Source organism: Cavia porcellus, unplaced genomic scaffold, assembly GCF_034190915.1.
Source record: "Cavia porcellus strain 051 isolate PalLab524CR breed Dunkin Hartley unplaced genomic scaffold, mCavPor4.1 scaffold_11, whole genome shotgun sequence".
Classification (NCBI taxonomy): domain Eukaryota; kingdom Metazoa; phylum Chordata; class Mammalia; order Rodentia; family Caviidae; genus Cavia; species Cavia porcellus.
Genome location: NW_026947494.1, coordinates 34408576 through 34552754, shown reverse-complemented (window position 1 = coordinate 34552754; position 144179 = coordinate 34408576). Strand labels below are relative to the sequence as shown.

At 36.9% G+C, this 144179-nt stretch overlaps 1 protein-coding gene across 5 annotated transcripts; it reads left to right on the top strand.

Moving 5' to 3' along the window:
• The first annotated feature begins 59034 nt into the window (after positions 1–59034).
• On the top strand, positions 59035–137873 carry C6 (complement C6). 5 transcript variants are annotated; one of them, XM_013152917.2, is made up of 20 exons: positions 59035–59187; positions 59781–60018; positions 63184–63351; positions 63921–64092; positions 65505–65658; positions 66880–67024; positions 71820–71961; positions 78631–78769; positions 91410–91610; positions 101236–101476; positions 106195–106317; positions 113428–113594; positions 114876–115101; positions 115983–116154; positions 116431–116542; positions 119968–120100; positions 121002–121190; positions 126205–126295; positions 130471–130712; positions 136693–137873. In XM_013152917.2, the coding sequence occupies exons 4-20, from the start codon at positions 63950–63952 to the stop codon at positions 136872–136874; spliced, it is 2802 nt and encodes a 933-aa protein (XP_013008371.1). In that variant the 5' UTR covers positions 59035–59187; positions 59781–60018; positions 63184–63351; positions 63921–63949; the 3' UTR covers positions 136875–137873. The 5 variants fall into 5 exon arrangements, with proteins under 5 accessions (XP_013008371.1, XP_013008368.1, XP_013008369.1 ...); XM_013152914.2 differs by having other exon boundaries at positions 63174–63351; XM_013152915.2 differs by lacking the exon at positions 59781–60018 and having other exon boundaries at positions 63174–63351.
• The last annotated feature ends 6306 nt before the right edge of the window (positions 137874–144179 follow it).

Below are 144179 nucleotides of genomic sequence, written 5' to 3'. Positions count from 1 at the left end.
TGATTGAGGGAATTAAATAAAATAATGTAACAGTAACTTTGTACAAATTAAAATCTTTAAGGGTCTAACACATGGAAACTTTCTGTATTACTTAAAATTATTGGTGGAAATATGACAAATTTTCCCTACTAGATTATAAGCTACTTCCTTAAATCAGTTTCTGATACAGCAGAAGTAACCACAAAGTCTTGACTGCATAAAGAGGAAGCAAACATTTGCTTTTCACTTACAGTTCTGAGGGCTCTTTCTGGCCTCCTTAGGTTCCCTTGGGCTCTGCTTTCATTCTAGGGCCAGCTGGCAGGTCAGTGTCACTTGAGGGCAACCTCTTGGTATGGTGAATGATAAGAATACAAGAAGCCAAGCCAAATGTTGCCAAGACATTTAAACCCTGCTTAGATATATATGATTCTCCTCAAAGAAATTCACATTCCAGAAGTCAGGCTAATATAAATGGGATAGGAAAATATACTCCTTATACAAATTGAGTGCTAGGAAAAGTAAACATTCCTGCAAGAATAAAACAATGTACTGCAGATACTGATAAGCAGAACCAATAGCTTTGTTCACCTTAAAGTCTAAAACATAACTTGGCACAAATTAAAGGTGTAAAGGGAGTTAGCTGAGTAGATTTGAGAAGTTCAGAAAGATAGATAATTAGAAACAGCTCTAAAGGAATTTTTAGAAATCAGTCCAGAAAGGGTTACGGTTAGGTTTAGGGTTAGAGCTAGGGTTAGGATTAGAGCTTAGCAGTGAAATGTAGCATCTCTATAACCCGGACTCAATAAATATGAAAAGAAACAATTTGGTGAAGAGAAAAATAAAGTAAATCTCTAGAATATGGGAGAGATCAGACATAAAAACTAGAAACTACAGAGAAACTGAAGAAACAGAGCATGATGCAGAATAAAGTTGAAAGTAGTCTGGGAAGCTTACGCGGGTTCCCAGAGATGCCAACCCATCTCCTGAAACAAGTTAAGCCTAGAGAGGATAAAAAGCTGATTAATTCAGAAATATCAGCTCTAGGAAAAGCCCATTGTGGCTGTAAATATTTTCTAAAAAAGTGTGAGGCTTTACTCTGAAAGTGACACCTTCTGCATGCCAAGCAGAACTTGGAGAAGAAACCCAGGCCAGTGACCACCATATTTGAAAGTGTTTAATCAGGAGCCATTTTGGGAAGTGATTAATTGTTTAAGACTGAGTCACAGAACAACTATTCTATAGGAACTCTTGTATCATTCTAACAGAGAAAGTGGGCAGGAGGCAGTCACGGGGAATAGTTTGGAAGACAGTGAAGACAAGACCCAGATCCCTAAGAAATCTAAGTTTAGGCTGGCAAGAACACAGAGGTCTCAATTGATGTGACAAAACAGGTGTGAGTGGATTTCAAGTCCCCTAGTTGACTTGCACCCTAACCTGATACCTATGTCCACTACAAACTCGGTAGTATGTTTGCTTTCCTCTTCTACCAGCATGAACAAAGATATGCCTTAGTTCTTATGGTTGTCACAGCTGGGGATGCATGAACAGAGGAACATCTGGAGCAAGGAAAGTGCCTCACAAACTCTCAGGCCATAAAATTAGGCAGTGGAATTCATGATTTGGTATGCAGAGTGACATGGAAAATGCAGCTACTGAAATGGCTATAGCCTTAGGGTAGACACCATTGTCTGCCTAAAGAGAAAGGCAGAGCAGGATTCAGCATTTACACACAAAATGAGTATGGCAACCAAACACATCATAGCCATGACTCTTGCCCTTCCCTGTATCTGATGGATTCCAATACTTCAGGCCCTGGAAAGAAAGCAATCATTCAAAATTAGGATTTTTTTTTAAAGCATTGCTTTTTTATTTTCTTCAATGGCTTTTTTGGGGAGGGTATTTTTTCCTCCTTTCTTTTCCTTTTTTCTTTTCTTTCCTTTTTAATTAATTGTGTTTATTGACACATTTTAAATTTACAAAATGATCATGTTCATCATAAGGATTTGTATCTGTACATGATATAAATTGATTATTTTATTTTCCTATTCCCCTAACTTTTCTTCAACCTCTCTTCCCTTCCTTATTCCCAAAGCTTTGTTTCCATTTTTTCCTTCTCATCTCATGTTTGTTTTCTTTCTTTCTCCCACACCGTCTCTAGTTCCCCTTCCCATTTGAATATTTTCTTTCAATTTCACAATATCTATAATATATTTTGTTCCTTGTTTACAATTTCAGTTTCTCACATCTGAGAAACAATGTGGTATTTACATGTGCATCCAATATATTTCACTTAAGAGTATATCCTCAAGGTGCATCCATTTGGCTAGAACCATCTTAAGCTTCTCCTTCTTTATGACAGAGTAGGACTCTACTGTATAAAAATCCCACTGTTTTATCCCCTCATTGATCAATGGGAATTTGAGCAGTTTCCAAGGTTTACTTACTATGAACTGGGTGTGCATATATCTCTGTGGTATGGTGCTTTAATGCGTTCAGGAAGATACCAAGGAAGAGAATAGCTGGGTCTAATGGAACCTCTAGTCCTAGTTTCTTCAGAAATCTCCACACTAATTTCCATAATGGTCACACCAGTCTTCACCCTCACCAACAATGGACAAGGATTCTTTTTTCCCCAGTATTTGTTTTTGGTTGATTTCTTGATGACAGTCATTCTTTCTAAAGTAAAATGGAATCTTAGCATTGATTTAATGTGCATCTCTCTGTGACATTAAACTTTTTTTCATATATTTATTTGCTGTTTCTACTTCTTCACCTGAGAAGTGTCATTTCATGCAGATGACCATTTTGATTAAGTCTTTACATTTGAGGGGTCTAATTTTTTTTGAGATATTTATGTACTCTAAGAGTAGTTTTTGTCTAAGGAATAGCTGTCAAAACATTTTCCCACACTGTACATTGTCTTTTCTTACTGCTGGTGATTTCTCTTGCTGAACAAAGATTTTTAATAAAATGAGGTTTCAGCAGTTGAATCTTTGTGATTGTTCTTGTGTGATTGGGGTTTTTGCTTATAAAGTCTGTCTACACCAATATCTTCAAGAGTTCTACCTATTCTATCATCTGTTAGATTTAGTGTTTCTGGTTTAAAATTTAGATCCTTCATGTATTTCAATTTTAGTTTAGTGGATGTTGAAAGATATGGGTCTAATTTTAATCTTCAGCATGTGGAAAGCCATATTTTCTGGCATGAGATATTAAAGAGCTTCCAATGAAGATGTCTGTTTCTTTGCCAAAGATAAGGTGACTAAGTGTGCGTGGAGTTGTTTGTACATCTTCTAATCTGTTCCACTAATCTGTGAGCTTATTTTATTTTTTACTAGTATTATGCTCTTTTTATTACAGTATAAAATCACAGTAGTGTGATTTTTAAGTCTCAGGTTCTGATGTCCTCTACCTTGTCTTTGCTGCCCAGGATTGCCTTTCCTATTCTAGGTCTTTCTGGCTCCAAATGAATTTTAGGATTGTTTTCTCTAGTTCTGTGAGATATATGGCTTTAATTTTGATCAGGTTTGCACTAAATTTGTATAACACTTTTGGGAGGCTTGATTTTCACTGTACTGGCTCTTTCTACCAAAGAACAGGGAGTATCTTTCCAATATTGCATATCCTCTTCAATCTCCTTTTTCAAAGTACCAAAGTTGTCAATGTAGCAGTCTTTTACTTTCTTTGTTACATTGATTCCTAGGTATTTCTTTTCCTTTTTTAGATTCTATTGTTTATTTAATTTCTCTCTCAGAGAGTTTCTTATGCATGTACAGGAATGCTATTGGTTTTGGAATGTTGACTTCATATACAGCCACGTGGCTGACTTTGTTTATTGAATGTAGAAATACTTTGGTGGAGTTTTTGAGGTTTTCTATGTAGAGTATCATGTCATCCACAGAAATTGACTTCTTCCTTTCTTGTCCTTCCTTCTTCCTTTTCTTTCTCATGTATAATGTTATGGCTAATGCTTCCAAAACTATTGAATAAGAGTGGTGATAGTGAACATCTTTGTCTTATTTCTGATTTTAGAGTGAAAGCCTTTAGTTTTTGTCCATTTAGTGTGGTGTAGGCTATTTGTTTATCAGAGATGGTTTTTGTCATATTGATTTCAATTTTCTAACCTTAACCCTAACCCTAACCTAACCCTAACCCTAACTCTAACCCTTTTAAATAATGAATAGATGTTGAACTTTATTCAAATTCTTTTTCTGTGTCTATTGAGATTGATTTTCATCTTTGGCTGGTGTACTACGTTTATTGACTTGTACATATTGCTGGGGATTTAGCTCAGCGGCATAAGCATCTGCCTTGCAAGCATGCAGTCATGAGTTCAATCCCTGGTACAAAAAAACAAAAGATATGACTTGTACATATTGAAACATTCCCGTGTCTCTGGGATGAATTCTACTTGGCCATGGTGTATAATCTTGATTGGCTGCATTCTGTTTGCTAACGTCTTATTAAGGATTTTTACATATATGTTCATTAGGGAGACTCTGATTTTGGCATCAATATAATACTTTCTTCTATGAATATATTTGTGAGTATCTCAATTTAATTAAAAAGTTTGAAAAGCAATGGCGTTATATATTTTCTATATTTCTGATAGAATTCAACAGTGAATCTATCAGGACCTGGGTTTTTCTTGGTTGTTTTCTTTGCTCCTTCTAGGTAGACTTTAAATTATGCTTTTAATCTCACTGACTTATATGGGTTTGTTTAGAATTTTCATACTTTCTTGATTCAACTTTAGTAATTCATATGTGCCTAAGAAGCTGTCCATATTTTCATAATTTCCCATGTTATTAGTATCTAGGATTTTGAAGTAGATATAGATGATCTTTTGGCTTTCTGTAGGATATATTGTGATTTCAAATTTTTCATTCCTAATTGCATGTATTTGAGCCTTTTCTTTCCTTTTTGTGCAAGATTGGCTAAGAGTGTATCAGTTTCATTTAATTTTCCAAAGAACCAACTACTTGATTCATCAAATCTGTGTATCATTTTTTAGTCTTCTTTGCATTAATTTTTGCTGTTTATAATGCCATCCATCAGAGGAGATTTGGGATTGACTTGTTATCCTTTTCTGAGACACTTGAGTTTAACATTTTCTTATTTATTTTACCTTGCTCTGCTTTCCTAATATCAGTATTCACTGCTATAAATTTCATTTATAGGATCTCTTCATTGCATTTCATAAACTCTGATATGTTTTACTGGCATTAATGTTTAATTGTAGAAACTAATTTTACCTATGACGCTTTGGTTATTTCAGAAGTGTGTGATTTAATTTCCATGTATTTATGAAGTTCTTGTGATTTCTTTTGGTATTGATTTCTAGTGCATTGAATTATGGTCTGATAATATGCATGAGATAATTTCAGTTTCTTTGCATTTACGTAAGCATGTTCTACTTTATCTTACAGGAAGATACCCATTTTATTCAGGAAAGAATAGCTGTGATCAAGAAATCAAATAATAGCCAGGATATATCTTAGCAGTGTGAGTGCCTGTTTGGCAAGTGCTGTGATTTTGATTCCTGATACCAAAAGAAAACAAATAATAATAAGTGCTGGCCAAGCTGGGAGGGGGAAGGAACCTTGCTACACTGTTGGTGGGAATGTAAACTAGTATGATCACTACGGAAAACAGCGTGGTGAATCCTCAAAAACTAAAATCACAAGTTTACTTTGACCAAACAATTCTCCTTCTATCTTCCTGTAAGATAAAGACATCAAATTGCAGAGATACATGCATATGTTTATAGCAGTTATTAGTTACTTTTCTTGTTGCTAAGACTAAATACCCAACACTCAAAGTTAAAGTTTATTTTTGCTTACAGTTTGTAGAGGTTTCAGGCCATAATTGTCTGGCACCAAGACAGGGTGACATAGTAGAGGGTAATCAGAGGAGAGACAGTTCATGGCAGGTAGAAAGCAGAAGGCACCAAGGTACAAGTAACAATAGAAGCCTCTTTCTGCCCCTTTTATATTCTATCTAGGTTACTTGGCTTAGGGTGTTATAAAAACAATCAGTGAACTAGTATGGTAATAACAAAACCATAATCTTAGCACCACAAATTCTAGATTCAGCCATTTCTGAAAAATCCCAACCTATAACTGCATGAGGCGTTTAGAGGAAATCTAGACACAAGTGATAACACAGTAGCATAACTCATTTTAACAAAATATTGGAAGCAGCCTACATGATCATCAGTAGATGAATAGGTAAAGAGCGGTATTTTTATACAATGGAGTACTATTCATCATAAAGTCATTTGTAGAAAAATGAATACACCTTGAGGCCATAATGTTAAGTGAGTCAGTCAGATATGCAAGCTTAAATATTTCAGGTTCTTTTATATGGGAAAACCAAAATATAAATAAAGATCAAAATATAAGATATATAACAGGAAACAAGGAAATAAATCCTATACAAAAGGACAGGAAACCTAGAAGTGGGGGGAAAGAGAGGGTGAAGAAGATGAAAAGAGAATTATGATATGTTATGTGCATGTACCAACATCCCACGATGAAGTCATTCTGTACTCAAAACATATACTATTAATTTTTTTAAATATCACTCAACTCTTCCATCTAATTTTAAAATCAAAAACTGACTGCTAAAATTATGTAATGTGTACAAGTTCTCAGCTAGCCTAATGACTATCTGTGGTCGTGACTGAATATCAGATAATGTAAATTCAGTTTTCTTCACAAGTGTGGAGTGAGAGTACAAGGGGGAAATCCTCCATTCTGGAATTCCCAGTTAACTGTCAAACAGGGCCTGTTGCTGAAAAAAGAGCCACAAATCAAGCACTACTTTTACATCAACTATAGACAATTACTTCTGGTTGAGAGCTGTCAACTACAAAGTGAGACAGAGATGAGTCTGTATACGTAATTGCAAAATGTAAATCTACTCCCACTTAAAGGATCTGTATCATGAAATGCACTGATACTGGAAGCTGTCATTCTTTTCTATTCCTTTCTTCTTTTATTCCTTTTTATTTACTAACATTACTTATACATACTATCTTTGTCAGTTGTCTGGAGTAGTCTTGTAAGTTAGTCCTTCTGGTTATACTATTAGTTGAATTTTAGATCATTCCATTTGCTCTAAAAGCTCAATTAACCAAAAATGATCATTATGCATGGCTTTATTCTGTTTTGACTCTTAGCTATTAGGCAAAATACACTTTTTCTTCACATGTAAAACTTCAGCCCACCAACAAAGCAGAAGGTACGATAACTGGAGTAATGAAAATAATTTAGCTGAGATACAAATGCATCTGGCTAATCTCTAATATTTATATCTCATTTGGTTTGGTGGTGGTTAGAGCAGACATATTAGGTTCAACAAAACTTCTCTGTGGCTCTCAAAATGAGAGCTCTGGGATGCAAGCTCTTCTACTATAGTAAAGTAGAGGTTGAATAAATACAACAAACACTGACAGTTTTATCACCTTTTTCAGTGATTTAAAGCATTTTACTTTTTAGAATTTTATTATTAGAAAAATAATATTAAAATACTGTTGCTATATTTTTTAAAAACTTGAATTGCTTTTTTTTAGGGCAAAAGAATCCTTGCAAGTCTTACCAACTGCATAGTCACCCACTGTTTTCTTTACCCTGTTTGAACAGGTTGCTCACATTTAAAGTAAATAAAACTAGAGGATAACATTTAAGAAAAACTTTTATATCAATCATTATTGCAAGAATTTAAAGTCTTTCTAAGTCTGGTTTATTTTCTTAAGTCTAGAGATAAATTGTTTCATTGATTTAATCTCTACAACATAATGAAATATTGCTTTTATTTTTCCCCAATATTCCTTTATAAGATTGAATATACAGTCATGATTTATAATTATCATCAAATAATTCCATTGGTCCTGTTCTCTTCTGTACCAAATAAGGATTATATTTACCACAGAGTTAGAGATCCAACCTCAGGAACTTAAGGATTTCTAGAATTAGACTGCTCAGGACTGAGGTAAGGGGACCCCAGAGTCTTCAGGCTCCTTTGAAAACCCTTAAATAGTTGCAGCCTAAATCAATGAGTCACTCATGACTCACTTGTCAAATAGATGCAGCTGAAATTACTTTTAGGGGTATGACTAAGTTGTTTCCACTTAGAGATGATTTGGACACTCTCTACCTGCACATATGGCAGAAAGCTTTTATTTTTAAACAAATCGTTGCATCCACCAAGAATAGTTACAATAACCAGTTTAACTTCAATAACATCTAAGTGAAATCGTAAGTATGGTTGTGAATGACCAAAGTCTCAGAGAGAAGCAAAGTGTGAAACTGAGCCCAGCATTGCACCCTGGCTAGCCAGGAGACATTTGTTGATTGTTAAGCCTTGGCTCAGAGATTGATAAATCTAACATCAAAGAATCCAAGAGAAAAGCACTATCAAGCAACTGAGAGGTACAGCAGAGTTTTCAACTGGGAACAAGAAGGAGGAAAAATATAGAATTCATGAATTGCTAGGCAGGAGGGTACTGGCATGCATCACAGGAATTAGGCCAGCCTTGCTAAAAGCTAATTGTTTAAGCCATCTCTACCTTGAAAAGTTTAAAATTTATCTCTGCCTTCACTACCTGTTAGAAGGAAAGCAAATCCTCGTGAAAAGAAATTGTCTTTCCACAGATATTTTAGGAGGCCATCATAATCATGACACCAAACTTGAACATATTGCAACACACTGCAAATAGTAAAAAGAAGGCAAACTATAAGCAAATCTCTTGTGAGCAAAAACGTAAAAGTCCTAAACAAAATATTATAAAATAGGATTTGCTACTACTTAAAAAACATAATACACAATGAAATTGGATTTCACATTTTCTGTTGGTATAATGTTAAAAAAAATCAATCAGCGTAATTTTCCAGATTAGTGGGGGTAAAAAAAGACATGTAATGATACAACTGATCATGATTTATGTTTTAGAAACCTCTTTTGCATATAAGTTTAAAAACTGAATAATTAAAAACACATTCAGAGAAAAAAGATCTTAAGGCGTAGATGGATGCACTGATGAATTTTGTTTATTTTTTTAAAAAATAAATTATGCTAATTTTACATGAACTCTTTCAGAAAAGTAGAAAAGGGAAACACTCTTCCCAATTCATTTTATGAGAGCAGTATTATTGCAATGACAACATGAGAAAATATAATAAAATAAAATCACAAAGACTAGTAGAAATATTTACTAAAATGTTATTTTATAGTCCAGATCTGAGTATTGGCTTCTCTTTTCATTTGTTTTTTATTTTTAAAAGAACAAAGCAGAAAAAAGGAGAGAAACAATACAGAATTTCAAAAAAAAGTAAGAAATCAACACTAGTTAATGTATTGCACATTGTTATCTTAGAAGTAGTTGTTCAGGTTACAAATTCTAGGCAGAAAAAATGATTGGCCACAGAATGGATAAAAAAGACATGGCATTTTTATATAATGGAATATTACTCAGGTATAAAAAGAATAATCTTGAAGTTTTATAGGTAAATGGAGGCAACTTGAGACTGTACTTACAAGTGTAGTAAATCAGACTCACATTTGTAAATATCATATTATCTCCCTAGTGTAAAAAATGAATAATTATAATAATAAACTATCTTTACATTTATTCAATAAGAAAAATATATTTTATGCTAACTGTGGATCCAGACTTTGGGTATATCACAGTGCAGATATATTTTTTTCTTTCATAAAGAAAGAAGATAAATGATAAAATTATCTTCATTTATCTTACAAGAAGATAAATGATAAAATACAATAAACGAATTAAAATGCATAGAGGTAGGAGAGCACTGTGGATGAGAGAGCAAGCTCTGTACTAAGATACACTGGGTCTGCCACTAGACTGGCTTAAGCATTTTTAACTATGTCATTGTGAGTGTTATGGTTTAGGTGTGGTTTTTCCCCAAGGGGTTCATGTGCTGTAAGTTTGGTCTGCAGTGTGGATGTAGCAAGAGGTGGGGGCTCCTCTAAAAGGTAAAACGTAGTAGAAGGTTGTGATTCTCTTGCACTCTGGTGTCCTGGTATATATCTCCTCTTACTGGTTCCTGCTGTTGCAGTGCTGTCTACCAAGAGGCAATGTGGTGGTGGAGGGATCTTTGCGGAGCTAGCACCATGCCATTTGGGCTTTCAGTCTCCAAAACCAAGAAGTAAGTGAATCTCTTTTCTTTGTAAGTACCGAGCCTTGGTAGCTTCATAATAGCTGCAGGAAAAAAGACAAATACAGTGAGCAAATTTATTCACCTTGTGAAGCTTCAATTTCCTCTGTTAAAAATATAAAATAAATTTAATCAATGTAAGTGTTAGATGGATCTCAAAAATGTAACTTCTGTAAGTTCTTTTTGCCTTCTTGCCTATCTCAATGACTGCAGGGGAAAATAGTCCAAATTTTTAACTAATGTTCATCAAGGTAAGTCTTTAATAAAAATCTGAATTTTAATTGTCTGCCACGACAGCTTTGTTTTGTTTCTTTCTGTTTGTTCATTTGTTTTGCCATTATAGTTTCTATTCTAATTTTTCCCCAGACTCATCCAAATGCTCATGAAGGTGCTAAGCACGGCCCTCCTATCTGCAGTTATTTTACACTGTAGTGGCTGCCTTTACCCTATACTTTTCCTACCCCATTAATAAACATCCTTAATTAGCATTCATCTTAAACCAGTCTCATCACCTAGTCCTTTGTGGTTTTACTGTAAGATAAATGAAACTTCTGTTCCCTGTCATAACATTTAGTCGTAGCTTCTTCTGTCTTAAAAGTTTTCTCAGCAAATTCTTGTCACTCCATCTGGTTACAAAGAGCTTGTGGAGACCACAAATAAGGATTGTGCAATTGGTGAACCTATCCAAGAGCCATTGTTTCCTGTAACATTGCTGCATTCTTGTTTCCAGCTGTGTTGCTTATGATTCCATTCCAAATCCAAGGTTTTGCTGTGATGCCTATCATTTCCTTAGTCTGTATCTGGGGAATCAAGGTTCAGAGTTCAGTATTTGTGGATTGCTGCAAATTTATTTAAATATATTTTGATGCCTTCTAGAGGGTCAACTCTGGGAGAGAGGCCAGGGTCTAATGGTGTTCTAGGACTAGCTCATACCAATTCATACAAATTGGCTATTAAGTTTTGAGGAGTTTCTTACTATGTTAAGCCAAATTATGTAAATTTATATTTAAATAAACTACATGACAATAAAGATAAGCATTACTCTACTTCATTGAAACCAATAATTTTAGTACATCTTTATTAATTTTGGTTGGTAGTTAACGAATAAAATAGACTTTACAATAATCCATGGCCCTTGGGTTATTTATGTTTGTTATTATTTTTCCAACTTGTCTTTCAGAGACATCAAATTGGTAGCTTGAAATGATTTATGATGTGAACATTTACCCCAAAGAAATGAGGAATTGCTGTAGTTATTAAATATTTACCAGCACATACTGCTCATATCTCAACACTAATCCATCACTTCTTTTTCTCTTTTCCTCCTTTTCTGTTGCATAATCTAAAGGCTTTATTTCTTCTGCTTGATATGTGAAAAGATCTGCTTCCCTTCTCTCTCTTTTTAGGGTCAAAGAGGCAATATTGGTTGTTATTATTTGTTACAGAAGGGCAGCAGAGAACCTAGACTTGCAGATCTATTATCTTTATTGCTGGAATACTAACTTCCTTTCCAAACCTCATCTTCACAGTAAGATAAATTTCATCCACGACTACAGATCATCTCCAACTTCAAATTAACAAGATTCCATTAGTGAGCATTCATTATCCTAACAATAAATTGTCTATCTGGAGTTCTGAATAATTGCCAATTGCAAATGTGCCTTCATATTTTTCCACGTTGGCATTCTTGGTTCCTCATAACTTTCTCAGTGCCTTATGGTAATAAAACTCATTTTGTTTAATTAGTAATTATGAACATGAGTAATTATGTTCCCTTGGCATCTTCAGCAGCTGGAGTTACCTTAGTACGGCAATCTCAAGGCAGAGGATTTTCTGTTTATCTGTTTCCACAAATGATACAAAGAATATAAGTGATTGCTTCATTGGTCACTAACAATCATTCATAAAACTGGAGAATCCACAGGTTAGTGCATGTTTCAGTTCCTTCCAGGCTCCTACTTTCATTCCTTCTCCGATGAAGGTCTAGACTAAATCTCCATTTCTCATTTGTTGACTTATTGGCCAACTTGGCAACTAGAATTTGAAAGAACAAGGGTGTTAGAAAATATGTTTGTTGTCAAATTGTGTGACAAAATTCTTCCAGTTCCCCAAGTTATATGATTTTCCAAACAAAAGAAATAGAATAGCAAACTTTTTTTTTTCTCATTGGAAAACACTGTTTTTCCCCTAACACATTAGGATAGCAGAATTTCTCTCAAGACAAGGAATTTAGTTAAGGAAATATTAATATTTATACTTTAAAATTCTGTAATACTTTTAACTTCTTTCCTTCAAAAAATAGCATGAGGTTCACCTGGGGAAAAAATGATCCCTCTGTGAAAGCAACCAATGGGTGACTAGTTTTGCAAATTCTGGCTACCAACACTGACTCTCATGGTTAAGCAAAACCTTTCTACTCAGGTATCATCAACAGCAATACCTGAAGGTTTTAATTGTAATCTCATGAATTTATCATAGAAACAGAAATATTTATGGAATTATTGAAGCCATCTTTGACACAGATAATGTTACCATATGCCAAAAAAATAATTTAATGAAAGAATTAAACAAGCTATAAAGAGATAAAGTTCACTAACAATGACCAAATATAGCAAGAAGAAATGTGCTGGTCTCATCTGAGTTTTGCTATTTATCTCCCAGTGCTCTTCTTTCAAGTCTGAGATAGAATTGCCATTTTTCTCTCACTGTTTATTAATAATTACAATTATTTTTCTCATGCATTTACTTAGCTTTTTCCAGATTTATTTGGATCATCCCAAATTCTCTAAAAAGCTAACTGCTTACTTTGGTGTAATGTACACAGCTGCATCACATTTTAACTTTATAGTGTTTTGTTGTTATTTTTAACTCAGCAGCTTAGTGACATTTCTTCCTTTGCCATTACATATTATATTTTATTATGAAGAGAGTTATCATGGGGAAAAGATTCATATTCCTTACAAATTCAAGGTAAACATCATATGGTCCAATTACACATTTTTGTGGGCCACCTATGAAACCATGATAGTTTCAGTTTAAGGCATCACTGTTTAACAACTTCATGTCTGATAAACTTTATGCCACAAGCTCCTCATAGATCTGTGTTCTCATTTACTTTTAAAAATGATAAGAAAGACAAGTTAACATAGTTATTGCTTCTCTACTGAACAACTGAAGAAACTGTTAAAATATTAGGTGATATTTCTGAGGGCAAATAATTGGTGTCTGAGTTGGTTATTAGAAGCAAAACTTCACCCAAATTAACGCTGGTGATACAATATTGAACACACTTTTAAATATAGAATTTATAAAGTTACATATGAAAAACACATACTAATAGAATCGTACTTGAAAATATACACACAAAAAAGACATAGAGTAGTGAAACACATTTTATAAATGTCAAAATACCTGCTATGCTCCAGTCTGTGAACAATAGGTTTATACAAATGAATAGATCTGATCCTTGCCACAATGGAGCAAGTAGTCTAATGACAGAGACAAATGCTAGTGAAATAAACACAAAACAAATATATAACAGCATATTTTTTAAAGGGTGAATAGTATCTAATTACTGTAAATTATGGCTGATTTGACTCTTCGTGAAAGTTGATTTAGGCTAAAACCAGAAAAATGACTAGGAATTAATTATGTGAAGAAAAAACTAAGTTGAAGAAAAAAATTATGTATAATATTTAAATTATTTTTCTTTTGCTGTCTGACTTTACAAATTAATGTAAAACATGTGACTTTACTAATCAGAAAAAAATGCATAGAAGCTATTGTGTAAAACAACCTTTTTTGATTTCTGATTCAGTCACTGTACTTTCTACCAAACCGAACTCCCTAAGATAAGTAATTCTAAAAGCCTAAATTTAAAAAGAAAGCATCAAAAGCAAAAATAAATAAATAAATAAAATAAAAATAAAAAAGTACTTTCGCAACCAAGGAGTTTGAGAAAAAGGGAAAAAAAGGAAGTCCATTAGGTAAAGCAAATTCTCTGTGATTTTCTTTTCAAAGAATGTTCTGCTCTCTACATCAAGTGAGCAACAAAACAGCAAAAACCAGATCAAAACCAGATTTGTCTGTAGTGACAGGAAGACTAAAGTTGAAGGACCACTGAGAGTCAAAACTCAAGGGACAGGCTGAAAAAGGGAAGCAAAGAAGTGAGCCTCGATAGGATTCGATTTTTTTCTCTTTAAACTTTCCTTTCAACCTAAAGTGCTTATGATTATCATTGGAGAAATCAAACAGAAAGCAGTGAATATATGTACAGGCCAAGAGTAAGTGTTCAACATTTCATAGTTTGGAGGATACGCCAGGATGGCAACGGATTAGAAGACCTAACAAACGTAACTGACTTCCAGTGGAGACTTAACCAAGGCTAACCCCTAGAAGACAAAAAATCAGATCCAGTCCGTCTTCACAGACACAGACATTCATCTCAGATCATTTCAGTCACTTAGTGGATCATGGTGATGTGCCAGTACTGTAACTTCTTGCAAGGAGCAAAGCAAACTTATGTGGAAGAAGTTTGCTTAGAAGCAGGGTCACAAAGTTCAGTATTTAATTTAAAAAAAAAAAGAGAAGGTATGAAATGGAAATAAACATCAGCTAGCAATCTACATGCCCATCAATAGAGGAACTGATAAAGAAAATGTGATATTATATACAATGGAGAACTATTATACCATAAAGAAGGATAAACTTTGGTCACTTGTAGGGAAATGGATGCACCTCAAGATCGTAAGTAAATGAAACAGAATTGTGGGCATCTCATGATTGCTCTTATACATAAAACTAAGTATATAAATAAAGTGCAAAATAAAAGACAGACACAAGAGAGGAAAAAGTTATTGTTATCCAGAATAAACAATGTATAATTGATTGAACCGTTTATAAGTCTTATAATTTTTGGCCTGTTGGTCTGGCTGTTAGTCTGTATGAATGATAGTTATAAGAAAACTTAAAAGATAAACAAATAAATATGATACTGGCAAAAAAAAGTGGGGAGGGGTGGCGGAGAAGAGAAAAAAAAAGAATTGAGATGTTGTGTGTGTATATCAATTCCCCAAAGTTAATATAATCATGTATGGCAAAGATGTGAGGAGACTGGTTCATGGTTCTGGTTTTGGAATCAGGGTAATAGTAATACTATTAGGAATACTCCTTCCCTTTCATTATCTTTAAAATGTGTAAACTGTGATAAAACTTCGCTGAAGTTTTTGTAGAATTCAGCAGTAAGCCTATTCGGACCTGAGATTTTCTTTGTTGGCAGGTGTTTTGTTCCTTTGGTTTTGTTACTGCCTTAATTTCATTATCTGTTTAAATCTCCTTGTTTCAACTTTGGTGATTCATATGTATCTATCTCCATTGCTTCTGAATTCTCCAATTTATTGGTACAGTTTTGTGAAGTAGTTGTTAATAATGTTTTTTTTTATTTTAGCATTGGCTGTTGCAATATCATCTTTTTCACCTCTAATCACATTTCTTTGGGTCTTGTGTGTCCCATTTGGGGTTTGTATAATTTATCTATACTTTTGAAGAACCAACTCTTCATTTTTTTTTATTTTCTTGGTCTTAATTTAATTGATTTTTGTTCTGTTCTTTATGATTTCCTTCCTGTACTAGTTTTATGTTTGAATTGTTTTTGTTTTTCTTGCACTTTACAGTGCATTGTTATGTTACTTATTTGGCTTCTCCCTATGTTTGTGATGTGGGCTTTACAGCCATAAACTTCCGCCTTAGGATTGCTTTCATTGCCTTGTGTAAGTTCTGACATTTATACTGGCATTATTGTTTAGTTCTAGAGACTGTCTTACTTCTTCCTTAATTTCCTCTATAACCCATTGTTTATCTAATAGTCTATGTTTAGCTTCCATGCATTGTCAAAATTTCTGCGGGGCTTTTTGGCATTGATTTCTAACTTCATTGTGCTATAATCCGATAATATGCATGGTATGATATCACTTCTTTTACATTTACTTAAAGCTGATTTATTGAATAGCATTGTGATCTATTTTGGAGGAAGTTCTTTGTGCTAAAGTGTGTGTGCATTTTTTTGGTAGAACACTATAAATACCTACTAAACCCCTTTCATTTCAAAGGTTTTGAAATCTTGTACCTCTACTTGATTCATTTGTGATAGTGGGGCACTTATAATTGTGTGCATGTTTATCTGATCTTTTATATCCAGTAGTGTGCTTGTTTTATGTAATTGGTACACTATTGTTCAGTGAATGTATGTAATTTTTAACATTATCTGCTGCTAGATTGTCCCCTTCACCAATATATAGTGACTTCTTCGTGTCATTTGATCCATTTGGGCTTGAAATCTACTTGCTTTCTGTTCGGTTACTGTTGCATGGAATATTGTTTCCTATCCTTTGATTTTTAGTCTGAGGGTTTTTTGTAGGGGTGCTTAAAAATGTTTCCTATATATAGTATCTTGTTGGATTTCATTTCTTGATCCATTCTGCCAGTTTCTGTATTTTAATTGGTGAACTGAAACCACCCATATTGAGAGTTAGGACTTTTAGGAACTGACTTCCTCCTGCCATCACGTTGCTTTCCAGTTGCTGATCTTTCTTATCTTTCTCTACTACTTAAATGCTCATCCTACCTGGTGTACTCATTCTATTAGATATTTTGTTACTGTTGGTTTCATTGTCTCCTACTAAGGTTTCCTTTAGAATTTTTTTTTTTTCTTTGGAATGGCACTTTGGTAGTATTTATCATGAAAGCATTATATTTCTAAATCAATTTTGAAAGATAGTTTTGTAGGGGCTGGGGATTTAGCTCAGCGGCATAAGCGCCGGCCTTGCAAGCAGGCAATCGTGAGTTCGATCCCTGGTACCAATAAAAATGAAAAAGACAAAAAAAAAAAAAAAAAAAAAAGAAAGAAAGAAAGAAAGATAGTTTTGTAGGACATATCAGCTTGAGTTGGGCAGAAAGAAGAAAGAAAGCAAAAAGGATAGGAAAAGGATAGGAAGGGAAGGGAAAGGGTACATACCAGTGAAAAAGTACTATCATCATTAAATGTCAAGAAAATGAAGATTGAAACCAATATGTGATACCATTGCATGCTTGTTATGATGGATATTCTTTTCTGTTTTTCTTTTTCTTTTCTTTTTTTTTTTTTTTTTTTTTTTTGTCTTTTTCGTTTTTATCGGTACCAGGGATCGAACTCAGGACTGCCTGCTTGCAAGGCAGGCGCTTATGCCGCTGAGCTAAATCCCCAGCCCCGTTATGATGGTTATTAAAGAATCAAATGATAAGAATGGAGAAAGGGAACTCTTGCACGTGATTGGTGAGGTTATAAATTGGTACAAATATATGCAAAACAGTAACAAAAATCCTAAAAATATATATTAGTAAATTGAACACAAATATTTCCACAGTGTATTTATTCTCAGTATGTATTATTTATTTGACAGTCGAAAATCTATTGATACTTTCCTCCAATTTGATATTCTCAGATAAATATGGTATAAATATATTCTAAAAAATCTGACCTTTATTGTTCAAAATTGATTCTTGAATGACAATAAAAATATTTAATAAACTGCTCTTATGTTAAAAGAAATAGTGAAATTATAACTAAAAGAAATATGTGACCCTAAGTTGATACTATTAGAATAATAAATGGTTTTTTTTTTTTTTTTTGGTTTTGGCTTTATTTTTATTTTTCTGAGACAAGGTCTCGCTCTGCAGTTCAGGTTGGCCTTGAGTTCCCCATGGGGCTCAGGCTGGCTTCGAACTCCTGATGATCTTTCTGTCTCAGCCCCCAATGTGTGAGGATTATAGGTGTGCACCACACATCTGGCTAAAGAATACTATTAAAACAAGTAATAATATTAAATATGAACAATTTAAAACGTTTTAATATGAACAATATAAGCTAAATTTAATAACACTATCAGTTATTAAAGTCTCTGAATTTGATAAGTATATTTGAATCAGGAGGAAACTGCATAAAATGTAAAATTTCTGCAATGGGATATATTTGTTGTACATATATCAAAAGAAAAAATGGTAACAAATTTAATTATAGTTATAACTGGCTCTTATCTGTTAGTCATGAATAGCGTCAGACTCCATTCTCCAAAACAAAATGATAGCCCCTATGGGAATAGCAAAGCGGTGAGTTGTGACAGGTGGGAAGAACAGAACAGAATGGAAAAGATAAAAAATGAAGACAGGTTAGCATCAGGTTGCTCCAGCTACTTTCCCTATAGTTTTCAGCAGAAGGGATGTTTTTATTACACTGTTCAGGTAGACTAGAATATCCTAATTTCAGGGGAGAAACATGTTCTGTTTCAAGATATATCTGCTTTCTTAAGTCCTCAGTTTGATTAGCAGTATTTACTATGACAGATTCCATGTTGGTTTGGTCTGGTCCGCTGGGACCTTGTATTGGAGATTAGTATAAAACAATGGCCTCTCATAATTTTTGTTTATCATATTTAAGCCTAAGTGATCATTGTTTTTATTAAGATAAGCTATTTCTCTTCTACCTCCAATTTACCTATTTAAAAAGTTGGACCCAACATAATTTACAAAAGGCCAATTAAGCACATTTCATAATGTCAAGAAGAGATATTAGTTCAGACCTTTGTTATCATAGACTAGGGTTACAAAGGTATCATTCCAAGCCATCTTGAAAGACTTGCCTGATGCCTAGGTTTCTTGGCTTTCCCACCTACCTAGTCTGTTGTGTAATTGTTCTCTGATGGTTTTCTCTTAAATTACCCCAGAGAGAGGAACAGAAAAAGCATTTCTATTCAAGCTCAGTTTCATTCAACCATCAAATCCTTGTAGAACAATGTAATCACAGTTTTGTGACTCTAATTCTCTGGTACTTTCTTTGTTTTCCTGCCTTCTCTGACATACATAACTTCCTGGTGCCCCAGATCATGCAACAATATCTGCTAAATGTCAGCTATAGAAGAAACCATAGAAACCAAAGCATTTGTTTATTGCCATAATGCCTAAGGCAAGTTCAACTTCAGACTGAGTGCAAATCTTTCTTTGACAGAAACACAAATTGCATTCTTTATATCTGTGATCAAAATAGGTTAGAAGGCTTAATTTACAAAAAATTCAAAATAATTTGAGCACATTACCGTTTTTTAAAATGAGAGAGGAGGATAGGGAAAATATCAGTTAGATGGATGTAATTGAAATTTGCTTTATTTTCATTTAAAATACTATGAATTTCTATTGAACATGGTAACTGGGCACTTACGGTTATTTCACCAATCTCCCACTACAGCGGGACAGAATATAGTATTAGCCCAAAGCAAGAATATAAGAGATCTCAGAAAACAAAATATTTCAACAGCTTTTGGGAAATAGAAAACTAGATGGTGGAATGGTATCTGTTGGGAGCCGCAGCCCCGAGCCCGGTCGCCTCACTTGGCGGACGTGAGGCCTGTAGTAAAGAGTAAAGCCTGAGGTAGATTACCCCTCCCATCGAGCACGTTAGTTTCCTGCTTACCGCGTAAGCAACCCGCTCAACAATATAGTCTGCCTGGCAACTGATGATGTTAGCCAATCAGCTTGCCTTGCTTACTTTAACATGATTGGACACTGTATCCGTATATATACTGGTGCCACCCCTGGGGGGGAAGAAGAAGCCCGGAAGTAGAAGCCTAGAAGGAGCCGCGGGGAGCGGACCAAAGGAGGCTTCGGCTGGGAGCGATCCCAGGGCAGGCTGTACAGAGAAGGAAAATAAAAGAAAAGGTTGTCCGCTGCCAGACTTTGTCGTGTGTCCTTCCTGCCGGCCAGGAGCGACATCGACATTTGGAGGCCCGCACGGGGACTGATCACCCCCGAGACGTGACAGCGGACAACGCTCCAGTACAGAGCTGCGAGACAGGTGAGTTGGGGATAAGCCTGGGCTCTGGGTGGCGCGCACCTACAGGGCTTTTAGACTCCCCTCAGGCTCACGCGTAAGTGGCGGATTCCTTGGGCCTCACGCGGTGAGTAACATATTAAAAGATGGGAAACATGCTAGGTAGCAACACTAAGAGCGAGGGTGGTTGTGGAGAAAGCTCTCAAGAGCTTACAAAAGTACGCAGGGTATTTGAGCAGGCCCAGTCGGGGAGCTCCCGAGAGGGGCCCGTCAAGGGGAACAAAGATGCTAAGGAGAAGGACGGGGCTCTAGCCTCGGAGTCGTCTGACTCCGAGGACGAGGGAAAGTTGAATGGCAAGGAGGCCAAAGAGACCAGCTGTCAGGAGCCTAAGTCGCTCGATAAGGAGTCGCAGGGTTCCTTCCCAGCGTTGCGCCGTGAAATCAATGCCATAGGGCTCCGCGCCTGGAAGCAGGTAAGTGGTGCCGGAACAGCCTCCTTGTGTCTTTCAAAAATAATTCAGGGTACCACAGAGCCATTTGTTGACTTTGTGGCCCGAATGCAAGATGCTGCCGATAAGATATTTTCTGATCCGGGAGTGGCTCGACCGCTGGTAAGGCAGCTGATTTTTGAGCAATGTACAAAGGAGTGCAAGGCAGCGATAGCTCCTTATAAGAACAAGGACCTCAACGCCTGGATTAGGATATGCAGAGAGATAGGGGGGCCGCTCTCCAACTCGGGAGTGGCTGCTCTCCTGGCTGCGGCTGTACAGCAGAGGGGACCTCACGGGTTAGAAGGGGAATGTAAGGCTAAAGGGTGTTTTGCCTGCGGGGAGCCAGGACACATTAAACGTCATTGCCCAAACAATGCAGATGCTAGGCCTCGCCCTAGGAATGAAAAACCATATGTTTGTGGGCAATACAAGAGGGGATCACACAAAGCTGAGGAGTGTAGGTCGGTCTTTGATGCTCAGGGCAACCGTATTTGTAGACGAGATGTTAGAGGGCCAAAAAACGGCCAGAGGGGGCCCCCTTCACAGGCGGGCCCCCGCCCCAGAGACAGGACAGCTCAGGATGGCAGCCTTCAACAAGGGCCACCCCTGGGTCAGCAGGTGTGGACCTCAGTGTCGCCTCCAGACTTATATTAGTGCCTGATATGGGTGTTCAAGTGGTTGAAACCACCTTTAAGGGACCGTTACCCGAAAATTCCGTGGGTCTGGTGATCGGAAGATCCTCCACGGCCCTTCGGGGTCTCATAGTAGTCCCGGGGGTCATAGACTCAGACTACACAGGACACATTAAAATTATGGTTCAATCTCTTGTGGGTACTATGGTAATCAATAAAGGAGACAAGATAGCGCAGCTCTTGCTGCTCCCCAGTCTCCACAAGAGATTCCCCTCAAAGCAGAAAATTAGAGAAAGTCAAGGTTTCGGTTCCTCAGGGGAAGTCTTCGAGGGACTCCATATAATACTTGATAAAAGGCCCATGCTCTCACTTAAGGTCAATGGCAAGAATATAACAGGGCTCCTAGACACAGGAGCTGACCGTTCCATTATCTCTAGAAAGGATTGGCCCTCCAACTGGCCCACCAACACTGCAGATAACACGCTGCAGGGCCTGGGGACGGTGTCAGCTCCTCAGGTTAGTGCTTCAACCCTGCTCTGGTGCGATGAGGAGGGTCATCAGGGCCATTTCCAACCATTTGTGTTGCAGTTGCCAGTGTCTCTAGGCTCAGGACCACAAGCCATCCGAGTACCCTATACCGCCAGCCAGATCAAGACCCTGGCTGCCTGCATAGATACATGGGCCATTCTGAGATGTGTTTTCCATGGGGATATAAACAATCAATACCCTAAAGACCCTATCTTGTCATTTGTCACTCAGCACCCTATAATTTTTCCAAAGGTTACTGCCTCTGAGCCATTAGTCCCAGCAACTACAATATACACAGATGGCTCCAAGACGGGGATAGGCGCCTATGTGATCCTAGGCAAGCCCCCGGTTACCATACAATTTGAACCTGATCAGCCTCAGGTGGTGGAACTGCAGATCGTTAAAATGATTCTTGAACGGTTCTCAAAAGCCATTAATATTGTCTCCGATTCTAGGTATGTGGTCAATGCTATACAAGTGCTTGAGACTGCCGGTTTAATTAGATCCACTTCCACAGTGGCTGGGCTGTTCCTGTCTATCCAGACATTGCTTCAGAACAGACACCATAAGGTCTTCACCACCCACATAAGAGCACATACATCCCTGCCGGGGCCTATGGCACAGGGGAATGCGGCTGCTGATACTGCCACTCGCCCGTTATGGATTTTTACCTTACTAACACCAATCGAGCGAGCCCGTGCCTTCCATGATAAGTTTCATGTCAATGCCAAGACACTAACAAACCATTTCCATGTTTCCAGAGCAGATGCACGAGATATCGTGCGACTATGTGACTCCTGTGCCACATACAAACCTGCCATACCGATGGGAGTAAACCCTCGAGGTTTGATCCCTGGTGATGTTTGGCAGATAGACATCACACATATACAGGAGTTTGAGACTCTTAAATATGTTCATGTTTCCACAGACACCTGTTCTCACGTCATATTCGCAACAGCAGAAACAGGTGAAAAAGTGTCTAATGTGATCAATCATTGCCTGGCGGCTTGGGCCGCATGGGGCAAACCAAAAATATTAAAAACTGATAATGGACCAGCCTATATAGGCAAAGCCTTCAATGAGTTCTGCAAAATGATGGAGGTTCAATTAAAACATGGTATCCCATACAATCCCCAAGGTCAAGGAATCATTGAGAGGGCTCATAGAAGCCTCAAAGAAATTTTACAAAAACAAAAAGGGGGAGTAGGCCAAGGCCTGGCCCCAAAGGCACAATTATCCATGGCACTATTCACACACAATTTTTTAAATTTAAATAATGATAATTGCTCCCCAGCCGTGGAGCACTGCAACCCTTCCCCCAACCATAAAGGGTGGGTGAAGTGGAAAGATGTCCTGACAGGACAATGGATGGGCCCGGATCCAGTGGTCAGCTGGAACCGAGGCGCGGTTTGTGTTTTCCCACAGGAATCGGGACGAGAACCACTGTGGGTACCGGAGAGACTGACACGGGCGACAAAGCCCTCGACTGAAGATCAGACCTGCCCTACCGGAGATCCATCACAGACCAACCAACAAGATGAATAGAAATAGCGATAGCCCGAAATGGACAAGAAGATCCTCAGGCATATGCATGGCTCGCTCGCCTAGCCTACGACCGAGTCTAGGGGTGGTGAGCTTCCCACACTCCTCCTCTAAAAAATTATGACATAGCTGGGTAGGAGAGTCAATGACGGGTAAGAGCGTACTCCCCCGGTGCGACTCAACCTAAGCCAGGCCCTACCCCATCCTGCACGTAAGCCGCTGGGCTGTTAGATGCTGCCCAGGTCTAAATTTCTCTCCGAGGGGATTTCTTTACGGAGAGGAAATGAGTGCAAGCTTGTGTGCATCCAGGTTCCGTCCAGTTTGTGCCTGGCCCTAGAAAAAGGACGAGGGCCTCAGGGCCTTGGCAGACCATGGGACGGCCGACCAGGGTCTAAGCCAAGGACCTACGGTGGGCCTACGCATAGGGCATAAGCCTCTGCACCCAGTCCAGGAAGGGCTACGATGCGCACATTTATAAAAAAAATAAAAAAGGGGGAGATGTTGGGAGCCGCAGCCCCGAGCCCGGTCGCCTCACTTGGCGGACGTGAGGCCTGTAGTAAAGAGTAAAGCCTGAGGTAGATTACCCTCCCATCGAGCACGTTAGTTTCCTGCTTACCGCGTAAGCAACCCGCTCAACAATATAGTCTGCCTGGCAACTGATGATGTTAGCCAATCAGCTTGCCTTGCTTACTTTAACATGATTGGACACTGTATCCGTATATATACTGGTGCCACCCCTGGGGGGGAAGAAGAAGCCCGGAAGTAGAAGCCCAGAAGGAGCCGCGGGGAGCGGACCAAAGGAGGCTTCGGCTGGGAGCGATCCCAGGGCAGGCTGTACGGAGAAGGAAAATAAAAGAAAAGGTTGTCCACTGCCAGACTTTGTCGTGTGTCCTTCCTGCCGGCCAGGAGCGACATCGACAGGTATCAGAGGTATAAGAGAAGGGGTAGCTTGTGGGCTAAGAGGCACTTAGAAGTACTGAGCTGAAGACAGTTTTTACCTGCAACAGCAAAGGTCTTAGAGGAACTGCATAACCTCACTGGGACAGACAGCCACCGCCATCTTCCTCCAGCAGGAAACACTAGGCTTAGCAAAATCAGATCTTATCGATGGAACAAAGAACATCTGAAGTAGGGAGGAATAGGCAGATATTCATAAACCGTTTCTCCTTTTAACCCCTTTAAAACACCTATGGTAGTTTAAATAAATTTTTTTTGATTTCATTATTGCCCCTGAGAAAGCTTCTTAGTTTTCCCCCATCACCTTTCTCACAAAATTTTCATATTCAAGGTATGTGTGTGTATATGTGTGCGTGTGTTCTATGCATATGTGTTTATAAATAAAAAGTTATGGAGCTCATTTTTTGTTCAGTGCAAAATTTAGAATAAATACATTTTCTAAAAGTTGAAAACTAAACTTAAAAAATTAAAAACATAACTGGAAGTGACTTTGTAAGTATGATAATTTCTGAGAAAATTTCAGTGTGACTTATTTGTTTACATAAATTGCAATGTATAAAGTTAATGTTCAAATCAGTGACATATAGCAATGCACAGTAAGTGCTTCCAAAGCTTAAATTTTGAGCAAAACTAACATAATTTAAAAGTATGTTTCTTTTCTAATTTTTTTTTGAGACATTCTCATTATGTAGTGCAGCCAAGCCTTGAACTCATTCATGTAGCCCAGACTGGTCTTAAACTCATGACAATCCTCCTGCCTCAGCCTCCCAAATGCTGAGATTACAAGCATGTAACACCACGCCAAGTTTAAATTTATTCTTTTAAATTTAATTTCATAGGACTAATTTAAGCAATCTTAACTTTAGACTTTTGCTTGATGTGAGAAAATAACTTTTAACTTTAGTAACTGCTAAATATTTATTTGGATACTTCTGATATTTTTCTTTTTAGTACCTGATATGTTTGCTTGAATAACTTTCATAATCTCGAATGATTATTCTAAATAACTTTTTTGGCACTTTTTTATTTAGCAACACTTGTTTGCAGTACATAATGATTATATTTGTTATGGGGAGCTAAAACTGCTAAACGAAATAAATCAGACACACAAGCTTAAATATCTCATGATTTCTCTTGTGTAAGAAGAGGCAGAGAGAGGGCATAGTAGAAGGTAAAGAAGAGATGTAGAGATTTTTTTTTTATTTTAAAGATATAAGACAAAACAAGACATAACAAAGCAGGTCAGAACAGAACAATGTAAGCAACACAGTATTTCACCAGAAGACAACCCGTAATTAGCAGTAACTACCACAATGTCTCTTTCTTTGAAATAGTTGAGCATAACTTCATATGCAATAGTATCAAACATAACAAAATAGTACAAAACCATTCAAGAGAATTAGAGTATTACAGGGCATTCTAAACCATATAATGAAAAACAAATAATGGCTATGTTATCTCATTTTTCATAGAAAATTTGTTTATACTATCACACATAATACAATCCAATAAGATACAACATGATAGAGCCAATGGAAACAGAAGAGAAAAGCATGGCAGGAGTTCAGAGTAAGATGATATTATATCAGTACACACTATTATAATAACTTGTTTTCTTCAGAATAGCTGTTTATACCATCACAGATAAAAAAAATTAAACATAACAGGATAAACCCATTCCAACTAATGAATGAGATCATTTTAAGGCTTCAAAGCAATGTAATGGGAATCATGATTACCACAACTCTTATTTACACTTACTATTTCTTACACTATATGGTATTTATATATGTGAGGTTGATTTATTTTGCTTATGAGTATGGTCTCAAGTGTGCCTATTTATTAGTAAATATCTCAATGTGGTCATTTTTTATAGCTGAGTAGTAAAAATTACTACAACTTTTAAATCCATTCCTCAGGTGATGGACACAGGTTGTTTCCATGATCTGACTATTACAAATTGTGCTACTATAAACATGGGTGCACATATATCACTGTAGTAGGATGCTTTCAGTTCTTCTAGGAATATGCCTCGAAGAGGAATAGTTGGAAAAAATGGGACTTCCAATCCCAGCTTTTTGAGAAATCTCCAGACTGACCTTCACAGTGATTGCACCAGTCTACACTCCCACCAACAGTGCAGAAGAGTTCCTTTTCCCCAACAGCCTCTCCAGCATTTGTTGTTGGTAGTTTTCTTGATCCTGGCCATTCTTTCTGGAATGAGACAGAATCTCAGTGTGGTTTTAATTTTCATTTCTCTAATGACTAATGATGATGAACATTTTTTCCATGTATTTATTTGGCAATTGTACTTCTTCATCTGAGAACTGTGTATGCATCTCAGATGCCCATTTTTGGATTGAGGGTCTGATTTTTTTAAATTCCTTATACGTTTTAGAGAGAAGTCCATTGTCTGAGGGACAGTTCACTAAGATTTTTTTTCCCAGTTTATGGGTTCTCTTTTCACTATGCTGGAGATTTCTTTTGACATGCAGAAACTTTTTAATAAGATGTGATCCCAGATATTGATTCTGGGAAGTATTTCCCGTGCAGTTTGAGTCCTGTTCATGAATTCTTTACTTACTTCCATGTCTTCAAGATTTTTATCTACATTGTCTTCCAACAGATTTAGTGTTTCTGTTTTAATATTCAGATCTTTGATCCATTTAGATTTTACTTTAGTATACGGTGATAGGCATGGGTCTAGTTTTAGTTTTCAGCATATGGAGAGCCAGTTTATCCAAAACCATTTATTAAAGAGACTGTCCTTCTTCCAGTGAAACTGTATGGCCCTTTTATCAGAAATAAGTTGGCTGAGTTGTTTGTAGTTGTGGTTGTATCTCCTAATCTATTCCATTGATCTTTGGCTCTGTTTTTACTCCAGTACCATGTTGATTTTACTATGGTTGCTTTGTATTATAACTTCAAGTTCAGGATTGTGATGCCTCCTGCCTTGCCTTTGTTGCTTAGAACTGTCTTTGCTATTCTATGTCTCTTCTGGTTCCAGATAAATTTTAGGAGTGATTTCTCTAGATCTATGAGATGTTGATGGTATTTTATTGGGATTGCATTGAATCTGTATAACAGTTTTGGGAGAATGGCCATTTTCACAATATTTATTTTTTCTATCCATGAGCAAGGGATGTCTTTCCATCTTCTCAGATCATCTTCAATTTCTTTTCTCAGTGTATTATAATTTTCCCTTTCATTTCTTTTTTAAGAATAATTCCTAAATATTTCATTTTTGGGGTTGCTAGTGTGAAGGGTATGATTTCTCTCATTTCTCTCTGTGATTTTATTGTTAGTGTAGAGGAATGCTATTGATTTTTGAGTTTTGCTTTTGTATTCAGCTACGTTAATGAATTTATTTATTATACTAAGAGTCTTTCAATGGATTTTATGGGGTCTTCTATGTAGAGTATCATGTCATCTGCAAACAATGATAATTTAACTTCTCCTTTTCCTATCTTTACCTTTTACTTCTCTCTCTTGTCTAATTGCTCTGGCTAGTATTTCCAGTACTATATTAAATAGGAGTGGTGATAAAGGACATCCTTGTCTTGTGCCTGATTTTAAAGTAAAGGCCTTCAATTTTTGGCCATGTAGTATGATACTGGCTGTTGGTTTGTCATAGATGGCCTTTATTATATTGAGGTAAAGACCATCTATTCCAATTTTCTGTAAATTCTTATCATGAATGAATGTTGGACCTTATCAAAGGCTTTTTCTGCATCTATAGAAATGATCATGTGATTCTTACTTTTGGCTTTATTAATATGGTGGATTACATTTATTGATTTACATATGTTGAACCATCCCTGCATGCCTGGAATGAATGACAATTGGTCATGGTGTATAATCTTCTTGATGATTTGCTGCATCCTATTTGCCAATATTTTATTGAGTATTTTTGCATCTGTGTTCATTAGGGAGATAGGTCTATAGTTCTCTTTTTTAGGTCTTTCTCAGGTTTTGGTACTAGAGTAATGTTTGCTTCTGGGCATGACTTAGAAAGGATTGCTTCCCTTTCAATTTCATTGAAGAGTTTGAGGAGTTTGGCCTTAGGTCTTCTTTGTATTTCTTGCAGAATTCTGCAGTGAATCTGTCTGAGCCTGGGCTCTTCTTTGTAGGTAAAGGACTTTATTACATTTTTCAATTTCATTAATAGAAATTGGGTTATTCAGCAGTTTTACATCCTCTTGACCTAGCTTTGGTACTTCATATGTTTCTAGGAATCTGTCTATTTCTTCTGTGTTATCAAAACTTTGAGAGTAGAGGTTTTCGAAATAGGTATTGATGATCTGTATTCCTATAGAGTCTGTATTGATTTCACCTTTTTCATTTGCTATTGCATAAATTTGAGCTTTTTCTTCCCTTTTTTAAAATAAGGTTGGCTAGGGGCTAATCAATTATATTTATTCTTTCAAAGAACCAACTCTTTGATTCATTGATTCCTTGGATTGTTTTTTTAGTCTGTATTGCATTGATTTCTGCCTGATTTTATAATTCCTCTCTTCTTTTGGCTTCGGGTTTGAGTTGCTCTTCTTTTTCTAGATGTTTGAGGTGTAACATCAGGTTATTTATTTGTATTCGTTCTGTTTTCCTGATGTGGGAACTCAGTGCAATAAAATTTCCTCTGAGGATGGCTTTCATTGCATCCCATAGATTTCGGTAGGTTGTATTTGTATTTTTGTTTGCTTGTAGGTATTGTTTAATTTCTTGTTTAATTTCCTCTGTGGCGCACTGATTATTCAAGAGTGTGTTATTCAGTTTCCATGTGTTTTGGGATTTTTGCAGTATCTTTTATCATTAATTTCTAATTTCATAGCGCAATGATCTGATAACATGAAAAGGATAATTTCAACTCTTTTGCATTTATTTAAATATGTTCTGTGAGCTAATATATGGTCTATTTTAGAGAATGACCCATGTACTGCTGAGAAAAATGTGTATTCTGATGTTGTTGGGTGGAACACTCTTTATATGTCTATCAAGTCCATTTGTTCACAGGTGTGATTCAGTTTTCTTATTTCTTTGCTGATTTTCTGTCTGGATTATCTGTCCCTTGGTGTCAATGGTGTCTTAAGGTCTTCTGTTATAATTGTGTTACTGCTAATTTGGTTTTTCATTTCTGTTAATACTTGTTTTATATAACAGGGTGCTCTGTAATTAGGTGCATATATATTTAAGATAGTTTTCTCTTCCTCTTGAAGTTTTCCCCTAACCAGTATGTAGTAACCTTCTTTATCTCTTCTGATCATTATTGCTTTAAAGTTCACATTGTCTGCAAACAGAATGGCTACTTCCGCTTTGCGGAGGAGGTGTTTGTGGTGCGTGAAGTATTGTTTTCCATCCTTTGACTTTCAGTCTGTGAGTATCTTTCTGGGTTAGATGGGTTTCCTGTAAACAGCATATGGTTGGATTTTGTTTCTTGATCCATTCTGACGTCTGTTTCTTTTAATTGGTGCATTGAGACCATTTACATTAATGGTTATAACTGTTATATGTTGGTTTATTGTTGACATGTTATCTTTCTGCTGTTGCATCTTTATCTTTCTGTTCTGTTTAATTGTCTGCTTTGCTTAGTGGTTTTTTCCTAAGTGTATGTAAACTTTCTTTCAATAGTTTTTGCAGGGTTGGCTTGGTGATCATGAAGTTCTTCAGCTGTTCTTTGTCATAGAAGTATCTTATTTCTCCATCAATTTTGAAGGACAGTTTTTCAGGGTACATCAGGGTAGGTTGGAAATCATTTTACTTTAGGATCTGAAATACTTCACTCCATGCTCTTCTTGACTTTACTGTTTGTGCTCAGAAGTCTGCTGTGATTCTGATAGGTTTTCCTCTATAAGTGATCTGTCTTTTCCCTCTGACAGCTTTTAATATTCTATTCTTATGTTGGATTTCTGGGATGGTGATTATTATATATCTGGGTGTAGTTTTATTTTGGTTATGACTATTTGGAGTTCAGTATGCTTCACTGATCCTGATGTCAGTTTCCAATCACATGTTTGGGAAATTTTTAGCTATTACTTCTTTAAATATCCTCTTAACATCCTTTAAGTTGTCCCCTTCTTTTTCTTTAATCCCTATCAATCTTATTTTGTTTTTCTTTGCGTCATCTTGCAGGTGTTCAATTGTTATTTCCTAATTCCTTCTTATTTTTAAGAGATCTTTCCTTTCCTGTTCACTAGCTGCAATCTTGTCTTCGAGGTCTGAAAATCTATCTTCACTTTCACTGAGGCGGTTTTTACAGCTTTCAATGGAATTTTTGTTTTCCTGTATATCTTTTTGTACCTGCTTTATGTATTCTGTTTGTTTCTTATATTGCTCATCCAGGATTCTATCTTTTTGTTTAGTCCCTCAAATTTTTAAACTGTGTCTTCTTTAGATATGTTTAGCATCTCCTTCATTTCTTTTATCATTTCTTCCTTTACCTGGGAGATTATTTCTAGTTTGAATTCCTTTAAAGCTTCCTGGAGTTGCTTCTTTATTTTAGTTGTTAGTATGCCCGATATTTCAGGTGTATGGCATATATTTTCTTCTATGTACATAGTTCCTAAGGTTTCTTTTGATGGGCTTGAGGTTTGAGATTGTAATTTGGTCTTTCATTTTGTCATTTTCTTATAGTGCTGTGTTTCAAGGGTTTCAAGTGTTGTTCCAAGGCTTCCCCAGTGTCTGGTAGAAATCCTTTTCTATGCCCTCAGCTCCTGGGACTCCAGCCACCCAGTTCCCCAGATTGAGAGATAGTCAGTGGTGGTGGGGCAGGCCAGCTCAAGCCCAGAGTCTGGAACTGATGTCGCCCAATTTCTTGCTTAAACTTCAAAGTCGACCAAGCAAGGCCAGGAGCTGGGAGGCCATTACAGGCCTGCTCAGGACCCACCACGCTTGTCCAGTGCACCCAGAAGCCATGAAGTTTCCTGTCTGGGACTGAGCGAAGTTCCCAAATGAGCTGGACTCGGGGGAAAGTGTGGGGTGGGGATATACCCCAGGCAGCTCAGCTTCTGGAACCGATGGCACCCGCTTGCTTGCTTAGAACCCCAAAGTCTGTCAACCATGGCTGGGAGCAGGGAGGCCGTTGCAGGCCTGCTTAGGACCCACCATGCTGGTCCTTTATATTCTATTTTTATGTTGGATATCTGGGATGGTGATTATTACATGTCTGGGTGTAGTTTTATTTTGGTTATGGCTATTTGGAGTTTTACATGCTTCACTAATCCTAATGTCAGTTTCCATTCTCATGTTTGGGAAATTTTCAGCAATTACTTCTGTAAATAGCCTCTGGATATTATTTGTGTTGTCCCCTTCTTTTTCATTTATCCCTATCAATCTTATGCTGTTTTTCTTTCCATCATCTTGCAGCTGTGGAATTGTTATTTCCTGGTTCCTTGTTATTTTTAAGAGGTCTTTCCTTTCCTGTTCACTAGCTCACTTGTCTTTGAGATCTGAAATTTTATCTTCACTTTCGTTGAGGCGGTTTTTACAATTTTCAATGAAATTTTTCTTTCCTGTAGGTCTCTTTGAATCTGCTTTATGTATTCTGTTTGTTTCTTATATTGTTTATCCAGGGATTCTGTCCTTTGTTTTGTTCCTCTAAGTTTTTAACTGTGTCTTCTTTAGATGTGCTCAGCATCTCTTTCATTATTTTTATCATTTCTTCTTTTACTTGGGAGATTATTTCTAGTTTGAATTCCTTTAAAGCTTCTCAGAGTTGCTTCTTTATTTCAGTTACTATTATTTAAGGCATTTCAGGCATATGGTATATATTTTCTTCTATGTACATGGCTCCTAAGCTTTCTTGGGATGGGTTGGATGTTTGAGATTGCATTTGGTTTTTTGTTTTGTCATTTTCCTATATTTTTGTGTTTCAAGTGTTGTTCCAAAGCTTCCTGTGGGTGTGTTAGAAATCATCTCCTATGTCCTGCGCTCCTGGGACTCCTTTAGTGTCATAGCTCCCTCCTTTGGCAGCAAGGCCCCTGGACTAAAAGAAGGTTACCAGGCATGGCTCTGGCAGGTCTAAAGCCTCCTCAAGAGTGCAGCTTCCCCCTCCAACAGCAAAGCTCCCTGGACTGAAAGAAGGTCTCCAGGCATGGCCCAGGCAGGCTCAAAACCCACTGAGCCCAGTCTAGTGTGGCTGCAAGCCAGGTGGGTCCCCAACCACCCAGAGCAAGGATCTCAAACTCTCTCAGGTCTCAGATGGTATACAGGCACCCACCTCCTCAGGTGGTGAAGTTCCCCGGACTAAAAGAAGGTCAGCATGGCCTAGGTAGGTTGCCGCAGTGCAGCTCCCTCCTCCAGGCAGTGGTGGTGGTGGCCTGGAGGTCTTTTTCAAATGAATAGGGAAGTAAGCGATAGAGAAAATAGGAAGAAGAGAGGAAAGAAATGAAAATAAAAAGGATTCAGGGGAAATTTTGATGAAAATGGAGTTTTTGCAAGTAGGAAGGGGAATAAGATCTTCAGGGAGGGAAGGCAGTAGGGAATAAAGACTCTAAACTTTAATAACTCTTTAGATATGTATTTTTATTTAATTCTCTAAGCCCAAGTCACATACACAAAACAAACTAAGTATCAAGCCCAAATAGCATCTACAAAGTAGATGTTGGTAGGAAACAGACAAAAGTTCTGTAGGTCACACCTCTTGCCATGTGCATTGGAGACAGAGCTACCGATTTAAAATGGAAGCTGTCTTTTCATCATTGTATACATCTTGTGTATTTTTGATAAATTCAGTGTTGATGCTGCTTATATAAAAAGCAAGAAAGCCCAACAACAGAAATTGAGTCTTAAGGAATGAGATTATGTCAAGTAAGTTTGAGCTTTATAGGATCACAAACCATCATGACATCTAAAAATTTGCTTTCTTTCAAGCTTTTTTTCTTTCTTTTTTCCTTTCATGTCATTTCCTACTTTTATTTTTGTTGCTACTTGGAATTCTACCAAGGACTTTGTCATAACTATGTCCTCAGATCTGTCTGTCTGTCTGTCTGTCTGTCTGTGTAACTCTTTCTATTCGTGGATAGGATCTCCTTAAGTGATTAAATTCCCCATTAAAATCCTCTGTTTTTAGCTTCCTGGAGTGCTGAGGTTACAGTCATGCAGCCCCACATTCAGTTTTTGTATGGGTTTTTCATCATCCCTATTAACAATTAAGTTCCATTCTCTTGAGAGAAATATCATCTCTGTAGTAAATACAGACCTTAAAGCAAAAAGTGTAACAGTGTATCATAAAATTTACATGAAACTTAGAGCATAAAGCCTGAGATCTAGATAAATGCAGTTATAGATCGACATATACTAAGAAATACTGAGATAAAAAAGAAAGGCTGTGGCTAGCTCTAATTTGAAAGTGATTGTTATAGGAGACAGTATTGCAGAGGTAAGAAAGACTGAAAGAATGGTGTTGTTTTTTTTTGGTTTAAATCTTGTATTCCTATTTTTAAAGCACAAAAATAGATTAATTTAATAAAATAAAATATTTCAATAAAATATTAAGATGAGTCTACAAAAATGCAAAGTGAATTCTTGTTTATTAAAATCTAAGTTAGACAAATCCCCTATTTATATTTATACACAAAACTTTGTAAGTTGATGAAGGAAAACAAGAAGGGTTTGGATGAGTAAGGAATAAAAAAAAGCAATAAAGACCTAAGTAAAATAACTTCCTTTGGAAAGAAATTTACTTCTAATTCCTCTTGTGCTTTTTATTTTCTGTATTAGCCTGGCTAATTGCCATTGTTTCCAGAACTTTAAATTCTCTTTTATTAATAGTTTGTGATCATCACAAGATGGGGGCCTGTCACAATGAAGCTTCCATGTTCTTTCTAGTCTGAGGGAAAATCCCACTGTTTACTCAGCAGCTTTTACACAATAAATCCTTTTTCATCTAACAGGTCTTAGCCAAATGTTTGTTTCCTACCTTTTCGTGACCATGAATTCTAATTCCATCCCATACATTCTCTCATTGTACTGTGTTATTTTTGTGGCAAGTATCAGATTTATTATATACTTTTTACATTTCTTCATGTATTTTGTTGTATCATTTTTATCTCACATAATGCTCAGGAGAGCAAGAATAGTTATTTATTCACACATATTCAAGATTTAAAATTAACCTGAAAAGCAGGATTCAAAATAATTGGAGGTGTGTTAGGAAATACTTAGAGTTTATTTTTAACGTTAACACCAAATTTTGACAAGTTGGTTAGAAAAATGACTTCTTATCAGGTCATTAAAAGAGTGAACATAGCTAAATGACCTGCTCCATTCTTTTAACTTTTAGAAAATCATGTTAAGAAATCAAGAATCTCTGTTCCTGTATCATGCCCTATCATATTCAACAGAAGATTGTTTCTTGTTAAAAATTCTTCATCAGAATTCAGCTATTTTAAAAATATCTTTCTCAAACAATTTTTAATTTATTCCTTTACTTTCATTTTCCTCACTTGTTTGTCCATAATCCTAGTCTTTGTAGAAGAATGATTGGAAACCACTGCTTTTCACTGCTAGACTAAATGTGCTGAACACATGCTGTCAATGGGATGGTCATACTTTGAGGCACTTATCTGAGACAGTGTCCATCCTGAAGAATTTGAAAAACATGGTGTTTCTTTAATCCATGTCTCAAAGAGAAAATATACTGTGTTTTTACCATCTTTTAGACTTAGACTATTATTAAAATATGAATGGTTGTTATTGTAATCCAAATATTGAGTTCAGTCATCCAAGTAGTGATCCTAGCTGACTGGCTCTAACATCGTGCTGTGCTCATATCCTGTGTGGGAGAAAACTATGCAAGGAAACAGGACTGTCTGTTGGCTTTAGAGATTACCTACCAGCGCCTCAGCTAGCCTTGTTTGCAATGCTTAGAGCCAATTGAAGAAAGAAGGAAATACCATAGCCAGCTCTCTACATATTAGTATAAGGAAATATGCTCAAAACATCATAAGCAAAAAGTTAATTTGTTAAAAAGCAAAACATCCACCTTATGACGTATAAGGTAGAAAAATGCAATTAGGCCTCCTATGGGACATTTGTACTCTCTAGGGCCACAGAATCACCCATGTATGCATTTACTCCTCACTGTTCTTTCTCTCTGTAGAAAGGCATTCTCTGCTTTTTCTCTTAGGCAGCTTAAGCAAGCTTCACATTAGATTATCTGATTCCCTCTCATAAAATCTACTGATTCCTACATAACTCTATCCCATCAGCCTTAACGAAGTAAACTGAGTCATGAGAACTGAGTCTAACTGAGCACATCATGTGCAATGAGGTTTGAGTTCAGATTGAACAGATTTTTCCCAAAGAAGCCTAAGGCTGGGAAAGTCTAGAGGCAGAGAAAATGATGCTCATTTTTAGAAGACACTACACTCGGAGATTACAGGAATTTGGCAGCTTGATAGGTAGCGGTGTGGAGAGCCTCTCTGGGAAAAAGAGCTCAGATGCTGGAATTTGACAACATGGAGAGGGCAAAACAAGGGGAGAGGGATTCTCATGACCCAGGAGGAAACTGAGGAAATAGAAAAAAGAGGAGAGGAAGGAAAAACATGGGTGTAGGTTTGAAGCCAGATGTGCTCATTGAGACCAGTCCTACACTGTGCTGGGTGTGCCATGGAGTTGGTCAATCCACAGTCACACTGAAGCCACAGCCACTGATAACAGGAGTTGGTGAGTCCCAGTCCCTTGGCAGGAGGACTCAGTGCAGTGTGGAGTGGAGCCAAGGTGGAAAACTGCATTAATTCACAGTGAGTGTTGGAAATTGGGTCCTGCAGCAGGTATGGTCAGCTGGAAGACATATTGGAGTTGGGCAGGTTAGGCCTGAGTCTGGAGCTGCAGTGGCATCAGTCAGCCAGCCCTGGTCCAAAGAGGATTGGTGGGACCTGCTTGGGCTGAGCCACACCCCTGGTCAGGACCCAATAGCCAGGGACAAATCTGTCCTGAACCTGTGACATCTGCACAGCACAGACTAACATGATGAAGACATTTAACAGTTGACTGGCTCAGAAAGAGGGGCCAGCCCACAGTCCCTGTGTGCACCTCAAATAACAGCAAACTGTAGAAGGCAACAAGCCCCCAGCCAGCACACTTTAGAAAAACCATAAGCATATGGAGAGGGCCTAAGACCACCACCATACACCTCTCTGAAAGAAACCAGAAACACGGCAAGAGAAAGAAATAAGAATAAACCTCTGTCTGCTGGCCCTGGGAAAATAAGTCCAGGAGAGGTATATACAGAAGAGATCCAGGGCAGCAATCATGCAATATTGGCCACATCAGCAGACATAAAGAAATACATCTGTGACCTCATAGACAAACTTAAAGCTGAAATTCTAATCCAAATGAGGCAAGATATAAAAAGATTAATAAAAGAAATGCCAAATCCCTCTCAAGAACACCCAGATGGAAGAATGGAGGAACCCAAAAAAGGAAGAGAAACCTTTGGTGAAGAATATAAACAAAATCTAGAATACATGAAACAGACCCAAAGAGATTACCAGGAAATTAAAAACTCTATTTAAAGCTGGAAAAATGCTTTGACAGAAACCAAAGTTAGCCTTTCAAAACTTGAAGATAGATGTGCAATGTGTGATCGTGAAAGAAAAGACCTCTTAAAAATAACAAGGAACCAGGAAGTAACAATTCAAAGGCTGGAAGATGACAAGAGGATCTATAACTTAAGAATAAAAAGTATGAGCAGGGGCTGGGGATTTAGCTCAGTGGCATAAGTGCCTGCCTTGCAAGCAGGCAGTTGTGAGTTTGATCCCTGGTACTGATAAAAATGAAAAAGACAAAAAAAAAAGTATGAGCAAAGAAGCAGGAATAAACACAAATGAATTACAAAGGCTATTCACAGAAATAATAAAGAAAATATCCCAAGCATAAGACAAAGAAATGATATCCAGATAAATGAGGCATACAGAACCCCAACCAAGTACAACCAAACAGATCTACATCCAGACATATAATAATCAAGATCCCAGAAATTTACCACAAGAACAGAATATTACAGTGTTTAGAGAAAAGAAGCAGATTACCTATAAAGGAAAATCCATCAAAATAATGACAGACTTCTCAACACAAACTATCAAATGACAAAGAGCCTGGAGTGAAGTAGTCTAAGTCCTGAAAAAAAAATAACCTCCAACCAAGACTGATGTACCCTGAAAAACTCTCTCAAAATTAATAGAGAAACAAGATGTTTCCAAGACAAGGAGGAACTGTGGGAGTTTGTGGCCACCAATCCAACCCTACAAAAAATACTGAAGGACATTCTAGAGAGAGATAGAAAAAAATACCAGGATTCCAGAAACAGTGGCAGAGAGGCTACAATGAAAGGGGCAGACAGTGGAATGAAGGAGAAAAGTGGACAAATTATAGCAGAAAAATAGAATAGCAGAGATGAGGCAGAGAAGGTGGGCTATAATCTCTAACATAGATGGCCTTGATACACTAACAAAAAGAAACAGGCAGGTAGATTAGGAGATAGGATCCATCGAGATGCTCTGAATAGGAAATATACTCAACCTGAAAGAGGGTTAATAAACTGAAAGTCAAAGATAAGAAATGTGACAGGGAACCAGAGAAAAATAGGGACAACTTGTCCAGCAGCTGCAGATAGGTTAGAAAGTCATGACAGTTTTGTGCAGTGGAGAACTACTCAGCTAGAAGGAAGGAAAACCTTGTGGCTTTAGTAAGTAAAGGAATACAGCTCAAGATCAAGCTCAGGGGTGGGGCGCCTGCATCCGCCTCCACATGTGTCTGGAGAACTGTGGATTTCTAAGCAAGCAGGTGAGCATCACCAGTTCCAGAGGCCCCATGGCCAGTAGTAAGTGCCCATGCACTATCCCCCAAGCCCAGCCTGTTCGGAACCATTGAACCTTCCAGGTGCAGTGAAGTGGCTAGGCAGATCCGAGGCACCTACATATGCCTCCCCATTCCAGCTGCACTCAGAGAACAGTGGAGTTCCAAGAAAGCAGGCAGGCGCACACTGTCCCCAGAGCCTTGCCTATCAGGGACTGCAGAGTTCTAAGCAGGCAGACTAGCACCATGGGGTCCAGAGGCCAAGTGGCCTGGGGGAACTGGGTGCCAGAGTCCCAGGAGCTGTGAACATAGAAGTGGATTTCCAAGAGCTCTGAGGAAGCTTTTGAATAACACTTGAAACACAGAAATATAGGAAAATGACAAAACAAAAGACCAAATTACAACCTCAAACCTCCAGCCCATCTCAAGAAACTCTAGGAGCGATGTATATACAATAAAATATATGCCATACACCTCAAATATTGGACATAACAGCTACTGAAATAAACAAGCAACACCAGGAAGCTTTAAAGGAATTCAAACTTGAAATAATCTCCCAAGTAAAAGAAGAAATGATAAAAGAAATGAAATAGATGCTGAATATATCTAAAGAAAACACAGTTAAAAAAATGGAGGAACTAAACAAAAAGATAGAATCCCTATATGAGCATTATAAGAAACAAACCGAATACATAATGCAGATGCACAGAGATATATAGGAAATAAAAAACTCCACTGAAAGCTGTAAAAACTGCCTCAATGAAAGTGAAGATAGTATTTAAGACCTTGAAAACAGGATTGCAGCTAGTGAACAGGAAAGGAAAGATCTTTTAAAAATAACAAGGAATCAGGAAATAACAATTAAACAACTGTAAGATGATGCAAAGAAAAATAACATAAGATTGATAGGGATTAATGAAAAAAAAGGGGGACAACATAAAGGATGTCAAGAGGATATTTAGATAAGTAATAGGGTCTTATTACTTAAGCCAGGGTCTTATCAATTTTATTTATTCTTTGAAAGAAAATTGATAATTTGAAAATTTCCCAAGCATGAGATCAGAAACCAACATCAGGATCAGTGAAGCATATAGAACTCCAAATAGTCATAACCAAAATAAAACTACACCTAGACATATAATAATCACCATCCCAGAAATCCAACACAAGAATAGATTATTAAAAGCTGTCAGAGAGAAAAGACAGATCACTTATAAAGGAAAACCTATCAGAATCACAGCAGGCTTCTCAGCACAAACAATAAAGTCAAGAAGAGCATGGAGTGAAGTATTCCAGATCCTAAAGCAAAATGATTTCCAACCTAGACTAATGTATCCTGTAAAACTATCATTCAAAATCAATGGTGAAATAAGATACTTCCAGGACAAAGAACAGCTGAAGAACTTCATGATTACCAAGCCAATCCTACAAAAAATATTGAGAGACAGTTTAGATACACAAAGGAAAAAACCACTAAGCAAAGCAGAAAATTAAACAGAACAGAAAGATAAAGATGCAACAGCAGAAAGATAACATGTCAACAATAAACCAACATATAACAGTTATAACCATTAATGTAAATGGTCTCAATGCACCAATCAAAAGAAACAGACTGGCAGAATGGATCAAGAAACAAAATCCAACCATATGCTGTTTAAAAGAAACCCATCTAATCCAGAAGGATATTTACAGACTGAAAGTCAAAGGATGGAAAACAATAGGAATCCATACAACAGGAATCCAAAAAAAAGCAGGAGTAGCCATACTGTTTGGAGACAACATGAACTTTAAACCAACAATGATCAGAAAGGGCAAAGCAGGTCATTACATACTCATTAACTCATTACATACTCATTGGGAAAACTCCAAGAGAAAGAGATAACTATCTTAAATATATATGCACCAAATTCCAGAGCACCCAGTTATATAAAACAACTATTAACAGAAATGAAAAATCAAATTATCAGTGACACAATTGTAACAGGAGACCTCAACACACCACTGACACCAAGGGACAGATCAACCAGACAGAAAGTGAGCAAAGAAATAACAGAACTGAATCACACCTGTGAACAAATGTACTTATAGACATAGACAATATACAGAATGTTCCACCCAACAACATCAGAATACACATTCTTCTCAGTAGTACATGGCTCATTCTCTGAAATAGACCATATATTAGCTCACAAAACATATTTAAACAAATGCAAAAGATTTGAAATCATCCCTTGCATGTTACTGGATAATAGCGCTTTGAAATTAGAAATTTATGATAAAAGATACTGCAAAAATCCCACAAATACTTGGAAACTGAATAACACACTCTTGAGTAATAAGTAGGTCACAGAGGAAATTAAAAAAGAAATTAAACAATACCTACAAAGAAAATGAAAATACAGATAAAACTTAACCAGAATCTGTGGGATGCAATGAAAGCTTCCTCCGAGGAAAATTTATTGTAGAGTTCTCACATCAGGAAAACAGAACGAATACAAATAAATAACTTGATGCTACACCTCAAACAGCTAGAAAAAGAAGAGCAAGTTAAGCCCAAAGCCAAAAGAAGAGAGGAAATTGTAAAAATCAGAGCAGAAATCAACGCAATAGATACTAAGAAAACAATCTAAAGAATCAATTAATCAAAGAGTTTTTTCTTTCAAAGAATAAATAAAATTGATAAGACCCTGGCTAACCTTATTAAAACAAGGAAAGAAAAATCTCAAATCCATGCCAATAAAGAATGAAAAGTGTGAAATCATTACAGACCCTGTGGAAATACAGAAGATCATCAATACCCATTTCAAAAACCTCTACTCTCATAGGCTTAATAATGTGGAGGAAATGGACAGATTTCTAGAAACATGAATTACCAAAGCTGGGTCAAGAAGACATAAAACTGTTGAATTGTCGATGTCGCTCCCGGCCGGCAGGAAGGACACACGACAAAGTCTGGCAGTGGACAACCTTTTCTTTTATTTTCCTTCTCCGTACAGCCTGCCCTGGGATCGCTCCCAGCCGAAGCCTCCTTTGGTCCGCTCCCCGCGGCTCCTTCTGGGCTTCTACTTCCGGGCTTCTTCTTCCCCCCCAGGGGTGGCACCAGTATATATACGGATACAGTGTCCAATCATGTTAAAGTAAGCAAGGCAAGCTGATTGGCTAACATCATCAGTTGCCAGGCAGACTATATTGTTGAGCGGGTTGCTTACGCGGTAAGCAGGAAACTAACGTGCTCGATGGGAGGGGTAATCTACCTCAGGCTTTACTCTTTACTACAGGCCTCACGTCCGCCAAGTGAGGCGACCGGGCTCGGGGCTGCGGCTCCCAACATCTCCCCCTTTTTTATTTTTTTTATAAATGTGCGCATCGTAGCCCTTCCTGGACTGGGTGCAGAGGCTTATGCCCTATGCGTAGGCCCACCGTAGGTCCTTGGCTTAGACCCTGGTCGGCCGTCCCATGGTCTGCCAAGGCCCTGAGGCCCTCGTCCTTTTTCTAGGGCCAGGCACAAACTGGACGGAACCTGGATGCACACAAGCTTGCACTCATTTCCTCTCCGTAAAGAAATCCCCTCGGAGAGAAATTTAGACCTGGGCAGCATCTAACAGTCCAGCGGCTTACGTGCAGGATGGGGTAGGGCCTGGCTTAGGTTGAGTCACACCGGGGGAGTACGCTCTTACCCGTCATTGACTCTCCTACCCAGCTATGTCATAATTTTTTAGAGGAGGAGTGTGGGAAGCTCACCACCCCTAGACTCGGTCGTAGGCTAGGCGAGCGAGCCATGCATATGCCTGAGGATCTTCTTGTCCATTTCGGGCTACCGCTATTTCTATTCATCTTGTTGGTTGGTCTGTGATGGATCTCCGGTAGGGCAGGTCTGATCTTCAGTCGAGGGCTTTGTCGCCCGTGTCAGTCTCTCCGGTACCCACAGTGGTTCTCGTCCCGATTCCTGTGGGAAAACACAAACCGCGCCTCGGTTCCAGCTGACCACTGGATCCGGGCCCATCCATTGTCCTGTCAGGACATCTTTCCACTTCACCCACCCTTTATGGTTGGGGGAAGGGTTGCAGTGCTCCACGGCTGGGGAGCAATTATCATTATTTAAATTTAAAAAATTGTGTGTGAATAGTGCCATGGATAATCGTGCCTTTGGGGCCAGGCCTTGGCCTACTCCCCCTTTTTGTTTTTGTAAGATTTCTTTGAGGCTTCTATGAGCCCTCTCAATGATTCCTTGACCTTGGGGATTGTATGGGATACCATGTTTTAATTGAACCTCCATCATTTTGCAGAACTCATTGAAGGCTTTGCCTATATAGGCTGGTCCATTATCAGTTTTTAATATTTTTGGTTTGCCCCATGCGGCCCAAGCCGCCAGGCAATGATTGATCACATTAGACACTTTTTCACCTGTTTCTGCTGTTGCGAATATGACGTGAGAACAGGTGTCTGTGGAAACATGAACATATTTAAGAGTCCCAAACTCCTGTATATGTGTGATGTCCATCTGCCAAACATCACCAGGGATCAAACCTCGAGGGTTTACTCCCATCGGTATGGCAGGTTTGTATGTGGCACAGGAGTCGCATAGTCGCACGATATCTCGTGCATCTGCTCTGGAAACATGGAAATGGTTTGCTAGTGTCCTGGCATTGACATGAAACTTATCATGGAAGGCACGGGCTCGCTCGATTGGTGTTAGTAAGGTAAAAATCCATAACGGGCGAGTGGCAGTATCAGCAGCCGCATTCCCCTGTGCCATAGGCCCCGGCAGGGATGTATGTGCTCTTATGTGGGTGGTGAAGACCTTATGGTGTCTGTTCTGAAGCAATGTCTGGATAGACAGGAACAGCCCAGCCACTGTGGAAGTGGATCTAATTAAACCGGCAGTCTCAAGCACTTGCATAGCATTGACCACATACCTAGAATCGGAGACAATATTAATGGCTTCTGAGAACCGTTCAAGAATCATTTTAACGATCTGTAGTTCCACCACCTGAGGCTGATCAGGTTCAAATTGTATGGTAACCGGGGGCTTGCCTAGGATCACATAGGCGCCTATCCCCGTCTTGGAGCCATCTGTGTATATTGTAGTTGCTGGGACTAATGGCTCAGAGGCAGTAACCTTTGGAAAAATTATAGGGTGCTGAGTGACAAATGACAAGATAGGGTCTTTAGGGTATTGATTGTTTATATCCCCATGGAAAACACATCTCAGAATGGCCCATGTATCTATGCAGGCAGCCAGGGTCTTGATCTGGCTGGCGGTATAGGGTACTCGGATGGCTTGTGGTCCTGAGCCAAAATGTTGGACAGCTCTATCATGCGCTTCAAGGGCCAATGAAGCGACTGCCTCCGGGTAATGCTCTATGACTTTTGCAGGTGAGACCTTAGGGTGTATCCACAGTAATGGTCCTTTCTGCCAAATCACCGCTGTGGGCTGTAGACTAGTCTGTAGCAAACAGACATCAAAGGGTCGCCCTGGTTCAATTCTGTGTAAGGTAGCCCCACCTAAGGCTTTTTCCACTCTCTGTAAGGCAGCTCTTGCCTCAGGAGTGAGCCTCCTGTGGGAGGCTATATCTGGGTCTCCCTTTAGAAGGTCGAACAGGGGTTTGAGATCTGAATTTGGTATATGTAAATATGGCCTAATCCAATTAATGTCTCCCAATAGCTTTTGCATGTCATTTAGGGTCCTAACGCCATCCGTCCTAATGGTGACCTTCTGTGGAGAGACTAGCATAGGGGAGATTTTCGCGCCTAAGTAGGTCACCATTTCTCCTCCCTGAATCTTGTCGGGGGCAACATGCAGATTAGCTTGTCTCAGGGCCTCGACCAACTGGCCGAGCATATTATTTAGCATGTCTGGGTCTCTGCCGCTGAGCAAAAGGTCGTCCATGTAATGCACACATCTTATCTTGGGAAAGGATTTCCGTAGGGGGGCCAGTAGGGAATCAAGGTAAATCTGACACATAGTGGGACTGTTGGCCATACCTTGGGGCAGCGTTATCCACTCGTATCTGAGATCAGGGCTTTCTTGGTTAATGGTGGGTAAAGTAAAGGCGAACCTATGAGTGTCCTCTGGATGCAGGGGGATTGAGAAGAAACAGTCTCTAAGATCTATAACATAAACTGGCCAGGACTGAGGGATGGCTGAGAGAGCTGGCAGCCCCCTCTGGACCGCCCCCAGGGACTGCATCTGCGCGTTGACCGCCCTTAGATCATGGAGCAGCCTCCATTTGCCAGACTTTTTCTTAATTATAAAAATGGGGGTGTTCCATGGGGAGGTTGACGGCTTAATGTGTCCTAATCTAAGTTGTGTACTGACTATTTCTGACAAGGCTAATAGCTTCTCCTTAGGCAGGGGCCACTGAGGTACCCAAACCGGATCATTTGACCTCCAGGTGATTTTGATCGAAGTGGGTAGGAGAGCTTCTTCAGCGGCCCCTAAGAAAAACCCAGCCCTTGCCTACCTTTTTTGTTCTCTACTGGTATTGGGGATGTCCGACCCTGTAGGGCATTGCCCAAGCCTTTGCCGGGGGTATATCCCTGGTTCCTGAGTATATCCTTAGCCTGGGGGGAGCAGTTTGACGTAAGTGTGACATCCATCTGAGTGAGGATGTCCCTTCCCCATAGAGACACTGGCAACTGCAACACAAATGGTTGGAAATGGCCCTGATGACCCTCCTCATCGCACCAGAACAGGGTTGAAGCACTAACCTGAGGAGCTGACACCATCCCCAGGCCCTGCAGCGTGTTATCTGCAGTGTTGGTGGGCCAGTTGGAAGGCCAAACCTTTTTGGAGATAATGGAACGGTCAGCTCCTGTATCTAGGAGCCCTGTTATATTCTTGCCATTGACCTTAAGTGAGAGCATGGGCCTTTTATCAAGTGTCATATGGAGTCCCTCGAAGACTTCCCCTGAGGAACCGAAACCTTGACTTTCTCTAATTTTCTGCTTTGAGGGAAATTTCTTGTGGAGACTGGGGAGCAGCAAGAGCTGCGCTATCTTGTCTCCTTTATTGATTACCATAGTACCCACAAGAGATTGAACCATAATTTTAATGTGTCCTGTGTAGTCTGAGTCTATGACCCCTGGGACTACTATGAGACCCCGAAGGGCCGTGGAGGATCTCCCGATCACCAAACCCACGGAATTTTCGGGTAACGGTCCCTTAAAGGTGGTTTCAACCACTCGAACACCCATATCAGGCACTAATATAAGTCTGGAGGCGACACTGAGGTCCACACCTGCTGACCCAGGGGTGGCCCTTGTTGAAGGCTGCCATCCTGAGCTGTCCTGTCTCTGGGGCGGGGGCCCGCCTGTGAAGGGGGCCCCCTCTGGCCGTTTTTTGGCCCTCTAGCATCTCGTCCACAAATACGGTTGCCCTGAGCATCAAAGACCGACCTACACTCCTCAGCTTTGTGTGATCCCCTCTTGCATCGCCCACAAACATATGGTTCTTCATTCCTAGGGCGAGGCCTAGCATCTGTATTGTTTGGGCAATGACGTTTAATGTGTCCTGGCTCCCCGCAGGCAAAACACCCTTTAGCCTTACATTCCCCTTCTAACCCGCGAGGTCCCCTCTGCTGTACAGCCGCGGCCAGGAGAGCAGCCACTCCCGAGTTGGAGAGCGGCCCCCCTATCTCTCTACATATCCTAATCCAGGCGTTGAGGTCCTTGTTCTTATGAGGAGCTATCGCTGCCTTGCACTCCTTTGTACATTGCTCAAAAATCAGCTGCCTTACCAGCGGTCGAGCCACTCCCGGATCAGAAAATATCTTATCGGCAGCATCTTGCATTCGGGCCACAAAGTCAACAAATGGCTCTGTGGTACCCTGAATTATTTTTGAAAGACACAAGGAGGCTGTTCCGGCACCACTTACCTGCTTCCAGGTGCGGAGCCCTATGGCGTTGATTTGTTCATAGACAGTGCCGGGGAACTGAGTCTGATCATCAGCGTGCCGACCTTCTCCCATAAGCATTTCCTTGTTCCACCCCCGGTTTCCCCGACTGGCGTTTCTCTCAGCCTGCTCTGCAGAGAACTCTGCGTACCAGGCTCGCCAATCCAGGTAACTACCCGAGGGCAGACACGCCTTTGCCAGCTGAATCCAGTCCGCGGGGGTGAGGGGCCCAGAAGACAGGTTCTCCAGCATGGCAATGGTGTAAGGCGCAGTCGGCCCAAAGGTTGTAACTGCATTTTTAAGTTCTCTAATCTGCTTTATCTCAAAAGGCTCCCATGCATTACGTCCCTGGCCCATAGCTACTTGTACAGGAAATATCCCGTAGGGGCCACTATCTATCCCAGGTGGTGGATGTACCTCATGAGACAAACGTCCCCCCTGCCAAAGCCGCCTGTAAAAATACCGACCCGCCGGCGGCGGAGCATAAGACGGCGGCCATGATTGGGCGGAAAATGGGGGCCCGTGCATCACTTCCTGTTCTGGCGAAGGGGAAGGGAGCTCCCGGGCGGCCGCCTCGCGGCGAGGGATCGCCTCCGGGAACAGCCCCCAAGGTGGGGCGGAAGGCTTCGCCTCCCTCTCGCGCCGGGGAGCGCTCAGGAGCTCTCTACTCCTCCGCAGACCAAGTTGAGCGGAGCGCAATTCACGGCGCAACGCTGGGAAGGAACCCTGCGACTCCTTATCGAGCGACTTAGGCTCCTGACAGCTGGTCTCTTTGGCCTCCTTGCCATTCAACTTTCCCTCGTCCTCGGAGTCAGACGACTCCGAGGCTAGAGCCCCGTCCTTCTCCTTAGCATCTTTGTTCCCCTTGACGGGCCCCTCTCGGGAGCTCCCCGACTGGGCCTGCTCAAATACCCTGCGTACTTTTGTAAGCTCTTGAGAGCTTTCTCCACAACCACCCTCGCTCTTAGTGTTGCTACCTAGCATGTTTCCCATCTTTTAATATGTTACTCACCGCGTGAGGCCCAAGGAATCCGCCACTTACGCGTGAGCCTGAGGGGAGTCTAAAAGCCCTGTAGGTGCGCGCCACCCAGAGCCCAGGCTTATCCCCAACTCACCTGTCTCGCAGCTCTGTACTGGAGCGTTGTCCGCTGTCACGTCTCGGGGGTGATCAGTCCCCGTGCGGGCCTCCAAATGTCGATGTCGCTCCCGGCCGGCAGGAAGGACACACGACAAAGTCTGGCAGTGGACAACCTTTTCTTTTATTTTCCTTCTCCGTACAGCCTGCCCTGGGATCGCTCCCAGCCGAAGCCTCCTTTGGTCCGCTCCCCGCGGCTCCTTCTGGGCTTCTACTTCCGGGCTTCTTCTTCCCCCCCAGGGGTGGCACCAGTATATATACGGATACAGTGTCCAATCATGTTAAAGTAAGCAAGGCAAGCTGATTGGCTAACATCATCAGTTGCCAGGCAGACTATATTGTTGAGCGGGTTGCTTACGCGGTAAGCAGGAAACTAACGTGCTCGATGGGAGGGGTAATCTACCTCAGGCTTTACTCTTTACTACAGGCCTCACGTCCGCCAAGTGAGGTGACTGGGCTCGGGGCTGCGGCTCCCAACATTGAATAACCCAATCTCTGTTAATGAAATTGAAAATGTAATTAAGTCCTTACCCACCAAGAAGAGCCCAGGCCCAATGGATTCACTGCAGAATTCTATAAGAAATACAAAAAAGACCTAATGCTGACATTCCTCAAACCATTCAATGAAATTGAAAGAGAAGTAGTCCTTCCTAAGTCATTCCTGGAAGCAAGTATTACTCTAGTACCAAACCAGAGAAGGACCCAACTAAAAAAGAGAACTATAGACCTATCTCCCCAATGAACATAGATGCAAAAATCCTCAATAAAATATGGCAAATAGGATGCAGCAAATCATCAAGAAGATTATACACCATGACCAAGTGGGATTCCCAGGCATGCAGGGATGGTTCAACATATATAAATCAATAAATATAATCCACCATATCAATAAAGCCAAAAGTAAGAATCACATGATCATTTCTATAGATGTAAAAAAAGCCTTCGATAAGGTCCAACATTCATTCATGATAAGAACTTCACAGAAAATTGGAATAGATGGTCTTTACCTCAATATAATAAAGGCCTTCTACAACAATCCAACAGCCAGTATCGTACTAAATGGCCAAAAATTGAAAGCCTTTACTTTAAAATCAGGCACAAGACAAGGATGTCCTTTATCACCACTCCTATTTAATACAGTACTGGAAGCACTAGTCAGAGCAATTAGACAAGAGAGAGAACTGAAAGAGGTAACGATAGGAAAAGAAGTTAAATTATGGTTGTTTGAAGATGACATGATACTCTACATAGAAGACACCCTAAACTCCACTGAAAGACTCTTAGATATAATAACTAAATTCAGTAATGTAGCTGGATACAAAATCAATATTCAACAGCATTCCTATACACTAACAACAAAATTACAGAGAGAAATAAGAGAAGTCACACTCTTCACACTAGCAAGCAAAAAAAATGCAATATTTAGGAATTACTCTTATGAAAGAAGTGAAAGACCTATACACTGAAAAAGGAAATTGAAAGACCTATACACTGAAAAAAGAAATTGAAGATGATCTCAGAAAATGCAAAGACATCCCTTGCTCATGGATAGGAAGAACAAACATTGGGAAAATGGCCATTCTCCCAAAACTGTTATACAGATTCAATGCAATCCCAATAAAAATAGCATCAACATACCTTATAAATCTAGAGAAATCACTCCTAAAATTCATCTGGAACCAGAAGAGACCTAGAATAGCAGGCAATTCTAAGCAGCAAAGGCAAAGCAGGAGGCATCACAATCCCTGACTTGAAGTTGGGAGCAACAATAGTAAAATCAACGTGGTACTGGAATCAAAACAGAGCCGAAGATCAATGGAATAGATTAGAAGATACAACCACAACTACAAACACACTCAACCACCTTATCTTTGATAAAGGAGCCAAGCAGGTTCACTGGAAGAACGACAGTCTCTTTAATAAATGGTGGAAAACCTGGCTCTCCGTTTGCCGAAAACTAAAATTAGACCCATGCCTATCACCATGTACTAAATTAAAATCTAAATGGATCAAAGATCTGAATATTAAAACAGAAACACTAAATCTATTGGAAGATCTTTTGGGTAGAAACCTTGAAGACATAGGGGTAGGTAGAGAATTCCTGAACAGGACTCAAACCGCATGGGAAATACTTCCCAGAATCAATAACTGGGACCACTTCTTATTAAAAAGTTTCTGCATGTCTAAAGAAATCTCCAGCATAGTGAAAAGAAAACCCAAAAACTGGGAAAAGATCTTAATGAACTGTCCCTCAGACAAGGGACTTTTGTCTAAAACATATAAAGAATTAAAAAAAGGCAGACCCCCAAAATTCAAAGATCCAATCCAAAAGTGGGCATCTGAAAATGAATACACACTTCTCAGATGAAGAAATATAAATGGCAAATAAATACATTAAAAAATGTTCATCATCATGGTCATTAGAGAAATGCAAATTAAAACCACACTGATATTCCATCTTACTCCAGAAAGAATGGCCAGGATCAAGAAAACCAACAACAACAAACGCTGGAGAGGCTGTGGGGAAAAAGGAACTCTCCTACACTGTTGGTGGGAGTTGTAAAAAGGTACAACCTTTGTGGAGGTCAGTCCGGAGATTTCTCAAAAAGCTGGGATTGGAAGTCCCATTTGTTTCAGCTATTCCACTTCTAGGCATATTGCCAGAAGAACTGACAGCATCATACCACAGTGATATATATGTGCACCTATGTTTATAGCAGCACAATTTGTACTTGCCAGATCTTGGAAACAACCCAAGTGTCCATCAACCGAAGAATGGATAAAAAAGTTGTGGTATTTCTATACAATGGAGTACTACTCAGCTATAAAGAAGGCTCAAATTGAGATGTTTATCAATAAATGGGCGCAGCTTGAAACCATACTCATCAGTGAAATAAATCAAACTTGCATGAATGAATACCGAAGTTTCCCTAGTGTAAGAAATGATTCAAATATATAAAAGTATGAGGTAATCATGATTCCCCATTATGTGACCTTGAAGCCTTATAAAGTTTTCACTTATTAATTGGAATGGCTTTATTCTGGGCTGCTTGATATTATTGCCTGTGATGAAATGAACAGCTATTTTGAAGAAAACAAGACATCATAATACCTTGTGCTGATTTAATATCTTGTTTTGAAGCCCCACCAAACTATGCCTCTTCTGTCCCCATGATGTTTTATCATGATGTATCTTGCTGGATTTTATTATATGTGATATTATAAACAAAAATTGTTATAGGCAAAGAGATAATTTAGAAACCATTGTTCATTTTCTGTTAGCTAGTTCTAAATACCCTACAATGCTTTCATCCACTTGAATGGTTTTACACTGTCTTGGTATGTTTGATGCTATAGTATACGAAGTTATATTCAAATATTTCAAGGAAAAAGACACTATGGTAACTACTATTAAGTCGGGTTATTTGGTGGTGAAGCACCAGGTTGCTGAAACTATCATGCTTTGACCTGTATTGTTATGTTATGTCCTCTTTTATCTCAATCTCTCCCTTATTCATTAAAAAAATTATTTAGTTATTTTTTATGATTTTTTAATTAAGGGGAAAAATCAAAAAAATTAGCAGGATATATTATACTAACTTTTTTGATTTCCTAGTAACTTTATTTGAAGTTCTATAATACTCCCACTATCTTGTTTTGACTGATTAGACTCTGTTCCATTCTGTATGATAATATCAAGTTTGAGGGCATAAGGCAACTATTTTGAAGGCAACAAGATTCACTATGATGCCCATTCTGGTTTGACTATTATCTTCTTTTGAAGTCCTGTAATGTTTACAATGTTTAGGTTTTATTGGTCTTGTTCTCTACTGTTTTGTTCAACTTTATAATACCTAATGAGATAGACAGTTCTTTTTTAGGAAGCAAGAGGCATTATGGTAACCATTGTTGATAACCTTGTACTCTGTTTTTACATCATGTGCTATGTTTATCCTTGGTTTTGACGGACAGCTTTGTTTTGTCATATTTGATTTTATTCTCTTCCAAAAAAAAGTAATAAGAACTATGGGAGTAATAAAATCCAAAATGTATAAATTTTGTTGTAAAAAAGAGAGGGAAAAAAGTGCTCTAAAGGGTACAATTGCAAGTGTGTTTAGGTGTGTTAAATGGATGACCATATTAATGTTCTTGGTTGGATCATTGAACACAACTGTTTGCAGTCTCACTGTTTGAATGTCCACTTTGTATGCTTTGATCTGTGACTTGAGCAATTATCTCTAAGATCATAATGTGTAATCTATTAACTGGTGATTTCTTACTGTTTTTTTTTTTTTTTTGTAGTTCCATATTACTTGTACCCTTACACTGTTTTGTTTTGTTTTGTTTTTTCTCTTTTTCCTTTTAAATACAATTTTTTTAAAAAAAGGAAAAAAAGATAAGCTCCGGGGTAAGAAAAGTTCAACACTACTTAGACTGATAACTCGTTGCCCCCCTAATCTAAAAAAATAAAGGAATTAGTGGGACTCAAAATATACAAAGCATCCTGAGAAAGGGAAAGGGGAGGAATTGCCTAAAAAAGGAAGGCAGAGAACATTGTTAATAGTGTATGAGGATTTAAAAGCCACATTAGTCTTATCACACTGTTTAGTTTGATTTTATTTTATTCCAGTCTGTCTACTCACATACTAGAATTGAGGGCACAGACAGCTATCCCAAAATAGCAGGATATACTACAGTAAATATCCTTAATTTCCTGTTAACTTAAATTGAAACCCTGTTTTACTTACGTTGTCTTACTATGACTCATCTTATTTGAATCTGGTTTGTTAGACTGCTGCTTTGTCTTGACTGATTTTATTTGAATTTGGTATGCCTTATAGTATCAAGTTTAAGAGTAGAAGCAACTACTCTGAAGATGACAAGATGTAATAAGATACCAATTCCGGTCTGATTATTAACCACTTTTGAAGTCCTAGAATGTCTCCAATGTTGTGTTTTTATTAAAATTGCCATGCAATGCTATGTTCAATTATATTATGTTTAATGATGTAGAAAATTCTATTGAAAATAACAAGAGAAAGCATAGTAACTATTGTAATATTGTGGTTTTATATGTCTTTTTCATTTCATTTTTTTTTAGGAATTTGTTTTGTTGTCTTGTTTTGATCTGTTTTTCTCTATAATACAGAAAGGATAGGTATACATATAGAGAGTCACATATGTGGAGAATTTCTAACAGTTTACAGGAATAGATTATATAATGCACGATGTAATGAACAGATACTCTGAAGAATAAGAGACACTAAGATACCCAGTGCTAATTCTGTAGCAGTATGATATAAAATCTAGTAATACTATTATTCATTGTTCAGAGTGATATTAGTCTAGTCTCTTATGTTTAATTTCAGCATATGTAAAGATATGGGCAGCTACTTTGAAGAGAATGAGAGACATTATGGCAGCCATTGTTGATTTCCCTAATGTGAGGTCTGGAAGACCTAAAAAGCCTTCATCATCCTGTTCTGATTAGTTTAGTACTATAATGTTCAGTATGTATTCACTCTGTGTGAAGATGGGGACAACTATTTGGAAGAAAACTAGAGACAGTATGATAAACAGTGAAGATCTCCAGTGGACTTGCTTTGAAATTCGTGTTTCTTAAAATTGTTCCCTTATGATCTGTTTTGTTCTGTTTTGTTCTGTTGAATCTTACCCTCTTTAAAATAAAAAAAATGTAGAAGACACAATACTCAAATAAATATTAAAGAAATACTTCTAAAATAAATAATTAGTTTGTAAATTTTGTTTTCTTTCATCTCAACTCAATAGATTATAAAATTTATGAAAGCAAGGTTTTTTTTCTGTGGTATTTTATTTATCACCCAAATGCCTAAAACAATATCTTGGAGTAAATTTTTGCAAAGTGAAATAATAAACACATTTGGATAATGATGATGGTGGTAATTTTAGTGAGTGCAAATTAAAGACACCATAACTACACAAGGAGGTTATAATTTCTATGAAAAAGTCCTATAATATCTGGTACTTGTTGCTTTCATGTAGCTTTCTATCCAACTATTGTTTTTGAAATAAAGTTCTTAATAAACTAACCAAAATTATTCATCTTAGAATATTCAGTCTCAGACTTTTGCAAAAGAGAATGAAACCAAGAGGTGAAAGGAGAGAGAAGAGGGGAGGGAAAGAGGACTAAAAAAGAATTAAAATGTGTATGCAAACCACGCATGATAAATACAAACCTTGTATACTGCAAATCTGCACTCATAAGAAAGAATAGAGTATTTAGCCTTCGCATAATTCTTGCTTTGTAACGGGTGTATACTTATAGAATGAGTGAAATGGATAAAGCAAGTTCTGTGCCACTTTTAAAGCCATAAAATGCAACACAGATATTATATTGATATTTTTTATCATAGTGGAACTTTAAGAAAATTATCTTGGCAGCAGCATTCAGGATATTGAGACCACTGGAAGTGAATAAGAAAACTAGGAAGCTGATCCATGTTTTTAGATAAGACCCACATGACCACAGCTTTTCCATTATCTTTTCTTAGAAGATTCTGAATTCGCATCTAATTTTGTTTCTTCTGTAGTCTCAAAAGGGATAAAACTTATAGAGATGTGATTTGGTTTTGTCTCATTCTATGTTTCTATTACTGTCTACATTAGAGCACATTTAGATTAAGAGTATGCTACGGTTGGATTTGAAATGTCTTCTTAAGGCCTATAGTTTAAAAGTTTGGTCCCAGAGAGATGACATGACATTTGGGAGACAGCAGAGTCCATGAGCAGCAGGGCCTCATAGGACGTCCTTTGGTCATAGGAGAAGAGACCTCCAAAAGGATGGTGAGATCTTGGTCTTTGTCTTTTCTCTTTTGTTGCCACTTACTGAAAATGTGAGTTGTTTTAGTCCATCACACACTCATGATAGGTAACCATGATAGATAACCTTGCTTCAGCCCCAAAGCAACTAGTCATGAGATGGAACCTCCAAATCTGTAACTCTATATAAGCTTTCTATCATAAATCATTTCAGGTATCTTGTTAGAGTAACAGAAAGCTGAATAATACTATAGAGTAGTTTATGTTCATTCCAAAGAATTGCCAAGAGTGCATTAAATCTAATATTCATTATTCAAAATTCAACAAACAACAAATAAAAATAATTTTAGAGCACTTTGATGCAGGAAAGATTTTTGGCTTCTTATGCCAAACCCGTGAGAGTTTGCATAATAGAATTTAGTTAAAAGCACATATGTAGAGATATAATTTTCTCAAAAATTCATGTGTAGACAATTTAATCCTAATATTCATTTAATCATTTATCAAGTATAAATATGAATGTGAATATCAGATATGGTCTATAAATAACTTTTAATTTATTAAGTGAAATGAAAGAAAATGGGTGATAAAGCACACCATAATCATAATACCTGACAATATTATGTCAGTTCCATGTTTTGTAAGATGTTCCAAAAAAGCTGTGCAATCTTAATTAAATGATGGAAGAATCATGTAGAATTTATCTAAAGCATGAAAGTGGTTATGAAATACAGATGTTTATGAAAAAAAAAAAACATTTGGAATGGCCCATGAAGAAGTTCTATGCAATAGACTAATTTGAAATTGGGAAAATGGTTTAGGAAAAAGTATAATGGCAGGAGAAATTATAGCTAATTTTGAGGACCAATAAGTTGTCCAATATGGCTGTATGGAATATTATGCAAAAGAATGGCAAGAAAATAAAGTTTAAAGAGATAATAGAGAACCCAAATTTCTTAAAGTTTCAAATAATAGATACCCACACTCTGTTACTCACTTGGTAGACTTCTAAAAAGAACATTGAAATTTCATATTTAGAGGTGAGCTATAAACAAGCTAGCACAATATTTTAGGAACCATTACCAGAGAGTTCCCAAGGCTCACAAAGTAGTTAAGCCACTGATGTCTCTTAACGGTAAAATTCTTAAGAGCTGGGAGTGGATTCAACACCATAGACATGATCAGGAGCCAGAAAACATGTGTGTGGAGCTACTAGACAAGAGACAATTCAGAAATAGAAACTATGCTGCAAGATTTAGCATCTGATAAGACAGGAGAAGCAAGGGAGAGATGATGCAACACTGTGACAGAATTTTATTTGAATATTATTAATGAATATTAGAAAACTGAGATCTATGAAACAACTCAAAGACGATTCACAAATTTATGGAAGTAGATGAAATCTCTAATGAAAGGGAGCTAATGACAAAATTCCAGATGCACACAGGAAAAGAATTATAGAGGGGGGCTGGGGATTTAGCTCAGCGGCATAAGCGTCTGCTTTGCAAGCAGGCAGTCGTGAGTTCGATCCCTGGTACAGATAAAAAACGAAAAAGACAAAAAAACAAACCAAAACAAAAAAAGAATTATAGAGGGAGGCAAAAGAGTGCTTAAAAAATACAAGTATTGTATCAAAAGGAGAATTACCTGGGTGTTTAGAGAAATATAGACATTGTGTCACGTCCAGGAGAACAGTAGTGGATTACAAAGAGGATAACTGAATTGGTATTTAGGAAGCTAGTGTTGGTCATTAAAAGCACATTCATGTAGACTAGATGAATTTATAAGTAAATTTCAAATAGTGAAATGAATGAGGAGGAGATAGTAAGACATTAACTGTGTTAATTTTGACTGTATTTCTAGTAATTTTAATAAAGGAAGAGAATAAGATCATGATAGCCTGAAATCCAAAGCAACTTGTACTTCCTATTTGCTTCTGCAAGAGAGGTAAGTCAACTTGATATTTTGCTTTATCTACATACATATAGATCTACAAAGTACTGTCTTTGGGATTATGAAATAGATGGGTTCATTAGCCTTTGTGCTAATGAGAAATTATAGGATTTTTGCTGTAATGATCCATTAGCATATGAATACATAACGTGGAAAAAAAATCCTTCCCAGAGTCAGCTGCTTTCACCGTTCATTATCTTATATTTGGGGTTATTTTCTTGGCAGAAATATTTGGCTGTGAATCTGTCATCATTAGAAGAGAAATAATGGTTTGTAACAACATATATTCTCCTTCCGGAAAAATGATAATTGTCTATCTTAAATTTTCATATTCTGGTGATAATTTTCTCCCATATCCTACTGTTCTTTTGTGGTCACAGGTTTCTCTACTGGTCAGTCATTACCAACTTTACACAATGTAAAAATACAGTGCAGTTTGTGTTAAAAGGTATTCATGTCACCAACCAACACATTTTAGGGCCCATAGTTGCTGAAACCGCTCAGCGTGTTAACTTTAAAGCCCTCTTGTGTCTCAGTGGCACCCACCTAAATATTGTTTAGAAAGCATTTGTATTCTTTGAACTCCCAGAGGAAGACCTTAGCACAGCTACATACAAGTGTTTGAGTCCTAGCTCAGGAATAATCACCCACTCCCCAGTTCCATGTAAAACAATTTCTAGTTCCCAAAGCCACCTGGACACTGTGGCTGTATTTATCAGACCAGAAATTTCTCCCTTAGGGTTACAAAGGGCCAGAGAGTAAATTTTCTGCAAAGTACCACATAGTACATTTTTTAAAGCTGCTCAGGCTATCATATAGTCTATAGTCTGTTATACTATAGTCTGTTACAATTATTCAGCTCTGATGTAATACAAAAGCAGCCATTGGCAATAACTGAGAGACTTATATAGCCTCTGTTGCAACTGTTTGACTTTGATGTAGTATTATTTTGTTTTGGCCACTTCGCTGGCTTAAGAGTTGCCTTATGTCTGGGTGAACTACACGGGTGTGATCTCTGGCACTATACCTGGCCTCTGTGCCTTTCCTCTCTGGTGCTTCCTGGCTATCATGGTTCAGCAGCTTTCCCCTAACAGACACTTTAGCCATGCCATTTCTGCCTTGGAGCCATTCTACCATGGACTGAATCCCTTGAAATCATGAGCCAGATAAATTCTTTACTTCGTGAGTTTAAGATATTTTAATTGAGTGACATAAAAGGTGATTAATACAAATTATTTTATTGTAGGGCCTCAAATATCAACTAATCAATGAAGTATAGATGTGTAAATGATACAAACTTTCTTGCCTTGTCACTAAATATTCTTTCTCCTATCTAACTGCTCAGATATTCAAAGGTAAAGCAGCTAACTATACCAGCCCCAAATTATCTTTAGCTCTGGTCTGCAGCAGCACACTGTTCAGCTGCCTTTTTAGTGTAAAATCTCAGTCTTTAAAGTCTAAATACATTACAGATGAATAAAAACAAACTGCAGTGGATTGGAAACTGGTGGTCAACTTAAACACCAGCTGAACTGAATCAGTGTGGTGCTGCATGTGGATGGGCCACCTGAGAACTGTTGCCAGCATAAGAAGGAGACCTGGAGAGGAAAACTAGCATTGCAGGTTCACCTAAGTGCTGTTGTTTGGAGCAGTTGCTGTCTTTTGGAGCTGTTGGTTCTTCTGGAGGAGCTTGTATTGCTGTCCTCCCTGATATGAATTTGGCTGTTATCACTGAAGGAGCTTGGGACCTTGTTGCTAAGATTAGCTATGGTTCATTTTGGGGGAACTCTCATCCTTACTTTGAGCGTCACTTGCTGGCTCCAGAGGGGAAGATGAATGTTGTTCAATCTCCAAAGAAAACTTGTCACTCTGTTTCCTGATACGAATTCAGCTGTTCTCATTGTTGGAGGAGCTTGGGACCTTGTTGTCACTGAGGATGGCTGTGGTACTTTTGTGGGGGAGCCTTGGTCCTTATTTTAAGTGTTGCTTCTTGGCTCCAGTGCATAAACCTCAATCTACTGGCACAGATCTTTCACCCCACTGGTGTAGACTTTTTAGCTTTCTCCACTGACCTTTGGACCTTCCCAGTGCAGATCTATGAAACAGACTTGCATAAGTCATTGTCATGGGCTCCAGGTTTTCAACTGAACTCATGCAGGTTATTGTCATGTCCTCAGCTGGATTTTCTAGGTCTTTAATGCAAAGATTCCCTGCACTTTCTTTGTATCTGACCCCATGGATTACCATTATAAATAATACTATAAATTATGTGTCCTGTATGTAATTGTTCTCTTTGCAACCCCTGACTACAACACAGACTATAAATAGGGTAGTATGTAATCTGGTTCTACTAGTCTGGCCTCCAAAAAGTTACTACTATACGTGTTAAAGAATTCCCTTTGAGTGATGTCTTCCCAGCAGTGCATCAAAGACTCTTTACACCTGCTGAGATCTTCATTTTCAAATCACATAGTGGAAATTTAAGTAGTCTGAGAAATATCTGCTCTAGCTATTTTCCATATTGAAGATACAATGAAGTTTCAAAATAAGCCTTCTATTGCTTTAGAAACAGTTTGAAAAATACCTATTTCACACATGAGGAAACAAGGTAAATGAAGTAAAATTCCTTGTTAAAGACCATACAGCTGATTAGCACAGAATCAAGATAATATGTCTGTTGCACTATTTTGTTCTACTTTATCTTGATATAATATTCACAATAGTCCATCTCAAGCTATGTTGTGACTTTCAAAGAAACATAAATACAATCAGTTTTAAAGAGTTTATAAGAGCTTGCTACTTCATACATTGTTCTAAATGAAATCTTCTATTAAATTTTTCTGATATATTAGAGTATGTTTTCTATAAGCTTGTATCTTGGAATCTCACTAAATTCATTTACAGAGTCAAGTGATTGTAGATTGTTTTCAACTTTATTATAATCATGCTGTCTTCAAATAATATTTCCTAAATATTTCACAATGAATATTCTATAATCAGAAACACAAAAATCCATATAGATATTTTTAATGAAATAGATATGTTTAAAAGGGAAGAGAAATGCAAAGCAACTATTCCATATGAATTTTAAAAATAGAATCAAAGATTTATTTTCTCTGCAGGAGCAGTAGTGATTGTATGAAGCTTTACTGGGACAATCACTGAAAATTCAGGATCTTGTGTTATCTCATGCTTAGTTTCAGGGTTATAGCTGATAGGAGTAATCATTTGCAAAGTCTGAGTTTCCACACAGTGTTTATTTTACCAACACTCTAGGTTATCTTTGGGGTTTTGGGGCCATGATATCATTACCTTGTGTTAGCTCCCAAGAGAGAAAAAGACTGGCTTGGATTATCATTTAAACAATTTTCACTGTGAATACATAGAGTTTCCTGAGTCTTTTGCTGATTAGATTCTTGGATACCACAAACACTTTAAAGGTGAGTGACAAAATGATTTAATGTACAATTCTAGTGTTTAAAATTGTATATCACATTTCTAACTAACTTTCCCTTTCATGCTTGAAAGTACATCAGTTGGACTATAATCATTTTTTTGTCTTGTTCTTAAGCTAAGAACTAGATACTTTGTTTAAAATCTCATAAAAAACACTAGTTCATGATTTTTTTAAAGAAATGTCCTATTAGAGGGCATTTGAGATCCAATTTTTCCATGAGTAAAAGTATAGAAACTGCACAAAGGAAAAGAACAACTGGGATGCAGGAAAGGAGAAAAGAAGGAAGGAAAATAATATATATATATATATATGCATACATATACACACATATATAATACATATATACTGTACATATACGATAACTAAGATAATTGCATTACTCATTCTATTAGTTCACTGAAAAGAACAGTTAGCGTTTATATTGTTTGATCAATTTTGCATGCCTATATCTGTTACCCTGAGCACTATTTTGAGGACAGCAATATGCAATATAATATCCATTGTTAATTTCCTATCACCTTGTTTTGAAATTTTGTATCATTTTATTGTTTTTTTCTCTTTAAAATAAAAAAAAAGCAAATATACATTTTAGCCAAGATCACTCATGCTCCTGGACTCCTCAGGCTACTCCAGCATTGGTAATATCATTTCTTGAGCCACTGGGATATGCATAGAAGAAAAAGTAAGACATAAAAGATTCACAAAGTTTGCAAGAAGATTCAGAAGAACAACCTACAGTTGGGGATAAATTAGAGCATCTTCTGAAATCTGTCAGGTCAGATGTGCTGAACTGCCCTGAAGAATTATTGCTTATGTGAGTAAAATGCCTCAAAGGGTGACAGGTTGTAGGGTAAGACAGTCTTCCATCTTAACTAGAATTCTCCAGTGCCCCCAGAGCCATCTTCAGTGGCTCAGTGATAGCAATGATTTTTAGGAAGCTCAAGAGATTATAGCATTTATGAGAAATCTACAAAGTCATTACTCTTCTATCATGGCCCTAATGTGGAAGATTTTCCTCTATCGTCTCCCTCTATCCAAGGAACAGTCTTTTGTTCCACGTTTGAATGAATATAATGATAATGAGGAAAATGTCTCCAAAACACATGGAGATACTGGAAATTAATAAAGAAACATGATATATGGTGGACTATGATAAAAAACAAAATATTTTCTTTATTTGAATTAAAATTATTCTTTTAGCATAAAATAATTTTCTTTGTAACAAAAAAATGTTAAAGAAGCAGAAACTACCAGTCTTTTCCTATCATGATAGAAGTTTTGACGTTGCTATATTAAATTACATCAGTTTCTAAATTGCCTCACAACATTTGTAGCCAAGAAAACACCAGAATATTTTACAAGGATTCTGTTCTCACAGTTTTTGATGATAGCTGAAATTACATCTAACTTTTGTAAGTTAAAACATATCTGACGAGAACAGAGATTCTCTCGTAATTTCATTTCTCACAATTGTGTTCATGCTGATTAATCAGATAGTTTAAGAATTTCTTTTCTTTATAACTGAGAGATATATTCTGGATGATATCTCTGCCTTCTACTTTTTAATAACAAAAAACAAACAACTAAAATAACAAAATTTGTCTAGTTCCTTTGGTAGAAGTATCCTCTATTTAAGAAGAGCTAAATGTTGGTAGTTGAAAATGGAGGAAAGGGACCTTTAGTCTGTCTGCTGGTTGACACAGAAGCTTCAAACTGTTTAGGAACCTCAACTTCCACGGACCCTGAAGTCAGTGAGAAAAACAGCCCAATTTGGAACTTGGGTTGGATATTTAAGACCCATCCTTCAGCTGATCACAATCTAGATTCTCTCTGGCCATTTTTATTTCAGCGTTCTGTTATTCTGTGATGCTGGAAAAAAACAGGAAACATGAATTCCTTACCAGGAAGTGTAATCAGTAGGCAAGTGGAGCAATCTCTAAAGCGATCTCGGAAGGACTGCAGCAACATATCCATGAGTTGGATTTAAGCAAAAGAGGAAACACTTGGCTACAAAAGCCTGAGTAGAAGATTTAATGTCTATCTACTCCCCACAGACAGTGATAGTGGTTTGTTTTTTATGTCTCACTAATGCTCCACTGCTCACAATGGATACTCAAAAACATGTTGATTCCATTTTAAATTGAAGGTCACATTGAGCTGTATATATAAATGAACTTAGTTGCTTTCATTCTGGCATTTTCCTCTTATAGAAGAATTTAAAAAGCTTTTGACTTATTAATAAGAAATACTGCCATTAATGAGCATATTGGAAAAATGATTCCTATATCTATCCTAACCAAGATTTATAAAATTATTAACTCACAGAATCTTTACATTACAAATAACAAATATAAACTAATCACATTAAAATATAACCAGAAACTCATCCTCTTAGACATTTGGAGAATCTATATTTCAGTACTGATTTTGACAACATAAGAAATTTTATATTTACAAATCATTCAACAAATAAATATTAGGGTAATATTTATAACAGCATAAATATTAGAAATATTTATGCTGGCTTCATGGTTATATACTACAATTATAAGATACTATTAGAAAGATAGTACACTATATGTACTAAATGTCCACAATACAATGGTTAAAAACAATACAGTACATTTAGATGAAATAAAACAATATAGTCATTAAAATGAATGAAATACTTATGTACCTATTAATATGAAAAGTCTTCAAAGATTATAACTTGAAAAAAGTGAAGTACAGACTCATATATCACATGTCATCTCTTTGATGTATATATTTAGTGAATATGTGTAAGCTGCTGTGTGAAAGAAATTTTCATCTACCTATTTAAAGAAAGAGAAAACAGGGATGTTAAGTGGAGAGAAGGACAGGTGCACAAGAACTTGGATTCATATTTTTCATTTTATTGTACTTAAGGTTATTTAAAAACAGGGATTATTTTCTCTTTAATGTCAGCAGAGGTTTTCTAAGTTGTTTTATTATAGGCTGTTTTCATACATTTGTATATTTTAGAAGTAAATGTTTTAAATAAAAGGTGGATTAAGTAAATTACAAAGTGTTTTAAAAGTAAAGATGAATCTTAACAATCTTGCTTTTTGTTTCAATCAACTATTACAGTGAACTAGAAATGAACCAGTTGTGCTACAAACTGCCATTTACTAAAATAGTGAGTAATCACTGAGCAGATGAGTCCAGTTATAATTTAGCCGAAATGTTAATAATAATATTATATGGAAGTAGCTGGATAAGGATGGATTGAAACTGTATTATTCATATTTTATTAAAACCATTTCTAAAACTATATCCTAAATTTAATCAAGTCAACAAATGTTTATTTAATACATACTTTGCTTTCTCTCTTTCTTTAAAAAACTGAAATAAAGGAAACTGACAAAAAAGATAAACCACCATTGTGTTTAAATTCTAGTGAAAAGGTAAAGGAAAAAAAGAGGTATTATTTTAATTTAATAAAGTATTAATTAGGAAGAGATGTACATAGAAAAATAAAGCAGTGAAGGGGAATTTTTTAAAAACTAGAACAAAATTATAATTTAAAAGATGATGGTCATAGGTCTGATTTTATTTGTCACATGCCAAGTAACGCCATGTTTCTAAATATTTTGCACATGAATAGCCTCATTTAATACCAAAACACGTTTTCAAAGTTTATTTGCTGTAATCCTATACTAAGGGTTGTTCTAAGCATCTTGTATGGAGAGTCCTACTGAATTCTAAGAAAAGCCTTAGGAGGAAGGTAAAACTATTATTTTCTTAATATTTAAATGGAGATACAGAAAAGTTAGGTAAATAGCATTTTACTTTTTAAATGAATATATAATTACAGAGGCAATTACATATGCATATGTTAATTTATGTGTGTATGCATATGCATATATTTCATGCTACTTACCTAATTAGAGTTAAGAAGATTAAACTGACAATGCTGGGGCACAGAGATGATTTTGTAATAACTCACAGATGCTCAAAGTCCAGGGTACACAGGAGACAACCACAGGGTCAACGTTCTCACTGGCATTATCTGGATCAAACCCTCCTGTGACCTGTGTGGTGAAATTCTGAACATCGTGATGCTGCACTAATGTGATAATTAGTGCTGTTAAAACTCAACAAAGAAGTAGTCTCACCCGAGAACCAGGTATGTCTCCCTTGCCACACAGCTTCAAGGCTGTCACACTTGTCGGAGTCTCATTTTCACCTCTACAAAGTGGAATTTGGTCTGTCCAGTTCTAAACTCTATGGCTGTATATGTAGAAGGGCAATGAACTCTCTTTAGCAGGTTTTCTAGATGCCAGGAAATGAGCTGAAATTCCCAGGAGAATAGCCCATGCTCCTTTCCAAGTCCCAGAAAAGTTTAAAAAGCTAAACTATACTTCAGTGTTCTGCCAACATGAAATGAGCAGTTGCTTTGAGAAATCTAGGATATGAAATGACTTAGGAATATGACACATCCTTGTCTCATATTCTATCAGTACAATTCAAAGAAAGTTACTGTACTCTACCCTGGATGTTATAACTGCAGAAATCTCTAACCAAAAAAAAATCTTCTGCTCAGGACCATAGGAGTTTATGTATTAACTTGCCTTAAGAAAGATAAAGAAATGCACATGTTTCCAAACTCATATTTGAGTTTGTGATGCAGAACGACCTTAAAGTTTTCTCGCAACAAGCCTTGAATATGTACTATATTGTGTTATTCCATTTCAGGACATGAAAATAGTGTAGCCCCTCAAGGCATGGCTGGACATTCCATCTTGTATTTCTTTCTGCTGAGCATTATGATTCATGGGGCCCAAACATGCTTCTGTGATCACTTCCCCTGGACTCAGTGGTCCAGCTGCTCAAAAACATGCAATTTTGGAACCCAGAGCAGACATAGGTGGGTGTAAGATATGTATGTGGGTTTTTTGTCTTGGTTTGGTTTTGGGTTTGGGGTTTTTTTTGTTTTTCTGTCCTAGGAGACCTTGAAAACAATGTCAGCAGCATTTGAAGTACCACATCAAGCAGAGAAAAGTTGTATCTTAAACAACAACTTAAAAATTTGGTTGAAATTGCAATTTTTCCCATATTAAGTTGAAATGAAATCTATTTTTATTCTCTCTACAAAAACAAAGGATTTTGAAGAAATTTAATTAAAAAGCTATACAATATTTTCAGTTGACTAACTTATGCAGAACTGCTACTCGAGCTCTTTTTCAATCAGCATATAACTTTGCTAGCCTATAGTTAGTGAGTTAATTATAGAGAAATTTCTACTCATTAAACTGAGTCTAGGACCTCAATTGAACAGCATTGTTAGCTATTAGCTCAATTGTTGGCATACACAACTGGCAAGAAAGCTGTGTTTACTTGATAGCATTTGAGAATTCAGCCTTTTCATCAATTCAGACTACTCACCCCCCACATTTCCCTAAAACTAATAAACATTTCTGTCCAGTGGAGGTACTCAGAGGCATGGAGGGGGAAAGGCACGCAGTTCATGTGTTTTAAACATTATGGCCCTTTTTCCTATTTTAGAAAAGCATTTTTACATATGTAGTGCAACTCTCATCAAACTTACCAATTGGCTTCCACTTACTAAATGTGTGAAAACAAATTTGTTATGATGTTCCTCTACTCAAGAGCCCTTTAGTAGCTCCCTGTTTCTACCAAATAAAGAATAATATATCCCATCTGTCCCAATCATGCATTCCTTCTGGGTTGCATTAGGACCTCCCCAGAGGTTTATGCTCCCTTCTATCTCTAATTTTTGTTCTCCAACTGTTCTTCCCTTTTTCACTTGGAGAATTGCCATGATTTTTTTCAGTATGTCACTCTTCTGCCTCTTTGTCTTTGAATCTTTGGCTCTCCATCACCCTGGCCTTATTTCAGTCATTGCACTTACCACATTTTAGTGCCATCTTTTAAGCAACTTGCAGGAATTTTACTCTCTTTTCCTTCCATTGCCTTTCAGGATGTCCATGTGGCCAGTTTCACAGATGTGACCTGTGCAATCACACAGGCCTCCAAACATAGAAGGGCTTCTTGTGTGGTTTAGTTCTGCCATCACTGTCAAAACATTTTTCACTACTAAAGATATGTCCTATGTTTATTTTGTACTGATCCCTCCAAATTATGGACCTGGTCCTGAGTTTCACGAATTTATATCAACTGTATTTATGCCAACCCACCTGATTTTTCCATGAAACTTTTTCCTTTTATTCTTCATAAATGCTCAGTGATATTTTTCTTGTGAAGTTGGAGCCATGGTGAATACACACATATGAAACAACATTTTCCTCACTATTACAGGCAAATAGTAAGTAATTACTATTGGGATAGCTCGTGTGACCAGCTTTGCACCAAGCAGGAAACCAGAGTGTGTAACTGGCAGGCGTGTCCTATCAACTGCATCCTGGGAGATTATGGGCCATGGTCAGATTGTGACCCTTGCCTTAAAAAACAAGTAAGTGATTCATGGGGTTCCCAGGGAACCGAATTACAAGAAAGTGCTTTCTTAACGCTGAGAAACAGTACAGAAACATCACGTTGTTTCGATTTCTAACAGTAAACTATTCCAATTTCCACTGAGAAAACATTCATTTAGCAATTTTCAGAGGTCCAGGATCAGGAAGAAAAAGAAAATTCTACCTTCACAATTGGTCTAATATTTATCTACATCTGAAATCCACCGCTTGTACTTTTTGCTTCTTAAAGAAACAGCAGGCAGTGAAAAATAGAGATTTTAGCCCAATGCTTAAAACTAAACAGAAACAAAAGAAATGAATCAAAAGCCTGACTGAATGCTTCCTCTCAGTGCTCTGACCCCACGGGATGGTCCTTCAATTTGTTTACTGTTCCCTGCTGAATTATTGACCTGCCTCATGCACATTCCCATAAGGGCACTGACCCTTGTGCACCTTAGCTGGTGGGTGCTGAGAGTCCACATATTAAAGAAGGAAAAGAAACCCATTTAGGGGGCACCCCTTGAACAAGGGCAAGTGTTCTAGGCCCCTTACACCTATCTATCACTTTATTCACATGCTAAATCATGCTCTGCTTTCCTGCCCATTTTATACATAAGCAAATTACAGGTCATTGGAGGTTAAATATAAGAATAAACCTTTAATTTAAAAAAATAGCTGTATTTTTAACTTAGTATCTTGACTTCAAAGTCAGTACTTGTTAGTCCAATAATATAGCTATCCTCACCTGATTCTTCATTTTAGTACTCACCATTTAAAATCTTTTAATGCGTGGAGAAAATGTCAACCTCTGTTTCCATGGTGACTTCTGTATGCAAAAGAAACTTAAAATCCTTTCACATTTATCGCTGCACACTGCCTTTGAGATATAGGACTATTGTTATTCCTTGGAATGATTTATTGCACTCAGGAGAATCTCAATATAAACTTTTGTCTGTTTTGATGCTGATGGAATTTAGAACCATGTAATTAGAGTTAGAAGTCTTAAAAATCCTTTTACTCCTCTCTCTTCTTGCAGGTCAGGAAACTGAGACCCCAGGAAGTGCTTACTTCCCTAAAAATATGCAATAATAAAACTGAAAAATTGGAAATACCGTCATAGGAAAAACTCACCCCTGTAATTGAGAAGTAGCATTTTCTTAGCTGCATTTTGACCTTGACCCTGCCTTGAAGTTACTTACCTTTTTCTCCTTTCCTTTTAGACTAAGGTTAGATCGATCTTGCGCCCTAGTCAATTTGGGGGGCAACCATGTACTGAGCCTCTGGCGACATATCAACCATGTATTCCATCTAAACTCTGCAAAATTGAAGAGGTTAACTGCAAGAATAAATTCCGCTGTGACAGTGGTAATGTACTTTTGTAAAATATAGTGCTCACTAAAATGACCTGACTAAATCAAAGTTCTTCTAACTAACCACCAGTAGAAACTCCACTTCATTCTAAGCTTTGGGAAACAAGGCTGCTAACCCTGTTATCAAAACATTCATGTGTGAAATTACACCTTTCAAGATATAATCATTCTACTCACTTGCTTAATTCATTTGCTGATGGTGTTCTGGTCCCTGCATTGTTCTAATGCAGGAAGGAGAAAAAGAAGAGGGGAAAATGTAGGCAAATATTTTTTATTGATAATTAGGAAGCTGTAATGTGGATAAGTGAAAAGAGATAACAGGTTAAAAAGATTTTCAATATATTTAAGAATAGTCAGGTACAATATCAGAGAATGACTAGAAATTACATGACAATTTTCTTGATTGGTCCCAAAGGTAATTCCAAACAAAAAGATCAGAATGATTATAATGATGGTACTACCTTCAAAATCAATACTGAGTCAGGTATATCTGGTGGTTACATTTCATTAAGTTATAATCAAATATTGGATATATTAATCTTATGTATTCTCTTGTTAATTAACAGCTCTTTGATACTTACCACTGAATAATATTTCTGCAGACTTTCAGTAAAGGTCCAGTTGGTCATATGAACCTTATCGTCTAGCTTGCTGCCACTCTGCTCTGGAATTTTAGCACCAAAACTATCCTTGATAGTATATAAACAAATGTGGCTGTGTTTCAATAAAATTTTATTTACAAAAATAAGGTGTGGGTCAGTTTTAGTACACAAGCCACAGTTCACTGACCTCTTCCCTAGTCGGTTGGAAGTTATAATAAATGAAATGTCAGATAAATAGCTCTGTATCATCTCTGTGTGATGTGCTATATACTGAAAAGTAAAGTATTTATAGCTAGCTAATAAATTTTGTATTCCATGTTGAATTGACCCAAGACCTTGGAACTAATGTTTTTAAAACTCTTAACCTTGGGGCTGGGGATTTAGCTCAGCGGCATAAGTGCCTGCCTTGCAAGCAGGCAGTTGTGAGTTCGATCCCCGGTACCGATAAAAAGGAAAAAGACAAAAAAAAAAAAAAAAAAAAAACCTCTTAACCTTACTTCTTGTTTTCAGTTTTTCCAAAAGTTTCTGAATGTCAGACAGCAATGCTTATGTCAAAGGATTTTTCCCCTTATGATGTATCACAACCCTGGGAAACAAGGGTAGGATCTGAGTTGAGTAGTAAAGTATATGTCTTTATATAAATAAGATCATGTCACAAATTGACTTAGAGGGGATATGAGCAAAGCTTGATTGCAGTGATTGAGAGTAGCACACACCTGAAATATTAATCTACACTATTAAAAGCAAGGGTTAAAACTGAAGTCTATCTGTTAGAAGCTCCAAAGGCAGTTTTTACAAGTAACCAAGAAATATTTCTTTATGCAGTAGATGATATGAAATTTATTATAAAAGAACATTCTTTAGGCTAGGGAAAACTTGCACAAATCCTAAATTCATTCATTATTCACCAGTACATCACAACTGATTTCAGAAAAGTTAGCAGTATAAGCACAGTGTCCTTTTTACCTGAGATGCTGTATGTCCACAATCACTGATAAAAGTTTGAGTCATTTGCAATGAGTCCATGAGGGATTGGTAAGCAGCTACCACCCTGAGCTCCCTGCTGCTCAGACTTCCTCACCCTGAACCCATTGATATACCTATAATCCAGCCACTAACTGGTGAATGCCTAGCACAGTTATGGTTGGCATGTTTTCTGATTGCATGTCAAGTACTCGACTGAAGATGATAGGCTACTGTGCTCTCCTAAAAACATTCACTAAAGCCATTGTGGGTGAGAAAGAGAGCTTGGATGGATGATTATGAGTCTCACTCAGCATATTTGGCTCTCACTTAACCAAAAAAATGGCTAGAACTAATAGTGTGTCCTAAGCAGGCTCAGCTTTTATCTCTCCCTCTTGATTGTTGCTGAGTCACTCAAGAGTCTCTAAGACTCAATATATTATTTTAACGTACACATGAGTTGTAAGAGTCACCCATGAAGCTAATTCCCATATGCTGTGCCAACATCTCTTTAAAAGTCATAATTTTAAAGATAGAAAACTAGAGAAGTTTTAGCTAGTTATTTTAAAATGTCATTGTAACACACATCAGTTCATATAGATAGGAAGAGCATGTGCGGCTTATAAAAGACTGCAGAGCTCCAAATGTCCACATAGTCAATAGCCCTCCCTTTTCCACAGCTTCATTTACACAGTTTCAGTTATCTGTAAGTGAACCACCATCCAAAAATACTAAATGGCTAATTCCAGAAATAAACAATGTGTAATTTTTAAATTGCATGAAGAGTTATTGCACTCTGTCTGTCCCAGGACCAAATCATTCTTTGGTAGAGTTTATCCCCTGCCTGTTATTCTTGGTTGTGAGATCTACTGTGTGTAGTGGCCATGCTTGTGCTCACTAAACTCTTACTTTACTTAATGATTGTCCTCAGTGACCCCAAAGCACAAGAATAGTGGTGGTGGCAATTTGGATATGGCAAAACAGAAACCAGAGAAATGATTTCTTTAAATGAAAATGCAGATTTTTGCCTTAAAGATATTTTAAAAATAATATGCTGATGTTAAAAAAAATGTGGATAAAAAGTGAATCTTATTCATGAAATTGTGAAAGGGAAAAAGTCTGTATTAATTTTGCTGTCACAACTCAAAGTACAAAAGTTTTGGAAGAGGGGTATGATGGCTACTAGCAAACATGAAAAGTGCATTAAAGTAGAGGTTCAGTATTATGTGGAATTTAAGATCATGACTGGAGGTCTTGAAACCCACTCCTCATACAGAAAGGAAACTACTGTACATGCATGTAATAGCTAAAGTAATCTGGCTTCTATAAACCCTGCAGTAGTGAAGTCGCCTTTCATCTTTCTCAACCTTCTACAATGTAGGATATATTTACGGCTTACAGTCTCTCTGTTTTATAGCCCACTGAGTCTTTGGCTTGGATTCAGTCTCAGCCATGTCTCATCGGGCTCACATCATACCGACCACCCATTCCTAAGCAACACTTCAGAATATGTCTTTCTTTGCCGCCTTTCTTGCTAAAGGGGCCTTTCCAGTCTTGCTAGAAGTACCAGTGGATAGAATATCCTGTGAATTCACATTTCCAGCACCTTGCTCACAAAGGTGAGCAATACAAATAATAAGAATATGCTAATTAGAACTGTACTCTGCATGAATATTCCTACCTTCATCTAGTAAATTATGGCATCTTTCAAAACCTGAAAGTATAGCAGAACTTCAATTTTTAAAACATTTTGTAAAGACTAGATTTAAAACTTACTTTAAAAGAAAGTAATATAGGTTCTTTTAAAATAAAATCCAGTATTCTTTATTTCCAATTAAATCACATTTTATTTTATTGAAACAAAAAAAATGCATTTTTGAAGGAGTATCTTCTGGTTTATATCATGAGACTCTTAGAAATTCAATTCTATCTATGTTTTCATTTTTGTATAATTACACTGTTCATTTGTATAATTATAATAAAGGGTACAATGTAAGATCTTGAATAGTCAAAGGAAAACAACTATTCTCATTACACATCACTTTCAAAGTGAAGATGATTGACTAAATGATTTGAAATTAAATACTTTTGGGGTAACTTTGTGTTAATTTTTAAAATCTTAACAGAACACCCAGTTTCCCCAAGTTTTAGTCAAAGTAATGCAGAATTGTAAGTGTGTATCGTAGTTTAGATGCTGGTAACAATGTAAGCCAGTCAGGCAGATAATCTTGAGTGAAACATTTATTTATTGCCCATTAGATCTGTATATGATGGTACAGATACCAGCCCCTTTAAATGCAAGCAGGAAGCTGAGACAAGAAAAGGGATCTGTCATTGTATGCAAGACGTTTCTATTTCTGCAATATATGAATACCGATTTCAAGGATTCTGATGCAATTCAGCAAGACTAAAGAAAGGGAAATTATTTGTGTTTATGGAGTTTGCATTGTTTACCAAATTCATCTACTTGTTATCTTTGCAGTTAACTGATGGAAAAAATAGAGGCAATAAATATATGTATTAAAATATTTATACACAGGAGTTATATGTAGGAAAATTCATAAGGAGCACATGTCAAAGACAAGTAATTATACAGAAAATTATCATTTATATGAAATACATAGATCTCAAATATACACAATTACATTTTTTTTAAAAAATCGATGGAAAGGTAAAAATTTTCCACAAACTCCAAAAGTTCCCTTCTTCTTTGTAATTAATCTCTCGCCTTATTTTTGTTGTTGAATGTCATATAAAGGAAACGTGGCATGATTTTTGTGTGTCTGGCTTTCTTTACTCAACATAAAAGTTTAGAGACTTAGTCATTTTATTGTTTATACTGGTAGAACATATTTATGTAAGATTGCACAGTTCTTTTTTTTAATAAAACAATGACCTAGACTCAACATCTGAATCAAAATAAAATTCTGAACCTAGTCTTAACACTACTCTATAGAACACGATCTCTACGACAGCCTCATTATGAGATTCCACAATTATTCTTTTTTAAACCAGCATTCCAATTGCATTTGAATAATCTTATGGTGACTCTCATCATTTTAAAAGTTAGAAGAAAATATTATTATACATTCCTAAGTCATTGCACAAAATAGTGAAATCTTGCCCTTCACTTTTTCTGGAAACTTAAAGCATCTGTGCTTAAACGTAATAGAGGCTTCCTAAGGGAGAACGTGTTCAAGCACTGTTGTGTGCTTTCCTTGTCAGGACGCTGCATTGCCAGCAAGTTAGAATGTAATGGAGAAAACGACTGCGGAGACAATTCAGATGAACGGGGATGTGGGAGAAGCAAGCCAGTGTGCGCTCGGACGTACGTGCCCATCCCTAGTGTGCAGATGATGGGCGCAGGGTATGTAACACCTATCTTACCATTTTGGGGAGAAATCTATGCCAAACTAACGATTTAGACGGAACAGCGAGCCACATCATGGACCACTTTCCTCATTAGCGTCTTACTACGGTGGCACCTCAGTTCACAAACTCAATCCTTTCCACGATTCTGGTAGCAAACCAAGTTGGTCATTAACTGAATAAAATTTAGTGCTTAAGTTCAATGTTGATCTTACACAGAAATTTGATAGGAAGTTTGTAACCAGAATCAGGGAAAGAAGTTCTTGAACTGAGGTATTACACAGTCACACCAGCAGTCTCTGATTCTTGGTTATTACATTCAGGCACCTTTTGGCCCTTATCTCCCCCAGGGAAGGAGAATTTAGCATTGTTCACATTTAGTTACACAGTAATGTTACAGACTTCTACACATTTTTGTTTTAATTCTCATATGTCCCTCTGAAAGTTCTAGAATGGATGAGGACAGATTAGGGGAAGATTAGCAAGCTGGGAAGTGCTGATGTAAATTCTTGAGACTAAGTGTTAAATGAGTAACTAAACACTTAGAAACATCAGGGATAATTTGAGGAAGAAAGTACCAGAAAATTATGTATTTTTGAAAGTCAAACCACTAGAGAAACATGCCTAGTGTTTTGCTATGAGGAGGGAGCCCAGCATCAACCATGACAGACAAAGCCAGAAAAAAAAGTAGTTTGACAAATACAGAAACACAGAATCATTACAATAAGGTGAAAGAGACTGAGAATAAGCAACAAGTGACTGTGGCTTGGGGTCCTTTACCGTGGATGTGATGTACAGGAAGCTCAGCATAGCTTAAAGGTGAAAGGTCAGACAGCATTTGATCAGAACTCACACATTAAGCCTCAGATGATTTTAAAAAACTGTCAAGTACTGAGTGGTGGAAACAGCATACAAGTCCAGACTTCAAAATCCAGGTTCTTTTCATCACTCCATGCTGAGTCCATGGATTAGAAAACAGTGGAAGAAACCTCAGACGACCATGGGGCTTTATCTCTGATGAGCGCTCAGAAGTTCTAACACTCACTTTCAGGGCTATATACTTGTTAGGACACTCACGGTTTTAGCAAAGGATTCCAAATTCATTGGACTTACCCAAAGTTTTAGAATAGTTTAGGGTATAAAAGAGAAATCTAGGAAAACGAACTGAGCCTTAGTTTAAAGCATAAGAAAATCAGTAAAAATCAAACTCCTGTACCTTCCCATTCCCATAATAAAATTTAAAACCTTTAGTTTCAGCCAGAAGGCAAGCCATTTTCAATCAATTGCTATTGCCTCATATTAGACTTTTTAAAAAAATCTAAGTCTTCACTAATTTTGCCAGAATTGCTTAATATGAATCGGGAAGCCTGAGAGACAAATAGCCACAAATTTAAGTACAACTGTATTTTAGAATAAAATCCAGAAGCCATTGAATGAACTCAAGGGCTTCAGTAAAACAGAAAGGACATTAGTCAGGAGGTAAAAGAAGCTGGGTTCTAGATATTCTGCATTAACTCACTACATTACAGCCAAGTTATTTAACACTGGCCTCACTTCCCTTCTCTGTATGACTAAAGATAGATAAGAGGCTCTGCCCCAAGAGTTTCTGATCACTGCTCTAGTCAGTGAGAGTGCTTGAACATCCTATTTTCATCAGTGTGTTTAATTGGTTTTCTTTTTCTTTTCCTGGAAGAAAACTTTAGCCAAACACTCCCACTGATAATCACATTTTCTAATGTTCTGATTGATGAAGGGTGACATTACAAACTCATCTCTTGTCTCCTTGGCTTGGGCTCTACAATCACAGATGGAAAGGACCACATGCTATGTGTACTTTGGCAAAAGGACTAAGAGGTCTTCTGCCAACCACAGCTATTGTCCCAAGAATTCTCAGAAATGAGCAAAAGCTGCTGGCTCAGGGACAACCTGTCTTCTCCTTGCGTTTCTAAGGACTAAAAATCTCAAGTTGTTTACCATAATTTATTTTTAATCTGATGACTTTAGTAACTCTGTCTTTTCCACTCTTCCTCCTAACACGTTTATACCCACAAATGGTAGCTTCCCAGGTGATTGTTCTTTTTTGCCTTAAATGCCACGTCTCCATAAAACATTCTGACCAGACATATCCAATTCCTACATTGTTAACCTCAGACATCAGGTCCTATCTTTAAAATAATAGTCAAACCATTATGCTGTTTGTTTTCTATCTGTATCAGTCAGTGTACAAATATAATTGCACATGCACACATATGCATACACAAACATATGTATATTTTAGTGCATATTTTTAATTAGTGGTAGAATGCTTGCCAAGCAGGTGCAAGCCCTCAGATTCTGTAACTAGCACAGGATAAATGAAAAAAAAATCTGTTACAAAGTATGACACATAAAGAAAATCAGATAAAAGCACTTTAGAAAGCTGAACTATTAAATGTCACTATGTATTTGAAATGAGGTTATTTAAAGTCAATCTAAACATTTCAGAGGAGAGGGAAAAGATTAGAGTCAAAAACTGCTACATAAATGGCTTAACTCTGAAAAGATTCCACAGTCGTGATCCCAGGGACTCACCTTCATAAAAATCCTCTCTTTAAAGCTTCTGAAAGCTGCTACTACCTTCACTGATTCCTAATAACCTAGAAACCCTTCTTCTCAAGCCTTTTCTGGTTGTAGGCAAAACCGTAACTATGTAGCATAAGGCTGCATAAGATAAAATGCTCTTTTCTCTTCATGGAACTCTCCTCATTTAGAAAATGCAGATAAATGAATCTCATCATACCTGTGTTTGCCATGTTGAGTATTTTGGACAGTTCTTCTTAGCTCAGTTTTTCATACTTTTCCGAAATACCCACTGATACAAATTCAAGTATGAATAAAATACTTTGCACTTGCAGTTATTTGAGTTGGTTATGCATCTTTGAGAACCCACAATGTAATTCCTTTAAAAAATTGTATTGAGATACAATGTACACCCATACAATTCAATTGTTTAAAGTATACAATTCAATAGTTTTTGTGTTTTCTGTGTAACTATCATCACAATCTAAGGTTAGAGCATTTTCAACAACTTCCTCAATGCAAAAATTTATATCTAAATTTCCAAATGTCTGCACCATTTTGTATTCTTTTCAGTCATGTCTGACTGAAAATCAGTTGCTCCACATCTTCACTAACCCGTGGTTTTCCCCATTTGTTTTATTAAAGCCAGTGTAATATCTCAAGTGGTTTTGTGTTTCCCAAACAACTGTTGACCATCTTTTTATGTACTTCTGAATTACTTGAAAAACTTCACTGGAGAAATATCTATTCAGCTATTTAAATTCTTTGCCCACATTTTAATTGAGTAATTTGTTTCAATTATTGATTTCTAAAAGTAAGCCTTGACAAAGATGAATTGACTACAAATGTGTCCACACCCCACCCCCTCTGAACTCTTAATTTGTCTCTGGTTATCTTGTCTTAAAGTAATAATCACACTGTATTTTTTATAACCTTGGTTTTAAAGTTTATATCCAGAAATGTTGTTCTTCCAACTTATCCTTTTTTTCTAGATTATTTTTGAGTTGAGTATTCTGTATCTCTGTATTTTAAAGTGAGTCTTAGTTTCATCTTGCCAATTATTACAGAGAAAACATATTGAATTTTGATAGAAATTGTTCAGAATTTATAGATCAATTTAGGAATTACTACCATCTTAATGATATAAACTTCTAAAACATAAATATGGGACTTGCTTCTCTGTATTGAAATTTTATTTAATACCCTGCTATGAATCTTTTAAAACTACTTTAAAACATATTATTGAGGGTTTTATTTCTTTAGATCTTGTTTTAAATGAAATTATCTTAATTTTATTTGGGGGATGTTCATTGATATTGTGTGGAAATATATTTAATTTTTTAAAACTCAACTTTAAAACGTTTAGTATGTTTTAATTAGTATGTAATTATGCATATTTGTGAGGGCATTGTGAGGTATTTCAATACATGCATATATTTTATTAGAAAAATCTTAAGACAGATAAGCAGAACAGGCAATTAACATAACTATCGTCTCAGACATACATCATTTCTTTGTGTTTAGAACACTCAAATTACTCCCTGCCAGCTCTTTGAAGTATTAAATTAATTATTACCAACCATAGTTACTCCACTGTCTAGAACATTAGAAGTTATTCCTTTTCTAAAACTGCATCCCTGTGCTCATTAACTTTCCTCTCTCCATCCTTCCGTCCTGCTCCACACTTCCTCTAGGCTCTGGCAGCCATTGTTGTATTCTCTACTTCCGAGAACAACCATGGCTTCCATGTATAAGTGAGAACCTGTCATGCTTGTCTTTTTGTGGCTGTGTCTTCACTTACAAACATCCTCCCTTTCCTCCCATGGTTCTACAAATGGCAGAATATCGTTTTCTTTTACAGCTAAGTAACATCCTACTGTGTATACATACAACATGGTCTGGGTCCATTTATCTTTCAATAAACTCTTATGCTGATTCTCTATCATAGCTACTGCAAACAGATCTGCAATAAACATGTAAGTGCAAATATCTCTTTATCATACTGATTTTAGGTCCTTTGGATATATGCACAGTGGTGTGATTACTGTAGTATGTGTAATATTTTCTGGACTCTCCATACTGTTTCCCATTACTGTCACACTAATTTATATTTCTAGCAACAGTGCATGAAAGCTCCCCATTCTCTGTATCCTTTCCAGCATTTTTTTGTGTTTGCTAATAGTCATTCTAATTGGATAATAAAATATTTCTTTGTGATTTTGATTTGCATTCAAAATCCTGTAGATTTTTGTCTCTTGATCTTGAATCCTCAAGTAAGCACTCGAACTACTTAACTAATTAATTTGGTTTGTTTGAGACAGGGTTTAATTATGTAGTTCAGGCTGATCTTGAACTCTCTTATGTAGCTGAGACTAACCTTGAACTCACTGGGACACTCCTACCTTAGTCTCTAGAGTTTACAGGTATATATCACCACCAGGGATAGCATTCCTGAATTAAACATGTAACTTATTTGCTGAACTTTAGGTTCCTCTTCTCCATCAACAAATTGCTAAAACTAATATTTATCAATTAATCTTACAGCTGGCTAACAGACTAAAACTGGATTAATCATGATTAATTCCTACATCTACCCTAAGGAAGCAAATATTATCTCCATTTTTCAAGTGAAGAACAATTTCATAAGCTTTAAAAACTGTATATGGATGTTTGTGCATTTTTACATTAATACAATCATATTGATAGAGAATTCACAGAGATCTATAAATGTGAATAATTTATTTTTAATGTTCTAATATTATTTCACAACTTTCAAATTCTCCTTGCTCTTTTTGATAGAATGATGTTATGTCAGTTGTCTAGAATAACTACCTAATAATTGATTGAATTTTCTACTTTAAATTCAGATGCCTAAGACCAGATCTCAAAACTCCCACCTAGTGAACTAGTGAACTATATCTCGGTGTCCTCTCACACAGACAAGTCCGTTAGTTTTGCTCTCACCTGTGTGGGAGGTATGGGAGGTAATGCTGCATCCTCTGGTAGGGGTAAAAGCTTTTAAGTACATTTTCTCTTTTTGAGTTAATAATATAGAATTATAAGAAAAGCAGATATATAGGTAACAAATGATCCTCTTAAGGATTTTTAGGGTTCCTTTGAGCACCTTGCCACCATCACAGCTGAGAGGTGTACTTACAAACTGTGGTAAGGGTCAGGCAGGTGCTTTTCTTTCTGCTACAAGGAGCTTCCCAATGACAATCTCTAGAACTATGTGATGTGTTCTAAGCAAGACAATATTATCTGATCAAATGCATTCAGAGACTGACAATTTATATTTTTAAAGGCTCTGGTATAATATATAGAAGGCAATTTTTGTCATTTATATAATACAGAATCATCAAAGTTCTTGACAAAAAAATTATATTTTTCATAAAATATAATATCTAAGAACCAGGAAAAATATGAGCACCTTGACAAAATTTTTCATCTATCATAAAATAACTTATTAAACAGTTAGTTTGTGCCAAACTAACTAATCTACACATGCTTCAACTTTCCTCATTTGTAAAATGGACATAATAGTTGTATCTGAAGTTAATAATTACAAAACACTTTATTCTTTTAAAGTATCTTCTTTGTTCTGCCTATAGTAAATGATATGTAAGCTTTTGCTAAACAAAATATATTTTAAATACTATAATTAATAGTTAATAAAAACTATAATTCCACTAAAACGCTGTTATTATTTCATAATTAGCTCTATAGTGGAATTATTTTAATATATTATACTGAAGGGAGTGGATGAAGAGTGATATTCATTATTTAATAATTTATCCCATAATCTGCTTTCAAATTTGCACTTGTTGTGAAAGTCATACAAATTATAAACTCAATTTTTATTTTATGTTGAAACCCCAGAACAATTGAGTGACTGGAACAGGACAACTTTACAGCACCAGCAGGCCTTAGTTTTGGCCTTAAGCTCTTTGGATGCCTCACTGTGGAGTAGGAAAGAAATAGGCTTTCCATCAGCCATTTGTCACAAGTCAAAAATATATAGGAAAAGGAATTTCTTTCATAGAAATAAGGTAAATTTGAAAAGATCGTTCAACAACTATTGAATTCTTGAAAATTATTTTGCTTCTAGATTTCATTTTCCGTCAGGAGAGTACAGAGGAGAAGTCCTTGATACCTCGTTCACTGGAGGAATATGTAAAACTGTCAAAAGCAGTAGAGCAAGCAATCCATACCGTGTTCCAGCCAATCTGGAAGACATCAACTTTGAGGTATGATCGTCTATGATGGTGGCAGCTTCCACCCACTGAAGGTTACAAGTTAAATATCTCATGAAATGTTAGTGATGAATGAAAGAGAAAAAATGAAAAGATAATTAACAATTTTAATTGCCTGTTATGTGTTTATATTTAATCCTTCCACAACTCAATCAAGTCCAGGTTATTATGAACAATTTGTAGATGGAAAACTCAAGGAACTAATTTGTTGAAAATAAAACTGCTTGCAAATAGATTAGAAATTCAAATCCAGCATTCTTTGATACAAATTCATCTTTTCTCCAATGAATACACAACTCTTAAACTATGTCCACCTAGATAAGTGTGTCGATTTATTTAGAATTTCTCCAACCATACCTAGTTCTCTTATATAATCATAGTACAGAGATATAAAGTGTTAAGTTCCTAAGAAAAATCACAGTTTCTCTAATGATGTAGTTTGATTTACACTCTTTCTTGTTTTACTGGGATTTTGTTGATTATCTTTAATGACAATGGGCAGCATACTATCTACACACAGAATCAATACCCAAGAACTTGCACATAATAATTCCTTCTTTTTGTACATAAATAAGCAATTTATTTCTTTTAATCTGTAATAATTAGTAAATACATTATTTTAATAGTGACATCTATACATACAAATTTGACATTCTAAGGGAAATTTCATCAGAAATCTTATGGTTTCTGAGAACTTTCTTGGTTTTATGTGTTTAGAAATAAATCAACCCTTCCTTTAAAAAAATATATATATGCAAGCATTTTCCATTTGGATACATTCAATTTAAAATCATCTATTATACACTGATGGATTTGAGTTTGAGAAACATCTTTGAATCCAACTGCTATATCCTAATGCCTTTGGGAAAATTGTTGATACTACATTTAAGATTATGGTATTGAATAGCTTTTGTAGACAGAGCCTAATCTAAATATTTACACGTAATGTTATTCTGCTATATGATGCTTTCAACCTCCTGAACAAGCCTACAAGCTTACTTTCAAAATATGATCATTTCTAAAAAATCCCAGCATTATCTACATTCTCAGAAAGCACATATTTCTTACCATTTTACAAGTAGCAAATGAAACGTAGCACATAAGATTAAGGCACATTTGGATTGGATAACACTTTAGAGTTCTCAAAGGACTTGTATATACTGTCTTGCTCAATTATCATAACAACTTCCCCAGAAAGTTAGAAAAATGTTTATATCCATCTAACTAATAGAATATTTTGGTTTGCTGAAGTTAAAAAATTTTCTGAGTTATACAGTAGTTACATGGCATAGAAAAATTGAACTCCTGGCTCCTGGCTCCTATAATATAGTGATTCCTATTCTAGATAAGACATTTATAGCCAGATGTGCCTGTAAGACATGTGTGCAATCCCAGCACTCAGGAGGCTGAGGCCAGAGGATAGCTGAGAGTTCAAGGCCATCCTAGGCCACATAGTAAATTCAAGTACACCTGAACAACACAGTCATACTCCGTCTCAAAAAAAAAAAAAAGCATTTATAGTATATGAAGACAGTGTATAGTAATATCAAGGCATTAAAAACTGTGCAAAATACACAAAATCTGAGTACATTTCATAGCTGTCATTTAGGAAGTATCACTTGTGGGGTTTACCAGTGATGTACTGGAACCAACTCACAAGTTCAACTATTAAAAGTTTAAATAATCAAACAGGTGATCTGAATTTAGCTGTGGTAAAAGTATGTATATCATAGAAAAGGCAGACAGAGTAGGAAATTAGAATGTTTTTTTACCTCTCCCTGAGACCACAGAAGAACAGAAGACCAGTGATTCTACCCACATAGCTTGAGAAAGCATGACTGGGTGATAAGGAAACACACATGAAAATCCTTATTCAAGCAAAAATACATTCTCAATGTTATTCTAAAAGTTACCTAACCTTAGGAAGCTGCCCAAGCTCATCTCTGTTTCCATCTCATAAAGTTTTGCACAATGTTTAGCTGCTAAGAAAGGTCATGATATTTCTTTAAAGATTTAAAAATTATTATAGTCAAGATCACAAGTTTACTTTTATTCATCTCTATAATACTTTTTTCATTCCTTTAGTTAACTTAACTCTTTCAGTAGTATTAGAGCTCATTGAGAGAGACAAAGTAATAGTAGTTGGTACACAAACGTTATAAATGCTAATGAAAGGAAGAGAAGGGAAAGCAATTAGACAGCGAATCAGAATAGAGGACCATGAGACAATTACAGGACAGGTAAAGCAAATTTACCCATCATATAGGTTACATTATACTATGATCAAAATGTCAAATGACAGTGTCATCAACACTACATGTCCAATGAAAATTAGCAAGGAAGACTATGGACACTGTCCTAATTCAGAAATCTATGGATTTATGAGGTTGCCCATGATCAGTGCCAAAACAAAATAGAAAGTGACATACTGGCCCATCAACCCTTAAAATGACTGGTATAATTAATACTCAGATTTCATTGGCTAAAGGAAGTAGAGAAGGGTGTACTTTCCAAGTTTCTAGAAGAGAAGACTGACATTAACCTTGAAAACAGATTTAATGACTGATAACATGAAGGAAACTCAGGAGGTGAACAGTACTGGGGGCTTTGATAGCAAGCAATGGTAACTTGGTCACAGAAACTGTGCGCTGGGGTCAGAGTGAAGTCTCTTGCAAAACTATAAACCCATTGCAGGGCAAGAAAACAAGATGGGACTTGGTTAAAAAGAACAGGCCTAATTGGTAGAACTTTGACTCCCACACATGTGGGAGTGAGACCAAAGCTTTGCTGGGAATCAAGTCCTTGAATCTGTTCAAAGGGATGGAGAGACATGGTTAGGAAGATCAAGAAGTCTAGCAAGTCAACAGTCAAGTACTTAGGTACTACTCTATATTTGCAACCAGTGTTAATTCTGAGCGGTGCCTGTTACATATGTGTATTTTAATCTGAATGTTCTGTGTTTTGTGAGGACTTTCTAAGGAGGCCACATTAGCAATACCTCTAGCATTATACCACTTAGAGATTCCAATTATTAAAGGCAGAGCTCAGTTATTGTCAGATCTCTGTACCAGCCTCCAGGACTGCAGCACTTTCTCAGAACCCTCCTCTTTTCCTTAGTGGCGCTTTGCTACTGGCTATTGCTAAGCAAGTGCTGTCACCAGCAAAGTGCAGAGTATAGTCATTACCACTCCTTACCTGCATGCTGACCTACCCAGTCTTCTGCTGCATCCCACAGTCACAAAGCACCTCAGTACCCCTGCCACATCCAAAATCCCCGATTCCCTTGTGAAATTCATAGCTTCAGGATCTGTCTTGACCCTTACATCAAAGGAAACTAGATGCTATAGGTCCCCTCCATTCTTCTTGTTTGTCAAATCCTCTGCCTTTTTCTATAAATCAGTCTTCTATCCTTCATATACAAAACTAAAAATGTAGGCATATTGAGTCCCAGGAAGCTATCAGCTTACTAGATTCTCAGAGGGTCAAGAAGTGCTCTCCTGGAATATTCACAGTATGTAAAATAAGGAATAATCCCCTCTACCCACACACACCCACTCTGGCCAGTATCTCTTTCTGGGGAAGTTTGGGGAAACTGAGTTAATCAGAGCCTATCTGCTGCTCCCTGTACTTGAAAAAAAAGAAACTATTTTTCTCCTTTTGAAAGTTCCCCTAGATTTCTATACTCACTTTACAGAGTAGCACCCTCATAATCCTCCACATAGCCTCCACATAGCCTCCACATGTTTGTTTGGCAATTCCTGTTGATTTTTTGTTAAATTTTTGAAATACAATTTTTGCAGAAACACAAATGTGACACTCAGAATGTTTCATTCATTCACTTAATATTTCTTTTTTTAATTTTAAATTAAGCTTATTCATACAATTCATATATACATAAAGATCAGATTCATCATAGAGAATTTATTTTTTAATTTTTATTTATTTATTTATTTATTTATTTTTGGTAGTAGGGATCAAATTCACAACCTTGTGCTTGCCAAGTAGGTGCTTGTGCCACTGAGCTAAATTCGTAGACCTTAGGATACTTTTTTTTCCCAAATCCATTTTATCTCAAGGATAAAAATTAAAAACAAGAAGAAAGAAAAAATCTACAACAAAATCTCAAAATATGTCAGTCAGAGAGCAACAATGTTACATACATTGTACACTGTCATTTCTAAATCATTCACCCAGAGGAAAAGACTTGCATCCAGTTGTCCAAGCAACACCAGCACAAATCTTTATCTTCTGTGAGCTCAGAGAAATCAATGGTATAACTATCCTTTTATTTTTATATACACACACATATATGCATACACATTGATGCTCGATAAGATATTGACAAACAGACTGTAGCAAATTGTCAAGAAGACTGTACACCAAGACCAAGTGGGATTCATCCCAGAGATGCAGGGTTGTTTCAACATATGTAAACCCATAAATGTAACACCATATTAACAGAACCAAGGACAAAAATCATATGATCATCATGATAGATGCAGAAAAAGCTTTTGACAAAGTCCAGCACCGTTCATGATAAAAACCCTACAAAAAATTGAAATAGATGATCTTTATCTCAATCTGATAAAAGCCATCTATGACAAATGAACAGCCAATAAAGTATTAAATGGACCAAAACTAAAAGCTTTTACTCTAAAATCAGGGACAAGACAAAGATGTCCATTTTTTCCACTGTTAATCAACATAGTTCTGGAGACTTTGGACAGAACAATTAGACAACAGAAAGAAAAGGAGAAAAAATAGGAAAGGAAGAAGCTAAACTATCATTATCTGCAGATGACGTGATATTCTACTTGCTTTATTAGTACTTATACTTTGTGACTATTCAATTTGTTTTTGATGCTATAATTGATGCTGTTTCATAAAACTTCACCAAAGACTTCCAGATTTAATAAGCATATTCAGTAGTGTAGCTAGTTACCAATTCAACACAAAAAAATCAATAGCCTCTCTGTACACAAATAACAAACTCACTGAGAAATAAATGAAATGATACCTTTTACAATAGCATCCGAAAAATGAAACATCTAGGAATCAACGTAACAAAAGATGTAAAAAGACCTCTACATTGAAAACTACAGTACTTTTAGAAAGATGATTGAAAAAGGTGTGCTATTCCATGCTCTTGAGTAGGAAGAACCAATACAGTGAAAATGACCATACTTCCAAAACTGTCACACAGATTCAATAAAATTCCAACCAAAATTCCAATTGCATATCTCACAGAATTAGAGAAAATAATCCTAAAATTCACCTAGAACCAGAAGAGACCTAGAATAACAAAGGCAAGCTTTGTCTTTGGGTGACAAAGCGGGGAGCATCACAATTTTTGACTTGAAATTATAGTATAAAGCTTCTGTGATAAAAACACAGGTACTAGCAAAAAAAAACTAACAAACAAGAAAAAAAAAAACCAAAAATCAATAGAACAGATTAAAAGATGCAGAAACAACTCCAGACACAGTAAGCCACCTTATCTTTGACCAATGTGCCAAACATATTCACTTGAAGAAATATGCCCTGGCTCTTGGCCAGGGATTTAGGTCAGTGGCATAAGCGCCTTCCTGGCAAGCATGTGGGCATGAGTTTGATCCCCAGTACCAAAAAAAAAAAAAAGCAAGCAAACAAGCAAGCAAGCAAGCAAGAAAGAAAGAAAGAAAGAAAGAAAGAAAGAAAGAAAGAAAAAGTGGCTCTGCACATGCTGAAGATTAATACTGGACTATATCTTTCACCATGAAGTAAGTTAAAATCAAGATGAATCAAAGATTTAAAACTAAAGCAGAAACATTAAATATTCTGGAAGACAGAGTAGATAAAACTCTTGAAGAAATTTGTATAAGCAAAGACTTTATGAACAAAACACTAATTGCACAGAAACTATCACAAAGAATCTACAACTGGGATTTCTTCCTAATAAAAAGTTTTGCACAGCAAGAGAAACCACCAACGGAGTGAAGAGACAACCCACAACATGGGAGAAAATATTTTCCAACTGTTCATCAAAGGATTACTATTAAGAACATGTAAAGGACTAAAAAACAATCAGTTCTCCCAGATTTAAAGACCCCATTCAAAAGTAGGCATCTGAGATGGATACATACGTCTTAAATGAGGAATAACAACAACAAATAGATATGTGAAAACATGTTCAGCATTGTCGATGTCGCTCCTGGCCGGCAGGAAAGACACACGACAAAGTCTGGCAGTGGACAACCTTTTCTTTTATTTTCCTTCTCCGTACAGCCTGCCCTGGGATCGCTCCCAGCCGAAGCCTCCTTTGGTCCGCTCCCCGCGGCTCCTTCTGGGCTTCTACTTTTGGGCTTCTTCTTCCCCCCCAGGGGTGGCACCAGTATATATACGGATACAGTGTCCAATCATGTTAAAGTAAGCAAGGCAAGCTGATTGGCTAACATCATCAGTTGCCAGGCAGACTATATTGTTGAGCGGGTTGCTTACGCGGTAAGCAGGAAACTAACGTGCTCGATGGGAGGGGTAATCTACCTCAGGCTTTACTCTTTACTACAGGCCTCACGTCCGCCAAGTGAGGCGACCGGGCTCGGGGCTGCGGCTCCCAACATCTCCCCCTTTTTTATTTTTTATGAATGTGTGCATCGTAGCCCTTTCTGGACTGGGTGCAGAGGCTTATGCCCTATGCGTAGGCCCACCGTAGGTCCTTGGCTTAGACCCTGGTCGGCCGTCCCATGGTCTGCCAAGGCCCTGAGGCCCTCGTCTTTTTTTTAGGGCCAGGCACAAACTGGACGGAACCTGGATGCACACAAGCTTGCACTCATTTTCTCTCCGTAAAGAAATCCCCTCGGAGAGAAATTTAGACCTGGGCAGCATCTAACAGTCCAGCGGCTTACGTGCAGGATGGGGTAGGGCCTGGCTTAGGTTGAGTCGCACCGGGGGAGTACGCTCTTACCCGTCATTGACTCTCCTACCCAGCTATGTCATAATTTTTTAGAGGAGGAGTGTGGGAAGCTCACCACCCCTAGACTCGGTCGTAGGCTAGGCGAGCGAGTCATGCATATGCCTGAGGATCTTCTTGTCCATTTTGGGCTACCGCTATTTTTATTTATCTTGTTGGTTGGTCTGTGATGGATCTCCGGTAGGGCAGGTCTGATCTTTAGTCGAGGGCTTTGTCGCCCGTGTCAGTCTCTCCGGTACCCACAGTGGTTCTCGTCCCGATTCCTGTGGGAAAACACAAACCGCGCCTCGGTTCCAGCTGACCACTGGATCCGGGCCCATCCATTGTCCTGTCAGGACATCTTTCCACTTCACCCACCCTTTATGGTTGGGGGAAGGGTTGCAGTGCTCCATGGCTGGGGAGCAATTATCATTATTTAAATTTAAAAAATTGTGTGTGAATACTGCCATGGATAATCGTGCCTTTGGGGCCAGGCCTTGGCCTACTCCCCCTTTTTGTTTTTGTAAAATTTTTTTGAGGCTTTTATGAGCCCTCTCAATGATTTCTTGACCTTGGGGATTGTATGGGATTTGACCTCTAGGTGATTTTGATCGAAGTGGGTAGGAGAGCTTCTTAAGCGGCCCCTAAGAAAAACCCAGCCCTTGCCTACCTTTTTTGTTCTCTACTGGTATTGGGGATGTCCGACCCTGTAGGGCATTGCCCAAGCCTTTGCCGGGGGTATATCCCTGGTTCCTGAGTATATCCTTAGCCTGGGGGGAGCAGTTTGACGTAAGCGTGACATCCATCTGAGTGAGGATGTCCCTTCCCCATAGAGACACTGGCAACTGTAACACAAATGGTTGGAAATGGCCCTGATGACCCTCCTCATCGCACCAGAACAGGGTTGAAGCACTAACCTGAGGAGCTGACACCATCCCCAGGCCCTGCAGCGTGTTATCTGCAGTGTTGGTGGGCCAGTTGGAGGGCCAATCCTTTTTAGAGATAATGGAACGGTCAGCTCCTGTGTCTAGGAGCCCTGTTATACTCTTGCCATTGACCTTAAGTGAGAGCATGGGCCTTTTATCAAGTATTATATGGAGTCCCTCGAAGACTTCCCCTGAGGAACCGAAACCTTGACTTTCTCTAATTTTTTGCTTTGAGGGGAATCTCTTGTGGAGACTGGGGAGCAGCAAGAGCTGCGCTATCTTGTCTCCTTTATTGATTACCATAGTACCCACAAGAGATTGAACCATAATTTTAATGTGTCCTGTGTAGTCTGAGTCTATGACCCCCGGGACTACTATGAGACCCCGAAGGGCCGTGGAGGATCTTCCGATCACCAGACCCACGGAATTTTCGGGTAACGGTCCCTTAAAGGTGGTTTCAACCACTTGAACACCCATATCAGGCACTAATATAAGTCTGGAGGCGACACTGAGGTCCACACCTGCTGACCCAGGGGTGGCCCTTGTTGAAGGCTGCCATCCTGAGCTGTCCTGTCTCTGGGGCGGGGGCCCGCCTGTAGGGGGCCCCCTCTGGCCGTTTTTTGGCCCTCTAACATCTCGTCTACAAATACGGTTGCCCTGAGCATCAAAGACCGACCTACACTCCTCAGCTTTGTGTGATCCCCTCTTGTATCGCCCACAAACATATGGTTTTTCATTCCTAGGGCGAGGCCTAGCATCTGCATTGTTTGGGCAATGACGTTTAATGTGTCCTGGCTCCCCGCAGGCAAAACACCCTTTAGCCTTACATTCCCCTTCTAACCCGTGAGGTCCCCTCTGCTGTACAGCCGCAGCCAGGAGAGCAGCCACTCCCGAGTTGGAGAGCGGCCCCCCTATCTCTCTGCATATCCTAATCCAGGCGTTGAGGTCCTTGTTTTTATGAGGAGCTATCGCTGCCTTGCACTCCTTTGTACATTGCTCAAAAATCAGCTGCCTTACCAGCGGTCGAGCCACTCCCGGATCAGAAAATATCTTATCGGCAGCATCTTGCATTTGGGCCACAAAGTCAACAAATGGCTCTGTGGTACCCTGAATTATTTTTGAAAGACACAAGGAGGCTGTTCCGGCACCACTTACCTGCTTCCAGGCGCGGAGCCCTATGGCGTTGATTTGTTCATAGACAGCGCCGGGGAACTGAGTCTGATCATCAGCGTGCCGACCTTCTCCCATAAGCATTTCCTTGTTCCACCCCCGGTTTCCCCGACTGGCGTTTCTCTCAGCCTGCTCTGCAGAGAACTCTGCGTACCAGGCTCGCCAATCCAGGTAACTACCCGAGGGCAGACACGCCTTTGCCAGCTGAATCCAGTCCGCGGGGGTGAGGGGCCCAGAAGACAGGTTCTCCAGCATGGCAATGGTGTAAGGCGCAGTCGGCCCAAAGGTTGTAACTGCATTTTTAAGTTCTCTAATCTGCTTTATCTCAAAAGGCTCCCATGCATTACGTCCCTGGCCCATAGCTACTTGTACAGGAAATATCCCGTAGGGGCCACTCTCTATCCCAGGTGGTGGATGTACCTCATGAGACAAACGTCCCCCCTGCCAAAGCCGCCTGTAAAAATACCGACCCGCCGGCGGCGGAGCATAAGACGGCGGCCATGATTGGGCGGAAAATGGGGGCCCGTGCATCACTTCCTGTTCTGGCGAAGGGGAAGGGAGCTCCCGGGCGGCCGCCTCGCGGCGAGGGATCGCCTCCGGGAACAGCCCCCAAGGTGGGGCGGAAGGCTTCGCCTCCCTCTCGCGCCGGGGAGCGCTCAGGAGCTCTCCACTCCTCCGCAGACCAAGTTGAGCGGAGCGCAATTCACGGCGCAACGCTGGGAAAGAACCCTTTCGACTCCTTATCGAGCGACTTAGGCTCCTGACAGCTGGTCTCTTTGGCCTCCTTGCCATTCAACTTTCCCTCGTCCTCGGAGTCAGACGACTCCGAGGCTAGAGCCCCGTCCTTCTCCTTAGCATCTTTGTTCCCCTTGACGGGCCCCTCTCGGGAGCTCCCCGACTGGGCCTGCTCAAATACCCTGCGTACTTTTGTAAGCTCTTGAGAGCTTTCTCCACAACCACCCTCGCTCTTAATGTTGCTACCTAGCATGTTTCCCATTTTTTAATATGTTACTCACCGCGTGAGGCCCAAGGAATCCGCCACTTACGCATGAGCCTGAGGGGAGTCTAAAAGCCCTGTAGGTGCGCGCCACCCAGAGCCCAGGCTTATCCCCAACTCACCTGTTTCGCAGCTCTGTACTGGAGCGTTGTCTGCTGTCACGTCTCGGGGGTGATCAGTCCCCGTGCGGGCCACCAAATGTCGATGTCGCTCCTGGCCGGCAGGAAGGACACACGACAAAGTCTGGCAGTGGACAACCTTTTTTTTATTTTCCTTCTCCGTACAGCCTGCCCTGGGATCGCTCCCAGCCGAAGCCTCCTTTGGTCCGCTCCCCGCGGCTCCTTCTGGGCTTCTACTTTTGGGCTTCTTCTTCCCCCCCAGGGGTGGCACCAGTATATATACGGATACAGTGTCCAATCATGTTAAAGTAAGCAAGGCAAGCTGATTGGCTAACATCATCAGTTGCCAGGCAGACTATATTGTTGAGCGGGTTGCTTACGCGGTAAGCAGGAAACTAACGTGCTCGATGGGAGGGGTAATCTACCTCAGGCTTTACTCTTTACTACAGGCCTCACGTCCGCCAAGTGAGGCGACCGGGCTCGGGGCTGCGGCTCCCAACACAGCATCACTGGTCATTGAAGAGATACAAATTAAAACAATACTGTGAGTCCACCTTACCCCAGAAAGAATGGCTTCTATCAAGAAATAAAGCAATAACAACTGGAGGAACTGTGAGGTAAAAAGAACCCTTCTCTACTGTTAGTGTGATTGTAGACTGGTACAACCACTGTAGAAATCATTATAGGGATTTGTCAAAAAACTAGGACTGAAGATCCCATTCAATTCAGCTATTGCCTTTTTGTTATCTTACCAGAAGAATTAGAAACATCATACAAGAGCAATAAATGTGCACTCATGTTCATAGCAGCACAGTTTATAATAGCTAAATCTTGGAAACAACCTAAATGTCCATCAATCATGGAATGGATAAAAATGGTGTGGTATTTTTATATAATAGAGTCCTATTCAGCCATAAAGAAGAATAAACTTGAGATTTTTAAAGGTAAATGGATACAAATTGAGACCATGCTCATAAGCGAAACAAATCAATCTCACGTGTGCAAATGTTATATTGTCTACATGGTATGAGCAACTGAAAGATTAAAGAAAGTATAAAACGTACACTAGATACTGTGAAATAGAAGAAATTGTTCAAAAGAAAAAGGAACTGGAGTGTGTGAAATGGGAAGGATTGTAAGGAAAAACACAAAGTCAGTTATGCTATTAATATCTCTTTGCTCATTAAAAAGGAAGGTTTGGGTTAATATTAATTGGAGAAATCTTTATGTCCATATCTTGTTCCCTGAGAAATTACTTTAAAGATAACAACATGTAATGTATTAACTATTGTTATTCTTCTACTATTTTGTTATGAAATTTTGCTTTACCTTTTTTCTATAAAATAAAATTTTAAAAAGTAAAGAAGTTTTAGTTTCTAAAAAAAGATTGAGGAAAATATCAGAAAGTGGAAAGCTGTTCCTTGTTTAAAGAAACAATAAAGAAACATGGATATTATAGATTAAGTTATAGATAGACAGATAGATATGGTTTTATTATTTTTAACTAAAAGCTTCATTTTGTGTATATTTTAAATACTATAAAGCATGCACTGCAATATCCAAAAGTAACACTGAACTTTTTGCTATATTTTAATGTTGAGCAATGGCCCTCTGAAGCTGAGTTATTTTTTCTTTCCTTGGCTAATTTTGTAGCTATTTCACAATGACAGGCGATTTGTCTCTCAGTGCATTTCAATATTGAGTATATTAAAATAAGAAGAGGGTTCTTCCATTGCATTTCAGAGAAATATCTGTAAAATAAAAAAATTAGTCCAGTTAGCTTTTAATATTTTAAGATTAATCCATTGTCCTTTTCTTAACATTATCCTTTTCTTTTCATAACAGGGATTTACTTTTTCTTGGTAAATATCCTGTTCTATTCTCAACTCAAGAGTTTCGTATCACTTGCCCTTTTTCTCTATTTCCCAAATAGAGCCAATGAAGACGATTAATCACCCACAGGCAAAAGCATTACACTGTACTTCTCCCGTCAGAGACAGTCAGTAGAGTGCGCACACCTACATCTCAATTTGGCAAAGGAGATGGAGATGAAACTAAGGCAGGATCAGACAGAAACTCTTCCCCTGTTGGTAGACATTAGTTTTCTCAGCTATCTTAGATTAGATCCTGTGCTACATCAAAATCATAAGCAGACCAAAAATAGCTCTCATTAATTATCATCTATTTAAATCTCCACTTAGGCGCCTTTTCCTTCAGGGAGCCTCTCCTGATATTGCCTCTCTGAATTTGTATCTGTTGGTTCCCATTGGCAGAATAGAACTTAACACACTGAATTGAGTGTAGCTATTTTGTCCTCACCAAATTGATTAGCAACTGGTAATTGCAGGAACTAATATTATTCCTTGTTCTTTAACAATGTATGTTTTCAACAAACACTTGAGTACACAAATGAATGAATGGTCATTGTAGTAGATATTTACAAATAGCTCTGATATGTGCTACATTGTTTTATTTCATATGGAGTTTTTCCTAGGTACAAACTGAAGCAGATGATTTGGAAACAGATTTCTACAAAGATTTAATATCTTTTGAAAAGAAAGAAGATAAAAAATCCTCATCATTTGGTATAGAGAGAGATAATTTTCATGTACCAATTTTTTATTCCTCAAAAAAAAATAAAAATATTCAACATAAGTCATCCTTCAAAGAAGCTATTCGGGCCTCCTATAAAAAGGTAATAAAAACAATATTTGATCTTTTTATTCTTCTTTGAAATTTAATGCCAGTTGAAGCAATGCATTTAGAAGAGGAAAGTATTGATACCATATTGATGGGATTTCTTAACAACACTGTTAAATTCACTTACTTTTTAAATTAGATCGACTTTAAAAGTTGTACAGGTAATAATGTATAATAATATTCCATGTACTTTTTCTTGTGTTCTCTTTATTTTCATTTGTTATTGTGCTATAAATGTTTCTTATAAACAGCATATAATAGAATATTGCATTTTATGAAACCTGAGTCTCTGGCCTTTGCTAAGGAAATTTAGCCAAGTTATGTTTGATGTACTCATTGTAAGATTGCATGTGTTCCTTCCATCTTTTATTTTTCTTACTCATTGCAAAATACTGGTTTTTGAAGAGATATTATAGTAACCATTGTTGATTTTCCTATTGTTTGGTTTTGAAGGCCAGTAAAGCTTTCATTCTTTTGATTTGATCACTTTGATACTGTTTTGATTTGTTTGAATGCATTGTGTGTGAAGTTAAGAACTATTTCAGGGAGAACAGGAGACACTGTGGTTGCCACAGTTGATTTCCTGTTGTCTTGTTTGAAATCCTGTGCTGCTTGTATTGTTTTCTTCCAATCTGCTTTATTCTTTTTGTTTTGTTTTGTACTACTCTTTTCTTTATTCTTTTAAATTGTATTTTAAAGAGAGTAAAATTAAACATAACAGCACAGAACAAAACAGAGTAGAAGAAAACAATGAAAGAGACACAGATTTCAAAGCAAAACAAGAGAACTTCCCAATCATATTTTCTCTTGTTTCTTCTAAATAGTTTTCTATATCTCCACACACAATGAATTCATACAAAAAAATAGTATTAAACTGATCAGAATAGGATTATGAAGGCATTTTAGGCATTATGACTGTCATAATATCTCTCATTCTCTTTAAAACAGCTCTCCATACCTTCATGTATGTTGAAACTAAGCAATACAAAACAGACTAAAATCACTCTGAGAAAAGAATAATAGTACTGCTGGATTTCATAGCATGAGACTATGGAATCAGCACTGGGTACCATAATGTCTCTTTTTCTTCAAAGTAGCTGTTCATTTCATCATGCATTATATAATCAGTTCTCATAAACTGTTGAGGAGAAGATCTATTCATGTATGAGTCTCTACATTATACCTATCCTTTCTGTATTAGAGAGAAAACAAATTTCTAAACAAATTTCTAGAAAAACAGGAACCAAAAAAAGACAAATAAATAGCAATGGCAAAGATCCCAAAACACTGACAATTCGGGTCTTCAAAACAAGGTGGTAAGAGCGTAACTGGGGTTGTTGTTTTACATAATGATCTTCAAGAGTTTCTCATCACCATACAATAATATGCACAATTGCTACAATCCGATCAATGTTAACTTTGTGTTCCAAGAACTTACAGAATTTGTAGCACAATTATCTTAGCTATCCTGTGTGTTTATATAATTTTAGATACTTTTTCTTTTCCCTTACTTTTTATTTTTCCTCATTTTCCCAGAGAGATTATTTTTCCCTTTAAGCAGATTCTTCTCCTTTCACTGTATTTACTGAGTTTTTTGTATCTTATGTACTCTTAACATTTCTTACACTAGGGAGATGATATGATATTTACCATGCGAGTTTGATTTATTTCACTTATGAGTATGGTCTCAAGTTGCATACATTTACTTATAAATATCTCAATGTGATCATTCTTTATAGCTGAGTAGAACTCCACTGTATAAAAATACCACATCTTTTTATCCATTTTCAGTTGATGGGCATTTAGGTTGTTTCCAGGATCTGGCTATTACAAATTGTGCTGCTATAAACATATGTGCCCATATATCACTGTGGTATGATGTTTTAGTTCTTCTGGGAATATGCTCAGAAGTGGAATAGCTGGGTCAAATCGGACTGCCAATCCCAGATTTTTGAGGAACCTCCAAACTGACTTCCACAGTGGTTGTACCAGTCTGCACTCCCACCAACAGTGCAGAAGTGTTGCTTTTACTTCTCCAGCATTTGTTGTTGGTAGTTTTCTTTATGCTGTTCATTCTTTCTGGAGTGAGATGAAATCTCAGTGTGGTTTTAATTTGCATTTCTCTAATGACCAATGATGCGGAACATTGTTTCATGTATTAATTTGCCATTTGTATTTCTTTATCTGTGAACTCTGTATTCACCCAAGAGGTCCATATTTGTAATGGGTCTTTGAATTTCAGGGATCTGATTTTTAAAAATTCTTTATATGTACTGGACAGAAGTCCTTTGTCTGAGGGACAGTTCACTAAGATTTTTTTCCCAATTTGTGGTTTTCTTTTCACTATGCTGGAGAGTTCTTTTGACCTGAAAAAACTATTTAATAGAACATGATCCCAGTTATTGATTCTGTGAAGTATTTCCCATATGGTTTTAGTCTGGTTCATGAATTCTCTACCTACCTCTATGTCTTCGTGATTTCTACTTACTTTGACTTCCAACGGATTTAGTGTTTCTGTTTTAATACTTATATCTTTGATCTACTTAGATTTTTAGTACATGGTGATAGTCATGGGTCAAGTTTTAGTTTTTGGCATATGGAGAGCTAATTTTTCCAGCACCATTTATTAAAGAGACTATCTTTCTTCCAGTGGATGTGTTTGGCCCTTTATCAAAGCTAAGGTGGCTAAGTGTGTTTGTAGTTGTAGTTGTATCTTCTAATCTACTCCATTGATCTTCAGGTCTTTTTTATTCCAGTACCATGCTGATTTTACTACAGTAGCTTTGTAGTATAACTTCAAGTCAGGGATTGTGATGCCTCCTGCCTTGCCTTTGTTGCTCAGAATTGCCTTTGGTATTCTGGTTGCAGATTACTTTTAGAAGTGATTTCTCTAGATTTGTGAGATATGCTAGTGGTATTTTTATTGGGACTGCATTAAATCAGTATAAAAATTTTGGGAGAATGGCCATTTTCACAATGTTTATTCTACCTATCCATGAGCAAGGGATGTCTTTCCATTTTCTGAGGTCCTTTTCAATTTATTTTTCAGGGTTTTATAATTTTCCTTGAATAGATTTTTACTTCTTTGTTAGATTGATTTCTAAGTATTTCATTTTTTGGATGCTATTGCAAAGAGTGTGGCTTCTCTTCTTTCTCTCTCCGTGATTTTGTTGTTGGTGTATAGGAATGCTATTGAATTTTGAGTGTCGACTTTGTATCCTGGTACCTTACTAAATTTACTTACTATACCTAGTCTTTCAATGAAGTTTTGGGGGTCTTCTATGTAGAGAATCATGTCATCTGCAAATAATAATTTAATTCTTTTCCTATCCTTACTCCTTTCATTTCTCTCTCTTTTCTAATTGTTCTGGCTAGTATTTCCAGCACTATATTGAATAGGAGTAGTGATAATGGACATCCTTGTCTTGTTCCTGATTTTAGAGTAAAGGCTTTCAGTTTTTTGCCATTTAATATGATGCTGGCTGTTGGTTTGTCATAGATGGTTTTTATCATATTGATGTAAAGGCTATCTATTCGAATTTTCTGTAATGTTCTTATCATGAATAAGTGTTGGACCTTATCAAAAGCCTTTTCTGCATCTATAGAAACGATCATGTGGTTCTTATTCTTGGCTCTATTGATATGGTCGATTACATTCAATGATTTGAAACATGTTGAGACATCCCTGCATTGTTGGACTGCATCCCACCTGGTCATGGTGTATAATCTTCTCGATGATTTGCTGTATGCTGTTTGTCAATATTTTGTTGAGAATTTTTGCATCTATATTCATTAGGGAGATTGTCCTGTAGTTCTCTTTTTTGGTTGGGTCTTTCTCAGGTTTTTGTACTAGAGTAATATTTGCTTCCAGGAGAGAATTAGGAAGAATTGCTCCCTTTCAATTTCATTGAAACATTTGAGGGGTGTTGGCATTAAGTCTTCTTTGAATTTCTTGTAGAATTCCACAGTGAATCTGTCTAGACCTGCGCTTTTCTTTGTTGATAAGGAATTAATTACATTTTCAATTTGTTAATTGAAATTGAGTTATTCAGCAGTTTCATATCTTCTTGCCCCAGCTTTGGTAATTCATATGTTTCTAGGAATCTATCCATTTCCTCCATGTCATCAAGCCTATGACAATAGAGGTTTTCTTTATTTGTGTTCATTCTGTTTTCATGATGTAGAAATTCACTGCAATAAACTTTCCTCTGAGAAATGCTTTCATTGTGTCCCCAGGTTCTGGTAAGATGTATTTGTATTTTTGTTTATTTGTAGATATTGTTTAATTTCTTAATTTCCTCTCTGACACTGATTGCTCAGGAGTGTATTATTCAATTTACATGCGTTTGTGTGGGCTTTGCAGATTCTTTTGTCATTAATTTCTAGTTTCATGGTGCTATGATCTGATAATATTCACGAGATAATTTCAGTTCTTTTGCATTTACTTAAGCATGTTCTGTGGGTTAGTATATGGTCTATTTTAGAGAATGTGCCATGTGCTGCTGAGAAGAATGTATATTCTGATGTTGTTGGGTGCAACACTCTGTATGCATCCACCAAGTCCATTTGTTCAGAGGTGTGATTCAGTTCTATTATTTCTTTCCTGATTTTTTGTCTAGTTGATCTGTTCCTTTGTATCAATGGTGTGTTGAGGTCTCCTGTTATAATTGTGTTGTTGCTTGATTTTTCATTTTTGTTAATATCTATTTTGCATATCCGGATGCTCCTGAATTTGGTGTTTATTTATTTAAGGCTGTTATCTCTTCCTCTTGGAGTTTTCCCCTATCTAGTATGTAGTGACTTTGTTTATCTCTGTGGTTAGGTCATTCTTAGTTTGAAGTTCACATTGTCTGCAAACAGAATAGCTACCTATGCTCTTTTGGGGATACTGTTGCATGCAGTATTGTTGTCCATTCTTTGACTTTCAGTCTATGAGTTTTCTTTTGGATTAGATGGGTTTGGATTAGATGATCGATTCTGCCAGTCTGTTTCTTTCAATTGGTGAATTGAGACCATTTAAATTAATGGTTATAACTGACATATATTGGTTCACTTTTGACATGTTCTCTCTCTGCTCTTGATTCTTTACCTTTCCATTCTGTTCAGCTGTTTGCCTTGCTTAGTGGGTTTTTTTTTTCCCTAATGTCTTTCAGTATTCTTTGTAGGGTGAGTTTCATGGCCATAAAAGTTCTTCAGCTGTTCTTTGTCATGGAAGTATCTTGTTTCCCCATCCATTTTGAAGGGTAGTTTTGCAGGGTACACCAGGTTGAAAGCTGTTTTCCTTTAGGATCTGAAATACTTCATTACGTGCTCTTCTTGACTTCATTGTTTGTGTTGAGAAGTTTGCTGTGATTCTGATAGGTTTTCCTTTATAGGTTATCTGTCTCTTCTCTCTTCTAGAGACAGATATTTTAATATTCTGTTCTTATGTTGGATTTCTGGGAAGTTAATTATTATATTTCTGGGTACAGTTTTATTTTGATTACGGTTATTTGGAGTTCTCTTGACTCCATTGATCTGTATGTCAGTTTCCATTCTCATGTTTGGGAAATTTTCAGCTATTACTTCTGTAAATAGCCTTTGGATATCATATGTATTGTGCTCTTCTTTTTCATTTATACCTATCTATCTTATGATGTTTTACTTTGCATCATCTTGCAGCTGTTGAATTGTTATTTCCTGATTCCCTGTTATTTTTAAAAGATCTTTCCTGTCCTGTTTACTAGCTGCAATCTTGGTTCAAGGTCTGGTGTTCTATCTTCACTTTTATTGAGGTGGTTTTGCTAACTTTCAATGGAATTTTTTTGATTTCCCATTTATGTCTTTAAATCTGCATCATGAATTCTATTTGTTTCTTATAATTTTCATTCAGAGTTTCCGATCTTACTGCATCGTTCTTCTGATTTTTTAACTATGTCTTTTAGATATGTTCAGCATTTCTTTCATTGCATTTATCATTTCTTCTTTTACCTGGCAGATTATTTTTGTTCTGAATTCCTTTATAGCTTCCCAGTGTTATTGCTTTATTTCAGTTGTTATCATTTCATGAATTTCAGGTGTATGGATTACAATTTCTTCTATGTCCGTGTCTCCTCGTCTTGCTTGGGATGGGCTGGGAGTTTGGGATTGCATTTTGTGCTTTCATTTTGTCGTTTTCCTATATTTCCAGGTTTTGAGTGATGTTCCAAAGCTACCCCTATGTCCTGGCCATCATGTGGCCCACTTTTGGCTTTAGGGGCAGACTGCAGGAAACTTCTATCCACTTGGAATTTTGGGGGCAGGCCCAGTTATGCTTGCAGTGCCCTTCTGTGTGTCCTCAGGTGATTTGGGACACTGAGCATGGTCTTACTGGCTGGGAGCAACTTTCCAAATCTTTCCCAGTGCACTGGGAATCAATTCACACAAGTAAGCACCTGGGACTGAATTTAGGCCCCTGCTGGCTGCTTGGAGGTCACTGGGCATGGCCCAGTTAGGCCCCTTTACTCTCTTTTAAATATTTTTTTTTAAAAAACACTGTTTCTTTTATATCCTTGTATTTCCCATATTTTTCATGTTTATATCTTTCCCTTGTTTTACTTACCTGCTATACATGCAACAAACACTTTTTTGGAGAATATATTTGTTTCTCTGTTCATAGGCTTTTCCAGATTTAGTGAAATAACTAAGAAACATTATCTATTGCTAGGAATTATTTTGCTTTTGTTTTTATGTAATATATGTTGATTTGTATTTCATTTTGATTTATTGTCCTTATTTAAGGATTCTTCATATAACATTTATAACTTCCATGTTAATTATCCATTTTTACATTAGTTTTATATTTTATATGTGTATCACCACCTTCTTCTTATAATCTTCCTGTTTTTGATATCTATATTTTCTCTCAGTTGACATTTTTTGTTTTCCTCAGGGAAGGTATATATAAGTAAAATTTCCTAAATCCTTGCATATCCAGATTTGCTTGCCTTTCACTGAATAATAAAGTTAAAGACTACATTACAGTCTATTTTCTTCACAGTAGATGATATTCTTCTGTCTTCTAATTTCAGAGAAAAATTGATTTTCTGGAAATGTACAATAATTTTCTTGTAAAAATTTTATCTGGCTGTAAACTTACAATAATTTTTCAGATAAATACTTAGCAAACCCCTAAAGGATTTTCAGTATTGTATTTTTCTCATTTATCTTGCCAGAAATTTTGTGAAAAGTTATAACTTCATTTGTTAATCTTTCTTCTTCTGTTTCTTTTCCTCTTATTATTTGCGTTTCTTTTCCCACATATGTTCTACAACTCTAAAATGCTTTAGGGAAATATTTCTTTTGGAAATTTTTACACACTTTCAAACTCTGTGGTATATATTCTTCAATACAAATATCACTTTCGTAATTTTTTCTTTCTAAATAATGAAAGAGAAGAATGAGCTCTGAATCAAAACCAGAGAGGAGAAAGTATAAGGAGGAGACTGAAGCCAAATAATTGATTTATAAATGCTGCAAGACATGCGTGAAACCCTTTTGTAGATAAGGAGCTGTTGTTTATTCCATAACAGTTTTTCTCAAAGTGAAAACCTTTAGGATTGGTCTCACTATCAAGTTGGATCATGAAATTATTGCTATTGAATAATTTTTTACTTACAAAATTGTCATCCTTATGCGATTCAACCTAATATCATGATTGATTTTATAAGAGCTGAATAGAATAAGAAAGCCCCAGTCTCAAATTCTATTGTATCTTCCCTTTGTCTAACTCCTCAGCTAATGAAAACAACAAACTACCAACTCAAAAATTAATCCAAGCTAGTGGTGTACAATAGAGTGGAGTGCTGTATTTATTTTGTCACACACAGGTTTGACTGGTCAGTTTTGGAGTCAGTATAAAAACAAAATATCAGAGCTGTAAGATTCAGAGTTTTTAAAATTTATTTTACAAAACGAAAAATAAAACACTATGGTTCAAATACAGCAAGGTTGCAGAAATCAATGAAATGGGTTATACATGGATTATACCCTACTTTAGTATGACACTTTAGTCTAAACCAGCTTCAGCCATCATCTGCCAAGTAGAATACCATGACTGCTAGTGCTTGTGCTTGTTTGAAATACAAACAAAAAAAATTTTTTGAGGCAGGGTCTCATTATATAGTGCAGACTGACCTTGAACTTCCTTATGGAACCCGGGCTGCTCTCAAACTTACAGCAATCCTCCGGCCTCAGTCTTCTGAGTGCTGGGAGTACACCACCATGCTCAGGTGACATACAAACTTAACTTGCATTTTTCGTGAGTTTTCAGCAAATCTGGAAATGCTGAATCTTCCAAAACAGGCATTACAGATATTGAGGAAGTACATGTGCTTCTTACTAAAAGGGACCTCTAGTTTTCAAAAGCTATATTTCTATGACAAAATTCAAGCATTAAAGACAGAATTAATGGGCACTATTAAAATTTAGGCTAAACAAAGGCATAAATATTGTTTATTTTTTCATTTCTGTATTCATAGAACCTGAGATAGTTTAGTAGTGAATGAACAGAATATAATAAAGTAAAGAGAAAGAGAGACAGAGAGGAGAGAGAGAAAAGGACAGGAGGAGAAGAAGAAGAAAAGGGGAGAGAGGGGGAGAAAAAAGAAGAGAGTGAATTATAACCCTTTTTGATCTTTGCAAATTTTTTGTGTTTAAGCACTCATTTAGTGTTATAATTATAGGATATAGGAAAGTGGTTGTTAATAATTAGTAGTTATAATAAAGTTATTTTGCTGAAACATAGTCCTCAATGTTACTATTACTCAATTGCTAAAATCTGTTAAAATTGAATAAAAATGTTTTTAATTGTATACTCAGAATACTCAAACTCCAGTGTCTGTATGGAACAATTGAAAGAGATAATATTTTAAGTGTAATATCAACCATATAATCCTAAAAGACCTGACCTAACTAGAAATGATTAAACAAAAAATAGATTGCAAAGAAACAAAAACATCTCCTATGTTTCCATACGTAGGTGGAGGACAAAGCATATAAATAATTTTAACCTCACTCTCTAATTTAGAATCACAGCATTTGGCTTTGAAACGGGGTGTGAATGTTGTAGCCCTCGTCTTATTACTGAACCACTGAAGCCTACAGAATATAAATGCCTTCTCCTGTTAGTGACAAAGCTACAAATTGAATCCCTGTTGCAAGATTTCAAGTTGAATTTGTAGACAATCTGTTTTTGATTATTTACATTAGCAGAACATTCTAAAAACAAACAAAAAAGTCAGTAAAAATGCAACCACAATAGGTAATCAATAAAAAAGGACTGATTTTTCTGGTTGTTTATCCCTTTTGACAGAGAATCTATTTCTTGGTCAATCTATATTATTGAGTTCATCATACCTATTTAGCATTTTGAACATCTCATGAAGAGGTGTGGAGCATGAAATGAAAACCACAATTTTGTATGTGAGAATATGCAATAGAGTTAAAATTATTTTCATACTACAGCAGGATCTAAGCTAAGCATGTACTGATGACATTTAAATGTTTGGTACTGCTAGCCTTTATTTACCTTTAATTGTCTCTCTCTCTCTCTCTCTCTCCTTTTCTCCCTTCCCCTCTTCTATTTTGCTTCTTTCATTTAGGATTCTAGTTTTGTTAGAATCCATAAAGTGATAAAAGTTTTAAACTTCACAATGAAATCTAAGGATCTGCATCTCTCTGATGTCTTTTTGAAAGCACTTAACCACCTGCCTTTAGAATACAACTTTGCTTTGTACAGCCAAATATTTGAGGACTTTGGAACTCACTACTTTACTTCTGGATCCCTGGGAGGAATATATGATCTTCTGTACCAGTATAGTAGTGAAGAGTTAAAGAAGTCAGGTATATTTTCTTCAACCTTTGCTTTTTATGTTGGTATAATAGCATGCAATACATTTTTTCTCCTCCTCTATGATTTTAATCATTTTTTTTCTGGGTTTTAAATTAAATCTGCTTCATTTTCAAGTGGTAATAAAGAATACTCAAAAGCACAAATGCTCAAATAAATAAAAAATGAAATAGAAAAGTAGAGCCCAACAAAGAAAAAATGAATATGCTTAATCTCTGTGATTTGAAGTCATTTATCTATGAGTTTTGCAGCATCAAGGAAAGTAATAAGCCATACTATGGTGGTTACCTAAAAAAATAAGATGAAAGCAAATACATCAAGAAAAAGTCTGTCCTAGAACTAAGTTCTCAAAGATAATTTACTTATAGAAATTTCATGTGAGACAGTTTTATACAGCAATGATTTATAGAAAATCCAATAGCAATAATTTTCTCTCAGTAATTTTTAAAAAGTCAAGGCATAAGGTAAAAGAATATAGGGAATTGATAAGGGCTAATATGAGCCAATTATGCATGTTACGACTAGTTACAAAGCATGAGGCTGAGCATGAAACACTTTTACTTGAGGAAACCTTACAACTTTATATTGTAAAGTATAGAACAGACATTTTTCTGCTTACCTATAAAATAACATAAACCAAACACCTTCTGCCCTAAGTATTCATCTTAAATTGTTGATATTAATTATCATGATAGCACCTTTGGAGAAAATTGTTTTCAAGCTCCTGTAAGAAATGAATTAAGAGTTGGCATCATTTATTAGTGTCTCTTGAGAGCAAAATTAGGAAACTGAAGAGTAGCCAGAATTAACTCATCAAATAAATCAGAATTATTACCCAAATAAATCAGAATTTTTCATCATTAAACTGTTATATAAAAGTAAACAGGAATTGATTTAAAAACACAGCCTCAGGTCATCCCTAGAGCCAGTTCAGTTTTAACGCTTCTCTTCTTACAGTTCACTGTGGGAAACACTGTTTCCTTCAGCTGAGGAGTCCCTCCAGGTCTTAAGGAGCACATTTCCCTCCTGATCACCACCCTAAGAAAGAGGACGGATGAATACCTTTCAGAAAGATGTTCAGTAAGAAAGTCTGAAGTTGTATATTTTTAACCTGACATATTTACTAAATTACAAAAACTTTATGCTATGATTGCTTCCACACTGTCTGCCCCTTATATTCACTCAGTTTATCATTTCTATTAGACCAATGCTTGAATGATGAAGCAAATGTCTTCTACTGAAAATAGCATCTGTATTCGCACTTATCAAACATAGTTGGTAGAAATCCTCGCTTCTTTACTTGGCTTCACCTTACTTATCCGATGAAATTATTCTGGTCACTGTCAAAGCAGCCCAGAAAATAATTTTCCACTTGATGTGTATATTCATCATGCATTTAGCCAAAATCTAAAAGAACTGTGTGAATCTTTAATCAACTATCTAACATCAATGATTCAACAGTTGAATTCCAGTAAGGAAAAATGGAGTGATGAGCAATATATTTCTACAAAAATATTCTCACCCTCTCTCTCTTTGTCTATAAAGGTAAAGATTGAAAATGTATATGTATAAAAGAAAAAATGATTCTAAGTTTATGAGCAATTCATTGTGATGTCATAGATAAAAGATAGATAAATGGGAGGAAGGGAATATGAGATGCAACAGAAAACTGGAAATGTACATATACACTTATAGTAGAAACACACTATATTTGCACAAGAAGTATAGTATTTAAAGTACATATTTGTACAATTTATATGTGCATATTATTTTCAACAATAGAGTAACCTTATGTTCAGTAAGTATATATTCTCTGAGCCACAATAATAGTAATAATATTATGTACTGGTTATAAAAATAGTTTTAATCATCAAAATGAAGCATATTCAGACAGAAACAATCACAATAGAATGGATTTCTCCTATGAGTGACCTTCCCTGTTTGGCTTATTCTCTAGATGCACATATATTCTGGTCTCTTCTCTTTCTTTTTCTCTTTACTTAGACATAAGATAATACTAGAGTACATATTTTCATTTTTGTTACGAGTTTTGCAATGTATTATGTATCTTGTCAGAATTTTTTTAAAAAATAATTTGAATATTTTATAATACCTTCCTTCGAGAAGAAAAAATTAAATTGCTTTTTGTTTGTATCCCTTGATTTATTCCACTATTGTTCAGTATCCGACAGCAGGTTTAAAACCTTGGATAAAAGTTGACATTGTTTCAAAGTGCAAGATTAAAAGAATGTCAAAAATATACTGAAAACACTGAGCAATTAAAATATTACACTATGAATGGTAGTAATTTAAACTTTTGTTGAAAAGTCATGTTTTGCTCTGAATTTGGGTTGAAAAACTAGTCACTGCATCATTTATTGGTGTGATATTGTGACTCACGCTATCGACTTGCTAAGCGACTGGAAGGAAGGACATTATTGAAATACCCCACAGCAGAAGGACACAGGTTTAAGTGATCAGGCACCACAGCTTCAAGCGGCCTTGCAGTTACTGTGAGGCTAGGGAGCAAGTAACATAATGTACTACTACGTTAATGCATTGTTTCAAATTGAGAAGTTTAGAAGTTTAAGTTAAGAGACTCAGCAGGGAGCCACACTTCATACTTTGCAAACATCTTCATACTGTGCAAGAAGAGGTCAAAGAGATTTTGTGAGTGCTGCACAGGCCCTGGAGACTGGTGGGGGGCGGGGACTATATGCAATACAAGGGAGGAAAAGGTGCTTGCTCTTTCTCCCTTTTGCTCTGGCTGCTCTTGCTGCCTGCCTTGAATTGTGGCCCCAGAACCATGCCACCTTACCTTTAAGCCAGCTTATGAACTGAAACCTCCACAAACAATGAGCAAAATAAACCTTTCCTTCATTCATTTTGGGTGTTGGGTATTTTGTCCCATCAAGAGAAAAGTAGCCAAGATACGTACTAAGAAAGGAAAAAGGTTTTTCCAAAACATGTTGATGAAACCATGATATATTAATCACCAGATGGCCAGTTCCACAAGAAAGATTCATCTTTCAGGTCTTTAAAGGTTTGCATATAGCCCTCAAAAAAGAAATTATATTCATACACAATTGTCACATGAAATTTAATTTTCACTTACAATTAGTAAAACCTAATGAAAGAATCAGAAAAGGAGTCATGTACTATACATGCATTAAATTCCTAGCATGGCTGAAAAATTTGACTGGCCACTTATAAAAATAATGGTATCACAAGAAAATAAAGCGTATTTATTTAAGCAAACTAGCACAGCTATCTTTTTGTTAGAAGATAAGCTGCAAGGTAAACATGAGGGTTTTTTATTTCTAACCAACAATACATCTCTTCAATCACAATACAACCTTTTTAAAAAGTAAAGAAGGCACATCCAACTCACACTTACTAGCCTAATTTCTCAGTGTTCTGGTCTCAGCTTCAACCTCACACCTGATCAGTCCCTCAAATTCTGAAAATATTCTGCCCTGCCTATTGGAACCTGCCACTTAAATATCAGTGTATAATAAAGTAGATTGCTTTAAGAGCATAAGCACTGATGCAAACAACTATATCTCTCATGTGTTCTTATAAGAAGAAACTTCCATCAACTGTCAAAAAAACTGGACTTTAATTTTAAAGCTTCTGGCAGTGAATCAGGTGGCTTGGAGAGTTCTTCATAACAATTATACATGTATTCCTGTCAAACTGCCCCAGATAGGTAGTAGCAACTAAGCCTATCAATGTGCTGGCTCTATTTTCCTGCACTGTGTTCCAAAGAGAATTTAAGGTCACTGAGAATGAATATAGGAATTGTGCCTAAAATGACTCAGATGTCAAAATCTTCAACCAATGGTAACACAAAGTTTGGAAAAGGACACAAGCAATGAGCACTAAAGGTATCCTAGCAGCATGGCCTGAGCCTCAGAGGATCTGGGCTTAGACAATAGACCAGTAGCCCAGGAGATGTTGGTACTGGGCACCCAGAAAAGTGTCAATCCCAACTACCCCAGTTGAAGGGATGGAAATGATGCTGCACCAACCTCCACCAAACACCAGAGAATCAGAATCAACAAGGTTTGAGTTCAAATAAGGGATAGAACAGCAAAGAAGCAGAAAGATTAATAGATCAGGACGTCAGAATTTCTTTCTTATTGCTGTTGCAGGGTTAGCAACTGGTATTTATGAGTTATGTGAGAATTGCACATGACATATTGCCCACATGTCTTTAAAGAAGTTAACATTTCTGAAATTAAAATAAAAAGAGTTTGAAGTTAGGGACAGAGGAAGCAGCTGAGTCCAGGAAAGGAGGCAAAGAGGGATCAGAACTTGTGTTCCTGGGGAAGGAGAGATGGCCACAGGCTACCTTTTGGGTGTTGGTAAAGCAGATGTAGGTCTCACAGAATCAACTGTGGCACAGAATGTAAGCCTTTTAAGGGGAAGAAGGAGAAGCTAACACCAATTCCAGGTAATGTGTCTCATAGGGGCTTACTAGGATCAGTACTGAAGGTAAAAATGTCAGGAATTCACAGGGACGTTTTGTGCTCAGGATCATTTTAGCCTGGACAGAACTAAATCTGCAGGTAAAGCTATCTTTGGGGGCCGAATAGGACAGTGACTAATAGAGTGTATTTAGCTCCAAAAAGGATCAGAACCTCCTGTTCTTCTTCTCTGAGTTCTCAATTGTGTATTTTCAGTGTGTTCTGTGTATTATGTTCCCTAGGTTTATCAGAGGAAGAAATCCAAACCATTGTCAGGATTGAAACAAAGAAACGTTATGTATTTTTTACGAAAAAAAAAGTAGAACATCACAGCACCACTACCAAGACATCTGAGAGCTATGAAGGTACTTGCTTGTCCTGCATGCGCCCGCATTACCTGTAATTTAGGAATCAAATATTGTATGTGAGTGTGCTATTTTTTTATTTTATTTAAAGAAAGACTATACAAAACAGAAAAAGGGTAGAAATAATACATCTTTCAAAGAAAAAATAAACAGTAAGAAATCACTAGTTGATGATTACATATTTTCCTCTTAAAAATAGTTGTGTGAGTTACAAAAGTGAAGCATATAAAGTGGGGATTCAAACAGCGAGACTGCAAACAGTTCTGTTCAACTATCCAACAAAAACTTAGTAATAAGGTTATCAATTCTATACACTTAAACGTACATGCAGTCATCCATGCCATCATTTATGTTAAGATTAAACAAACCAAATCAGGCTACAATCACTCTGAGCAAAGAATAATAGTATTGCTGGATTTCACATCATGACACTACAGAATCAGCACTGGGTACTGGAGTGTCTCTTTTTCTTCAAAGTTGTTGTTCATTGCATCAAGCATTGTGAGATCAGTTCTTGTAAACTGTTTATAGGTTCTATGCATGCATGAGTCTCAACATGTATTTCTATTATTTCTATCCTTTCTATATTAGAAGAAGAAATAAAACAAAGCAAGACAAAACAAAACATTTTCCTATAAAAACATGAAATGAAAAAATCATATAAAACCACTGTACAAGGTGTTCTACAATGGTTACTGTGTTGTCTCTTGTTATCTTCAATAGAATTGTCTATATCATCAGACATAGCATAACTGAATATAGAAGTACATGAAAATATTAATAAAAACAAAACTTTGTAGATAGTATAAAACTTCAAAAACAGGTAATAATAAAACCAGAATGGGTATTGTAGTGAATCGTCATCTTTAGTGTAGTTGCTTATACTCTCAGACTTGATACTATCAATCATATTAGTTTTGAATAAAATCTGTTGATACCAAACAGCAATCAAACAAACCAGATTTTACTAATATCAGGGTAAAACCGTATAAGTTATACAAGGCTCCAGATAGTTAATAGGAAATTAAGGATGATTACTGTATTATATCCTGTTATTTTGGGTATGGCTGTCTGTGCTCTCAGATCTAGTGCAAGTAGACAAACTGGGACAGAATATAATCTACCTAAGAAGAGTGATGTAAGTAATGTGGGTTTTAAATCCTGGTACACTATTAACAATATCCTTTGCCTTCTTTTTTAAGACTATTCCTCCCCTTTACTCCCACAGGGTGTACTGTGCATTTTTGTATCTTACCACCTCCCTCAGTTTTTAGATTGGGGGTGCAACCTGCTATTTACCTAAGTGGTTCCGAACCTTCTCCCTCCTGGACTTGTATTCCTCAAGTTGTATTCCTTTACCTATTAAACCCTATCTTTCCAACCTATCTATAGGTGTTGGTCAATTTACCCCTATTACTCTCTGGTTCCCTGTCACATAGAGCATTGTTTTCTCATATTTGATCTTCTGTCCAGGTTAATTATATTTCCTATAAAGAGCATCTCAGTGGACCCTACTTCCTGATCTACTCTGCTTGTGTTTCTCTCTTTTTTTTTTAGTGTATCAAGGCCATCTAAATAAGAGATTATAGCCAACCTTCTCTCTTGGTTTCTGTTGTGCTCTTTTTCTGCCATTAGTTGTCTGATTTTCACCTTCATTCCACTTTCTGCTCCATTCATTGAGGCCTCTCTGCCACTGTTCCTGAAATCCTGTTACTTTTCTCTCTCTCAAAATGTCCTTCAGTGTTCTCTGTAGGGTTAGATTGATAGTCAAGAATTCCCCCAGTTCCTCTTTGTCTTGGAAGCATCTGTCTCTCCATTAATTTCTAGAGAGAGTTTTTCAGGGTACATAAATATTGGCTGGAGGTTATTTTCTTTCAGGGCTTGGAATACTTCGCTCCAAGCTCTTCTTGATTTGATGGTCTGTGTTGAGAAGTCTGCCATGATTTTGATGGGTTTCAATATAAGTGATCTGTTTCTTTTCTCTAATGGCTTTTAATATTCTGTTCTTATATTGTATTTCTGAGATGCTGATTATTATATATCTGGGTGTGGCTCTGTTTTGGTTGTAGGTGGCTAGAGTTCTGTATGCTTCATACATCTGAATATCATTTCCTTTTTCTATGTTTGGAAAGTTTTCCCTAATTATTTCTGTGAACAGCCCTTGTAGTTCCTTTGTTTTTACCCCTGCTTCTTCAGTCACATTCTTTATTCTTAAGTTATAGATCCTCTTGTTGTCTTCTAGCTTTTGTATTATTACTGCCTGTATCATTGTTATTTTTAAGAAATTTTTCCTTTCATGATCACACATTGCAAACCTGTCTTCAAGTTTTCATAGTCTGTCCTTAGTTTCTTTCAAGCAGTTTTGCCAGCTTTCAATTGAGTTTTTTATTTCCTGGTAGTCTCTTTGAATCTGCTTCATGTATTCTATATTTTCTTTATATTCTTCATTGAACATTTCTCTCCTTTTTTTGTGTTCCTCCATTCTTCCATCTGTGTCTTCTTAAGAGGTGCTTAGCATTTCTTTTATTAATCTACTTATATCTTGCTTTACTTGATTAAATATTTCACTTTTGAACTCATCTATGTGGTCCCAAAGAGTAAAATTTAGGGGATGGTGCTGCTGTTGCTGGTGGCATAACAGAAAGTCAGAGCCCAGAGCTGTGATGGACAATCCAAGAATACCTTCTGCAGGGTTAGTGTGGGGTGCTGTTTCTGGTATTTTCAAATTCACAAAAGTCAAAGCTGATCATGTGGTTGGGGTCTGAGTCATTCAATCTACAACACTCTGGATGTTTTTGGTAGCCTGACCACAGCTCCCTGACCCTGGACATCTCCCAATTATTGTGGGATTTCAACCCTTGGAGCCCTGAGATGAAGCTAACCTATAGCTACTCTGACCCCTAGCTTCAGCTGGCCCCTCCCTAAAATGATATCCAGTTAAGCTCCCTCTCCAGGGGACATGAAAGTCACTTGGACTGGAGCCACTCATCAGCTGTGGTAGAACACATCATCTATTTCCAGGAGAACATGGCAGATAGATAACAGCAGCTACAGAGACTCCCAGCTTTGGTTCCAGGAATGGTGTTGTGTGGGGAGTACTAAGCAGGGAGAGATATACCCTGCCGACCCAGGAATGAACTAAGCTGAGAGAAAACAATCGGAAATGCAATCCTGGTGCTAAGATTGGAATACCTGAAGTATTGGTGCCGAAGCTGGAACCCCTGCCTCTGGAAACCATGGCTTGAATTTCCTGCCACCACCGTTGCATCTGAATTGGCACAGCAGGGATAGAGACACAAAAGCTCTGAGAGTGGGAATCGGTGAACTGAAATTGAGAGCATAGCTGGTGGGGAGATCTGCATTGACCTGTGGTGAGTGAGAGGAATGGGAATCCTTCTATAGACTAGGAGGCTCCAACAGAGAACTTTCTGGGACTGGGCAGACTAGCTGGAACTGGACACTTCAGTGACTTCAGTGACATATTCCCCTCTTAAGTGGGATTGGTGGGAAGTGCTTTTCCTGGGTGATGCTGCAGACTAAGACCCAGTAGGCTAGACCAAACTGGGCCCCTGCACTTGGCAGTGCACCCTAATGCAGTGAAGCCTTCAGCAGGTTGATGACATGGAGGGGAGGACCCAGCATAGGCTGCCCAGGTCTGTGTCTCCCTAATACACTGCAGTGGATGGGAACACTTAGCCGGCACGACTCAAACAAACTGTAACCAACAAAGAAACAAACTGGGCCTCCTATATACACTTGTATGGAAGGAACAAAAAGTATGGGAAGAGGGAGCAACAAGAAAGGGTCCTCAGTCCCCAATCCTGAGAACACTGATCCAGGAAAGGTAAATGGAAAGGAGAATGAGGACAGAAAACATGCAATATCAGGTACAGCACCAATAGACATAAAGCAATATCTTCAGGACCTCATAGACGAGTTCACAAGTGAAGTATTTAACCAATTAAAGCAAGATATAAGTAGAATAGTTAAATAAATGCTAAGCACCTCCCAAGAAAAAAAACAAGTGGGATGGAAGAATAGAAAAAAAGGGCAGAATCATTTGATGGAGAAAATAGAGAAAATGTAGAATACGTGAAGCAGCTTCAAAGAGATTACCAGGAAACTAAAAACTATTGAAAGCTGGCATAACAGCTTGAAAGAAACTAAGGATAGATTATCTGAACTGGAGGGCAGATTTATAATGTGGGAGCATGAAAGGAAAAACTTCGTAAAAATAACAAGGAAACAGGCAGTAACAATACAAAAGCTAGAAGGTGATAAGAGGATCTATAACTTAAGAATTAAGAATGTAAAGGAAGAAGCAGGGATACAAACAAATGAACTACAAAGGCTATTCACAGAAATAATCAAAGAGAATTTCCCTAATATGGGAAAAGTTAAAGATACTCAGATGTATGAGGCATACAAGACCCCAGCCACCTACAACCCAAACAGAACAACACCCAGCATATAATAATCAAAATTACAGAAATAATGTAAAAACAGAATATTAAAAGCTGCCAGAGACAAGAAACAAATCACTTACAAGGGAACACTCATCAGAATGACAGCTGACTTCTCGGCACAAACCATCAAATCACAAAGAGCGTAGGGTGAAATAATTCAATATTTGAAAGACAATAACCTCCAGCCAAGATTGATATATCCTGCACAACTGTCCTTAGAAATTAATGGAGAAACAAGGTGCTTCCAGGATAAAGAGGAACTAGGGGAATTTGCAACCACCAATTCAACTCTACAGAGAATACTGCAGGACATTCTAAAAAAGAAAAATACCAAGACTCCAAAAACAGTGGCAGAGAGGCCACAGTGAATGGAGCAGAAAGTGAAATGAAGAAGACAAACTGACAACTAATGACAGAAAAAGAGCTCAACAGAAATGAGGCAGATAAGGTTGGATGGCATGAACAGCTATTTTGGAGAAAACAAGACATCATAATAGCTATTGCTGATTTAATATCATCTTGAAGTCTCATCAAGCTTTTGTTCTTCTGTCTCCATCGATCTTAACATGTTGTGTCTTATTGGATTTTATTATATGTGATAATATAAACAAAAACTTTGATACACAAGAAGGTAATACAGAAACCATTGTTCATTTTCTGTTAGTTGATTCTAAATACCCTGTAATACTGTCATTCTCTTGAATGGCTTTACATTGTCTTGATATGTATGATGCTACAGTATACTAAGTTATACTCAAAGATTTCAAGGAAAGAGACACTATGATAAATACTTTTATGTTGGGATATCTTATGGTAAAACACTATTTTGCTTAAATGGTTATGTTCTGACCTGTGCTGTTATGTTTTTATGTCCTCTTTTATCTCAATCTCCTTTTTTATTATTTGTTTTTTATTTTTATCTTTTTAATTAAGGGAAAAAATAAATAAAAAATAGCAGGATATATTATAGTAACCCACTTTGATTTCCTATTAACTTGATTTAAAACCCTGTATTGCTCTCACCATCTTGTTTTGACTGATTTTACTCTATTCTGTTTTGCTTGATACTACCAAGTTCACAAGTATAGGCAACAACTGTGAAAACAATAAGATTCATTATGATGCCCATTCTGGTTTGACTATTATCTTCTTTTGAAGTCCTGTAATGTCTCCAATGTTTTGGTTTTATTGGTTTTGTTCTTTACTGTTTTGTTTAATTTTATTGTAACTGATAGAGGCAATTCTTTTTAAGATAGCAAGAGGCATTATGATAACCATTGTTGATCACCTTGTATCCTGTTTTTACATTATGTACTATGTCCATCCTTTTGATTTGACTGACTCTGTCTTGCTATGTCACATTTGGTTCTATTCTCTTCAAAAAAGTAATAAGAACTGTGGGAGTAATAAAACCCAAAATGTGTAATTGTAATTGTAAAAAAGAGAGGAAAAGAAAGTGCTCTAAAGGATATAACTGCATGTATATTTAAGCATATAAGATAGATAACCATACTACTGAGTTTTTTGTTGGATCATTGAACAGAACTGTTTGCAGTCTCACTGGTTGAATGTCCACTTTTTATGTCTTAATGTTGTAACTTGAACAACTATTTCTAAGATGACAATATGTAATCTATTTAGTGATTCCCTACTGTATATTTTTTTGAAATTCTGTGTAACTTGTATCCTTTTTGTTTTTTTTTCTTTTTGTCCTTAAATAAAATTTAAAAAATAAAAAATACATAGATAAAAAATTTTAAAGCTCACATCATCTGTTCCACTCCACAGGCACATTTCTCCCTGGAAGCCTCTGGAATTACCCACCCTCACTGTATCTCTGTAGATTCAATCTTTTGCATACTGTGAGCTGGGAGAGAAAAAGAGTGCAGTTTGCAACCTCCTTGTTCTGCATTAAGATCAGTCTCCTCCTTTTCTCTGTGGCTCTAAATTTCCCTTCAAATCTTTCCTGGTTCTCAGGGATCCACCTCCCTTGTTCTTCCCTACATTACTATGTTGTAGCATCTGCATTTCACATCTTGGAGAAATTGATTTGTTGCTGCTCTGCTATCTTCCTGGAAGATCTTAAAATTCTTCTCCCTTCTTTAAGTTTAAAAGCATTCTATCATTTTTTCATCTACAAATGAAAGTTTGTGGCATGGCTGCTGTTTAACTGGCTACCGTAAGCTATGTGGTTTATGTCATTGTGGGGTCTAAGGACTTAGGTTAGTATAAATCAAAAGCTAGCAACTCAAATAGCAAAGACCAAAGTAGTCAAGGACTATGTGAAATGTGAATCCCAGTTCTACGTCTATCAACCAAGCATTCCAGGACAAATTACTTTCAGTTTCAGTACCCACAGTGTAACATATCTACTTTATAGAATTCCTGTGAGAATTATATAAAAATATGTGTGTAAATTGCTGACATATACCATATGATTAAGAAATAGTAATATTATCACTGTTAACATTGCTGTTCTTAACCTCCATAAGATGATAATGAATTTTCTTGCTCTTCCATTTAGCTTGCATATGGGAATTACATATCTGTACAATCTACTTCTCTGTCCTGTGCATATAGAATTTTCTGCAAAATATAAATTTTCAATAAAATTAATGGGCAATTTTCTTGAAACATCTTGAAGGTTCAATTTTGCAGAAAGCGGAGAAATCCATATCCCTGGTTCAAGGTGGGAAGAGCGGATATGCAGCAGCTTTGGCATGGGAGAAAGGAAACGCCATTCCAGATGAGAAAGTTCTTTCTGAGTGGTTAGAATCAGTGAAAGAAAATCCTGCTGTGATTGACTTTGAGGTAAGATTAAAAAGCATCAAGGGTATGAGAGCTAAAGCTGTTTTCTAGCAGCACAAATTATACATTGTGCAATTTCTTTTCAATTTTCTTCTCAGATAACAAAGAAAATGTTTCTTTTTAGGATGCATGCACAAAATACCTATTTTTAAAATGTTAAATTGTATATCATCTACTGCCTTTTCTATTCAAACAAGCATTCTGGGAGTATTTAGAATTCATAGCATGTGTGAAATTCCACAAAAGGGAATTAGTGAATAAAACTGCACAAAGTTGCCTAGAGTAGTATCTGCATTTCCCTATGGATACCATAAAGATTTAGTTTCTGTGGGTTTTTTTTTTTTTGCAAGTCTTTATTTGGTGAACACTTTTCAATCTTCATTTATAGTGCTGTAGAATAAATGGAATTTGAGATCCATTTGATTTCCTTTCTCTGTTAATCATTCATTCAGCTTGCCAGTTTTGTATTAATTACATAAAAACTGATTTTATGTGATTTTGTTATTTGTATAATAAACTTCCCAGACATCAATCACAGGCTATTTAAAATCAGTTTTGCATAATCACATCTTAAAAGATCTCCAAAAAAGTTATTCTTTATTTAAGTTGAATGATGATAAAAGAGCTCAGTCATTATAAAAAATAGAACTCATTTACAACTAGTATGAAAATGTATTGAGCAAACTATATAGATTATGTCAGGAAAAGGAAACACAATTGCCTATTTGAGTCTTTTAAATCATGTGTTATACTAAATGATCATTTCTAGCATGTTTTAAAATGCTATTGAGATAAGTACTGGTTTGCTTTTGTTGCTGTTAGCTGTATTATTTGTTACTGTAATTCATCCTACTGGCAAGTTCAAAGATTCATTTTACCCCTCTTTGCATTTTTTCATCTGGCTCCATGCTTGCATCAAATTTAATGAAATTTCAACCGACCATTATTTTATTATTTGCCTGACTCTTGGCACCCTACCTCCAAACTTTGAGGCATGCATTTGATGCTTAATAAATACTAGATGCTAGTTAAATTAAACAATTGTCACATTTGGCTGCTTCAGTATAGCTGCAGAGGTGAGTTCTACGTAGAGTGCCCTGCCTTTTGATAGAGAGTTTATCCCCACTGGCTAACAGGTAGCTCAGCTACATTGTGCATAGTTCTTTTGCAGTTTGAGCTCTTCCTGTCCTTACCTCTCATTCCACTAAAATGAGGTGGTTCAGTGATGACTGAATATTAACAAAGGGAAAATGACTGGACCTCTTCTCTGTTGTCTGCTCTTAGCTTGCTCCCATCATGAACTTGGTCAGAAACATCCCCTGTGCAGTGACAAAGCGGAACAATCTCAGGAAAGCTTTGAGAGAATATGAGGCCAAGTTTGATCCTTGCCAGTGTGCTCCATGCCCAAATAATGGCCGTCCCACACTTTCAGGCTCTGAATGTCTCTGTGTGTGCCAAAGTGGGACTTATGGGGAGAACTGCGAGAGAAGGTCTCCGGATTATAAATCTAGTAAGTGCTGGTAATCTGTCTTGGGTAGGCATCCTCCTCCTCCAAAAGACTTTTTAGGTTGTTCAATTAAAACCAAATTTATTAAGTGTCCATCATGGACAAATTCATAAGGAAAATAGACCTTCAAAAAATGAGATTTTAAAGTTGAAAAACACAGGTGTTAGTCTGAATTGTAACATACGAAATGCTGGAGAAATTAACTAACCTATACCACAATCATTCACTCATAAAATTAAGGCAATACCACTATGTAGTTGACGCTTAAAATATGTATGTATTTATTTGTATGTTTTGTAGTATATAAAAATATCTAATGTGGCATACTACCTGGTAATTATCAATTAAAATAAACTAAAACTTGTAATAAAAAGCATGGTGCTATTGTTATAAATCTCTAATATACTATAGTATAAAGGGAAGATGGTTTTTTAATAAGGAGTAAATTAAGCCACAAGCAAAGTTTTTGTACAGGACTAAGTAACATTCACAATTCAAAATTCTCCTAAAAGGGGATGAGACATGAAATGAGAACATCTTCTTCTACCTTTAAAAATAATTTGATATATTTCTACAAAGAAGACATTCATATCTATACATATATGTGTGTACATGCATGTACAGATGTAAACATATATGTATGTATTTCTGATAATGAAAATGATTCATAATTGTTACCATTTCATTCAGGTCTTTGGGAATAGAAACAGAAATCGGGTAATGTTCAAACTCCTCTCGTGAGTAGTGTCATTCATTCCTACTATAACCTTATACTGTTCTACACAACAGCTGATACAGCTAAGTGAGAAAACTAGGTCAGCCTGGATTCAAAGCCCAAACTCTCACGTGCTCCCTGATGGCCAGGAAGTCTTCTTTTCTCCCAGATGCAGTGGATGGAAACTGGGCCTGCTGGTCTTCCTGGAGTGCGTGCGATTCTACGCATAAGAGATCAAGAAGCCGAGTGTGCAATAACCCTGCACCCCAACAAGGAGGGAGACACTGTGAGGGGGAGGACCGGCAGGAGGAGCACTGCACCTTTTCAATAATGGAAAATAGGTAACGGGGAAAAGAAAGGTGGAGTCATTGCCCCACGAGCAGAATTTGAACAGTTATTATCATCATACTGCCAAGTTAAGAAATAATTAGAATTTTGCCTGTGCCAACATAGCATTTTAGTGAAGCATTGAGTCAGCGGCTGTCTTTATCTGTGAAAGTAGTATTTTATTTTCTCTATTTAATAAATATATATGTATATAACACATACATGTGTCTACAGATTGTGCATGTACGTATACGTGTTAATATAGTCACACATTTATCTTTCCCGTTTAGAGGTGAGCCGTGTATCAGTGATGATGAAGACATGAAAGAGGTAGATCTTCCTGATATAGAAGCAGATTCAGGGTGTGCTAAGCCTGATCTTCCAGAAAATGCATTTATTTGGGTAAGCATCCTGATCTTCACTTTTGGTTTGGAGTTCAAAAAACTAAATTGAAAAATATTTTTTTTCTAATTAGAGTTACTTTTTTCCTGTTTTAATGATCTCTTGCTACTATAAAGAATGTAAAGTGATATTTACAAATGCTTTGGCCTGCTTTAATCTTGACTTTTCTGGAAATGTCACCATACCTGGTTGTTAGACCACAGGCAGTAGATGATTTATAGTCCAGACGAACACTTAGTTCATATAATGTTGATATATTAGTATGAATAAAGAATACAACTTCAACATGGATTACTTGTTGGATTACTTGTGAGAATCTGAAACTATGATCTAGCTATAGCTATGATCTTTATTACTGCGTCTGTGCAAGTCAATGTCCTCATCTAAGGCATATATTCAGAGAAATAAACTATACTTGGTTAAAAGCACTAGAAGTGTTGATTCTGTATTGTCTTAGTAGATCACAAATCTCTAGAATCTAAAATAGACAATATGATTACAATGTATCTTTTAATTCCATCTTTTTTCAATAAACCACAAAATGTTTCCATGCTTTTTATAAAAATGGAATACTTGTTGTCAAATATGCCTCTGGCATTAGATATAAATCTTTTAGGAGATACCTAATACTTAAAATTGATCACAGAAGGCTGGTTATTATTCATTTTACATTTCTTAAACCTAGTGAAACATTTAAATTAAATGTATCATAGCTATGGTCAAAGACCGAAAAGCACTCTGTTCCAAATGCCAGCGCATAAATACTCTTGGACCAAAGTCTGGGTTAGGTGTCTTTCCTATTCATCTGTCTTCTGCCCATGTTTAAAAGTTACGAGGTGTGATACAAAAACAATTTCTATGCCATGCTTAAAAGTTTAAGGGGAGAAAATATTTTAGAGGGAAATAATTCAATCAGTCTACTCTAGAATAGAGGTCATCAAACTCACCAATGTTCTGGTGAGCTTGTTAAAGCACAGTTCACTGAATATGTTTGCATAGTTTCTAATTCAGTAGGTCTTGGGTGAAGCTCAGAAATATCCATCTGTAACAGGTTCTCACATTCTATTGATGCTGCTAGGTCAGGAGTTACACATGGGAAAGTAATCCTTTAGAGGTGGATTCTGCAGACCATAACCTAATGGTCAAATGAAGTCTGCTACATTTTAAATAAAGTGTTACTGCACACAGGTACATTCCTATATATGTACCATCCATGGCTATTTTCACACAGTAATAGCAGAAGTAAGTTATTGCAACAGCATTTTATGACCTGCAATTAACTATCCAGGCCATTTGTAACAAAAATTGCTGGCCCCTGCCTTAGAATATCATCTTCAGAATTACATCTGTAATTACAAACTACATGCACAACCACCTAAATAACTTTTAAAATATTTATATCACCTGCACACAAAAACCATTAAAAATATTAATATTTTAAGAGATCCTTTTGATAGCGCAGCTGATAGAGCAGAAGACTATAGTGTAATTTTAATTTTAGAAACATGCAAATGTCCTACACAATGATTCATGAGTCTTATAACTTCCTTTACAAAATTATATTATGTGTCTAAGCCCATTTTTTGCTGCTATAACAAAATACTGTTCTTTATGAACACTGGACGATTTATAAAGAATAGAAATGTACTTAGCTCACATTTCTGATATCTGAGAAGCCGAAGATCATAACATGGCTCATGACGGGAGCCATGATGCTGTGTCGTGTCATGGTAGAAGGATAAGTGAGTGCACAGAGGATAGAGGGAGGAGGAGGGGGAAGAACTTACCGATTTATCAGGATCGTGCTCTTCATCCATTCACGAGGTCTGTGTGTAGCAGATGGAAATAATACATTACATAGATGTTTTTTATTCTATCAGAGTAAGCTATCCATACGCTGTGAAGAGCAAGTTTTAAGTTAAAAAATTATAGTCAGTTTAGAGCAGCAATGTAGTGTTTAGAGCACTACAGGCACAGTTGTTAAGGTCTTGTGTAAATATATGGGAGATGTGCAATAAAAGACACATTGCTATGGATCTCCCTCAAAATACCTTGAAATTCTGTATCAATATTTTTATTCTTTTTTTGTGCTTGTTGTTGTTCTGTTTTTAAAATAAAAAAAAATTGCCTCTTTCTTTAAATGCATGTATGCCATCATTCTTGCCATTTTCTGAAGCAGTACTGGAAGTCCTCTTCTCTGGGTTTCTTTTCTCATGTTATCGTGGCTGTTTCAATGTCCTGAATCAACTCAAACACTTGGTTTTCATGTCCATTTGACTTTGGGAAAGAGCCCGCAATCATATGGCACTAGATCTGGTGAATGAGACGGATAAGGATACACAGTGTCTCTATGAACCTGCCTTTCTGTTGGGTGACACTTGCCAGCGCTATTCCTCTAATGCTTTATCACTTTGTAAAGACACTGAGAAAAGGGAACTTATAGAACTGCTCCAGAAAGTTACCAGAATAACTGGGCAAATGTGCTCAAAGTAAGAGGAGATATTATGAGAGGGACAAGTGGACATGTGACTTTTACCACAATAGTTTTTTTTTTTTTTAATGTAAACATTCATTGTATATGTTGATCACAACTCATACATTGGATTGTGGAGTTGCCACTCAAGTGTCAGGCTCCAGGCTTGATAAATGTGATAAATACTATAAAAATGGAATTTAGTACAAGTTGTTTCTAAAATTGCAAAAGTATTAGCCCATGATGCTGGAAAATCCAAGGAGATTTTCATAGTAGATGTTCTGTTTGAGCTGGGTCCTGAGAGAAGGGAGAAGAGAAGTTGTGGAGAATAAAGACATGGAGACACTGAAAGAGAGTATAATGTTCAATGAATGACAGATGACCTTGTTCCATAGGTTTAATGACAAGAAATAGTAGTAAGTGAGGATGTTAAAGTATATTAAAGCTTATAATTCAAACTATGAAATGTGTGCCACATTTTTATCTCACTAACTGGAAAAATATATGATGACCAAAGGAAATACGTATTATTTTTCAATGATTTGTAGTCAGTTAACCACAATAACAGTTGCATCTGTTTAATGTATCTGTACATACATTATTACATCAATAGATACAACAAGTTGAGTGGATAGATTTTTTATTCTAGCAGAGTAGGGTATCTCATATACTGCAAGGAGCAAGTTTTAAGCTAAAAAACATGTCAATTTAGAGTAGTAATGTGGAAAAATGGATCCAAATAATGACCATTGAGAAATTTTTCCTGCTAAGAGATGATAAATACAATGAACAAAGAAAGCGGAGAGAGCTTTGAGAAGGTATAGAGGAGAATTTGAGAAGACTCTGTACTGAGGATTTTGTCAGAATGGGCAGAATCCAGGATGATCCTGAGATGTATAGAGATGCTTATTAATATGATTAATAATTTTCCAATTTTCTGTTTCAATTCTAGAATGAAAAGACACTGTACAAAGTTGGGGAAGAAGTTGAAATTTCATGCTTAACTGGATTCAAACCTGTTGGCTACCAGTACTTCAGATGCCTACCAGACAGGACCTGGAGGCGAGGAGATGTGGAATGCCAGCGTGAGAACTGGGAAAACATTATGTGTTACTGCTCTACAGAATGAATGTGCCCCATATAAATGGAGGAAAATCACATCCTCAGATCAGTACATTTTACTATTTTTTAGTAACTATGGAGAAAAAAATTTAGTGAAGCAGTAAATGGAGCTTGCTTGCTAAAATTAGATTTAAAACATCTCCATATTTCCATTCTGCTCCTGCCCATTAGCTTCATACACAAAGCGCTGTTAAGCATGCTGTTAGGAAGAAATCCAGAAAGCCTGCAATCTCTAACTACAGACATCTGCCTTCCCGGTGTAAAAATTGATACGAAACAATGAGACCCAAGAAGATCACGTTTACACTCTTTATGTATCAGAAACAGGGGCTTACATGAAATTTCATTTTCTCTAGAGCACTAGTTCTTGGAGCATCTTGACATTATCTGCTGAAAAACAGTGAACAAGCATGTAGGTCTTATGTGCATCTTCACCACAGTAAAATAAAATTTACTGTGGGAATCTCTGAGGCATAATTGAATGCAGTATCAATTAGAACATCCTGTCTCTATGTCATCACAGTGGTTTAGTTTGTTTTTGGAAAAGCCCAAAAGGTAGAACAAAGAAAATTATTTCTTAAAAGAAAACGTCCCCCCGACATTAGAGAATTTAAATATGTCTGGGGTCAGTTCCTTAGGAAAGGAACCTCAGATAAGAGAACTGAAATGTGGTTGTCCATGGAGGAATCTCCGAGAGGAAGTAGAGGATCCTGAGTCCTGAGGGTTCTGAATTAAAACCGGGCATCCAAGCAGAACAAGTGCTGTGAATCCCAATCAGGTCACCTCTTGGATAACATACCATCTCCCTAGGCTTGTTGGGTGTTTTGCTCCACTAAACACATCTCAAATTTGTTCCCCATGCAGGAATGGCATGTCTCAAGCCAGTTGTGGCAGAAGTACTGACCGTCTCCCCATTTAAGAGTCTATACAGAATTGGTGAATCCATTGCATTGGCTTGCCCCAAAGGCTTTGTGGTGACTGGGCCATCAATCTACACTTGCAAAGGGAATTCGTGGGCACCACCCATTTCAGACTCACTTACCTGTGAAAAAGGTGAGTGGCAACTCAGGACTGGGAATTCTAATAAAATTGGGTTCTGTAGTAGAATCGCATCTAAGGAGATGCTGTTTCTCATTTGAAAATAGCAGGGTGGAAAGTAGAAGAATCCAGGGAAGGTAGAGGCTATATTTTGTCTTGTGCAGATAATGAAGTTAGGCAACAAATAAGGAGTTATCAATCAAGAGGATGGTTTCAAATTTTACAGGGTAACTTCAGTTTTCTCTTCCAGTATAAAACTCTAATGTTTAGGAGTATAAGACTTCTTCTCCAACAAGATCAGAACTAATAGTCAACTGAAATTTTTGGTTCAAGTGGAAAGTTGTAACATGTAGTAAACATGTGATGAGACATTTTATTATTACCTGAAGCAGAAAACTTCTGATGCTTTCTGAATAAAACAAACTCAGGTTTTCTTTGTTGCAGTGTCTCTAAAAGAAGGATTTCTAGTGATTTAGGTGTGAACTAATAATTCTCTGAGCCCTGTCCTTCAAATGCTGAAGTCAGAAGCTATAAAAGCCTTGGTGTTCAGTAATTGTTTGAAATTGTTTCCTAGCTAGAAAAGATTTTGAATGTTTTCATCACAAATGAATGACAAATATTTGAAGAGACAGATTTATTTATCTGATTTGACCATTCTACAGTGGATAAAAATGACACACTACCCCACAATGTGTATACAATCCAGTTGTGCCCTTAAAGTTGAGAACTACTGTTTTTCCTGTATTTTTTTTCTTGTTTGCTTTTGTGGTCCAGTGACACTCTACCCATGAACAACATTCTCAGCTCTTCTCATTTTATTTTTTGGCACAGAGTCTTACTAAATTTCCCTAGTTGGTTCCAAATTTGTAAACCTACTACTTCCAGAAAAGCATTGTTCTTGAAGAGAAAACATTAAAAAAAAATACTTTTCAGCAAATAGAATAGAAAACAATATTGAATTTTCATATATTTTTCAACGTAAGTGGCTTTTCCTTGGTCTCATTCACAATTTAATCAAAACCAATTTTTAAAAAAGCACTTTTGGCCAAACATGAGGTACATGCCTGTAATTCCAGTACTCAGAAGACTGAGGCAGGAGGATCGTTGTGAGTTCGAGACCAGCCTGGACAATATAATAAGTTCAAAGTTAGCCTGAGCTATATAATGAGACCCTGCCCTCCACAAAAATCACTTTCAATTAGGTGATCAAAGTTGCATTTAGTTTTTATTTTTAAAATTCCATTTACTCCCCTTTATTTTGTCAGCTTACATACTGAATCAATTTACACAATAACAAGTATAACTGGCATAAATAAATCTGAAAATAAGCAACTCTCACTCTTAGTAAACAAACAGTCTACTGGTGACAGCAAATAGTGTGAAGCTTTAAAATGCAATGGCCCATGTGCTGTGAAAGATCAGTGTAAGGCACCCAGCAGCCAGAGGCCACCAGAGCTCCAGCTCATCTGACAGGACAATTGACTGTAGTGGAGAGGGTATCTAGTAATCAATAGCCTTCAAAATCTTCAATATCCTTGCTCAACCAATGTCTCAGTTCTAAAGAGAAACCTTGAGGAAGTATCTGAGACCAGATATGATTATGTTCATTTTGCTTATGGAAAAACCGAGGCACAAAGAGGTTAAATCAGACACCGGATTGGACAGTCAGGGTTGAACAGAAGCTAAGTAACAGATCTGCTAATTTCCCAGGCTCTTTGCCATCCTGCTTCTTTCTTCCCTCTTGGGATTTCATAATGTGTGAAGGAACAGGAACATTAGTCTTTAGAATAACTTTAAGTAAACCTGCTGAGAAAGACTTCTCACAGGAACTGGCAAAATCTTTGATATGATGTCTTGGATTCATGAGGCTCCTAATCATAATAATAAATGATACATAATATGAATGTCAGAGGGATGTACGTGTTTGGAAATTGTAGGCTTCATAAGGTTAGGATTCTCTGGACACCATAGGTAGTATCTTCTTACTGAGAGCACATGTGAATATACACATGCACATACATGCCATGCACACATAGTTCTCTGTCCTTAGATGAGAAATGGAAATTGTACTCCAAAATGAAAAATATAAAACAACCTCCACCTAATCTAAATCTCCTCTCTCATGTACTTAATTTCCAGTAATACCAACAAAACACCAATGAGGGAAGACAAAGAAAATGACAGTCATCCATTAAAATTGGCCATGGTGAAGTAAAAAAACGAATTGGCCAAAGAAACATTATTAATTCTTTCAATGTGAAAACATTTTCCCCATGATGAAGTGAGATGCTGTTGTTACTTTCTTCCACTCTAATCCTTTCTCTGAAAACAGCACTTCAGAAAACCTCATTCTCATTCCTTCAAAGACTAAAGAATGTTCTTATTTCCAGGTTTCCTTGGGTTGGGGATTGTGGGCAGCTCAGAGCCAGCATTAGCTTCAGCTCAACATTTGGGAAAAAAACAAAGAATCACCATACATGATCAGTATACTAGCCAGCAGCTACAGAGCCATGCTCTGTGCCATTTGAAACCTGATTCTCTGTAGAAACAGTGCATAGCTTGGAGCTTCTCCCTGATTTAAGTTTGGATTTATTTACAAAGGGAAAAAAAGCTTAACTGTCTAAGATAACAAGGAGAACTTATCTAGTATCAGGGTAAATCTCAGAAGACTTACCAGAGATTCAAATCTTCACATTTATGAAGGTTCTGAGACAAATTTCACCAGGTGGAATGAGGGTTCTAACAGTGGCTAAGAGTAGGAAATGGAAATAGCAGCAAAGAAGAGAACCTATGCATCTTTAAAATCTTCACCCTAAAGTAAGCCTTCTTCCTTCCTTATTAAACCTTCTTTTGTACATTTAGACTAAGAAGAGAAACTATGATCTGAGTCTCTCTCTCTCTGTGCCATGTTATTAGTGAAAATATTTAAATGTGGCTGCTTAGTTGCTCCCTTGACAATTAACTTGCTTACAAAGGCCATTCTGGGCCAGTGTGCTCAGAGCTGGACTGATGAAATGTGTTCTAGCCAACATTTGGGGGAAGTCAGCTCCGAGTTCTGCACCACCAGTGTAAAGGCACTTTAGGTTGGTCTCAGTGTAGGTAAAAGTAAGTGCATTTCTCCTTACATGTAATATGCAACAAGTGCATTCCCACTTATTAAAATTTCCTTTCTTTACAAACACACTATTGGGTTCCTCATCTGAATTCAAGCATCATTTCCTTACTAATCTTTCTTTACCCTTCACAATAGAGGTCTTCTTGGAATATGGTCTTCTATAATCGTGTTCCCCATCTTCAAAATACTTGTCTCAGCCTTCCATTAAAATCGATTATTACACTACTTGATTAGTGGCTGTTTTCCTGTTATTCTTTAGATCCATGAAAAAGAGACTGTTGTTTTCTTCCCTTGTTCTCTATACACTTCCTCCCATTCTCCTTTTCCTTTCTCATTCCTCTATTCTTCCTTACTGTATAGAATAATATTATTTATTATTATTATTAATATAATAACATTTATTAGAATAAATGCTTAGGATGTTGCACAGCAATTCCAGGTGTTGCATGTTTCCCCTGATTCTTCTTGTGAGCAAATCTGATTTCCAGGTGATTATGCCTCAGGAAACCACTGCTAGCTCTCTGACTGTTGCCCTCCATTTGGGGCAAGCTGCTGTCCATGCTAGGATATCAAACACTGGAGTTTCTGGAGGCTCAGATCTGTCCCCTCACCTCATGTTTCACTCTCCTGCTAGGGAGCCCTACCCACATTCATAACTTCATTGACTCCCTCCTAGACTAATAAGTTTAACTTTTTTACTATAGACTTCTCAACTGAAATTTAAATATACATGTCAAAATTCCTCTGTATTTGCTTTGCTTTGGAATCTGAAAAATAAATAAATTTAACATGTTTGGAAAACTCTGGATTCATAAACCTCCCTTCCCTAAAACTAAGCATCGTCTAGTATTTTTCTCTTTTGGATACAGCACTAGTGTCTCCTATCTTATGCCAAACAGAAAATTAGGAATCATACCTGATGGCTCTCATAATGCACCAAAATATGTAGTTCATTGGTTTGTTACATATTTCTATATGCTTCTCAAGTTATATATTCACTTCTCTCTGCTTCTGCTTCTGGCACCTTGATCCGAATCCTCATCCCTTTCGCCTGAATTACCATAATGACTCCACAGATCATTTGCCACATTTCTTTTGATTCCCATGTCTCTGCAAATCTATTTTCTGTTCAGAAACCAGAAATCATTACCTTTTCAAAATTTATACCTGATTTTGTCATATCGCTTCTTGACTAAACCCATAAGACACCTACACTGTTTAGAATATGAAGGGGAAAAGCCTATTAAATTGTGCACAGCCTATAAGTTACTTATTTCTCATACTGCATCCTGATACATGCCTTGATTTTTCTGCAAATCAACCAGGCCAGCTTACTCTCAGTTCCAAGAAAGTCACATGCTGCCCCCTTTTTTGAACACTTTCAAAACCAATATTCCCTCTACTTCAAAAATCACCCTCCTTTCCCACCATTTTACCATGCCTACTACCCTTTTAGGATACATCGTTTTTCTTGATTATATAGCTTTTCTTTAATAGTACTAAAAATGGAAAGAATTCTAGACACATTAGTATATTTGTTTGGTCACTCTGTCTCCCCACATTAAACCTATAAATTCTGTAAGCACAGAATCAGAATTTTACTCAATGTTCTAGCAGAGTGCCAGTGAAACTACATGTTCAATAAATGTTTGAAAAAAGTGGAGAATAATTTCATCAGTTTTATTTTCTTTAGTCTGAACTTAGTAATTTTAGACTGGATAATGGCAGTACGTGTGATCTGGAAAGGATATTTCAAGTTGAAAATCTCCTGAAAACGTATTTGGAAAAGCCAAAATGAGTATTCTAACTCCAAGAAATAAATGAAAATCCTTGGCCACTACCTCTTCTTGTAAGTTTGATCTTACCTCTACAAATCCATGTTGCCCATTGTGATTTCCTTTCCTTTCATTTTAGATAAACTGACAATATTAAAGGGCTCTTGTCAGCCAGGACAAAAACAATCAGGATCAGAATGCATCTGTCTGTCTCCAGAAGAAGACTGTAGGTAAGAGGCAATCCATGAAAACAAAAACAAACAAACAAACAAACAAAAAAAGAGGCAATCCATGGACTTCTCGTGCAAATGGGGTGAGCTAGTTTGTGCTAAACAGGTGATGGAAAAGCTAAGCCTCTTGAAAAATAAACATGAGGTACATTGATTATCACATAGCTGATACCTCTTATTCTTTCCCATTGAATAGCAATCTTTTAAAAAATTATCTCTCATCCTGGATTCCTAAGCCTGAATGGTTTTTATTTAGACTGTTTCATTTTTGTTTTAAAGATTTCTTCTTGTCCATTAAAAACTATGATATCAACTATACCAAAAATCTTCTTTTCCTTTCCTATATATATGTAAAGTTTGTAACTTCAACAGCTTGGGATAAAGGAAGCAGTGTAACCACCAACTTCACACACACACATACACACACATGCATATGCAGTTTGTATTTGATTCTTTCGTAAGATAGGAGACATCCATATCTTTATGTGACTACTATGTGTTATCTGTCTCCTGTTTGTTGGTGTAACTTCTTTTCTTTTCCAAATAAAATCAGGAGTATTAAGAGTGTCTATTAATTTAAGGATTAAGTTTGGCTACATTTGAAACAAATTCAAAGTAGTATTAAGGCAAAATTTCTTTTCTCTCATGCATAATAAACACCTGGGTAGATGCTATTTCTATTACAGCAGATAAGACTAAAGCTCCTTCCTGCCCTGTTTTGCCATCCTCAAAGTTATTTCAGGGTCTGAGATTGCTTTTCTGGAGCTAGAAAGCAGGAAGACCAAAAACAGGCCATACAGTTTCTTTTCAATTTTTCTGGAAGACTCATCACTTGCTTGCTTCCATATTCACCTAACCACATCTACATGCAAAGGAGAAAAACTATTCTAAATAAAATCACAGTTTAGTTTCTGAGAAGATGACAGAATGGATGATGGGGATAGAAAATCAACTATGCACAGTTGTCAATATGTCAATTCTAATGGTAAATGGTTCTCATATTTCTCTATGTTACAAGTGAACAAATGTTTTCAGGGACTCAAATGTTACATCTTGGAAGGTACAGTAGGATCCTCTTCTGTATAATTTCATCTACTCTCCTCAGTATTCCTCACAATGTAGCTCCTTACTGCAGATGGCCTTCCAGGAATCATTCATGGAATTCATATTGTCCACTGATAGAAAACATTTCTTTTTTGTCTTGCAATAGCAAATTTTGAGAATGCTGGCTGCCCACTAGGAATCCTATTTCAGATCTGTGCTCTCTCTTCCTCCTCTTCTTGTATATTTCACTTCTGTTTATATGGAATCATTGTTTATAGAAGTGGCTGGTCCCACAGCTGAAGTTTTCTGAACAGAGAAAGTAGTCTTTTGTTCTTAATCATGGGCTTTGATTCCTGGAAATAGAGTTATATACTGGAGCATTGATTGTTAACTCTAAAGTTGGCATCAGAGAAGATATTTGGATTAATCAAGGGGATCTTGACCTCTTTGCAAGAGATAAGCTATGGTACAAATGCAATTGAAAAGTTATAAAATAATGCAGACTACTTGAAATGTTCTAAATTAGCACTGTAATTAATGAGTATTTTAGAGATCAGAGGAGATACAGATAATGATGGGTTGGGTTGGTCTGAGTGAACTTCACAATAGAGTCAGGAACCGAGCTAGAGACAGACAGGTAAAAAAAGAGGCACAGTGCAGTGCTGATTAAGGCCAGAGTGGCTGCAGAAGACACAATGGTCAGGTATAAAGATGAATTTAGAAGAGTGGAAAATAATACTATAAAGGAAATTGATTGGAAGATCTTGGTTACTGAATTTTTCAGGCTTTAATTTCTAGTCAACTAGAATATCAAGTCAATTAAAAATAAGATAAAAATGTTTTTGTTTTGTTTTTTGTACTGGTAACCAAACTCAGGACCTCAAGCATGCCATACAAGTGCTGTAATGCTGAGCTATATTCTCAGCCCTACTATTTTTAGTTTAATTTTAAGATATTAATGATAAAAATTTCAAAACAAGATTTATGAGAGTAATAATGGTTAGTACAATGCATATTGTTATCTTCAAACTAGGTGTTCATATTACAAGTTATAGGCATGAAGAATTGGTGAAATAATACAGACACAAGCCTTTTCAATGAACTATTAGCAATTAGTAGTATAACTATCTTAACTACTTTGTGTATATATATATATATATATATATATATATATATATATATATTCCTTTTCCCTTTTGAACAATTCGTTCCTATTTCAAAATATCTACCATACATTTTTTGTATTATTTACTTTTTGGGTTGCTACACTATGGAGACAATAAGATATTTACACACACTAGTCTGATTTATTTCACTATAAATATTGTCTTAAATTGTATCCATTACCCCATAAATGTCTCAAGTTTATCCTTCTTTTACCTGAGTAGTACTCCTTTGTATACAAATATCACATCTATTTTTATCCATTCCTGAGTTTATGGGCATTTGGAGTGTTTCCAAGATTTAGTTATTACAAATTGTGTTGCTATAAACATGGATCACATATATCATTGTGGTATGATGTTTTTAATTCTTCTATGAAAATATCTAAAAGAGGAATAGCTAGGTCTAATGGACCTCTAATCCTAGTTTTTGAGGAAGCTTTATACTGATTTCCACAGTGGCTGCAGCAGCCTATGCTACTATGAACTGTGGAGAAGGGTTCCTTTTTCCCCACAGCCCCTCCAGCATTTGTTATTCGTTGATTTTTTGAGGATAGGCATTCTTATTAGGGTGAGATGAAAACTCAGTGTTGTTTTTGTTTATATTTGTGTTCATCTCAATGGTCCAATTTTGGGTTGAGTCTTGGAAAGGTCTGAATTTTTTCAATTCTTTATATATTTTAGATGTAAGTCCTTTTTCTGAGGACACATGGTTAAAATATTTTCCCATTCTGTCAGTTCCCCTTCCAGCCTGTTGGTGATTATTTTTGATGTGTAAAGATTCTTAATAAGATGAGATCCCAGTTGTTGATTGAAGTGTTTTTCATGCTGTTTGGGTTTTATTCATGAAGTATCTGCTACACCTATGTCTTCAAAATTTCTACCTACTTTCTCTTCCAGTAAATTGAGTGTTTCTGTTTTAATATTTATATTTTTGATTTATTTTAAGTTTAGTTTAGTGATGTGATAGAATGGGTCTAGTTTCAGTGTTGGGCATATAGAGAGCTAGTTTTTCCAGCACTGCTTATTAAAGAGACTCTCTTTCTTCCAATGAACATGTTTGGCACCTTTGTCAAAGATAAGGTAACTGTGTTTGGAGTTGTGTTTGCATCTCTTAATCTGTTCCTCTTATTTTCCAGTCTTCTTTTTTTTTCTAGTATCATGCTGATTTTACAACAGTAGGTTTGTAATATAACTTCAAGTCAAGGATTGTAATACTTCTTGCCTTGCTTTTGTTGCCCAGAATTGCCTTTGCTATTCTAGGTTTCTTCTGGTTCTAGATAAATTTTAGAGTTGTTTTCTCTAGTTCTGTGAGGAATGTTAATGATATTTTGATCAGGACTGCATTATATCTGCATAACAATTTTGAGAGTATGGGCATTTTCACTATGTTGGCTTTTCTATCCATGAACAAGGACATCTTTCCATTTTCTGATACCCTCTTTGGTCTTTTTCAGAGTCTATAATAGATCTATAATTTTCAATATATAGATCTTTTATTTCCTTCACTAGACTGATTACTAAGTATTTCATTTTTTCAGATGTTAATGTGAAGAGTGTTATTTCTCTAATTTCTCTCTCAGTGTTTGTTGTTAGTGTATAGGAATGCTACTGATTTTTGAGTATTAACTTTGTAACCAGCTACAGTTTTGAAGTTATGAAGTCTAGAAGTCTTTTGATGGAGTTTTGGCATCTTCTATGAAGAGTATCATGTCATCTGCAAATAATGATAGTTTTACTCTTTCTTTTTCTTATTCCTTTTATTTCTCTATCTTATTGCTCTGGCTAAGATGCAATTTTAAAAAAATGAATCTCTAGAAGCATGAAAGATGAAATAGAGAGTTTGGAGGAAATAATAGAGAAATTAAGGGGAATAAAAGAAAATGCTGGGTGGTAAATTAAAATATTAAATTTGCTACTTGCCATTTGTTCTTCATCTGTAAATATCTGCTTTTCTTTTTTGGGCAGTCAAGATTCAGAAGATCTCTGTGTATTTGATACGGACTCCAATCATTATTTGACCTCATCTGCTTGTATGTTTTTGGCCAAGAAATGTTTAAATAATCAACATCTCCATTTTCTCCATATTGGTTCCTGCCAAGAAGGTGTAGAGTTAGAATGGGGTCTTGAAAGGACAAAACTTGCATCCAATAGCACAAAGAAAGAACCCTGTGGCTACGACACCTGCTACGACTGGGAAAAATGTTCAGGTTAGTCATAATGTCGACCATATACTAAAAATACTCTCACTCAGATTTGATCTCATATGTTATAGTGTTTCTTCTCCACATTTATTCCTCATTTTTAGAAAGCTAATCTGTCCTTTAAATTTTCCTTTCTATTGTAAAACAATGTTTAAATGACTGAAATAGGAAAGAGAAACTATAGCTACGTGCAATTAGAAATAATTGCCCTAATACTTAGGCCAGCTATTCTTTCAGTCCTTTTCTGTGCATATCATCAGTATCACCCTCAGTCCCCACTAGGAAGACCCTTTGTCCTGATTTCATGTGTCAGGCTCTTCTTCCCACATCCAGTTCTAGAGGACCTCCACTGGTATTGTCAGTTTTTCCTCTGGTGGTTGAGATTCATTGGGCCAACAGTACTGTCCATGTAGGGTTTGGTTTCACATGAATATGCTTGCAAGGAGCATCTTCCTGCAATTTCTTTAAGACCTCTTTTAGCACCTGGAACCAGTCAGGGATGATAGTGTTATTTAAGAAAATGTCCTGGGCCACATTTTTTCCTCTATAGAACATTCTCCAGACCTCTCCTGTTTCCCTTCCCCACCATGAATAGAATCACCCAGATGCCCCAGAAAGCTCTGTGACTCGTGGCTATGGTGGACTTTGTGACCCAGTTAGACACTCACTCCCAGGGAGCAGTCCATTAGCAGATTGCTCCAATGGGGCCAGCAGGGTTTTCTTGCTCATGATTGCTTGCCAGGATGGTGCTGACAGTCTAATTTAACTTACTATTTACACAGATAGTCACTCTTATAAAACCTTCCCTGAGGCCTCACACATCTCAAGAGTGACTGTGCATATAAATTTTAAAATATAAAATGGAATTATATTTTGTGATATTTTGTAAATGGATGTTTTTCATTTAATATATCATGAAACTCTTTCCATGTCATTATATGTTTTGCCATAAATTAGTGAATGCCTTCGAAAACTGTAGGGACATTTGGTGATTTGTTTAATCAATTTTTGGGTAGTTTTTGAATTTTCCTCTATATTTTGCTGTTTAAAAGATTGCTTCAAGAGATATGTCTATCACATATAGATCTATAATCTAAAATTATTGCTTTAGAATATAGTTTGGAAAATGAAATTTTTAGATAAATATTAAGTACAAATTTTTACTGACACAATGAACCAACTTACTCTCCAGAAATATTTTTACTGTGATATATATATATATGTGTCATGTGCTATGTAGTGTCTGAATTATATAATAGAGAACTATCCCCCCCCATACCCTTGCCAAGCCTTAGATTTGACACTCCTTTATATCTTTGGCAATTTAATACTTAAGTGGCATTACATTTCCACTGTTTATAAGTACATTGTAATTGGCATTACATTTCTGAATTGCCTGGAAGCAGGAACTCACAGCAGTACATTTGATCTGAGATGAAGTCTGACCCTGAAATAGCCAAAACTAAGCTTCATATAATAGACAAAAATGTTTGCAGATTAGGATTTAACAAAGCTGAAATAGGCAACTGGGTTTCCCTTAGACACATTTTCAAAAGTGTATCTTGAATCTTAGCATACAATATGTAATGGAAACTTGTTGAACTCTAACTTTGGCTTTAACAAGCCACCTTGTGTTTAGAAGAAAAAAGATTTAAAAAAAAACATTTTTCTCCTTTGCTCTTCTTCCACATTCTGCCCTGGAGTTCTTTAGCTCAGTCTCAGGGAGAAGAGAGATCTTTTTACTCAAACCTAGGTCCTTCATGTTCTATTTAAAACTGATTATCAAGATTCAGTTCTCTGATCCATGACAGACAGTGGACATGGTGACATAATGACTGGGCCATCTGATGGCAGAAACCCAAGAGGTGACTACTTGAGACTTCCGACCTTCATGCCATATTTGAGCAGGGAAATTCTACAAGACCACATAACAGAGCATAAGATGTACATTGCTCAGTTCTAACAAACATGAAATAAACCTATTCTTTTATTAGAGATATAAATTCTATTGCCCATTTTTTGCATGCTTGATCAAATCTCTATCAGTCAATAGAAAGACCTCTCAGAAGCAATAATTTGAGTAGCAAAGAGCTGATTTATTATGTTTTGTATTTAAATATAAAATTTTTCTTAAAATGTAGTATAAGAACATTATCATCAAAAATAGAGTAAATAAAAAGAACTTGGACAGGAGGTAGGATAAAAAATGATAAGGTATCTGGGGTTATGCTTAAAGTGAGCATTTTTTCTTCCTTATCATAAGTAATTTAAAAAACTTCATATGGTGAGGAATTTTATATTTCTGCTATTTTTTCCACAAACTATTCTTTTCAAGCCTGTCTCACTGTAAAATAATTGGCAGCAAATGATTTCATAAAAATATCTCCTTTGCTATTACCCTTTTGTTATACATGCATCATAAGCACCCACGCACTCCAGGAATCTAAATTTGTCCCCAAAAAGATGCTAAAATATTTGAATGCTTTAGCAATAACATTCAAATTAGAATCTTACAGGATAATCAAACCAACACATTGATGTTTCTTAATAAAATATTTATCTCGATAATTTAAAGTATTTGGGGTCCTGCACATAATCAGAAAACTCAGAACATTTTGTGCAAAGATATGATCTGTATCTGCCAGCATTCTTCAACTAGAAAGCAAGTCAGTGTCACTGAGAATGCTGTTTGGAGAGGCACTAGAGAATAAAATCAGTGTACAAACTAATGTATTTACAAACAAAGAGAAAGTTAGCATGTATTTTATACCCAACCCACTCAGGGCATGTTGGGATATTAGTGATTTTGAGTTGAATTGAATGTCACCTTGATTAAACTGTGTTCTTGATTACATTGTGCTCTTTGTTGCTCTTTCCCTTCTCTCTCTAAAATGAAATAAGAAAAAGTTTTAAGTGCAGCCTCCACATAACATGAAGTTCACTTTTCAAAATTTAGAACAAGAATGGCTTCCCTAGGGGGCCTATTTTTATGGATAGTAAATGTTCTGTTGGAATTTCAGAAATATCCACCACCAACCAACAGGAAGGTGAAACTCATTCAGTAAAATCCATTTAGCATCCAAGATGTAAAAATTGCTGTACAAGACATGGTGAGCTGGCCGAAGACAAAGAATCCTTTGTACCCTTCAAATTATTCATGGTAATCAGAGGGATATTATCATCCGGCAGTTGTATGAATCACTTTAATGTAAAGAAGTGTGTAATAACTGCTATACAAGAGAAAAATATCTTCTCAGCCAGAAAGATTTCATAAACATAAAAACATGAGCACTGAGTGTTGAAAAATTAGTCAGCAGAAGTAGGGGGAAGGACATTTTGGTGCATGTTGTCTGAAAATAATTAAGCTAAGAGCATTTAAGTTACAGTCATGCTAAGAGAGTAGTCACCATGCCTTTCCAAAAGCCAAGGAACTGATTTCCTTACCAAAAATGGAACAGTCCCCTGGTATTCTCAAAACTCCCATCCTTCCAATAATGGATAAGACTTTACATGGCTAGAATCTTCTCTAGCTGTTTAAGAGGGAAGATAGGAAGAAAATGTATACTTTTCATCAAACATTTCCTATTAAGAACAATATATCTATGTATATGGAATATATGAGTATCTCCCTCACTCTTTCTATTCTCTCCCATAAGTTGATATACATGGAAAAGAACTGACATCTTCTTAGAAAAAGTTATCCATTAATGACCTCATTGGTGACACTTAGGCTGACTCTAATAATTTGATTATATTAATTATCCCACATTCATGAAATACTTATAAGTATTACTACTGTAATACTTACAATATATGCTTTACATTTGTACCCAAAATTCAGAATTTGTAATAAATTAATACAGATGAATTAAATGAACTTTTAAAGAGCTGAATAAATCATACAGATGGATGAACCAGTTAGTGTTCTCAAACAAAGCACTTACGATTCTCTTAGGGAAAAGATACATGTAACTGTAGAGCATAGAAATATTAGAAATGGTATTGAAGAATATGCTATTAAACTTGAGTTAAAGACAAGATTATGGGAGTCAAGTGGTTATGAAATGCTAGAGTTGTAGAAAATTAACATGGGAAGAGACACTGAAAACAGCAGATTAGCCTGGCAAAAAAGGGAAGAAATGGTGAAAGGATAAAAGCATTAACACCTTTGGAGTCTTATTCAGAAAACTAAGAGAGAATTAATCTACGTGGAATTGAGAAAGTAAACATAAAAAAATAATGTTAGAAAAATAAGTTGGAGTCAAATTGTGGAGAACTTTGGACTTTGACTAAAATATATGCACATTCTCTATAAGCAAATGAATATCTCTCTACCTAATGTTTTTAGTTAGCAAACTTGATGTGGTTACTTTACCCCCAAATGATTATTTTTTAAAATGTTTTTATTTTAAGAAAGCAAAACAGAAAAAACGATAGAAATAATACAGAATTAAAAAAAAACAGTGAGAAATCGACACTAGTTAATATATTACATATTGTTATCTTAGAAATAGGTGTTCAGATTACAAGATCTAGGCATAAAAAATGATCAAACAATCAAACAATGACAGTACAAGCTAAATATAAATGGAAAATAAGTACATGAAGAAATGGTTACCATTGCTGGTCATTTGAGAAATGCAGATTAAAACCACATTGAGATTCCATCTCACTCCAGAAAGAATGGCTGCCATCAAGAAATCAACCAATAACAAATATTGGGAAGGCTGTGGGGTAAAAGGAACACTTCTCCACTGCTAGTGGAGTCACTGTGGAAATCAGTATGGAGATTCCTCAAAAAACTAGGATTGGAAGCCTGATTCAATCCAGCTCTCTCCCTCCTGGGTATTTTCCCAGAAAAATTGAAAATGTCACAGTGATTTATGTGCAACCATGTTTATAGTAGCACAATTTTTAATAGTTAAATCTTGGAAACAACCAATGCCCATCAGCTGAAGAATGGATAAAAAAAGATGTGATATTTTTATATAATGGAATATTACTCAGCCATAAAAGGATAATCTTGAGGTTTTTGTAGGTAAATGGAGGCAACTTGAGACTGTCATAGTGAAATAAATCAGACTCACATTTGTAAGTATCGTATTGTCTCCCTAATGTAAAAAGTAAATAATAATAATAATAAACTGAAAGAGTAATAAGATCCAACATATACAATAGATATTGTAATAAAGAAAGGAAAAGAAGGTCCTGCAAGGGAAAGAACAACTGCGATAAGGTAAAGGAGAAATGGAAGAAAGGAACAGATCATATGTATGTAGGTATACACCTATAACTTTACGTAAGTACATGTGCGCAAGATAGATAACTATTCTACTAATTCTCTGCTAGTTCATCAAAATGATTATTTTTAACATATTTCATAAATTCAAGTTAAATGAATTGTGCAGTGATTAGATGACTTGAAAATCAGGTCTCATATGAGAATCACCTAGTTGAACTGCTTCCTAAAATATAAATCTCCTAGGAACATTCTAAAAAAACAAATGTGGGCAATGTGCTTAACCTCTCTGAACTATTTCCTCAACTGTAGAATTAGCACGACTGCATAGTTCAAGTGGCTTGCTGGGTAGATTCACTGAAATAAAGGATATTAAGATATTGGCAGATGGTGTGATTCCCTAGTTCATATCCTATAAATATTAAGTACAATTGTACTTAGGCAGTGAGAGAAAACACAGAAAGGACAGAAGGAAGAACTGTGGAGATGGATTGACAGGATTAGAGACTGGGCAGTCAGAGGGGAAGGTGTCAGAGTCAGCTCAGCTCTTAGATCCTGCTGGCTCAGGATGCACCCCACCGCCCTGCATGCAGGTGGCTCATGTTCATCACAGCTCGGTCTTGTGGGTCACTGCCTTTGATTCAGCTTCTGTTCACCATCCCCAAGGAGCTCATCATCATGGGAATGGTTAGGAAAAGCCAAGCCCGCAAACACAATGATGCTGAACTTCTCTGTCTCTCCTTACAGCCTCCACTTCCAGCTGTATCTGCCTGTTGCCCCCTCAGTGTGTCAAAGGTGGAAACCAGCTCTACTGTGTCAAAATGGGGTCACTGGCACGTAAGAAAACGGCGAACATCTGTGAAGTGGGAGCTGTGAGATGTGCAAAAAGGAAAGTGGAGATCCTGCACGCTGGGAGGTGCCTGGCCTAGCACCAAAGCGGACTTACCATCCAAAGGAAAGCCCTGCAGAAGGATATGTTTGTGTGTGTGGCTCAGCTGCGAATTGCTGACAAGTTCTTTTGTGGAGCGGGGACTATAGCTCAGTGGCACTAGCACCTGCCTGGCAAGCAGGAGGGAGGTCCTCACTTCGACTCCCGGTACAAAAAAAAAGAAAGGAAAAGAAAAAGGAAACTCTTCTGTGTTGATTTGATATCCTTATTCTTTCCTTAAATCGCCTGTTTTTAGCCACACCTGTATGGTTTCAGGACAAATCACCCCATAATACATCCCTGAGCAACAACTCCCACATCAGTCTAGTAAACTTTCTTGTATATATCTCATGAAAATAAGGAGAATTCTAAAAACTACTTTGTAAAGCATGTGATACTCACAATGAAAAGTAAGTGTATTTTCTTCAATAAATCAATAAACAAAGAAATGCACAGTATCTATAAAATACATTATGGAAACCTAACCATCATATATTCATTGATGTATTTCTACTGATATATTTGATATTTTTTAATATTTGCTGAGCACTATTAAAGGTCCTAAGAAAACAGCAAATCCCTTGCTTTCACTGGATTCATATTCATATGGGGTTAGACATATAAAAAATACCTGCGTAAAGTATATAATATGATTGATGTTGCTGTGGAGCAAATGAACCATGGAAGGGTAAGCCCCATCCTCCAGCATCATTTTATGCAATAAAATATCCCATAGGAATAAACACCACTAAGCATGCTTAGGCTTCAGTGGGAATCGCCTCATTTAAAGTAGTTAAAAGATATAAGCTCTGTAGTTTCGTTTTCTGAGATAGGAGAAAAGAAAATCTCTTCACCTCAGTTGAAGTATGTCACAAAGCTCGAAGTGTCACAAAACTCAATGCAAAGAAAATCGCCTGATAATTTTAAAGGAGTAATTTTTAAATAAATCAATACTGTTCATTAAGCCATAAGTAGATAATTCTTGGTGGGAGAAGCCAGCATGCCATTTTGGATTGGGGAAGAGATCAGAAGAGTGATTCTCAAATACAAGGATGCATCAGAATCACCTCAATAGTATGTCAGTTCAGATGCCTGGAATCTGCCCCCAGTTTCTGATTCAGTAGGTCTGCAGTGCAGCCTAAGAAATTTGTGTTTCTAACAACTTTCCCGATGTTACTATTAATGGCTATCAAGAGATGATATTTTTAAAGAACAGCTAGGTGAGGGACAGATCATCAATCAGCTGACTCTGATTTGATAATTAATTTCAAAACCTTAGCCTGCTGACCTGCAAGCAGATGAGTGGACACCATCTTCCTTTCTTCAATGTACTGATATTCTCATCCTGTGGAAGGAGGCCAAGAGCCACTGTTCCTTGGCAGGAGTCTCACTGCTAGGCCTTCACATTAAATGCAGTTCTTTCTCCATCTCATTAATCATAAAATATTGGCAAAATCTAAAATATCTTGTAATATCAAAAGTGAAGAACAAGGAAGGAAAAAAAGTTGAAAACAGAAAACCTATTTTCCCAGTGCAATAAAAGGTAAGTGTAACGTTACCTCGGGGATTCAGTAATCCATCTTTTCACAATCATGCTGCCCACCCTGTCTCCCTAGGAGAGTACTGCCAGGCACTCTTGTAAGCACCCTGCCTTCAAAATGCTCAAGACAACTGAGGAGAAAAAGACATTAAATATTCCCACATCCTAAAGAAAGCCACTAACAATTAAGTCAGGAAACTTTCCTCAAAACTGAATTGACTCCTCTACCCAACTCTCACACCAGCCCCACAACCTTGCAAACAATGAAACAGAATTCAGTGAGGGAAGGAAGAGAACCTGGGAAACCCGCAGCTTCCTGCATGCAGTGTTTGTAATGGATGACCTGTTCTTCCCCTCAGACTTTTTCCTGCCCTTGGAAGAAGGAAGAAGATGCTGAAAGAATCCCCTACTGTACGGTCAGTTTACCCAAAATACTAGGGCTACAGCTTTTTGCCTTGGCCGTCTATTTCCAAGTAAGTCAGCAAATGTTATTTAGCCCGCACATGCACAATAAATATCTAAACAAGTATTCTGTGATTTTGGCAACTTACTGACTTTATATGGGGGTAGAACTTTGCAGCACTGAGATAGTGAAAGCATGTCAGACATTCCCAGAGCTCTACGTTTTTCCTACAGGCTGTTCGCATCTGTAGTAAACCTTCTTGACCTCAATCACTAATAGAACACCTACAAACAGGTGACCAAAGTTTAAATGGAGTCATCTGTGGGTTGTGGAAGCACATACAATAAGAATATGCAGACACTTGGCTCACTGGATGCTGGGAAATCTTATGACTTCTGCTAAGAAGGTTCCTGGGGGTGATGCTCCCTCTCTGAGCTGAGCTCACTTCCTGCCTTGTGCTTACAAGAGTGGTCTTCTCCACTCTCATGGTGAGAAAAAGGCAAGGTGACATGCCTGGAAAAGATGAATACAACCCTGTCTCCACCTGAGTCCCAGGTACAGGGATACATGGAGAAATTGTTGACTCCTTTGGCTCCCCAAGAAGGAAAGAGTTAAGTCAATTGTGAGGCTAAAGAATTGAACTGAGAGAACATTTAAAAACACAAACTGAACAAAATTCTACGTAATGTGTCCCAGGCTTAACTAAGGGATGAAGAAAGTGAATCGGGCAGAACATAATGAAAGCACAGGATACTGCAACAAAGCCGCCCAACTGAGTGGTTTAAAATAACAAAACTCTATTGTCTTGTAGTTCTGAAGACGAGAACTGTAAAATCAAGATGTCATCAAGACCTCACTCCTCTGAAAACTGCAGGAGAGAATCTTTCCTTGCTTCTTCCAGACCGTCATGGTTGCCAGCATCCCATGACATTCCTTATCTTCTCAATGCAGCTCACCAGCTTTTGCCTCCATCATCACCCAGCCCTCTTCCTCACCCCAACCCTGTGAGTGTCTGTTCAAATTTCATGGTCTTTCGGAGACATTAATCACATTGGATCAGGCCCAGTTGAAGACTTTGTTTTAACTTGGTTATATCTACAAAGACCCTATTTTTAAATATGTTCTCACTCACAAGTACCTAAAATTAAGACTTAAACATATCTTTCTGGCAGGCACGATTCAACCCACAGCATAGATTAGAAACATATTTCCTGTTTACATCCCATAGTATAATCAAAGCATTATGCCAGCAGTTATGTTCACATGCTTGATTAAAATCAGGCATACTTGTTTTAAAGCACTTAATTCTTTTATATGTAGCCAGCTTCCTTTTTAAATGGTGACTAGTTGATCTTTTTATCATTTCAGTTACCTTTGTTTTGAAAAATTTTTTGAATGCACTAATCCATAAAAGTTTGCATTTGGATAATTTGCATACCATTACCAGTTAAATTTTCACACTGTGATATTAATTTAGCAGTCTAGTACAATAGGTGTTAAGAGCTAGTGGTAAAATTATCATCATGAATCAGAAAGCAAAACTGGAATATATTAAATACCTGGAATTTGGACCTAGAATAGTCAAATCTGTCCTAGAAGATAAAATTCTAGATGAAAGGTAAAAGCTTTATCCTTTTCGGGTATTACAGGTAAGCATTTATGTTGCAGATTAAGTAACTGAGAATCAACTGAAGTCTTTTTTTATGTAGCTTTTAGTTTTTTAGTTCTAGTATATTTTTGGTTATAACATTTATAAAATAAGTGAGTCCCTCACTTCAACAAACTTTCTGAATAAATGTGTTATATATTGCAGATCTCTTGAAAATATGGATACAAGCATGATTCTTACATCATAATTTTAAAATTCTAGTAGTCTGGTCTAATGAGGTGACCCACAAGCCTAACTAAAGGTACCTTTCTTTTTAGCAGTCTTAATAGAGCTCACTAAATTTTAAAATTTGTTAGTGGTCATTGCTTTCTGCACAAAGCTTCAACTTTCTCAGTCAGTACTCCTTAGTTTGGAAGACCATTCTGTGGTTCCACAGAGCATCCACAACTACCCTGAGTCCTCACATCCCTTCCTATCTGCTCATCCTGAGTGACCAGAATCTGACGGGTCGTGAGGTTGGTGCTGGTCGCCAACCTGACATGAAGCAAGGCTGGCTCTCTGTAAGGTCACCTTCACTCTCCTTAAATATGTCTTGAGTAGAATCTTTGAAGCATCTCATTTTGAAACCAAATAAATGGTCTACAAAATGATAGCTTTACCTAGTTTGTTTTATGAATGTAAGACAGGTCACTACTACCATATTTGTCATCTTGACAAGTTCTAGCTACACAGCTTCAGTTTCATGTGTCCAGGGTCAGTTACCAGAGATGTGTGTCACCAATCAAGGGGCTCTAGCAGACAGACGGTACACTGAAAGTTATGCTCAGAAAGATTTATATAGAAAGATGTTTGTCGCAATATTATTTATAATAGTAAACAAAGACAGGCCCGAAATATCCAGTAATAAATTACAGACCCTCCATATGATAGAAAAGCAAGAAGCCACCAACAAGAAATTTTTAAAAAAAGATTTTAAGAGACATAATAAAATGTTTAAAACCAGGATATAAAAGTGAATGTGATTATTGCTATGAAAAGTATGTGTACATAAATGTCTTTAAAAATAATAACTAGAAAAATAATACTTATTGCTAAAATTTAAAATAACTTTTCTTATGTTCTTCTGCGCGTTCTGGATTTTCCCCGGTTTGGGACAGCTAGGTCGCATCAGCTAGACTGACTTTGCATCTGCCTGGGAGGTCGGTGGAGCACACTTCTGGATGTGTTCGGGTGGGTCGCAGGTGTCTAGTCTCACCCTTTTCTCCCTGGCATTGTTCTCCTGCTCTGCTTCACCACTGCCATGAATAAGCAGCTCTGCCCCATTATGGCCTCTACCATAACCTGTCAGCTTATAAGAACCAGCTGAGCCTAAGCTGAGTGCCCCTAAAATGGGAGCCAAATTAAACTCTCCTCTAAGTTATGGGTGTCAGGTAGAGCATCCAGCTACAGGAAATCTGACTCATGCACAGCCTGTATTTTTTTTTTTTTTACAATTAATCATGAAAAGCCATTTTGAATATTTTCTCCTCTATGTGGGTGAGAAGAACAGACAGCTAATTCTGCTTGCATTCATATAATGTGGGTTGTGTAGATCTTGATCTAGACCTGCCCCATGAGGGAGGTTTGTTTTGTGAGCATGCATCATTTCTGAGCATGCACTGAACACCTGCCAAGTCACAAGAGTTAGGTCTGTAATCGTGCAGAGATTACAGAAGAGTTTATAGTATAATGGAAAGATTTTAAAGGTATACTTACATCAGTTTAGTACAAAGTATAAAGTAAGTATCTATCAAAAAATTATGTGTACAAAAGAATCTTAAGGGAATAAAATTTAAAACTACACAGTTAATAAAACCTGAGCCTTCTAAGTTCGATAACAGTTAGAGATACTGAGTAATTGTTTAAATGTAGACAAATCTCTCTGCAACTCAGATTCTCCATATGGAAAAAAAGGGTGAAATGGCAGTTCTTTCTGTGTTCTATGGTTTGGGTATATATATATATATATATATATATATATATATATATATATGTTAAATTTTCATATATATATGTGTGTGTAAATGAATGAATGTCTCGCAACTACTACTAGAAAGCCTACAGTGAAATGTACAAGTGGATATTATTATTAACATAAATGAAAAGGAATATCAGACATCACATTTTATTTTCTATTTTATAACACTTTCATTATTGCCAATCCTACACTCAAAGCTTGATCTGTTAAGGACTCAAAGGACTTACATCTTGTGTTTCAGAGAGAGAAATGTCTGTAACATTCAGAATCCACATCAAACAAAGCTGGTAAAATGTGCTAGTCTGATGAAGAGTGTTTGTCCACTATTGTCATAGAGGCACAACCACTTTGCTCAACAAGAACAAAAAGGTTTCTAAATTCTCTTTGGAATATGACATCATTCATGCCAAATAAACAGAAATGGCCCAGTGTTTGAATGTGAAGAAAAAAATTTAAAACCTAGCAATCTTTGATGTCAAAACAATGTGGACAGGGGCTAGGGATTTAGCTCAGCAGCATAAGCGCCTGCCTTGCAAGCAGGCAGTCGTGAGTTCGATCCCCCGTACCGATGAGAAGGAAAAAGGCAAAAAAAAAAAAAAAAAAGCAATGTGGACAGAAGACACATGAATAGAGAGTTAGGGAAAATTACACCAGGTTACTGGAAATATACTCCAAAGATTAATTATTTGATATCACCATCAGTTCCTCTCTAGTAGGCAGAGATATAGTCAGTATAGAATAGATTTCATTTTAATAAAACATGGCCCTTCTCATGACTGTAAAACCACACCAAAATTCAAAGCCATGAGGCTAGAAGATGTTGTTACCCATCATGTATTTTTAATAACACCAAGGTCTGGGACAGAACCCTAAGTAAAGCATTTCATTTTGTTTATCACAATTGCAAACTAACTGTTGCTTTAGAGCATATCGCCCCTTCTGTTAAAATGCAGTGATACATACTACCATATCTTTGCAGTTATCAAAAAAACCTATCACCATGTTTGGTGGCTGTCTATCTCCCAGAAACCTAGTAGGATCACATTTCCTTATATCAGTAGGTTGGACTATCATGAAATTAATTTGCATCAGTGAAATGTGAGAAGAAATCTCACTACATAGTTGCTGGACTAAGCATATAATGGCTGGCATGAAGATGCCCTCCCTGTTGCCCTTCCCCTGTGGCATGCTTGAGACAGCAGCAGCTCCATCAGCCTAAATCACCAACGTGAGCAGAGTCCTCAACATTACAGTGAACTTTTGTGCATATGGAGAAAGAAAAAAATAAGCCTTTCCTGTTTTAAACTGCTGAAATTTGAGGATGATTTATCTGTTAACATCATGACCCACCTTACTTGGTATTAATTGTGAATCTAACAAATGACATGATGCTGATAAGAAACTGATCTCTTTCACTTTCCTAAAGTACATCACAACACTTGCTTTCTTCTGAGCATTACTAAGTGGGAATTGCTATTTCTTTGAACAAGACCTATAATCATTATACTTGGGAAAAAAATAAAGAGATTAAAATTACACAAAAGGTGTAATTATGTTTAGTTTTTAAATGCAATCTGAGTTGCATCTTTGACTTCATAGAGAAATTGATTATGAGAACTTAAAATTATAATGACAAAATGAATTTTTATGTTGACTTTCCTGCTTGCATTGAAAAGGAAACATTCAGGAAAAAGTGATAAACATCTACCTAAGAAACTCTTACATTTGAGTAATTCT

Coding starts and splice junctions, on each gene's coding strand:
- C6 (XM_013152915.2), top strand. CDS start 63,950: ATGGCTGGACATTCCATCTTGTATTTCTTTCTGCTGAGCATTATGATT. Junction 101,477..106,194: donor TGAAGAGTTAAAGAAGTCAG/GTATATTTTCTT, acceptor TATGTTCCCTAG/GTTTATCAGAGGAAGAAATC. Junction 121,191..126,204: donor CTCACTTACCTGTGAAAAAG/GTGAGTGGCAAC, acceptor CTTTCATTTTAG/ATAAACTGACAATATTAAAG.